Raw genomic sequence first — 144,179 nt, 5'->3', positions numbered from 1 at the left:
AGGTACAATTCCCATATAGAATTAACTAATCCTTGAGCAGGCCTGGCAAATAATGCTCTAAGCCGACATGGAAAGAAACTGCAGTCTTCCTTTCTGCAATATTTCTAAGTTTTGGATAAGTTTGCTTATGGGTTCTAAATCTTCAACATGGCCAACAAAATCTGCCTGGCTCCTTCCTGGGTCCCCAGCCCCATCTGGTAACTCTGCCCTCCGGTGACAAGTGACAAGTTCCTTCCCAATTCACAGCAGTCACAGCAGCCTGCTTTGTCTGGAATCACAACCCTCCCTTATTCTCCTTAAGATCTCGGCTTAAGTCATTTCCTCAGGGGAATTTTCCTAAAACTCCTAGACTTGATCAGATTCCCTTGTAAGCACTCTAAGGTGGCTTTCGGCAGGCTCCCCTCCTGGCACATCTTACAACTTGGATGAACGACTTCATTGTGTAATTAGTTGTTGAAAGTCTGGCTCCCTAACTGGAATGTAAACTCCCTGAGAGAATGGAGGGCCTGTTTTACTCATCATTGGATACCTGGGGCCCAACAGGAAGGAAGGAAGGAAGGAAGGAAGGAAGGAAGGAAGGAAGGAAGGAAGGAAGGAGAGAGAGAAGGGAGAAAGGAGAAGGGAGGGAAGGAAGGAGGGAGGAAGAAAGAAAGAGAGGAAGGGAGGAAGGGAGGGAGGGTGCTGTCACCCATGCCACCTGTAATCCCAGCACTTTGGAAGGCCAAAACGGGAGGATTGCTTGAGCTCCGGAGTTCAAGACTGGCTTGGTCCACATAGGGACAGGCCTCATCTCTATTAAAGATTTTTTTTTAAATTTGGCCGGGTGTGGTGGCTCATGCCTGTAATCTCAGTACTTTGGAAGGCCGAGGCAGGCGGATCACGAGGTCAAGAGATTGAGACCATCCTGGTCAACATGGTGAAACCCTGTCTCTACTAAAAAATACAAAAAATTAGCCAAGCATGGTGGCATGTGCCTGTATTCCCAGCTACTCGGGAGGCTGAGGCAGGGGAATCTCTTGAACCCAGGAGGCAGAGGTTGCAGTGAGCTGGGATTGCACCACTGCACTCTAGCCTGGCAACAGAGGGAGACTCTGTCTCAAAAAAAAAAAAAAAAAAAAAAAATATATATATATATATATATATTAGCCAGGCATGGTGGCACATGCCTGTTGCCCCAGCTACTCAGGAGGTTAAGGTGGGAGGATCGCTTAAGCCTGGGAGGTCGAGGCTGCAGTGGGCTGTGATCATGCACTGCACCCCAGAGTGAGACCCTGTCTGGAAAAAAAAAAGAAAAAGAAGGAAAAGAGGAAGAGGTGTGGCACTCTTGGCTCTGCAGGACACAGAATTTCTGCACTTGGGGCTCTCACTGTGCCCAGTTCTGACCAAGAGCCTGGCAGAGCCATCCGTGTTCCAGCAAGTTCATATGAACACAGGCTACCCAGTCCTTACAACGCCAGAGGCATGGGGCCTGCATGCCCATGGCCGCGGGCTACATTCACCCTCACCACGTTTTGCTTGGCTCTTGGAATTTAAATTCATTGTCAACAGTCATGTTTTAATAGTCCAGAATTTCCATTTCCTGGTAGAATATCATTAGGCCCAAGAGGCACCACTTGGCTACCACCAAAGAGCAGCTATTTCTCAAGTTCCCCCTGCTGACAGAGATGGATTGCCAGCTGCCCTTTATCCTGATGTTTTCCTCACACCCAACCCACTCCACACCCCTCTCCCCAGTCCTGTAGGTGGACCCTGAGTTTTTTACCTCGGCACTGAGGTCTCCAAGAGCCAATGAGGTCATCAAAAGAAAACATAATGAGCATGACTTTGATTCCCCCTCAAATACACCCTGCCTACCCTTGCATTGAAATTTAATAATGTCCCCTCTACTTTCAGAATTCACCAGGAGGGACTCCCCACACATTGTGAAAAACTTAATCATCTCGGAAATCTAAATTCAACTGTTGCTGAATGAGTCATTTATTGTATTTCTTAGTCCCCTTCCACACAGAACCCTAAAGAATGTCTTCTCAGCTTTCATGGAAGAAAATGCTTCCCTCTCCTCGTGATCTGCTGTGCCTTATTTTATTAGCCAGTCAGAACTCAGATGCCTATTCATTGCTTTCTTTCTTTTCTTTTCTTTCTTTCTTTTTTTTTTTTTTTAAGCTTTGGCTACCACAAAGCTCAGAGCTAAATTCTGACCTTGCTTCTGGGTACATTCATTCTTTAGTTTCTGGTTTTCTGGCAACTTAGATCCTTTGTTTATTCTTCCCTCAGTCCCCTCTTTGAGAATTATTTCTCCCTGCCCAGAGCCCCATCCTTACTTTGTGTGTGTGTGTGTGTGTGTGTGTGTGTGTGTGTGTGTGACAACATCTCACTCCATCACACAGGTTGGAGTGCAGTGGCATGATCTCGGCTCTCTGCAAGCTTCGCCTCCTGGATTCAAGTGATTCTCCTGCCTCAGCCTCCCGAGTAGCTGGGACTACAGGCGCCTGCCACCACACTCGGCTAATTTTTATATTTTTAGTAGAGAAGGGGTTTCACTATGTTGGCCAGGCTGGTCCCAACTACTGACCTCACGTGATCCGCCCACCTCGGACTCCCAAAGTGCGAGGATTACAGGCCTGAGCCACCGTGCCCAGCCCCCATCCTTACTTAAGAACAACTAGGACGTGGAGTGTCACTCTATTCCACCCTGGCCATAGCCGATTGTTCCAGGAGTGGACTCCTGGCTCAAGCCAGTTCCTGAGTCTTTACCTGAGGCGTGTTGGCACTGAGAGATGAGTCACCCTTGAGATGCCAGACTACAGAAGTCAGTTTCACAAATTTCAGGAGTAGTCGCCAGCTGTGTTCCACAACATGGACTGGGTCACAGACAGTATAAAGAAAACCGGCAATGGGGATGGAGAAATCACCCTCCCGGTTTCAAGCCCAGCTCTGTTCCTGCCCCTGGTTTCCCTGAGACACTGTTGCTGTTCTTTAATAAATCCCTCCTTTTGTTTAAACTACCTTGAGTTGGGTGTCTAAACTTTTTTTTTTTTTTTTTTTTTGGCGATGGCGTCTCGCTCTGTCACCCAGGCTGGAGTGCAATGGCGGGATCTCGGCTCACTGCAAGCTCCGCCTCCCGGGTTCACGCCATTCTCCTGCCTCAGCCTCCCGAGTAGCTGGGACTACAGGCGCCCGCCACCATGCCCGGCTAATTTTTTTTTTGTATTTTTAGTAGAGACAGGGTTTCACCATGTTAGCCAGGATGGTCTCAATCTCCTGACCTCATGATCCGCCCACCTCGGCCTCCCAAAGCGCTGGGATTACAGGCGTGAGCCACCGCGCCCAGCTGGGTTTCTAAACTTTTTAACTGGTAACAGAAGCTATGTTGTTTGCTGTTTGAAGTCCTCAAAAAACCGGGTGCGATGGCTCACGCCTGTAATCCCAGCACGGTGGGAGGCCAAAGTGGGTGGATTGTTTGATTTCAGGAGTTCAAGACCAGCCTGGGCAACATAGCAAAACACCATCTCTACAAAAAATACAAAAATTGGCAGAGCGAGATGGCATGCACCTGTGTTCTCAGTTACTCAGGAAGCTAAGGTGGAAGGATCAGTTGCACCCAGGGAGGTCGAGGCTGTAGTGAGCCGTGATGGTACCGCTGCCCTCTAGCCAGGGTGGCAGAGCAAGACCTCTGTCTCAAGTAAATACATAAACAAATCCTCAAAAATAAAAAGTGAACACTTCACCACGCACACTCAGGCTTTATTCAGCCTCCCCAAACTGGCCTCTGCACTCTCTTCCCTCATTCTCTTCCAGCACAGCAGCCTCCTTGCTATCCTCCTGACTCTCCGAGCTCCCACACAGCCCAGGGCCTTTGCACTTGCTGCTCCCTTTGTGGAAAGTTCTCATCCTGGGGCCTCACAGGGCTGCTTCTTTCTTGTCCCATCATCTCCTCAGAGAGGCCCTTCCCAGCTGCACATCCTGGAGTTGCCCCCACCCCACTCCTCCGTTTCACTTCGTCCTGTTCATTTCCTTCGCCACCTTTATCACTCTGAAATTATCTTCATGACCTGCTTGTTTACCTATGCCAGGTGTACACGCACACACTCAAATCTAACCTCTATGAAGTCACAGCTGTAAGCCCAGCCATGAGCACAGTGCCTGGGACACCGGGGGTGCTCAGTAGATGCTTGTTGAATGAATAAAATGTTCTTTGCAGTACAGAGTCCAAGTAATACCTCAGGTGTCAACCTCACGTGGTTCTTGAGTTCCTCAGTATTTGTTTTACTGGTCTTTGTCCGTCCTGGCTGTTAGACTCCCCAGAGCCTTTCTGGAACGGGCAGAAGAAAAAATAAGAGAATTTACTTAACAAATACTATGTACTAGGTATGTTTCTAAGCACTTTACGCATATTATTTAACCCTCCCCAACAATCGTGTGAGGGCTAATAACGTAATATGATAGCTGGGTGTGGTGATGCAGCTGTAGTCCCAGCTACTCAGGGGGCCAAGGCAGGAGGATTGCTTGAGCCCCAGAGTTCGAGACCAGTCTGAGAAACACAGTAAGATCCAGTCTCCACCAAAAAAGAAATATAGTATTATTATCACCATTTGTTACAGATAAAGAAACTGAGGCACCAGGAGTGAAGTCACTGTTCCAAGGCCACCAGCCTGTAAAGGCATAGCAAAGACTCCCACCCAGGGAGTCAGACTTTAAGCCTGGGCCTGTGACCTCTCGGCCAGGCCACCTCCCAGGCAAGTGGGAAGAGCATGTCCTCACTTCTTGGGCAGGGCAGTAAGATATGTATCTCTCATGCTTACATTTGGCCCCCTTTTTTTTTTTTTTTTGGAGACAGAGACCAGCTCTGTCGCCCAGGTTGAGATCAGCAATGGTGTCATCTCGGCTCACTGCAACCTCTGCCTCCCAGGTTCAAGCAATTCTTCTGCCTCAGCCTCTCGAGTAGCTGAGATTACAGGTGCATGCCACCACGTTCAACTAATTTTTGTTATTTTTAGTAGCAACGGGGTTTCGCCATGTTGGCCAGGCTGGTCTCGAACTCCTGACCTCAGGTGATCCACCCGTCTCTGCCTCCCAAAGTGCTGGGATTACAGGTGTGAGCCACCGCGCCAGGCCACATTTGGGCTTTTGGGCTGAATACAAGAAAGCGGTGCTCATTCCAGCACAAGCTCAGGGCGAAGCCTGTCTGATGAGGACCATGACAGATTGCAGTGAGACACCTCGGGATGATTGAGGGATTTGTCTAATCACACCAATTGATATCAATTGCTGCATTGGCCCCCTGAGCGCATCCCTGGGATTTCCACCTCATTAGATCACTGGTGCCAAATGAAGCAACAGGGTTCTGCGCCTCCTTCAGAGCTATTTCTGTTATAGGTAAAAATCGTGAAGGGTAACTGGAAAGGCGCATCAGAAAACCTCCAGGGAGAGCAGCAGTGTAGTCGGAGGAACAGAGACTAAAACAGTCACCATTTAGTGCTGGAGGTTTCTGATTTCAGTCAACTCTTGACACCTCTGCCAAACTCCTGCTCCAGTTCTTACTGAAGTCGGCGATGTAGCCCCAGAACAAGCAAAACTGTGGAACCAGGGGGTCCAGGAAGGGCTGTGGAGGAGGGGCTGTGAGTTCTGGGGCTTGGGGATTTGGCAATAGCAAGAATTCAGCTTTGTTGGGGGCAATGCCAAGGGGAGTTTGAGGCTCCCCGTAGTTTCCATCCGTCACCCCCAATCAGTAAACCATATACAAACACAGCTTCAAGGTAACCCCACCCTGTGTGGCTGCCCCCTCCCAAGCCTCACCACCCAACCTCGTGCAGTTCCAAGGCAGCCACTCCTGCTCTTGCCAAAGAACCCTCCGGAGGTCTACAGGATAAAAACAGGAAGGCAAGAAGCCAGGACATGTGGATTTCCTTATTGGCTTCCAAAGACGAAGGGGAGGAAGAGAAAGAGGCAGAAAATAAAGAGAAGACAAAGGAAACAGCCACACATCAGAGTAGGAACAGATCCCAGACTTGATTATAAAGGTCTGAGGTTTCCCGGGGTGGTGTTTGAGCAGAATGCATCTTTGTTTTGTTTTCAGAAGCGTTTTGTTTTGTTTTCAATCGCAAGTCAGCCTTTGGGACGGCAACGTTACAGATGGATGCCTAAATTCATATCTTAGCCAATGAAAAAGTGGAGAAGAGGCACAGACAATCTCTTGAGCCTATTGAATCCAGCAGGACAGAAGTCTTGGTAACGGTGTCAGGCTCGCCTTGTGGGTGGCAGGATGGGTGCTGTTGCCATTCTGACCAGATCACCTCCGCTCACACCTGCAACCAACACGGCTCATCAGCACACACATGCGACCCAAGCAGTTCATCAGGCACAACCCTGATCCTTCAGGAGAGCATTCCTCTGGTCATGAGAGTGCACTCCGCCTGCATGAAGAGCAAGCTGTGGAGTCCCTGGAAGCAGCCATCACCAAAGATGGAGTAGTGGGATGATTTAGGGGCATGTTCCCTACTGTGCCCCAGGGCTCCCCAGTGGGACTGTGGTCTAGTTGTCCACAATGGCAACACACGGTGAATGCTTTGCTTCCCCTCCCTGTCTTACTTCCCTGCTCTCTTACCAGTACTTCCTGGAGTCACCACCCAAACAAAAGATTTGCACTGCAATATTTGCCTCAGAGCCTGCTTCCGGGAAAACCCAGAGCAAGGCGGTGCTTTTGTGCAATTTATTAAGAGGAACCCCTCTGGGTGGATGGGGCTTCAGGGGTGTAGGGCCTGGCAAGCAACCTTTTCCTGCCAGTCTGACGAATTCCCACACCAGGTACCAACAGGTAGGTGACATGTGGGCTGGATTTCAGCCTCACCTGACTCCTCTGCGGGCCTTCTTTGCCCTGCACTGGAGGCCCGAGGAAGCTATAGACACATCCACCACTTCTGAGTTCTTGGCTTCCGGCAGAAACAGTTAATCTGAAAGGAGCAACAAGTCTACATCTGAGGCATACCAGAAATTCCACCAACAGACTCTGAACCCTCCTGAAAATTCAGGGAGGGAGAAGAGCGTGGAAGCCAACAGTGCAGAGTTTGGGGCGCGCCTGTTCTGAGGTCAAATCTGCCTCTACCACTTCCTTGCTGTGTGACTTGGGGTAAAGTATTTCACCTCTCTGGAGCTTCCATTGCCTCAGCTGGAAAAAGGATGCAAATGCTTGAGGCACAAGTTAGGAGGCAAATCAACAGCATAGATGCAGTGCCTGGAGATCAGAAGGTGCCTTTCAGTGTAAGTCCCTCCTCATTCCTCCCCCAAATGGCCTGCAGGGTTTACAGGGCCACACCCAAGTGGGACCCAGGAGCAGAAGCCTCTGAGGCTCCTTGATGCCCAGAACCAGGTCAGCGCCATGCTGTTGTTGGATTCTCGCTGCTACTGAGAGTCCAGATATAAAATGTTAATGTGCAAGGAAGCCAGCTGACCAGGTGAGGGTGACAAAGCTCACGTCCCATCTGTTCTTCCCCTCCCTCCACTCCTGGTTGGGCACGAAAAACAACTCCGTGGTTCCTCTTTGTTGAGTAAACTGATGCGTGAATGAACAAATAAACCTCTGAGAGATTCCAAGGCCAGAGGAGGCCCCGAGCTTTTATCTTGTGACTTGTGTGCCAGGAGCATAAATAGTCACGGTTGCCCCTGGATTCGTTAGTGGCTCCTATTGGGTTTTGAGCCACCCCAGGCTTTCCTCACCTGGAGGTGCTGATTTCAACGTGAGTCACAGGCCTCCACACCTAAGCACAGACCCTGCTGAGCTTATTATTCCACCCTAGAGAAATCGCCAATGTGACCTGAGAATGAAGACTCTTGGAGGCTGGGGCCGCTGCTTGCGCTGCCTCCAGCCTCCTGATCGACCAGTCCAGATAAGGCTGCATTACCCACCAGGAAACACATGCCTATAGCCACATATTCCAGGTATTGCAAACATATTGGGGACCAGGAAAAAAATAAAAGGCATTGGCTCGAAATAAAGAAAAAGATGCAAAATTGAAATGAATAAATGCTTAATTAAATGTCTAAAAAACACTGGGTCTACTTTGTTCATTAAGTTTGTTTTCATTAAAATCTTATTACATCTAAACACAATTTATGGGTTGGTTCCCTCACTTTGTAATAACTCCTGAGTTTGCATGAGAAAGCACAGCCAATAGCATTATACAGTGAAGGAATTACTACTCATAGCTAAGTAAGTTCAAAAGCAAAATTCCACAAATTATTTTTTTATTTTTAATTTTCAAACTAAATTTTATTTTATTTTATTTATTTATTTATTTTGAGACGGAGTCTCGCTGTCACCCAGGCTGGAGTGCAGTGGCGCAATCTCGGCTCACTGCAGGCTCTGCCCCCCCGGGGTTCACACCATTCTCCTGCCTCGGCCTCCCGAGTAGCTGGGACTACAGGCACCTGCCACCTCGCCTGGCTAATTTTTTGTATTTTCAGTAGAGACGGGGTTTCACCGTGTTAGCCAGGATGGTCTCAATCTCCTGACCTTGTGATCCGCCTGCCTCGGCCTCCCAAAGTGCTAGGATTACAGGCGTGAGCCACCGTGCCCGGCCCTAAATTTTATTTTTTTAGAGACAGGGTCTCGCTGTTGCCCAGGCTGGGGCACAGTGATGCAATCGTGACTCACTGTAGCGCTGAACTCCTGGGTTCAAGTGATTCTCCCACCTCAGCCTCCCGAGTAGCTGGGACTACAGACATGTGCCACCACACCTGGATAATTTTTTATTTTGCGTAGAGGTGGGGTATCACTATGTTGTTCAGGCTGATCTCGAATTCCTGGCCTCAAGTGATCCCCTGCCTCAGCCTCCCAAAGTGCTGAGATTACAGGCATAAGCCACTGTGCCAGGTTTAAAAATTCTTTAAAATGTATTTACATTAACAAACATATGATATAGGTGCATTTGATACTTGATATATAATGTGGGAGAGGTTTCTAAAAGGAACCAGAGCCAATGGACATCTGAAAATGCCCCGCTGTAGGGCCATGTGACTGTTATTGGTTCTTGGGGAACTCTTTACTAGGAAGTCCCTACTTTTCTCTCCTGGAGATGCCGATTTCTCCTGGGAAGTCAGTCACTGGCCACTACAGATACATACAAATAATGCCTATTATTTCAGTGGAAGAAAACGGCCCTTTCATCTCTTAGAATTAAGACACTACATGACCAGCAGTCCACACACTTTCCTCCAGCCTCTTGTCCTACAGATTCGCTGCCACAACTATTTTCTCCAGAAAAGTTCAGGAAGCTGGTTGAACTCACAAGCAACCTAACCTCTTTTTAAAATCTCTGAAATCTTACTGCCTTGCCTCTGGGGAACACGTGGGGTGCAGGAGTCCTCCCAGAGCAGCCACCACCAATGTGCCAGTTATGGGGGCTACTCACATCTTCTGATCCTGATTCTCAAAGACTGCGTCATGTGAGCACAGCCACCTCAGAAAGACCCTTCTTCCCTGGAAGCCACTTCCCACCCCCATTCGGGCTTCGGAGGGCCTCTCCAGAGCAAGAGGTAGGCAAAGGCCATTAGCCACAGGTCCCAGGGAAATCCCCTCACTGAGCACTTTCCTTGGATTTTTGTTTTCATGCCACTTCAAGGAGCAAGCTGATTGCAAATACACACTTTAAAATCTCCCGGGCTCACTGCATCATCTCTCCAATTAAGGCTCAGGGCAGCCATACCTTCACTGGGAGGAAGCCCCGTGCAGGCCTGGCTTGGAGGTGCCCCGGGCAGCTTCCAGGCCTAGGGAGATGCCAGCAGTGCCGGCTGGGGACAGACGGGTGCTGGGTTTGTCGGGGAATAATTCACACCCTCAGAAAGCCCTGCAGATACTTGGCACCAAGGAAGGATTCTTTCTAAGCCTGGCCATGGTGCAGATGGGTGAGGGTGCTGAGCAGAGGCTACGAGAGCTCGAAAGGAGGAGGAGGAGGAGAGAGGTGGGGTGGAGCCCAGTGCACAGACTGTGCTCCCAGTACATTCAACGGGCATCTCTAGCAACCCCTGAGCTGCCCTCCCAGGCTGGGCAGCAATGGATGACACATTATCAACATGGCAAGCCATGCAGCCCAGCTCCCAGGGTGCTTTTGACTGGGACATCTCTCCCTTCCTTCTCACAAAGCTTTGCTCCTGGATCCCTTCCACCTCCCATTCCAACCAGCACCTAGGAAACCACTGCCAGTCACATCTCACAGAATCACAGTCACAGAAATACAGAACTCAATTCAAAAAGCATGGATTGAGTCTCTGTGATGTGCTAGGCACCATTCTGGTGCAGGGGATACAACCTAAACAAAATAACGAAAAAACCTAATTCTCATGAGGTTTACATTCTATCAGAGAGAGTCACTGGAAACTAGTATGGTCTAGTCTCCCCTGGTGGAAGAAAAAGTATAAGGGCTCGAGCTCCAGCCCGGAGCCTAGCACTGTGCTGAGAGCTTTAGGTGTCTCACTTAATTCCCTCCCCCTTGATAGTCCTTGAAAGAAAGGATTATTACCCACATTTCACAGACTTATAAATTGAGGCCCGGGAACATTTAATAAGACACCCAAGGTCACAGAGCTAGTAGGTGGTAAATCCCAACCTGCCTTCGCAAAGTCTCCCCATTTCTGTAGGCCACAGTAATAGTCTCCCTTTAAAATAAAATGTAAGTTTAGTTGCCAATGCCAAAACTTAACAATGTGGTCCACTTAGGCAAGGGACTCAGTTTTCTCATCTGTAAAATGGGATTGATAGTACCCATCTTCCTGGGTTGTAGTCAGGATTAGATATCAGGCCTGTACGGGCTGATCACTTGAGCCCAGGAGTTCAACCAGCCTCGGCAACATGGCAAAACCCAATTTCTACCAAAAATACAAAAATTAGCCAGGCACGGCGTGTGCCTGTAGTCCTAGCTACTCAGAAGGCTAAAGTGGGAAAATGATTTGAACCCAGGAACAGAGGTTGCAGTGAGCCGAGATCTTGCCACTGCACTCCATCCTGGGTGACACAGCGAGACTCTGTCTCAAAAAACAAAAAAAGATATTAGGCCTGTAAAGCCCCTTGTCCAGAGCCTGGTGCTAAGTGTGTGTTTACAAATGCAAGCCATCATTTTTATTTTATTTATTTATTTATTTATATTGAGATGGAGTCTTGCTCTGTTGCCCAGGCTGGAGTGCAGTGATGCGATCTCAACTCACTACAACCTCTGTCTCCCAGGTTCGGTGATTCTCCTGCTTCCCAAGCAGCTGGGATTACAGGAGCACACCACCATGCCCAGCTAATTTTTGTATTTTTAGTAGAGACAGGGTTTCATCACGTTGGCCAGATTGGTCTCTATTTCCTGACCTGAAGTGATCCGCCCACCTCACCCTCCCAAAGTGCTGGGATTGCAGGCGTGAGCCACTGAGCCCGGCCTACTGCAAGCCATCATTAGCAGTAGTAGTAGTCATACCTTTAGTATTTGACATGAACAACCTCACATAAAGAAAAAATAGTATATTGCATCTAGCAATTCACACCTAATAAATGAGAATGAAAGTGTACTAACTCAGACCTACAGAAGAAAAACATGGTTGCTCTGAACATTATGAATACAGTAGGCACTCAATATGCTATTGCATTTTGAGAGCACTGAATCCTAACCACTAGGCCACCAGGGATTGTCGCACTATTGCATTTTGACTCTTACTGTCATGCCTTTAGGACACAAGTAAAAGGAATTCTACATTTTCACAGATGTACCTGATCCCCTCATCCTACCGACATTTGTGTCCGCCATTATCCCTGCAGTAGGAGCTGCCCAGTATGGCTATGGAATGAGAGTGCCAGGCATGGATTTCTCAGTAGGGTTCCTGCCAAGGTGGCTACGCTAGGAACTCAGTATGTGTTCCAGACTCCTTGTTTAAGTGTTGGTGGTCTAGAACTGTGGTTGTTTCAAGCTTGGGCAATATTTCAATACTATGGTGCTTTGTTCTTCTTATACACTAAAAGTGCCATCAAGTGATAAGCTGCTCTCCTTTAGAGCCTTTCATAACCCTATTTTCACCTTTTGCCTATGGATCAGCTTTTGCTGCCTAACAGATCACCCCAAAAATTAGTGCTTTAAAACACCTACCATTTGTTTATTTCATAATTCTGTGGGCTGGGCTCGGTGGGGGCAGTTCTTCCTCTGGGCTCTGCTGTGATCACTCATGTGCCTACAGTTGGCTTCCAGCCATCCTAGCTCAAGGCTTGTTGGTCAAGAGGATGGGAAGGCTCATCTTGGCTCTATATGTCTATCATGTAGTGGCCCAGACTGGAACTGTTATATGGGCTCGGAGGAGCTCCAAGAGCTACTAAAGACAATACAAGTCCCACTGTGTCTACATAATGTTTGCAAACATGCCATTGGCCAAAGCAAGTCACATGGAGTCCAGAGTCAGAGTGAGAAGGCACTAAAAGTTACACGGCAGAGGCTGTGGGTACCAAGGGGAGAAATCCAAGGTTCCAAAGTACCTGGTAAAGCCCATATATTGCTCAGAATGTGTTTGGATACAAGTAACTGAAGTCTGTCCAATTCAGCTAAAGAGAGAGAGAGAGAGAGGAAGGAAGGAAGGAAGGAAGGAAGGAAGGAAGGAAGGAAGGAAGGAAGGAAGGAAGGAAGGAAAGAAGGGAGGGAGGGAGGGAGGGAAGGAGGGAAAAAGGCAGGCAGGCAGGCAGGCATTTTACTGGTTTGCATGACTGAAGGTCCAGGGTAGAAGGAGCTTTAGGGGTGGCTGGGTGCTGAGTCTCAAACAATGTCAGATGTATCAATCTCTCTCTCTCTCTCCCTCTCTCTCCCCCTCCTTTCTTCCTTCCATGTCTGCCTTCTGGTATATGCAGTTTCTTTTCCAGAAAGGTTTTCCTCACATAGATATAAAGATAATCGTCCTCTGAAAAATGGCTTCCTTCCAGCTTACCAACTCAGAAAAAGTATCATTTCTAGTAGCTCTGGCCAAAGCCCCAAGTAGGACTTTGACTGACTAGGCTTGAGACATCTGTTTATTCCTGAATCAATCACTGTGGCCAGAAGAACAGGATACTCTGATTGGCCAGACCTGAGCCATGGGTCCACCCCTGTGGTGGGATTCGGGGTAGTATCAGCTTCATTCCTCTTGTCCCAGCTTTCTGCACAGCCTCCCCCAGGAGGGCATGGAAACCCCAGAAGCCATGGGCCAGGCATCCAAAATGCTACCGGATAGGTATTCACAAACCCCTTCTCTTAGACCAGGGATTGGCAGCCTTTTTCTGTAAAGGTCCAGATGGCAAAATATTCTAAGTTTTATGGACCAAGGGGCAGAATCAAGGCTATTAGGTAAGTACCTACATAACAAAAGTGAAAAGACATTTCCATAAATTCTTTTCAATCATTAAAAAGTTTTTTTAAAAATCCTGTTTGGGCTGGGCGCGGTGGCGCATGCCTGTAATCCTAGCACTTTGGGAGGCCAAGGCGGATGGATCACTTGAGGCCAGGAGTTTGAAACCAGCCTGGCCAACATGCTGAAACCCCATCTATACTAAAATTACAAGAAAACTAGCCAGTCATGGTGGCAGGCACATGTAATCCCAGCTACTTGGGAGGCTGAGGCAAGAGAATTGCTTGAACCCAGGAGGCAGAGGTTGTAGTGAGCCGAGATTGTGCCACTGCACTCCAGCCTGGGTGACAGAGTGAGACTCTGTTTCAAAAAAAGAAAAGAAACGATTCTCAGTTTGCAGGCTATACAAAAACAGGCAGTGGGATGGATGTGGCCTGAGTGCCCTGGTTTGCTGACTCCTGCGCTAATCTCTTTCCACTTTCCTAAGTGGAAAAAGCCACAGGGCAAGCAGAGTTTATACTGGGAAGGAAATCTAAGGGTACTGTAGGGTTAGGCCAGGAGCGGTGGCTCATGCCTGTAATCCTAGCAATTTGGGAGGCTAAGGTGGGTGGATTGCCTAAGCTCAGGAGTTCGAGGCCAGCTGGCCTAACAGAGTGAAACCCCATCTCTACTAGAAAAAAAAAAAAAAAAAAAAAAAGGTACTGTAGGGTTAAAACCACAGCCACGGAAGGGGAGAAGGAGAGGAGAAGCAGGAAACCTGTGAAGGCAGAGTCTGAAGGAGAACTGGGGAAATTTGGAAGGGGAAAGATGCATCTTTGGGGGCAGTGGCTAGGATAAGAGAGTAAGAGAATGAAAGAAAGAAAAAGAAGATTTTTACAATGCAGCTGTCCCTCAGTATCTGCAAAGGATTGGTTCCAGGACCTCCAGGATACCAAAATTTGCCAATGCTCAAGTCCCTGATAAAAATTGGCATAGAAGTTGCATATAACCTATGTGCATCCTCCTATATACTTCCAGTCATCACTAGATTACTTATAATACCTAATACAATGTAAGTGCTATGGAAATAGTTGTCATACGGTATTGTTTAGGGAATAATGACACGAAAAAAAAGTCTGTGCATGTTCAGTACAGAATTGTCCTTTTTATTTTTTCTGAATGGTTTTCCACCCACAGCTGGCTGAATCGAGGAACGTGGAACCCATGGATATGGAGGGCCAGCTGTATTGGCTCTGCCTTACAAATGAAGTGCACCAGAGGCTACAATAAATATTCAATTGCTTTTCAATTACTATGGATACTGGATTGAGTTCTCTCTCCCTTTTTCTTAATGTGACACAATGCTGATCTGGGCCCACAAGTGGATGTGTCTTTCTGTAGGTTGCCCCCCAATTCCCCAGCTCTGATAACCCTCCCGTGTCAACCCACCCTGAGCAATCTGGTTCCCTCACCCATCACATCTCTCCACCTGAGACATGAACACCCCACCCTAACGTCCCTCTGCTCAACCAACTCCTGTTCACCCTTTCTTTGGGAGATCTTCCATGGTTCCCTGGGTGACCCCTACTCACTGAGTCCTTAGTTCCCACTGCACCCTGTGCCCACACTGGGAAAAGCCTGAGCTCTCTCGGGTTCCTCGCTTTAAAATGGGATCACTTGCCTGCCCCTGCTGAAAATGAGGCAGGGTAGAATAAAGCCCTTTGCAATCTGTAAAGGGCTATCTAGGCACGTGAGGGCTGTTATTGGCATTTGGTTCCAGGAAGGCCCTGTTTTTGATCGTCTTCTCTGTTCCATCCTCTCCAGGTGAAGCTTCAATGTGCCCCGAAAGCCAGGTATCCGCAGAAACAGAAATACTGTGTTATTGGCAGGAATTAGATAAGCTTGTGAATTCGGGATCTGCTTGGCGCCAATTTCATCAGCTTGGGGATGGGGGTAGGATGGGAGTGAGCACTCTGACTCTTCTAGGACAGCCTCCTCGTATTCCAGGTTATTGTTTCCCCATCCCAGGAAATCCTGCGCGTGACTCCCCCCAACGAAAGCCACTGATGTCGCCCCTCTCCTCCCAGCAGCTTCCAGACCGCAACCTTCTGTAGCTCTGCTCAGAACTTCACCTGGAACAGCTTCTCATAATTCTTAAACAGCCCCTCAGTCGACTGTGATTAAACATACACTCCAGCCTCAGCGAGCTTGCCGTCTGCACCTGCCGCTGGAAGACCCTCCTCGAAGCACCTGCGCCGGGCCCCGCCCCGCCCGGTACGCGCGCACGCGCAGTGGCCCCACCCCGCCCCACCCCGCGGCGCCCGAGGACCCGACGGAGCTACACCCGCTCGTTCAGCCAGGAAGCCCTGCGCGGCTCCGGGGAGAGCTGGGTGGTTATGCCACCTCATTAGACACATTGGTGGACGATGCCGCGGATTAGCGCGTTGGCTCGCAGGGCGGGGCGCAGACTTTCTCACTGATCCGGGAGCGTGGGAGCAGGGGCAACGCGGGGCCATCCGGGGGCTGCCCGCCTGCTTCGCAGTTGGCTTTGCGGGCCCTCGAGCAACGTCTGACTTTGCCCTTTGTTTTTAAACACCATGCAGGATGGTTTGTGTACAAACGAAGCCGTGTCACTTCTCAAGTGTCGGCGCTCAACGTGGCAACGCCCCTCCCGCCCCCAGTACAGAGATCCCGCCCATCCACCGACAATCCCCTCCTCATCTTCCTTCCCCCAGGTGCGAGTGATTCAAGGCAATCCCACCGGAGGGAACACACGCTGCGATGCACCCTCTCCTCTTGCATGGAGCCAGGGGTGACCTTGAGAGACTCAGGCCACCTCACCAGGCTCTACCAGGAACAGCACCTAGAGCTGGAGCTGGTAGAGAGCACGGGCTGCGGAGAGGTAAAGATAGGGTTCGGAAGCCAAGGCTCCCCTTGTTGCACGGGTGACATCAGGCAAGCTACTCAACCTCTAACCCTGGCTTCCCCTTCTGTATACTGGAGACAGTCTCCACCACAGGCACTTGTGGAGCAAGTGGGTTTGAGCTGACCTCCTCTGAAAATCAGAGGCACACTCAGAGAGTAGCTCAGAAAACCAGGATGTGTCAGTTTCATTCGCTGGGAAGCAGAAGCCAAGATAGAATTAGAAGTGCAATGTCTGTGAAGGAAGAATAAAGGGAAAAGGAAACAGGAGTGGGGCAGGGGGCAGACCACAAGGAAGACTGACAAGTGTGAGAAGGAGCCCCACAGTGCAGTGTAAGCTCGAGAAGGTGTGGAGGGGATGGGAGTCACTCACTGGGCAGGAATGGCCCAGCTCCAGCACCTTGCTATGGCCAGCCAGCTGCTGGGAACAGGCCAGGAAGAGCGAGGCCTTGGCGTAAACACTGGGGTGGATCCCGAGATGAAGGTGTGGCCGCTGGAAGCTGTCACTTCACCACTCCTCTTCTGAAGGGAGAGCTGAGCCCTGCACATGGGAGCATTGGTGAAAAGGGTGGTAGACGTTTATCAGTAACCTTACTGGTTTTGTGCTCCATCCTCCATCCCCAAAGTCCCCCTGACCTTGCTTTCAGCTCCAGGAATGGCCACATGAGTCAGACAAAGCCAACCAGCACATCCCATTTCAGTGGCCAGCGATGAATGTTACAGTGTTTACCCAAATGCATCCAATCAGGGTGAATCTGAGGACATTTGCTTGGGAGGCTGGGACACAGATAATCTCTTTTCTGACATATGGTAACAAGAAAGTAGGTAGCTGCAGGGGCTGCTGGCAGCCATCTTGAGACATGAAAGGTATCCAAATTGGGATGAATTCAGCATTGAGGATGGTGGTGCAGAGAAACAGGAGACAGGGCCTTTGATCACATTGTTGGATGGCTGGGTTAAGCCTCTCCTGAAATCCATTCTACTGCTGGACTTTACAGTTCATAAACTAATAAATCCTCTTTACTGTTTGAAGCAGTTGTGTCAGGTGTCCTGTTACGTATAAGAAAGGCCTCTGATTTGATCAGCAATAGGGAACTGGATATCCTCTGAGCTCCAAAAGTCAGCACAGGCCTAATGCTCAGGCCTTATGGAGCCTCGGACTGATGAAAGGGTGGTATGGGCATCCATGGCTGCTTTTGGGACCTCAGGGGAGCACTGTGTGAATGTTCATTTCAGAGTAATGACAACAACTCCACGTGTCTGCATCCTTTTACACCCAGCCACTCCCTTTCCCACAACCAGCTGCTGTCTTCACCCTCTCGCCTGTATCTTTTCTCCATTACATAGACCCTCCTAACTCACACTTCTTCCTCCTTCCTGAGTTGAGTTTGCAAGACTGATTCCAGATTCACCTTGTGATTTTCTTAATGCATCTCTTATCTTCAATAACTTCCAAGGGCCTGATCCTCTCTTCATTTCCCAATTCAAATTTCTGGGAGCAGGACTTGGATTATCCCAGCTCTTGCCTATTTAGACAGCCTCAGAGATTATATTTCCACTGTCTGTGGAGGGGACTGAGTATTGGTACTTTTGAAAAGTTTCTTGGATGGTTCAAGTGTGCAGCCAGAGTCAAGAACCCCTGGATTAGTAAAGCTTTCCAGGCCAGCTGACCCCACAGTCGGCCCTTGGGTCAAGTTCAAGCTCAATCCAGTCAACTAAGAGCAGAGCCACAGGGTCTCACTATGCCCAAAGTCCCTTCCATTGACAGAATCTGTGGCTACAGAAGGAGTGAGAGGAGGCCAGGCACAGTGGCTCATGCCTGTAATCCTAGTACCTTGGGAGGCCAAGGCAGGTGGATCACCTGAGGTCAGGAGTTTGCGACCAGCCTGGCCAACATGGCAAAACCCCATCTCCACTAAAAATAAAAAATTAGCCAGACATGATGGGATGCGCCTGTAATCCCAGCTACTCGGGAGGGTGAGGCAGTAGAATCGCTTGAACCTAGGAGGCGGAGGTTGCAGTGAGCTGAGATTGTGCCACTGCATTCTAGCCTGGCAACAGAGTAAGACTCTGTCTCAAAAAAAAAAGAAGGAGTGAGAGGAGATAGGCCCCTGCTTGACATGCTGAGGACAAACAAGCCTAGCACAGTGCTTGGCATTATGCAGTCGCTCAGCAAATGACAGATGTTATTACATTCCTGTCTCTTCTCTAATTCAAGGGGATGCAGTCAGCCCTCCGTATCCTGGGGTTTCATATCCATGACTTCAACCAACCACAGACTGAAAATATTCAGATAAATAATAAAATACAATAAAAAACGCATATTTTAAAAATAATACAGTATACTAACAATTTCCATAGCATTTACATTGTATTAGATGTTATAAGTAATCTAGAGATGATTTAAAGCATACAAGAGAATGGAGGTAGGTTATACACAACTACTATGCCATTTTATATAAGGGACTTGCACATCGCTGGATTTTGGTATCTGAGGAAGTCCTGGAACCAATCTCCCACAGATACCAAGGGACAACTGTATTGTCTTTAAAATAAACTATGCATCTGGGTGTGGTGGCACGCACCTGTGGTCCCAACTACTCGGGAGACTGAGATGGGAAGATCCCTTGAGTTCTGATCACATTACTGCACTCCAGCCTGGGCAAAAGAGTGAGACCCCATCTCAAAAAAAAAAAAAAAGTAAAAAATAATAATGTAAAACGAAATAAACGATGCTGCTATAACACAACAGAGGAAGAGCCGCTGAGGAAGCACCTAGAGGATCTAGGCATCCATGCTTAGCAAATTTACTACAAAAACAGGAAAATCCTCACTAATCAGATTTACATTTGAGAGCAATTGCTGCCAAGGCAACAGGAATAAACGCAGTTATGAAGTCATATTTCGGGAGGTTATCTGGTGACATGGGAAACAGGACCTTATGTTAAGAGAAAAAAGGATATAAATTTATATAGTACGTGATTCAAATTTTGTTTAAAAACTGCATGTGTTTACTCGTCTACAAAGAAAAATAGAGAAACTGAAAAGGTATCTGTGGTTTCTCAGGAGAGTGTTTTATTTCTCTTCCTTTTTTTTGAGACGGAGTCTCACTCTGTCGTCCAGGCTGGAGTGCACTGGTGTAATCTCGGCTCACTGCAACCTCTGCCTCCCGGGTTCAAGGGTTCAAGCGATTCTCCTGCCTCAGCCTCCCAAGTAGCTGGGACTACAGGCATGCACCACCACGCCCAGCTAACTTTTTTGTATTTTTAGTAGAGATGGGGTTTTGCCATGTTGGCCAGGCTGGTCTCGAACTGCTGAGCGCAGGCGATCCACCTGTCTCAGCCTCCCAAAGTGCCGGGATTACAGGCGTGAGCCACAGCACCCAGCCGAGAGTTTTTCTTAAAGCTAATTATGTCCAATTTAGAGGGCTAATCTTTATCCTAAATACTATCCTTCTACTTTTTGGCATTAACAGGCTTTTATGAAAGGATGGTTTCAGTAGAATACTGCCTGGGTTCGGTTAGAGATGCACATCCAGAATGAAAATTCGGCAGCCTTATGTCAGCACCCTCTGCACTCTACCCTGTTTAGTTTTGTTTCTAATTTTAATTTTGTAGAAATCAATACAGAACTCTGGAACCCACTGCTTTAGAAGATAAGAATCTCTTTCCTGCTCCAATCCTTCTGGCCTGCCTTGGATTCAAGGCTCTTCCGGAAAGACCTGGCCCTGATTCACTGGGATAACGGCCACTATGTCAAGGGGCACTGCCCAGAGGGGGGACTTTTCAGATCTCTACCAACTAACCTTCCACCTGCCAGCCTAGGGGGCAGTGATGGAGAACGCTGGCAATTCAGGGTTGGGGAGGAGGGACAGCAACAGGAAAAGATAGAACATATGTGCCGATTAGGCCAGGAGATGAGGACCCCAGACCCGGGAGAAGGAGGAGGAGGAAAGACACACTTGATCTTCCTGCTTAGAATGTTGGCAGAAGTCATATTCAAAAGATAAGAGAATCAAGCGTTATGAAATAAAAGAAAACCAAAGCAAGGCAACATGGCCCAAGCTAGGTGGGGATTACTAGCTAGTAAAGAGCTGTCAAGTGTTTGACGCCATTTATTCATTTGAGCTCCCCAGTTGCCTAGTTTATCATTCAACAAGTGTTGTCTGAAGGTGTTGTGTGGACAGAACGTTGTGTGGGATCCAAAGCTGAAACAGATACTGAAGTCTGTGCTCTAGTAAAGAAGATAGAAGACCCGTATTTACCCCGCAGGGAGCAATAAATACTCTAAGACCATTACAAATTGTTCTCGGAGTTCAGAGAAGAGAACTTATTTCTAGTCCGGAGCAATGAAGAGTGACCTCCTGAAGGAAGTGGCAGTTGAATAGGGGCATTGAAGGATGGGTGAGATTTAAATATGCAAACTAACAGCAAGGAAAACGGGAGAGCAACACAGGAGCAAGATGGGAAAACACAAAGCATGTAGGGGAAACACAAATGCAATACTTTGTATTATGGGCGAGGCTCTACGAGAGGCACTGGATTGCAATGGGACTATTGTTTCCAGGGGCCTCTGGGCTGGTCGTCAAACTACTGGAACTATCACTATTTCAGATCAAGCCGGGCTCGCAAGTCTTAGCTGTTCTTGCCGATTCTTCTCCTGAATGCTCACTCCAATAAGAGCAGTCAGGAAATGCTTCTTTGGAAATAGCTTCAAAGACACCAACATACCACTATGAACACTTTAAATATGGAGACAGAGCATTTGGAGTGCTGCTCCCAGCATGTTGGAGGGAAAAGCAGCAAGATCCTTCCCGGAGGTAAATCCTTTCTGTTGTTTAATTCCCAGTGCTTGGGCATCCAATCCCACCTTCATCCTTTTCCTCTAACCTATCTTTTCATGACTTTGGAAAGCAGTCTTCCTTATCTAGGAAACAAATGGCCTCCACGGAGAGCTCAAAACAGCAAAGTCATTTATCTGTTTGACATGTGTTTGCCTGTTTGTTTTCTCCAGCCTTGAGACAAGAGTTGTGTCAACTGTGGATGGCTGTGCCCCAGTCACTTGAGAGACATGAATCAATTTCCCAGCTCCATTTATCACTTGCTGCCTTAAATCAAGTCTAATCAATGCTTCCTTCATTTGGTATGGATTGAAACTATATATAACACACTCAGAAAACAGGAGAGAAAAGCAGCAGATCACAAAAATTTCATCAGGGATTTAGATGGAATCATGTTAAAGAAACATTTGCAATCTTTCATTTGCTCTAATGGAGATGCCTGACCAAACAGAGATTCGCGTTTATGAAGCTTAATTTGAATTTACCTGACATGCAATGACATTTCATGACAGGTCATTTGATACATGGGGGCTTTCTGCATCTTTAAGGATTTTATAATTAATACACTCTTAGGATCTGATGTATATTTATAATTTTATTCCTATACTAAGTTTTAAACTAATTTCCATTTATTTTAGAGGTATCTGTTTCGTCATCATTGACTATATGTCAATTTCCAGTTATAACATATAAAGTAATAAAAATCCCTTTGTAACAAAATAGATATCCAGGAGTCTGGTTTTTTTTAATAATTTTATAAAGTCTCCAATACGGCCCTCTCTCTACTCCTCCCAATTCTTGGTATTAATAATAGAATTTGATCCACGTAACCAAAGTGGATTTTTCGTTAGCAGGTGTGAAAACCGCTCCCCAGCTGCCAACAAATTTAGAATGTGGTAGGGAGCACTCTTGTCTCATTTGCAGATTAATCTTGTGCCAGTGAAAGGTGATACCAGCTTAGTTACGGGCACCTAAAACCTGGCCATGCCCACAGCAAGGCCTCCGATTATTCTTCAAGGATAATGGGACAAGAGAGACAGAACATAGAAAAATAGGTCAATGATAATGCAAGCCTAGAAGATGAGGCAGTGCTGTGATTCATGGCATAATTAATATTTCTATCTAATCTGCTGAACTGTGTAGACTTTTACCACTAGCCTGCCTCTATAGCGATTAACAGGGCTGACTCATTTTCACAGTGCCAGCTCCCCCAGCGACCTGTTGTTAGGTAGCTAAATAGAGCCCTGTTCAGCTCTGGGAAGTCAGACAATAATAATAAACCTTTACGTTGGTTTAACACTTTCCCGTTTATAAAAGTGTTCTGAACAGTCTCCTAGCACTGGAAGGCCAGCAATAAAAGCAGTTCTATTTCCATTTCTGTCTACGGCCATACCACCCTGAACGCGCCTGATCTCATCTATTCCCTTTTTTTTTTTTTTCCTTTGAGACAGAGTCTCACTCTGTCACCCAGTTTGGAGTGCAGCGACACAATCTCGGCTCACTGCAATCTCCGCCTCCTGGGTTCAAGTGATTCTCCTGCCTCAGCCTCGAGTAGCTGGGATTACAGGGGTCCACCACTATGCCCAGATAAGTTGTTTGTTATTTTTAGTACAGACAGGGTTTCACCATGTTGGCCAGGCTGGTCTCGAACTTCTGACCTCAAGTGATCCGTCCGCCTCGGCCTCCCAAAGTGCTGGGATTACAGACGTGAGCCACCGCACCCAGCCCCATTTCTAAGACGAAGGGAAAGTTGTCGTTGTGAGCCAGCCACAGTGGAGATGGGTTGAATTGTAGGCTGCCTCTTGTCAACCACAAAGTCTTTGTTTTTTCCACTGAGCTGCGACTAGGCAGTCACTGGGTCTCTTCCCTATTCTTGCCCCAACTTATTTTTTTCTCCCATCATCTAGGGGTTTTGGGAAACCCATATGGTTATAGGAGATCCCTAAAGTTGCCTGGCAGGTTGTCTAGTTTAAAAAAATAAATGAAAGGCAGCACCTTTGGAGGTGTTTTGGGTTACTGAGCTAGTGTAGTATAGTGTTCTCAGCCCATCTTAAACAAAGACAGAGTAATGTGATATAACAAAGCTTCAACCTCCGTGAACAAAGAAAGGGTAGGAGAAACACTGCCGACACGGACTCTGAAATTAAGGAGCTCACTCACGTTGTCTTTAATACTCATGAGGGTTGTTTAATGAGCTCCCTGGCTTTGAGGATGTCCGGGAAGGATCATGTTTGCTCATTCTTTGAGGAAGGGAATAACAGGTTTTTCTACCCAAGACAAGTCTCACTGAAGTAGATCCTGTCAAGATTCCTAAGAACAAAAATTGATGGAAGGAAGAAAACTTCCATGGAGTTAAACTTTTAGACGAGAGGATTTGCTTAACTGGCTTGACTTCAGTGGAAGTAAATGAGGGAAGTTACAGATAACACTTTTTCACACTGGCTTCAGGTAATATACTAGTGAGGAGAAATGCATTTTCAATGGTCATAAAGATTTGGAAGCTCTCCAGGGAAGCTGAGAGAAGTCTTGAACACATTCCAACAAAGCAGTTATAGTGTTCAGGAGTTCACAAGAATTTTAAGTGCCACAGTCACCCCAGGATCATGTTAATACAAACTAGAAAAGTACAAATATTCACAACCTTCACAAACCCTAAGTAAAAAGCATTATACCCTTTCTTGAAATTAATGATGCTACTGAGATTAATATACCAGATTTCATTTCCTCCTCAAAGCAAATTGGTTTATCTTATTTGTTCATTCATTCAACAAATATTTATGGAGTGCTTGAGAATATGGACACTGATGATTCAGTGTTAACAAGACCCTATCTCCCCAGCAGCTTAAACTCAAGTGAGAAAACCCATATTTAAACTATTAATGGAGAATTATACTTCCAATCCCGATGGATTAACAGGGACCAGATTTACTCTCCGGTCAGACATAACCAAAACAGAGAAATGGGAGCAATACACAAAACCATGGCTTTCCAAACTCTGAACTTCAGGCAATGAAAGACAGTGATCCTGAGAGACAGAAAACAAGGTGAGATCTACTGCCTTGAAAGACTTTTCATGCTATGCAGGGAAGGACAATCCAGGCAGAACCCAGGGGGTTCTGGAGTTCAAAGACAGGGCTGAGGACTTGGGGTGACCAAGGCAGCTAACATTTGCAGGACAGAGTTCCAGAGAGGAGAGAGCTGCACAGAGAACCCTGGATATCTGCAGAGAGAGAGGAGAGCCCTCTTCTAGAACCATCTGAAACGATTGGGGGGGCTGGGTGCGGTGGCTCATGCCTGTAATCCCAGCATTTTGGGAGTCTCAGGCGGGTGGATCACCTGAGGTCAGGAGTTCGAGACCAGCCTTTCCAACATGGCGAAAACCCATCTCTACTAAAAATACAAAAAATTAGCCAGGTGTGGTGATGCATGCCTGTAATCCCAGGTATTCAGGAGGCTGAGGCAGGAGAATCACTTGAACCCGGGAGGCAGAGGTTGCAGTGAGCTGAGATCGCATCACTGCACTCCAGCCTGAGTGGCAGAACGAGACTGTCTCAAGGAAAAAAAAAACACACACACACACTCAGAGAGAACAGTCCTCAGTACGCACACAAGGCACACGGTGAACAGTGTGAGTTCAATCAGCCAGGCTGAAAAACATAATTCATAAGGCATGGTGGAGCACTCAGGAACATCAGCACTGGGGAATAATTTGCCCTAGACTGAGTACCGCTCCAGACCTGCCTAACAAATTACAAAGCAAGACCCATAAGGATCAAACTACTTCCATGTCACTGGACTGCATCCCTAAACAAAGATCAAGAGTATACATAAGAATGCATATCTAGCACCTAAGAAGGTAAAATTCACAAAGTGTGGCATCCAATCAAAGACTATGAGGCATGCAAAAAAAAAAAAAAGACTCATTATGAGGACTTGTATCCAGAATTTATAAAGAACTCTCAAACTGCCAGGCGTGGTCACTCATGCCTGTAATCCCAGCACTTTGGGAGACCGAGGTGGACAGATTGTCTGAGCTCAGGAGTTCAAGACCAGTCTGGGCAACATGGCAAAACCCTGTCTCTACCAAAAATACAAAAATTAGCCCGGCACAGTGACGCACATCTGCAGTCCTAGGTACTTGGGGGGCTGAGGCATGAGAATCGCTTCAGCCTGGAAGGCTGATGTTGCAGTGAGCTGAGATCACGCCACTGCACGCCAGCCTGGGTGACAAAGTGAGATTCCAACTCAAAAAAAAAACACACACACAGAACAAAACCAACCAAACAAAAAGAACTCTAAAAAATCACATCCCAGCCTGGGCAACATGGCGAAACCCCATTTCTATAAAAACTACAAAAATTAGCTGGGTGTGGTGGAGCAAGCCTGTGGTCAGGAGGAGGTGCGAGATTGCTTGAACCTGGGAAGGTGAGGCTGCAGTAAGCAGAGATTGCATCACTGCACTCCACTCTGGGAGACAGCGTAAGACCCTGTCCAAACACACACGCACGCGTGCACACACACACACACAGGCAGATGTGAACAGACACTTCCACAACAAAATACCACTATACATAGTTTAAGAGACTGACCATATCAATAACAAGCATGTGCAAGACTGGAACTCTCAAAAACTATCACTTTTGGTGGGAATGTAAAATGGTACGGCCATGTTGGAGAACAGTTCAGCGTTTTCTTAAAACATTAAACACATACCTACCATATGGCTCGGTCATTCCACTCTCAGGTATTTGCCTAAGAGAAATGAAAGCATATGTCCACATGAAGATTTGTATACAAATGTTCATAACAGCTTTATTTATAACAGCCCCAAACTGGAAACAACCCAGGTGTCCATCGATAGGTCAGTGAACAAATCTATTCAATGAAGTAGTACTCAGCAATGAAAAACATAAAAACAAAAACTCTTGACACATGCTACCACATGGATGAATCTCAAAATAACTATACTGACTAAAATAAGCCTGACCAAAAAAGGGATATATATTGTATGATTCAATTTACATAGAATTCTAGGACATGCAAACTAATAACAGGGCACAAGTGCACTTGGGAATGATGGGTCCGTTCCTCACTTCAATTGAGGTGATAGTTTTATGCAGGGTATACATACGCCAACACATTGTACACTTTCAATACGTGCAGTTTATCGGGTGTCAAGTACACCTCCTAAAATAAAAATATTGATGGGCTCTACATTCTGGAGACACTGGCAGTAGAACTATTATTTTCAGCTTGAAATATTAGCTACACTTTGGTAAAAATACTTTTGAACTTTATCTTCACAGTAGCAGCAAGGAAAACAAAAGGTATAAACATTCACTGATTGAAAAACAATGTCAAAAAGTTGTTTCCGTGTCTGTGGGGGGTTGGTTCCAGGACTCCTGAGGATACCAAAATCCTCAGATGCTCAAGTCCCTGATAAAAAATGGTGCAGTATTTGCATATAACCTACCCACATCCTCCTGTACACTCTAAATCATCACTAGATTACTTATATTACCCAATACAATGTAAATGCTGTGGAAATAGTTGTCATACTGTATTATTTAGAGAATAATAACAAGAAAAAAAGTCTGTACATGTTTGGTACAGATGCGATTTTTTCTTAAATACTTTTGATCTGCAGTTGGTTGAATCCACAGATGTAAAACACACAAATACAGTGGGCTGACTATATACTCAGAAAAATTACAAAGTCAAAATGAGGAATTCTCATTCGGTAAATGAAACCAAATCTACCGTATTTCTCAACAATGAATAAAACCACCTAAGAGTCAATTATTTGGTGTCTCACAGCCGTCTCTCTTCTGCATATTGCTGTGGTTTACAGCAGTGGTGCCCTCGGGTTCAGAAACCTGAACCGTAGTCTTCAGTTGTTCCCCAAGCTCCTCTATCAGAGGCCCAGACACTCCAAGAGGCCGGGAAGAGGCAAGTGGCTTTCCCTGACTGGCATCAGACTCCTGGATGGCTGTGTTTCTGCGTACTCCACCATCAACAATAAGAAGGGCACTGCTTTCTTCAAGAAAGGGACCTTGCAAAGAATTGACTGTCTCAGATGGACTATCTTTGAGTTCATCTTGTTCTGAATCTGAGTCTGAGTCTTCGTTTCCAGATGACACGGTGCTGTCTGAGTCCTCCGAATCACTTGCCTCAGAGCTGGAGCAAAGTGTCTGCTGCCCAGAAACTGAATGGGCTGCTTTTAATGCAGTTTCTTCCTCCTGGACAAGCAGTGCTGCTGCTTCTAGTTCTTCCAGTTCTAACCCCAGCTGGGCCTTTGTAAGGGAGACTTCCTTTAAGGCTTCTGCAAGAGCTGCCAACTTTTTGGATCTTGAAAACATTTTAAGAAGAAAGATTAGAATTATTTATTAATTGGCCTGGGGATAACAGGGTATACAGCTTCCAAAAAAATAAAGTTGAATCCATATTTTAAATGGCACACCAGGATATATACCATAACAGATCCAAGATATTTATGTAAAAAATGAAGCTATTAAAAGTATTACAGGGAAACAGATTTCTTTTATGACCCTAAGAAGGAGGTAGGCTTTTCTAACTATGACTCAAAATTCAGAAGCCACAAAAGACTGATAAATTCAACTAAATAAAATCAATTTCTTGGCCAGGCGCAGTGGCTCACGCCTGTAACCCCAGCACTTTGGGAGGCTGAGGCGGGTGGATCACCTGAGGTCAGGAGTTCAAGACCAGCCTGGCCAACATGGTGAAACCCTGTCTCTACTAAAAATACAAAAAATTAGCCGGGCACAGTGGCAGGCACCTGTAATCCCAGCTACCTGGGGGTGCTGAGGCAGGAGAATCACTTGAATTCAGGAGGTGGAGGTTGCTGTGAACCAAGATCACACCACTGCACTCCAGCTAGGCAACATAGTGAGACTCCATCTCAAAAAGAAAAAGGAAAATATCCATTTCTTCTGGGTAATATATCTATAATAAGCGCATGTATATATATATATACACATACACTAATAAAGCCTAATTCTAACAGAGTTCCTAATAATGGATATATAACAATCCAACAGAAAAATGGACAGAAGATACAAGCAGACAATTTTCACAAAAGGAAATATAAGTAACTCTTAAATATATTAGATGTACAACTCCAGTCAAATAAGAAAATACAAATTAAAGTCATATGTGAGATATATTTTTTATTGGCAAATACCCAAACATTTGATATTATTCTGTTAGCAAGACTGCAGGAGAAAAGGCACTTTCATATACTGATGGAGGGAGATTAAATAGCTACAACCCCCATGAAGAAGAACTTGGCAATAACTTTCAAAATGGAAAATGTATATACCCTGGACCCAGCAAGCCCCATGTCTGAAAATTAAACACATGCAGTACACACGCTACATGACATAGGTCTGAGGTTATTTACTATGACATCTTTTTTAATACCTAAAAATGGGAAACAACAAAATGTCCTTGTTATAAGACTGGTTGACTGATGAAATAAGTTATGGCATATCCATACAAAGGAATACCCTACAGCTGTACAATGAATGAAGCTCTCCATGGGCCAATCCGGACTTACTGCTTAACAACACAAAAGGCTCACCATATGTATATGCTACACATATATAAAAAGGGAAAATAACAGGAAAGATATCAAAACAGATGTTTCTATTTGCTTGTATACTTCTTAATAAACTCTCCAAAGTCACAGAAAACAGTAACTTCTGTAAAGGAGATAAGGTGGGAACTGGAAATATGGGGGATGACACAGGATGATGGTGTGATGGAGCCTTTTCACTGCCTATTGTTTTATTTTTAAAACCTATATAAATGTTCACAGTCTTAAAATGTACACGGAGGAAAAGCAATATCAGCAACATGAAGTGCTTTTTCTTTTTATGAGAAAACCATTTCACATTATTTCAGAAGTTTTTTTTTTTTTTTTTTTTTTGAGACAGAGTCTCACTGTGTCACCAGGCTGGAGTGCAGTGGTGTGATCTCGGCTCACTGCAACCTCCGCCTCCCAGGTTCAAGCGATTCTCCTGCCTCAGCCTTCCGGGTAGCTGGGACTACACACGCGTACCACCATGCCCAGCTAATTTTTTTATATTTTTAGTAGAGACAGGGTTTCACCATGTTGGCCAGGATGGTCTTGATCTCCTGACCTCGTGATCTGCCCGCCTCGGCCTCCCAAAGTGCTGGGATTACAGGCATGAGTTACCACGCCCAGCTAATTTTTTTTGTATTTTTAGTAGAGACGAGGTTTCACCATGTTGGCCAAGATGGTCTTGAACTCCTGACCTCGTGATCCACCCACCTCGGCCTTCCAAAGTGCTGGAATTACAGGCGTGAGCCACCATGCCCAGCCGAAGATTCTTTTCCTCTAAATTACCTGCTAGCTTTATAATATTACATTGTATCGAGTAAATAAACTTTTCCATTATTAACTTGGATGCATTTAGTTGTTTTTTGTTTCTAAAAGAACCAACATGACACAAACTGGCATTCTCCAAAGATGACTACTATTCTTAAGGGGAAATCTGATGTGACAACTGAAGAAAGGTGGCAGTGAGTGAAAGTGGTAAACATGCTGACATGGTTTCTATGTTTCCTGACTCCAAAGATTAAATGAACGTACAAAACATTGAGTGGCTTTAAGACAAACTGGATGAGGGTGAGTTTACAAGATAAATTCATTGGTAAAAGTGTAGTCCATCCCATAAAATTAGGAAAATGAGGCTTCATTTCAGTGGAGCTGATGGTACAATGGGAAATACCGAACAAAGATGGTATTTTAATCTGGGTGCCCGCATGTACCTGAAATGGTATTTCTCAAAATACTCGGCACAATAATGAGATTGTGCAGGGATTGCCCCCCACCCCCCACAACCCCTGCTGCCTCTTCACATGTGTAATCAGGCCACAGAAGCACGACTGCAGTACCCAAGGGTGAGCGGGAGGCACAGTGCGGTGAGTGGGACAAGGGTGGTCACCACCGTTGATGGGTAGCTTTCTCTTAACCCTGAGTTTCAGTGCCAGAACTTCCAGAGCGCTTAGAGAAAGGGAGGGGTTTAGGGTAAAGAGGAAAACCAAGGTGAGATCCACTAGAGTCAGTTAATGATTCACCAAAGCATTATAATCCCTGCCTAATCTTTCATCAGTCTGAGGCATTTTTAAAAGCATAGTTATGGAATATGACAGCTGCAACATAATATGCATTTATACCCAAGATAGTTGTAGATAATGTCCACCATATATTTTGAAACCTTGACTACCAGTGGTAAAGGATTCAGTCTGAGCTGCTGCAAAGTTCAGTCAGTCTAAGAACTAGTACACCACTCTGTTTCTCCATGAAAGGGAGTTCTCTCTGGGCAGTGACACACAGCTTAAGAAATAAAGAGTAATAAATTTGGGGAAGTGGATACTGCCTCTAACCCTAACACTAGAAATAAAAAATATAAAATAAAAGCTTTTACTTTACTATGTATCTCATTTTAATTGTCATGACAAATACTTCTCAACAATATACAAAGGATGATGTTCCACTAACATCACTGCACTTGCTCCATTAACCACCTTGTGAATCAGTGCCACTGTTATCCCTACATTACAGATGAGGAAGCTAGAGCTTGCAGGGGTAGGAGAGCCGCTGAGGTTCACCCAGCCAACAAGGGGCGGTCACGACTGGAAACCAAAGCCTCAGAATTCCAGCCCTCTTCCAGTTCCACCAAAGGGCCTTCCATGAATATACAGGCTCTGCAAAGTGTTCTTTTTTTCTTTTTCTTCTTTTTTTTTTTTTTTTGAGACAGAGTGTCACTCTTGTTGCCCAGGCTGGAGTGCAATGGCACAATCTCAGCTCACCACAACCTCCATTTCCTGGGTTCAAGAGATTCTCTTGCCTCCGCCTCCCGAGTAGCTGGGATTACAGACATGCGCCACCATGCCCGACTAATTTTATATTTTTAGTAGAGATAGCGTTTTTCCACGTCGGTCAGGCTGGTCTTGAACTCCCGACCTCAGGTGATCTGCCCGCCTAGGCCTCCCAAAGTGCTGGGATTACAGGCATGAGCCACCGCACCTGGCCAAAGTGTCCTTTCTTAAGGCCACATTCTTTACTTCTTCCTAATTTGAGCTCCACTCAGCATCTTCCAACTGAGCAAGTTATGACTTGCACAAAGCCCAGAATCCTCCAAAGGAACTGTGACTAATATATTTAGCTTAACAATGTTAAATGAAGTATATATATAAGCATCATCTATGGAGGTTTAGAAAACAAGGGTAAAATTCAAATCATTTTTGTGAATATTGCTGAATATATTAAACATGCCAATTCTCAAGTTGATATTATTTGGATCTTGTGTACCGATATTGTGTCCTGTCTTTTATAACAGTAGAAATGTGGAATTCCAAAACTCCTTCCCTAGAATCCTGGCTCTTCTCAGAAAGCATACCCCACACACAGGGGGACTAAAAGTAACGAGTGTAACAGGCAGAAAAGTGGTGAAACTGAGTCCAGGGGCCCAAACAAGAACTCCTGCCTGTAACCGGCTGATGCGAACTATTTTTTTTTTTTTTTTTGAGATAGAGTCTCGCTCTGTCACCCCAGGCTGGAGTGCAGTGGCGCAATCTCTGCTCACTGCAAGCTCTGTCTCCCGGGTTCACGCCATTCTCCTGCCTCAGCCTCCTGAGTAGCTGGGACTGCAGGTGCCCACCACCACGCCCAGCTAATTTTTTTGTATTTTTAGTAGAGACGGGGTTTCACCGTGTTAGCCAGGACGATCTCGATCTCTTGACCTCGTGATCCGCCCGCCTCAGCCTCCCAAAGTGCTGGGATTACAGGCTTGAGCCACCGCGCCCAGTCGCGAACTTTTATCCTTCAGTTCAGCATTATATTATGTTTAAAATTACCAGGTTATACAATAAGTTGATGGATGGATGGATAGATAGATGGATAGATGGATGGATAGATGGATACATGCATGGATGGATAGATGGATGGATGGATGACAGATAGACAGACAGACAGACAGATAGGTAGATTCATTTTTGATCCTTCACCAAGCTTCATTTCTATTTTATTATCCCACCTTTACTACCTCAAGCTAGCTAGCTTCTTAAATTAACATTAAAGTTCTGAAAGAAACTTTAATAGAAGAAGCATTCTGAACTCTCTCCCATTCTTAAAGAATGCTAGGATAAAAACCGATTAAAATTTCAAAATAGCATTGGTGTAGAATGTGCCACAATAGTCTGAGGAATGAAAGTTGGGTTTGTTTTTATTCAATTACTTAGCACAGATAACCTAGCAATCACTGTTCACAAAAAGGGAAATTATTCCTGTAGGGAAAAAAAATTAAGCCATGAAAGAGTAGCTGTTTTGTTTTCTCAACCACTAGTACAATTAGAGTTGGTTCTAATCTGCCACTCCTTGTCAATTCTACAATCTACTTTTGTAACAGACTTACCTTTTCAGAAAGCATCACTTAAGGTAGGTAGTGGTTTTTTTCTGTCATACTCAAAACTGACTAGGCTAGTTCATGTCCAAAAGCTTGGTCAAATGGCATTATTAGATAACCACTCTTACAAACATCAGGTACTATTTATTTATCTATTTAGAGACAGGTTCTCACTCTATTGCCTGGGCTCTGGAGTGCAGTGGTGCAATCAGAGCTCCCTGTAGCTTTGACCTCCTGGGCAAAAGTGATCCTCCCACCTCAGCCTCCTGAGTAGCTGGGACTACAGGCACATGTCACCACACCCAGCTAATTTTTAAATTTTTTGTAAAGACAGGTTCTCCCTGTGTTGCCCAGGCTGGTCTCGAACTCCTGGGCTCAAGTGATTCGCCCACCTTGGCTTCCCAGAGTGCTGTGATTACAGGCGTGAGCGGCAGCCCTGGGCATGATACATTTTGATACTCTCAACAAACACATAGGCTGAGTTACTAGTTATAGTATATGGTTTCTGTTTGTCTGGTTAGGTTTTTCTTGAGACAGAGTCTCACTCTGCCTTCCAGTCTGGAGTGTGGAGTGCAGTGGAGCGATCTCAGCTCACTGCAACCTCCACCTCCCTGGTTCAAGTGATTCTCCTGCATCAGCCTCCCGAGTAGCTGGGATTACAAGCATGCGCCACCACGCCCAGCTATTTTTTGTTATTTTTAGTAGAGACGGGGCTTTGCCATGTTGGCCAGGCTGGTCTCAAACTCCTGACCTCACAGTGATCCACCCACCTTGGTCTCTCAAAGTGCTGGGGATTACAGGAGTAAGCCACCATGCCTGGCTAGTTATAGTATATGTTTTACATCTAAGTGAGGATCACCTACCTGTTAAGAATGTATTTATTATAGAATGAAGAGACGCTGCATTTAAGAGACAACTGGATACCACCACTGTCATACTTTAATAAAACCACACTCAAAATAGATTTTTCTTAGAAAGTCACTGGAAATGTAATCCTACAGTGTAACTTAAAAAAGACCTTTCATTCTTTTTGCATATGTGAAATAATATCCTATTTGGAGAATTTCTCTTTAAAGACTGCAGACAAGTTATGCTACGTGTAACTACCACGAAAGAGTAATTGCAACAGCAGAAAGTACATGCCTTTACTATGGCTAAGCTGATACAAAATTTCCTCAATTATTTTACATTTGGTGACTGTATTTAGGAGGGGGAAGCCTCCGCAGCCTTATGAAGCAACCAAAACAAAATGCAAAAGGAACCTGAAATGTAGGGGCAGGGGAACTGGGTATAAATGGAAAGCATACATCCTGTTTTTTTTTTGCTGTAGAGTTTTGTTTCAAACTATCAATCAACTTTTCACCACTTCCTGCAATAGCAGGTCTACTATAAATCTCAGAGTAACCGACTAGGTTTCATTTCCTCTGCCCAAACCTAGAAGCCTGCCAGGCATGACATACTGAGACTAGAGCCCACAATTGATCACAGAGGACAAGACTCCAGTGAGGCAATTCCAGACAGTTCAAACTGGATGCTTACCGACTAACTTGGCCTTTTAATTTCATAGCATACCACACACACAATCTCAGGTTCTATCTGGGACCAAACAGTAGATCAAATTTCTTCTCTTTCCTTTTCTTTTTTTTTTTTTTTTTTTTTTAAGAGATGGGGTCTCACTGCATTGCCCAGGCTGGAGACCAGTAGTCAAAGGAGCAGTAATACCACAATACAGTGTTGAACTACTGGCCTCAGCAGCCCTCTTGCCTCAGCTTCCCAAGTAGGTGGAACTACGGGTACGTGCCACTGAGCCTGGCTTCAACTTTCTTTCTGAAGGGCATTTACTGCACATCAATGGTAGACTGGATAAAGAAAATGTGGTATATACACCATGGAATACCATGCAGCCATAAAAGGAAAAGGATCATGTCCTTTGTAGCAACATGGATGGAGCTGGAGGCCATTTTCCTTAGCAAACTAATGCAGGAACAGAAAACCAATTATCTCATGTTGTCACTTGTAAGTGGTAGCTAAATGGTAAGAACACATGGACACACAGAGGGGAACAACACACACCAGGGCCTATCAGAGGATAGAGGGTAGGTAGAGGGAGATGATCAGGAAAAACAACTAATGAGTACTAGGTTTAATACCTGGGTGGCGAAAATAATCTGTACGTCAAACTCCCATGACACAAGTTTACCTATATAACAAACCTGCACATGTGTCCCTGAACTTAAAAGTTAAATTTTTAAAAAGGGCATTTATGATAATGACATGTCATAAATCCTCTCTACTGAACATAACCCGATCCATAATTTAGGTTCCTTGGCCCAAAATACATGTATGTAGCCTGATCTAAAGGTATTAATGCACTGGCTTTAAGTAGAAGTTGCTGGTGAAATTCCTATCTTGAATCTGAGAGCCACCAAAGAAAACAAATACCAATGGATGCACAGAGGAACCCGGAGCTGTCTCTTCTTATTCTGTAACAGTGAAAAGCACTTCTAGCGCAGCCATTAACAAAAACAAGAAACGACTCTCTACGAACAAGAAACGACTAACTTAATACAAGGAAGGCTGCAAGATAAAGAGTTATTTAAACCATATCTAGTTTGGGCCAATAAAACAACTTCTCATACAAATTTCAACTGGCTTTTATGCCATTTTGTGGGCGTAGGCTCTGAGAAACATCATCTAGTCCATGGATCAGCAGAATCATTTTCTGAAAACTCCCTGTATTCGTTTCCTAAGGCTGCCGTAACAAAACACCAAAAACTGGTAGCAGCAAACAAAATAAGTAAATTTATTTTTCACAGCTCCTGAGGCTACTTTCTTTTTTTTTTTTTTTTTTCCGAGACGGAGTCTCATTCTATTGCCCAAGTTGGAACGCAATGGCATGATCTCGGCTCATTGCAACCTCCACCTCCTGGGTTCAAGCAATTCTCCTGCCTCAGCCTTCTGAGTAGCTGGGATTACAGGCACACACCACCACACCCGGCTAATTTTTGTATTTTGGTAGAGACGGGGTTTCACTATGTTGGCCAGGCTGGTCTCGAACTCTCGACCTCGTGATCCGCCTGCCTCAGCCTTCCAAAGAGCTGGGATTACAGGCGTGAGCCACCGCACCTGGCCAAGGCTACTATTAATAGTCCAGAATTAAGGAGTCAGCAGGGTTGGTTCCTTCTCAGGGCAGAATCCCTTCCATGCCCTTCTCTTAGCTTCTGGTGTTGCTGGCAATCCTTGGAGTTCCTTGGTTTGTAAATGCATCACCCCAAGCTCTGCCTCTGTTGTTCTGGGTGTTCTCCCTATGTGTTTGTGACTTCACATGGCCATCCTTCACTGTGTGTGTGTCTTAGTGTCTCTTCTTTTCTGATGAGGTTACCAGTCATAGTGGATTAAAGGCCCACCCTACTCTAGCATGACCTCATCTTCACTAATTACATCTGCAATAACTCTGTTTCCCAATTAGGTCACATTGTGAGGTTCTGCAAGGACATGAATTTTGGAGGGACATCACAGGGCATCACTATAACACAGTACACCCTGTAGAGCTGAAATAAATAGTGGAGATGCTCATTAATAGAGGATAATAGATAAGAAAAAAGTAAATCAACTTAAAATCAAGACCAAAATTTAACAGTAAATAATGATGATAAGGTTAAAACTTCACCTTGAGGCTGGAGGGAGTGGCTCACACCTGTAATCCCAGCACTTTGGGAGGCCAAGGTGGGCAGATCACTTGAAGTTAGGAGTTCAAGACCAGCCTGGCCAACATGGTGAAATCCTGTCTTTACTAAAAATATAAAAATTAGTTGAGTGTGGCGGCAGGCGCCTGTCATCCCAGCTACTCAGGAGGCTAAGGAAGGAGAATCACTTGTACCTGGGAGGCGGAGGTTGTAGTGAGCAGAGACTGCAGCACTACACTCCAGCCTCGGCAACAGAGGGAGACTCTGTGTCAAAAACACAACAGCAAAAACCAAACACTTCACCTTGAAACAAAACTACAAACTACAAAATAAACTGATGAAATATTTAACAATGTTAACAATATGTAGGTTAAAACTGCAACCATGTACTAATTTTCAAAAACAGCAAAGAATGAACCAAATATTAATTGTATTTGTAATTGTTCTAACAAAATTATATTACAGCACCATCTAACATTCATCACTTCATGTTGGTCTTTTTGTAGCAGAATCAGAGAAGGTAATTCTTACAGAAAAAAAATCAAGGGTATCATCATGAGCTTGACTGTGATGTACTAAGCTTAGGAAAAATACGATGTGGAGCTAGAAAATAATCAGCATCAAATCATTCCTTAAGGAAATGACAATGACCACTTTCCAAAAGTCCCTGGCAGAAAATAACTCTGTCTTCTTGAAATATTACAAAATATATCAAAGTTTTAAAAATCACAAAATAGACCTTCATATCCTTTTATGAAAAGCCAATTGTAGGTTTCTTATAATTAGATTGATAAAAGCTCTCAAGACGATTCCAACGATTCAACAACTATGCCACTTTTCAAAAAAGTTTATGAACTCTGGTCCTTAGTGCTTTAGTAGAGAATACAAATATTCATGAACGCATTAATATATATCTGACACATTAGACTACAGATCCCAAGAAGGTGGGGGAAATAAAATTTTTATTTTCACTTTTTTTTTTTTTTTATTCTTTTAGGGATGGAATCTTGTTCCATCACCCAGGCTGGAGTGCAGTGGCTCAATCACAACTCACTGCAGCCTCAATGTACTGTGTTCAAGCAATCCTCCCATTTCAGCCTACGGAGTAGACAGGATTAGAAGCACACACCACCACGCCTGGCTAATTTATAAATTTTTTGTAGTGACAGGGTCTTGCTACATTGTCCATTGAGCCCCTCAAACTCCTGGGCTCAAGTGACCCTCCTGCCTCAGCCTCCCAAAGTGCTGAGATTATAGACATAAGCTACTGCGCTGGGCCAAGGAATAAAATTTTTAGATGTATTTGAGTAATATAGTCAAATCACTATGGCAAACAGCGATAATAAAGACTCAACCACCTCTTGGATGCTACGCAAAAGGACAAAGGATACTTGACAGTATCCGTTAATACAAAAGGCTTGCACTTCCTGTGCAGTAACTCTGTGCAGCCTTTCTAAGTATTTCACATGGTAAACTCATGAAGTACTTACAGCAACCCTGTGAAATAGGTACTATGATTATTCCTACTGGTAAAATAAGAAAATAATGTGGCACCTTCTTTGAGCCATGGAGGACCAAAGAAGATGTCTTATTATCACAGAAAGACAACTCTAAAGACCTCAAGCAGAACAGTTCTTACTTTTTATGTTAATTATGTGTGAACTCACATAAGTTTCCCCTGGTTCACAATTATATAGAGAATCATTTACTTTAATCGTCAAACGATAAACAGGTGGGCTACATGTTTAAAAAGTCCTCCATCAGAATGACTCTCCTGCACAGAAGGGGTGAAAGCAGGGGAGCTAAAGGCAAGGAGACAGGCTCTAGCTCCAGCAGTTTTTTTGAGTACAGTCTGCACATAAACACGTACATACATACATGTGCCCACACACATACATACATGTGCCATGTGCCCACAAACATGTACATACATACATGCGCACACACGTGCCTATACATACATCTGCCCACACACATCCATTTTTTGAGAAAAATAAATGACTTAGAAAAAAACACTCGCTATGGCAATGCTAAATACTGAAAAGAATGGCTCTCATAACGTTTATCCAAATGCAGAGAAGCCACCATTTGGCTCAACCCCAACCTCCACTTAAGAAATTCAAGGGTGAGGGTGACAAATAGTTAAGAAAGGTACAATGTCCATAAAGAACTGTGTGAAAGAAATGCAGTTCACCCCAACTTTGCAACTGTTTTACATTTTTGCCAGGCCAGATCAAATTCGCAGAGATGGAAATGTGGGTCTCATAAATTTGCCACATTTCTCTCTACTCCCTAGCAGAAATGCTATTGCTGAAATGTGCTTCACTGTGATCCCAAAAGCTGATTTAAATAACAGCCCCATGAACCTCTTGGAATTGTATACCTCACTTGAATTGTGTACCTCGCAAGGTCTCCCATTCCATACGGGCTGCCGGGGAATTCAAATGTGTGACTCACTCAACATGACAGAATGTACCTGCAGCTCCTTCTTGCCTCCAGTTTCATTTTGATTCTATTTTTTTTTTCTTGAGACAGAGTCTCGCTCTGTCACCCAGGCTGGAGTGCAGTGGCGTAATCTCGGCTCACTGCAACCTCTGCCTCCTAGGTTCGAGCAATTCTCCTGCCTCAGCCTCCCGAATAGTGGGGATTACGGGCACACACCACCACGCCTGGCTAATTTTTGTATTTTTAGTAGAGACAGGGTTTCACCATGTTAGCCAGGCTGGTCTACAAACCCCTGACCTCAGGGGATCCGTCCGCCTCAGCCTCCCAAAGTGCTGGGACTATAGGCATGAGCCACCACGCCTGGCCTGTTTCTACTTTCAATTTTTTTCTTTTACCTTCACCTTTATGCCATCTTGTTTTATACACACACACACACACACACAGAGAGAGAGAGAAAGGGAGAGAAATGCTTTAAATAATTTCTAGTACAAGGTAGAGAATAAATTATGAATGAAACCAATTATCTGGTTAAGTAAAAAACACCTTTGTAGGATAGGAAAGGACAGAAGAAATGGGGACTACAAGTCGCAGGCTGAAGCGGAGCTCTCCAATCCATTTTCTTCTCTATGACTACTCCATGAAGCATGGTATTTGGGCACATCAGACCTGAACAACTCTGACAACATTCCTACATTTCATCTGTGTGAAAAAAGGGCAAACAGTGTTGTTTAATGATGTAGGATTTTGACCTGTTAACTGTCCAAATGAAATGGCTGTTTGGATTCAATTAACTAAGTGGAGGTCAGCCAACTAAATGGAGAAGGTATCACTATAAAGTTGGTGGCAGAATGAAGATACTGTGGGTTGAACTGTGTCCCCGACAAAGATGTGTTGATGTCCTAAGCCCTGGAAGCTGTGAATGTCACCTGTTTCGGAAACAGGGTCTTTGCAGATGTAATGAAGATTGGGTCATACCAGATTAGGGTAGGCCCTCAGTCCACCAACTGGCGTCCTTAAAGAAAACACAATGTAAAGACACAGGGACACAGAGAATGCCATGTGAAGATAGAGGCAGAGATTGGTGTGATGTATTCATATGCCAGGGATGTCTAGGGTTGCCAGCAACTGCTGAAGCCAGCAGAGACGCACGGAACAGATTCTCCTGCAGAGTTCGCAGAAGGAACCAACCCAAAGACCTTGATTTTGGAATTCTAGCCTCTAGGAATGCAAGGAATAAGGTCTGTGGTTTTAAGCCACCCGGTCTGTGGTAATTTGTTACAGCAGCCTTAGGAAATGAATATAGAAGAACATCAGTGATGAAGATCTTTACAGCAGACAGAAATTAGAAAGCATTGCATAGTATGTTCCTGAGTTTACAAATGGAAAAAAAAAAAAAAAAGACACCACTAAAAATAACAACAGCAAGGCACAGAAAAGTTTTCTTTGCATAATAACATGAGGGGAATAGATTAGTTTGTTTCTAATTCCCCTCCAAGCCCAAAATGCTATGCTTTTACACTATGATCACAATGTATCCCTGTTACAAACCTGCAATGACTTCCCAAACACTCAGAATAAAATCCAAACTCCCCACTTAAGAAAAGGCTGTGTAAGACCTGGCCCCCACCACTCTGGCTCTCCCATGATTCCCATCCAGGTCACTGAGCTAACTCCCCTAACTGCCCTCTCTCTGTCCCAAGGACACACCAACAAATTCTCGCACAGCCTTGTACTTGTTCCCTTCTTTCTGGAATGCTCTTCCACAAGTCTTCCCATGCTGGTTCCTACTCATTCACAATTCAGCTAAAATGTTCTCAGAGAGCCTTGCAAAAGCAGTCTAGTTAAAGCAATGCTACCCAAGGTGTTTCGTATCACGGAACACACAGAAAACTGTCTCTATCCAGCATGGCGCACTGGGTAAACTCACCAGGCTGGCCTACATCCTACCTGCCATCCCGAGGGCTGAGGGGCAATATGCACACTCACCTGAAGCCTACTTGGGGTGTCCTGGACAACCAGCTGGGTGGCTCTGCCCTTCCCTCTCCAACATACTGACATTCACTATTATGAGCTTGACATTTGAGGAGAGTTCTGAGGTGTAAGGAAGTGGAAGTCCTGGCTAAATTTTCAAATGGTATCTCCTTTAACTTCACTGTCCCATTCTGAAAGCAGAATAAAAAATAACTGCTTTCAAAATTTCCTGGCATACTCAGATAAAAGACAAGGTCAAGTGACTTCATATGTTTTCTTTGGATGTTTGTTCTAAATGCTAATTTTCTTTGGCTACAAAATGTAAAGTATGTGTTCTATACTGCTTTCACAGTACTAAGACAAACTACTCAAGTGTTGGTGTGTTGACTGCGTTATGCAGAAGCAGAAGCATGCAGGTCTTCACAATATAATGTGAGGCAAAAACTTAGAAAATTCAGAATATTTATGCAGTCACTGTTACAATATGCAATGAAATGTCTTCTTTTTTGTTTTTGAGACGGGGTATCGTACTGTCGCCCGGGCTGGAGTGCAGTGGCACGATCTCGGCTCACTGCAAGCTCCGCCTTCTGGGTTCATGCGATTCTCCTGCCTCAGCCTCCCAAGTAGCTGGGATTACAGAGGCACATCACCATGCCCGGCTAATTTTTTTGTATTTTTAGTAGAGATGGGGTTTCACCATGTTGGCCAGAGTAGTCTCGAACTCCTGACCTCGTGATCTGCCCACCTCAGCCTCCCAAAGTGCTAGTATTATAGGCATGAACCACTGAGCCTGGCCAAAATGTCTTCTAAAATGCATGCCACAATGGCATGAACTAGTTAACCCAGAACCATTCTACGGTTTCTTAATGCCAATCCTATTCCACAAAATGAATGAAAGTAATGCATTGCCTGCTGGCTCAGTTTGAGTTTTCTGGAATTATTAAATGACTGACATATCACAAAAGCTCTGCCTCTTCCGAGTCACTCTGAACCATGGTTAATATGCTCTCTAAAAGAGTGTCTGTAACGCTTGTTTTCCTACAGAGAAAGCAGGGATGAACACAAGAGGGCACCGTTATGGCACAGAGGCACGAGACAGGGCCAGTCACAACACGGAGTGTCCATCTCTCGGGAAGAGCTGCTGTACTGTCCCACAGTCCTAAACAACCCCATGCTGTGCCAATCAGGATAGCTCACTGACTTAATAAGAACAGCTATTTAACTTATGTCTCTTCTGTAGGAGAGCCAGGCCTAGGAGCTGTAGCATTCAGCATTCAAGAGATCCTTCTGAACGCAGGTCCTTGTTGGAACAGAGAGGGCTGTGCTGGGGGTGGCAGGGAGTCCTGATGGCTGGGTCTTAGGTCTGATCAGCAAAGACCAAGAGCAAAGTGCTCAGGAAATGTGCACATCTGTAATCTACTCAATATCCAACCCTCCCCAGCATCCCCACTCACACAGAGTTATATTACTTGCTGCATTTCTTTTTAAGGTATAATGCTCTCAGGCCAATTTATTGGGAGATTTTTTTTAAGGTGCCCTAAAGACACTTTTAGGAATTGATGCTGAGAGTCAGATTGCTCCAAAAATAATGCTGAATGAATAAGCCACACACAAAGGAGTGTGTACTGTATTTATTATCTCAATTATACAAAGTTCAAAAACAGGCAAAGCCAGTGGCTAGTGACAGAAGTCAGGACAGTGGTCACAAGGTAGGGTGTGCACGAAGGGGCCCCTGGAGTGTCTTTAAGGCACATTTCTTGACTGGGGTGGTTGTTACATGGTGTTTTCCTTTATGAGAATTCATTATTTGTATACTTATAATCTACGTATACAATAAAAATTAACTTAAAAATTCCTTGAGTCCTGGAAAGAAGTCTCAAGCCAGAGAGAGAGGAGGACAGTCCTGAGGGTGGACAGGATCTCAGGATGGCTTCCATTTCCCCTTGAAAACTGTCAGGACCACCAATACTGCACCCTCATCTCAAACTTCCTTTTATAAGGCATGGAGCATTCTACCAAACCCAAAAAGAATTTCAAAACTATGCCTAGAGAAAGATCCATTAGCTGTCTCTTTCAATGTGCACACTATACACAGAAAGAGTTTTTCTTTGCACAAGTACACGCACAATTCATTGCTACTGAGGTTGTTCCTGAGGTATGAGTAAAGCACTGTCTATGGGTCATTTCCCATATCATTTTATAGACATTTTTCCCCCAAGACTTCTGGCCTACAGACCAACTTTAGTACTTTCTGGGCTAAGTATAAAACAAGAATTTCCATTATTTTTACTTTACTTCCAAGCCTATCTAATACTTCATCTTATCCAATAAAAAATCTGAACATGAGCTACCAAGAATCTTTATGCCACCAGTATAAATATTTTACTTACAGTGAACAATTTTTTCTAAGTTGTGTACTACAGAGTAGAGCTTACTTTCTCAAAACAGGCTGCATGTGGTGGCTCAGGCCTGTAATCCCAGCACTTTGGGAGGCTGAGGTAGGAGGACCACCTGAGTCCAGGATTTTGAGACCAGTAACATAGTGAGAACCCATCTCTACAAAAAATTTAAAAATTAGTTGAACATGGTGGTGTGCACCTGCAGTCCCAGCTACTCAAGAGGCTGAGGTGGGAGAATCATTTGCGCCTGGGAGGTCGAGGCTGCAGTGAGTCGTGGTTGAGCTGCTGCACTCCAGCCTGGGTGACAGAGACCCTGTCTAAAAAAAAAAAAAAAAAAGAACAAAAACAAAAATCAAAATAGCTTTAAAAAATGGGCATCATAGGCCCCCATTCTATGTCTATAATTACAAGTAAAAGGTACACGATAAAAAAAGAAACCCTTCCCCCGGGGGTGGAGGTATGAAAAGACAACTCTGTCAAGTCCTCAGGTGCTTCATTCGTTGTGACTGTAAGGAAAGGGGGGTGGGGGAGTTTCTCTGGTAGACCTCAGCACTGCTCGGGCTTGTTTTGCTTCAATTTTTGGCACTTTGGATTGCTTTTTCCTTTTTCTTTCTTTTCTTTTTCTTTTTCTTTTTTTTTTTTTTTTTGAGACGGAGTCTCACTGTGTTGCCCAGGCTGGAGCGCAATGGTGCAATCTCGGCTTACCGCAACCTCTGCCTCCCAGGTTCAAGCAACTCCTCTGTCTCAGCCTCCCGAGCAGCTGGGACCACAGGCACGTGCTACCACGCTCGGCTAATTTTTGTGTTTTTAGTAGAGATGGGGGTTTCACCATATTGGCCAGGCTGGTCTCAAACTCCTGACCTTGTTGGATCGCTTTTTCTAATGAACTCCACTCATGTACCTGTTGACACATGCAAATGTAGATATATATGGTAGACTCTTTTTTCTTTGTAGATGAGGTCTTGCTACGTTGCCCATGCTAGTCTTAAACTCCTGGCCTCAAGCAACACGCCTGCCTCAGCCTACCTAAGTGCTAGGCGTGAGCCACCACGTCGGCCAATAGGGTATACTCAAAGTATGTATTTCTTTGTATTTATAATGAAATTTAAGATTAATCCAATCCTCTGCTTTCATTGTTCAAGCCTCCTATTCAAAATAAGAGAAATGTTCTCAGCACCCAGGGGCTTTTGACTCTACACGTAACCTTAAGGAGTTATGCCATCAAATTTTGTCACTTAATTTTACTCTTATCAGCCAGAGACTACAATCATTTATGCCTCTAGCTAATTCTCTCACAAACTTTCAATTTCCTCAAATAAAATTTCTATAGAAAATCCCTAAATTTTACCACAGGTCAACAATGCCTTATCTGAAGCCCTTGGACCTAGCCAGGTTTCAAAATTCTGATTTTTTTTTTTTTTTGCATTTTAGAAAGGTAGAAATTAATGACATATGTCACATATTGCCCAGCACTCTCGGAAGCATCTTTTAAGCAAATACCCTGATATTTCTGAATGAAAATGTATGACTAGTCACTCCAAGATTGTAAATAGCTCAAGTGACCAAACAAATTCATGTCAGTCAGGTTCCATGCCAACTGCCCTGGAAATACTTTTGTTTTCAGAACTTTCTGGATTTCAGAATTGTGGATAAGGCATTGTGGACCAGGACCAGAAGCAATCAGACTGAATTGCGGCTTTTCAGTTCAAACGCCCAAAGTCCAAGTCAGTCTTTCCACAAATACTTACTGACCACCTACTATGTGCTAGGGTTAGTGGATCCAAAGGGGAATACAAAACACAGTATTTGACCTAAACGATCATATAATATCAGCGTGTGGTGGGCAAGGGGCAAGCCACAATACCACCGTGCAGTAAGTCTATGAGAGGGATGGGGATACGATGCCCTGGGCACTCAGAAGACAGTTTCTTTGCACATATAATTCTAAATGAAAACCATTCTGTATGTTAAAATAAGGGGGGAAAGTCCGCCAAAGTCCTAATTCTTCCCAGCTTGACTATTTCAATGCTTTTTAAATTTTTTCAAATATCAAATGCTTTGACAAAAAAAAAGACTAACTTTTTCTTCCTTTTTGCCCTACTGTTTTGGTCCCTCTACCAACTTTACCTTGTGAAATTGCCTATAAGGTAAAGTCAAGCCTCATTATTCACCAACTCCATATCTGTGAATTTAGCTACTCAGTAAAATTTAATTGTAACTCCCCCCCAAGTCAATATTTACAGTGCTTTTGTGGTCCCTTGAGGACATACACAGAAAAGAGAAATTTTCGAGTTTCCCAACGCATGTTTCCAGCTGAGGTCCTACGAGATGATGACATTCTGACTTCTTGTCTCAGCTCTCACACTCTACACAACGTTCCTTTACGTGGCCTACTTAATGCCGTGTTTTTTTCATTTTTGCGCTTTTTGTCGGTGATTTCATTGTTTAAAGCGCCCCTAAGCGTAATGCTGAAAGGCTGTCCAGTGTTCCTAAGCGGAAGGAGGCTGAGATGTGCCTGACCGAGATCACTTTGTTCAGGCATGAGTTTTAGTACTGTTGGCTGTGGGTTCAATATTAACGAATGGACAATATATATTAAATAAGATGACTTCAAATAGAAACACACATAAAACAAGGTTAAGTGTTATGACCAGACATTCACAGGAACCTAACCTGTATTTCCCCTGGGAACAATGGTTCAGAATTCACTAATTCAGTGTTCACAGTGACTTCATAGACCATAACTACCTCAAAGAGCAAGAATCGAGTACTGGCCATGAACAGAGAGAAGGCACAGCCATTTCAGGCTTGGAAGGAGGGAAGGGGAAGAGAGAAGAGAAGCAGAGAGGTTCTAGAAAAGGAGTTATCTAAAATGAAACTTTTGTAAGTACTATGAGGAGAAAAGTAGGAAAGGTTTAGTGACATAGGAGCTGTGGAATCACAGCACAAGCCCTGGTACAGGGCCACATCCTAGGACTGCAAGGACTTACAGACCGCATTCCACAGGACTATATATTCTATCTGGGAATGTGGTAGGCAGGAGAGATGCACGTAAGATCATCTACTTACACCAGATCCTGACTATCAGAACACAAATTTCAAAATGTCCATGGTTTGGGGTCTTCTTTTTATTCCCATGAAAACTTCCAGGGTAGTAATTTTTACAAAGCGCAGGAAGCCTTCAGAGTGAGTTACATGCCGCCACCTCATCCACATCACAAGAACAAACTTCCGAACCTGGTCCGGCGTGATCTGTAGCTTGGCGCATATATATCACACCCTACCCGGTGCCCACATACCACACTATGCAGAACCACTTACTTACAAGTAGAAGAGGTAGAGTGCAGTGGTGCAATCACAGCTGATGGCAGCCTAGAACTCCTAGGCTCAAGTGATACCCCTGCCTTGGCCTCCCAGAGTGCTAGGATTATTTGCATGAGCCATGGAGCCCAGACTACGAGGGTTTGAAGTATTCAACAACTGCCTCAGGAAACATGGGATCTGAAAGCCAGACTTGACAGCAGTTCTGACAAGTGGTCCTCTATAGAAAATCAAACTTGGGAAAGTGTATTATATGCTTGCTTATACTCTCTCAAAAACTAAATCGAAGTGAAAAGCATCTGTCTACCAGAATACCCTTAAATGACAGCCCCTAGACTATCTAAGGAGAATTTTAAAATACTTTTAATAAAGGCAATTGACTTCAATGGCTAATATTTAGTTTCTTTCCTTGATAAAGCCTTGCTTCTGAAAGCATAACCCTGGACCAGGAGCAGCAGCATCATCTTGGAACTTCTTAGAAATGCAGAATCTCAGCCCCCAACCCAGGTCTCTGAATAGGAGTCTTTTTAACAAGACTCCCAGGTAATACATATGCACCATGATGTTTGGAACGCCCCAGAGAGTTGTGACTATGTTGAAGTCATTATTACCAGCTGACACTTTTCATTCACTCTCAATATTGTGGACTCTTGGATCTGATCAAACAGTGGGATGGGAATGGTGGGGGGCTCCCCCTGTTCCTGGGTCAACTGTTGTGGTGAGGCATTGCTGACTTCATACATTGTGTACAGGGCAGCCTGACTCTGTCCCATCCCTCTTGCACCCAGAGCATGAGGACGAATCTCCACCTTGCATTTACTTACCAATCTTGACTTTAAGTAAAAACATGCATGGGGCCCTACTCTAATGGTTCCATGGCTCAAGAGTTCTTTCCTTAGCCCCTCTTCTAGGCCAGACTGATCCTGAGGCCCAGACTCAGAAACATTTTATCTCAAAACCCTGACTCTGCAAAGCTGGGCTTTCTGCCCATTAGCTGCCTTCTTGTACAAGATCTTCAACTTTCATAGGGACCTTGCCTGAAGCCAGGGTCCACATGCCTGCCCCTGAACCCATTTCTGTCCACTCAGATGCCACCACTTGCCTGTCTCCTCAGACCTCTACCCGTTACTTCCTTCTATGGCACTGGCCTCCCAAGAGTAGCTCCACCTCCAGACTGCACTGAAACACTGCATCAGGGCTGCATTTTTCACTCATTCATTTTTTTTTTTTTTTTTTAAGACAGTTTCCTTCTGTTGCCCAGGCTGGAATACAGTGCAACCTCCTCCTCCCAGATTCACATGATATATATATTATTATTCTTTTTGTTTTTTTTTTGAGACACTCTGTCACCCAGGCTGGAGTGCAGTGGTGCAATCTCGGCTCACTGCAACCTCCGCCTCCCAGATTCAAGCAGTTCTTGTGCCCCAGCCTCCTGAGTGGCTGGGATTACAGGTATGTGCCACTACACCCAGCTAATTTTTGTATTTTAGTAGAGACGGGGTTTCGCCATGTTGGCCAGGTTGGTCTCGAACTCCTGACCTCAGGTGATCTGCCTGCCTTGGCCTCCCAAAGTTCTAGGATTACAGGCATGAGCCACCGTGCCTGGCCAAATAAATACTTGAAAGTACTATGTGTTCAAGCCCTGAACAAAACAGACCAATTCCTGTGCTCATGGACCTTATATTCTTGTGTAAGAAAAGATAATAAATACTAAAATAATAATAGATAATAAAAAGTAAGTAAAATATAGTGTGCTAGATGATATAAGTGCCATGAAAATACAAAACAGAACTCAAAAGGTAGCCAGGGAGCACTCGGGTCAGGGGGTTTTCAATTTTTTATGAGTATTTAGGGAAGGCCTCACTGAAAGGTGACCTTGGGGACCCTATACATCACTGAACAGCCTAAACTGTGGGACCTAGCTTATTCCTGTTTTCAGCTCTTCCACGTCTTCTCAGCTTGAACCTCCAGTCTATTAAGCTTAGTGTAAGACACTCACAACGATCCCTTGCTCCCAGTTCTAAAAGCCATCAGGATGTCGATTCTGACATAGCTATTGCTAGTCTCCAGATCACGTATCCATCTCTAAACCATAGTTCTTGTACCATCCATCCACCTCTGTGGGCCAACCCGCACCTCCAAAGCCTCATCTGCTGCCCAAGTTCATACTACACCACTGCGGCCTGAGCCCGACCCTGAGCCTAAGCTGTCCCATGTACACAGAAAATGACCACAGGTCATCTTGTTCTTGAAAAGGAAGACCTAGAGGTTTAATAAAAGAGAACGAAAATTCTGTCCAAGTCACAATTTTATGTAAACAAGATAAAACTATTTGAGGGCTCAGGAATGTGTCATTCTACAACTTACCTCTTCTAAGAAATTCACTGCAGAAGGTATCACAGGAAGGGTTCATGCCTCAGACACCAGGCAAACAAGGAGGAAAGATTTCGGCACATCCAAGCCCCTGGTGCAGGTCTGCCTGTGAAGGGAGGGGGGAACTGAAAGCACAGGCCTCTTTTAAGGACCTTATGAGCCATTTTATTTAAGTCTAATCAATTCCCAGCTGGAGGAAACCTGCAAGATAACTGAGTCCAGGTTGTCCAGCGAGCTTCAAATGATGATGGAAACGTGCTGTCTAATATGGTGGCCATTAACCCCATGTGGCTGTCGGGCATTCAGAATGTCAGCGTGACTGAAGAACTATACCTTAAATTGTATTTAATTTGAACTAATTTAAATGAAAATAGCCACATGTGGCAATGAATACCAAATCAGACCACACAGATCTAATCTAAAGCCCTTATTTGTTTGACAAAGATGAAGCCTAGAGACTTTAGTGGCATAGGTATACCACGGGGCTAGCCACAAACCCAAGCACTAATCCTCCACATGGCATCATACTTGAGGGCTTCTAAATTGCTTGCATATGTACGACCCCATCCGATCCTTTCATCAGAAACATAAGCAGGTTCAATTCTCCATATTCCCCCAATGTTCGGAAGCAAACACTTGCCCCTTGCCAAAGGGTTCATCCCTGATTAGCCAGAGCTCCTCATGTGCAGACCCACTATGCACTATGCTGTGCTGGCTCACGCTCTGAAGCAGGGACACCATCTGGGTAACTAAAGAGTTGATTATCGACATACAAGTTGAACAAGAGGCTGGACGATGACATTTGCCAGCAGAACCACTGGAGAATCTGTCCTATGTCATTGGGGCCAGTCCTTGACAAAACATTTATGCAAATTAAGTCTCCTAGAATAGTTTTACCAGGTAGGGAGCTACAATTAATCTCTTACATATTCTATTACAGTGATCCCGACCCTCAACAATTAGGACTCAACTAATTTGCTGGATATCTTTTTAAAATCCTACGTTCACTCTGTCCTCAAGACTTACTGGCGAAAACTCTTCTATAATTAGAACTGAAGAGTTGCCAACATGTCCCAATCAGACCCAAATTACTATCTACAAAAATTACTGACTACTAAAAATAAGAATGAAAAAGGGTCTCTGAGATACTATTTTACTAAATATAGGAATACACAGTACAACTTAATCCTCCACGGTTAGGTGGTTGCCAGAACCAAACCTGTTGACTGCCTAGCATTTCATGTTCCTACAACAACTGGATGCAAAAGCCTAATTATGGTTTGATTCAAACGATACTATCAAAATGCTTCCTGTGTGGGGCGGGAAATATAAGTGCTTTGCTCCTTTCATTCCTTGTCAGGGAGTCTGGGTGGTTTTTTTTTCTTGGAGCCACCTCATTCCACTGAGACAAATCCAGCCCTAGAAGGAGCAGTTTACAAAAAAGCAGGGAATGCTGTCAGCAGGGAGCACAGAGCTTGGCTGTGATCACAGCTGCAGATCCCACCTGCTTAAAAAGGCAGCAGCAATGATACAACTCTTCATTCCCTTGCTCAAAAACAGAAGAAATCAGCAGAGATAAGCCGACAGGGAAAACATTACACAAATCGCTGACCCTGCTGCAGGCAGAGAAGAGCTGCCTCTGCTCGGCTTTGATTTTCCAAAGCCTGAGCCTGAGGGAGAGGCAGTTTGACTTTCTTCTTTCCTAGTGCTCCCGATGGCAAGGCACATTCAGATGGAGCCTGGAGGAATACCAAGTGCAAAAGAAAGGGAAATAAATAAATAAATAAACAAAACAAGAACACAGGCTAAACCATGGAGAAGAGCTGCCATCAGCATCTAGGAAGAAAGATCATATCCCTAGTCGAAAGCAACTCGGTTTTACAGGTTTTTGCTAAAACACACAAAGCCCAGAGCCGTGGCTATGATCTTTGTCATGCTGTTGTCCTGCTGAGTGAGGCAAATAAGTATGTGCCATAAGCCTTACTTATGCATTTTCTATTCCTATTGTTTAGTACATGTCCAAAGAAGAAAACAACAACAGGGCTGCTATCCATGTCAGTGAGAGGAGTTGGAAACAGAGCACTGCATGGCCAGCAGTTTTTTCCTCGACACAAACACAGATTGTTCTCTGCTTTATAAGCAGCCTATTTGCTGCTTAATGGTCATCCACAGTGTGCCTTTACAACAGGGTTCAACATGAGCCAGCAGGTCAAATGATGTGTGCCCCCAGTATGTTTTCCCCTAAGCATTCTAGAACCCCGCTGCAGCTTCCAAAATTGATTCCACTATAATACGGTCACTGCTGCCATCCAGGTGCCACATTTATTGAGTGCCCAGTATTTGCTGGGCATTTTGCTAGGACCCAGCTATACAGCAGTGCACAAGAAAAACATGGCTCCTGCTTGCATGGGACCTTCAGTTTGGCAGGAAAAAAGTGCAGGTCCTTTGATCCAGTAGCAGAGCCCTTATATGTTAGGCCAAGGCCACAAACTGCTGCCCCTAGAAGCCAAACAGATGGAGTCTAGCAGGCAGGTGGGGGTCTGTGGCAGAATGGAGAGCACTTGTCCCACATAATGGAGACAGCTGGCCCCAGCTCTAGCCAATTGTTACCATGTGGGGATGTGGGCCCAGCAACTGCCAGAACTTCCGTTATTTCAAGAGCAGCTGTAAATCCAGACTTTTACACAAAATCTTCCAATTTTTAAGTGTTGACAACCAATTTAAAGTCTTTAAAAACTCACTGAGAGCCAAAAGTGACCCAAGGGTCACTAGCTTGCAACTTCTACATCCGTAAACTTAGTTCCATCTCCCCAATTCCCTAACATAGTCTATATATCTCAATACATACCTGCTACACTAATGCGACTGGTTTATCACTGCTTCAAGACCCAGAACAATTATTTTTACTTTGGGATTTGCCTCAAGTTGCATCCCTGCCTAGCACATCTTCCCCCCTTCTTTCTGTGCCTGGTCAGATCCCACCCATCTTTAGTTCCCTGTTCAAGACTTCTACTCCACTAAGTCTTGCAGACCAGCCTGGCCTCCCCTTCTTTGAATCACTATGTCTCTTGCAACGGGGCCAGGGTTTGCTCAGTAGTCCTCTAATTCTGCCCTCTGCAAATCTTGTCTTGTCTCTACAACCAGACTAAATGCTCCATAACAGAGACCACATGGGCTACTTCACCAAGAAAATGCCCTGTGTTTATTGGGGCGTCATGTGTTCTGAAGTCAGCAAACAACTGACTGACCACAGCAAGCAGGTTAAGAGCTCAGGCTCTGAAGTCACGCAGCTCTGGGTTAACTTAATCTCTCTGAGCCTCAGTTTCCCTAATTGTAACCTGGGGTGATAACAAAATGAGGACATAACCCAAATTCATATGGGGCTTATGAGATCATCAAGAGAGATAATCTCTATAAAGCACTTAGCACAATGCCTGGTATGCAGTAAGCCCTTGATAAATGCTGGCTATTATTGTTATGGACTGATTGCCTGATTCAGCCAATGCTATTGTTAAACAAGCATTGCATCAACGGAGCTTTGTTCTTAGCAAATATTATTGACCACTTACTCTGTGTTAACATGTTCTAAACAAATTGCATGTGTTAGCTCATCTAATTTTCCTAATTCTCCCCCATTTTATGGATAGCAGAAGCACAGAGAGTTTAAATGGCTTGTCCAAGGCCATACAGACAGAGCAGAGATCTGAAGCTGCCAGCTGGCTCCAGAGCCCATACTCTTAACCATAATACTCTATGGCCTCGCTACATTTCTAATAGTAGGGGACAGCTTTCTGACCTCAGCCTCCCCAAATGAGAAATAGGATTTGGCTTTGTGGACGATGGCTTAAGATGACAGAATGATCAGGGCCTCGTTTGAGCCAGACTACATCTCAGAAGTTCCAGGAAGGAGTTTGCTTTTGCCAGTTTCACTAAGGGCTGTCAGTTTGTTCAATAAACTAAGAATGATAAGGAAAGAAGAAAAATGCCCAGAAAGTACAAGATCATATCTAGTATTACAGAAGGCAAAAACTGTGATATAGATTAATACTAATGACAAAGGTGTTCTGCTGATCACAGAATAACTGAAGAGGGAATCAGGAAAATATATTTAGCCTTGAATAACCACATAGAAGACAGGAAAGAGGCAAATGTGTCTTCCTTAACTTTTGAAAAGAAGGAGGAAAGTGATGAAACCATAGACCATGAACTCAAAATATGCGAACTGCATATACGCAGATAAGAGATGAAGTAGGTGATCCCCAGAAGTTACTATGGATTCACAAACTGATGCCATCCCTTGAACTAGCCCGCACCTGGGAACCCTGTGCAAAGATTGTGTCTGGATTTTAACAAAACATATGACAATCTTCTGTGGTCTCTTTATGGGCAAAATACAGAGTATGGGTGTATGATTATACAGTTGTCTAGACTGACATTTGACCTAAGAGGGCAGACTGATTTCAACCTGAAGGAAGGTATCTAGTGGAAGAGTACAAAGTTCTGACGTCAGCCTTCCTCATTCAACATTCTACTCACTGTCTTAGGTGAAAACAGAGAATGCTCATTCTAATTCCTTAAGGCCAGAAGCCGTATCTAATTCTTCTTTAGTTCCACAGCGCCTAACCTTGTGCTTGCTCCAAAAAATGACTGCTCATTAGATTTCAGGAGTCAAGTTTATAAACAGTGTTACAAAGGTGACAAAGATCAGGAAATGACCTAGGTGACAGATTCCAGTTCCAAAAAGTTCGTAACAGGTGGATGGGATATGCCAAATCTAACAAGGTGAAACTAAACAGGGACAAATGCAAAGACTGTGAACTAGCTAGCAAAGAAGAGGAATTATACTTAAAGAAGAATATGAAGAGTTTCAGCTAGTCATAAACTAAGAATATAGTGAGTTAAGGTTTCCAGTGATAAGTAGATGACTGACAAAGTAATATTCACAAAAACCAAAAGAAATTGCTTCTCTCTGGTCAAACCTGAAGTATTATATTTAAACTGGAGGATACTTTAAAAGGGTCTGGACCAAAATAATAAATAAAGGGAGGGGTTTGAGGGACACTGACAAAGTAGTCTGCCCAAAAAGAGACCAAGATGGACAAAGAGTTGGAAATTTGGACCTATAAGAATAATTTAAGGCAGAAGAGGTTGATCTGGAAGACTGAGAAGGGATACAGTAGTAATCTCCAGATAGCTGAAGGCAGACATTTGAAAAGAGAACTTACTCTATATGGGCCCAGAATTGAAATTAATGTGAAGAAAGCAGATTTCAATCAGATTTAAAGGACAACTTTTAAGCCCTCTAGCCTGCTTCAGAGTAGGAGGGTTCTCATTTATAAGTGAATTTGAGGGTATCAGAGTCAGCCATGCCAAGATAAGCAATCACACAGCAGCAACAGTGCAGGGGTGAATTAATCCACAAAATAAAGGCTTACAAAAGAGAAGAGTTTGCAAGACTTTTCAGTTCTACGACTGGCTGCATTACAGATAGTCATCATCAAGAGGAGTGATGTCAGTGTTAACTTCAAGTCTTACAACGCAGAGATGATTTAGTTGGGTTCGTTAGAGAAAGCTTAAAGCAAAATGTAACAAATATGGTAGAGAAAATGGAATGTGCCAAAGCAAAAAAAAAAAAAAAGCTGCAGTTTATGGCAAATTTGGGAAATAGTGAGTTCATCTACTTGGCAGGAGAGGGAGGGTGCCTGATCAGCAAGAATGAGGGATTAAGCTTAGAAGATGAGGAGAAAGATGCAGATGGTGTGAAATCCAACTCAGCCCACGCATTTAGGCTTTTGTCCTGCAGGCAAACCATCAAGAACTTCTGAGGAGACCAGTTCAAAGACGAGATTGTCGGATGTTCATTCATCTGGATCTTCAAATGCACATATGGATGCATGTGGACCCTCGGGCAGTGATATGACAAGTCAGACACAACCTAAGCTTTAGAGCACGGGAAGATTGGGCAATTTATCCAGAACCATTTTTGATTAAACTAAAAAAATTTTCTTAGGACTTGTATATATTATTGTGGAAAAGGAAACAGAAGATGTACTAGATAATCTTGATGGTGCTTCCATCGAGGAAGAGCTTGATGGTGCACCTCTGGAAGATGCAGATGGGATTCCTATTGATGCTACTCCCGTGGATGATCTTGATGGAATCCCTATAAAAAGTCCTGATGATGATCTTGATGGAGTGCCTTTGGATGCAACTGAAAACTCAAAGAAGAATGAGCCTATATTTAAAGTTGCCCCATCAAAATGGGAAACTGTGGACAAATCTGAATTGGAAGCACCAGGCTGTTACAACTTCTAAATGGGAGTTATTTGACCAGCATGAAGAATTGGAAGAAAAACAAAATCAAAATCAAGAAGAAAATGAAGATGAAGAAGATACTCAAAGTTCCAGATCTGAAGAACATCACCTGTACTCTAATCCAATCAAAGAAGAAATGACTGAGTCCAAGTTCTCTAAGTACTCGGAAATGAGTGAGGAAAAACAAGCCCAACTTCATGAAATTGAGCTCAAAGTCATGAAGTTTCAGGATGAGTTGGAATTTTGGAAAAAGACCTAAAAAACCAGTCCAGAGTTTTCAGGAGCAAGTATAACACTACAGAGATAAACATCTTCAACGAGAGAAAGAGTTAGAAGAAGAATGAGAAAGAGACAAGAGAAAGGGACAAAAAAGATAAAGAAAAATTGGAATCTAGTTCCAAAGACAAGAAGGAAAAAAATGAGTATACTCCAACAAGGAAGGAAAGGAAAAGAAGACACAATACATCCCTCAGCCTATCTCAGAGTAGCAGTGGTAGACGAGTGAAATCCCCATCACCAAAATCGGAGTTATCAGAGCGTTCAGAAAGACCTCATAAAGACAGCTTAAAAAAAAAAAAAAGAAAAAAAAGAACTTCCAGGAAGACAGCCATATCCAAAATGGCATTTCAGAACTGTCAGACTGGCATTACTACAGGAAAGAAACAAGATAGGGAGTGAGACTGTGGTGGTAAGGATGACAGGGAGGACACTGTGGCAAAAGAAGAGGAAATAAAGGCCTGAATTCAAAGAAAGGTGGTGAGACCAAAAAGAGGGATTTATATGAAAGGGACTGTATAGGAAGAATTAAAAGGATCTGCTGACTGAGTCAGTGTGGAGTAGGGAATCAAAGACAGAAACACATGACTTAGAGAACCCAAACATGTCAAACTGCATAACGACAAGACCAAAAACCCAAAAAAACATCTAAAGTCACAACTGGTTCCCAAATTACTGATTCATCACAGCTTTACATCGTATGTTCAGAGCTTATTTCTCACACATACAAACTGTAAGATTTTTGTAGTTAGGTTTGAATTCACTGGAAGCCAGTCATCAAAGGTTTATTGAAGAGATGTTCACAAAAATTAAATCCTCCGAGGACAAGAAGATATTCCAGGCCAATACTAATCAAAAGAAAGCTGGGATAGCCATGTTACTATCAGACAAAATAGATGGTAAGGCAAAAAGCATTATTAGTGATACATTTTAGCCTACCAAGAAGATATAACAATTATAAACTAACTAATAACACCAAATAACATGCCTCAAAATATAAAGTAAAAACTGACAGGTCTACAGGAAGAAACTGACAAGACTGACAACATAGGAGATTTTCACACATCTTCTTTCAATTCAAAACGGATAGATTAAACAGATAAAACATATCAGTAAAGATACAAAAAACAAACAGCCCAACCAACAAGTTTCATCCAATGGACAGACATGCAACACGGCAGCTAACAATTCGAAAATCAACACTACTTTTAAGAATAAAACCAAAAGTGTATGAAAACTGAGACCATTCTAGACATAAAATTAATCTCAACAAATTTCAAAACAATGATATAATTATCTGGCAGAATGCAATTAAGTTAGAAATCAACAACAAAAACTTTTCTATAAAAATCCATATGCTTGGAAAGGAGAAAAATATTTCCAAAATTTCATGAGTAAAATCAGAAAAGATGTGGAATGAAAAAGTAATGAAAATTCAGTAAATTTCCAAATCTGTGAGAAGAATATAAAGCAGATACTTGAAAATTTAGTTTTAAATGAAGAGTCAGTGTTAGCAAGTTACTAACATCTACGTGCAGAATCTAACAAACTTCCAAAATGCAAATGAAATAAAATGATACAGATAAAAGCAAAAGTAATGAAATAGAAGACAAACATAGAGAGGATCAAGAGCGTGAAATGGGCTGGGCACAGTGGCTCATGCCTGTAATCCCAGCACTTTGGGAGGCTGAGGCAGGTGGATCACCTGAAGTAAGGGGTTCGAGACCAGCATGACCAACATAGTGAAACCCCATCTCTACTAAAAATAGAAAAATTAGCTGGGCGTGGTGGCGGGCACCTGTAATCCCAGCTACTTGGGAGGGTGAGACAGGAATATCACTTGAATTCGGCAGGCAGAGGTTGCCGTGAGCAGAGATCATGCCACTGTACTCCAGCCTGGGCACCAGAATGAGACTCCATCTCCAAAAACAAAAAAATAAAATAAAATAATTTTTTAAAAATTAGCTAATCAAATATACCCTCTTACAAAAATAATTTAAAAACAAAAAAAACAAAGAGAGCACGATTATCAGTAATGTAAAAGACAACAATTACAGATGCTGTGGAGAAAACAGGTAAGAGAAATAAAAACAAAAAATCAAAACTGACTCAGAGAAATAAAGAAGCAGAATAGTTCTATAACAATTAGAAAATCTGAGTAAATAGTTAAGAGTTTTCCCATAAAGAAAGAAAGCCACAATGGCTTTTTTTTTTTTTTTGGTGAATGCTACTGCAGGTTCAAGGAATGTATCATTTCAATATTACACGGACTGTTTCAGAGAACAGAAAAGGCAATGCTAAGTCATTTTATCAGGAAAAGACAGTACAACAATGGGAAATTATAGGCCAATCTCTCCTCCTCCCATACATACCCTCTTCCTGATTGTAGGCACCCACAGAGTTTGCAAGCCAAATCCAGCATCATGTTTAAATAATACATCATAATCAAGATAGGTTTATCCCAGAAATGCAAGGCCGAATTTGTTTGAAATTTTACACATGCCATTCATTACATTAACAAATTAAAGGAGAAAATTTTTAAGATCATCCCAAGGATGAGGAAAAAATACAATAAAATTCAAAACTATTTAGAATAAAAAACTCTATGCAAAATAAGAATAACATGAATCTTTCCTAACTTGATAAAGGCTATCTACAAAAGCAAATATCATATTTAATGATAAAATGTTGAAAGCATTTTCTTAAAGATAAAGAACAAGATAAATACATTACCACCATATCTATTCGGGATTGTACTGAAGGGCCTAGGCCAGTGCAATAAAATGAAAAGAAAAAGAAATGAAGAATATAAAGACTGAAAAGGAAGAAACCAAACTGTCATTACTTGCATTACTACTGCCTATAGAGAAAACTGGACAGAGATTATACATAAGAGTTAATAGTAGAGTCTGGCAAGGTAGCTGGATAGAAATCAATTTTAAAAAGTGAATTACATTTCTATATACATTAATGTGCCACATAACAACGTTGTGGTCAATGATGAACTACATAGGGTGGTCCCATAAGAGTACAATACCCTGATTTTACTGTACCTTTTCCATATTTAGATATGTTGAGATATACAAATACTACTGTGTTACAACTGTCTACAGTATTCAGGATGGTCACATGCTGTACAGGTTTGTAGCCTAAGAGCAATAGGCTACACCATAGAGCCTAGGTGTGTAGTAGGCTATGCCATCTACGTTTGTGTAAGTGCAATCTATGACGTTCACACAATAACACTGCCTAATGATACACTTCTCAGAACGTATCCCTATCATTAAGCAATGCATGACTGTACTTTAAACAGGCAGTTTGTAAGTAATTTTTTTAATAAAGTATTTATATCAAGCAATAAATCGAACAAAAAAATGAGTAAGCCTTTAATGGAAAAAAATTATAAAATTTTATTGAAAGACATTAAAGAAAACTTAAATAGAGAGTCATACCATATTACTGGAAAGAGACACAAAATGTTTTAGTCTCTCCAAACTGATTAACAGATTCAAAGCAATTCCAATCAAAATGTTTTTCATGGAACTTGACAAGCTGATTCTAAGATATAAACCTACAGTAATTAAGAAAGTATGGCACTCTCACATGATAGACAAGTAAATCAGTGGGGCTGAACAGACAACCTAGAAATAGATCCACACATACATGTTAACTTGATTTATGAGAGTGAGCACTGCAGGATGTATGAGGAAAGGATAGACTATTTAATAAATGAAGCCAGGATTTGGTTATCCATATAGGAAAAAAGAAACTGGATCCCCTGTTGCATAACATACAAAAAATCTATTCCAGGTAGACTAAGGACTTAAATGCAAAATGCAAAAGAATAAAAATTTTAGAAGATACTATAGGAGAATATCTTTATAACATCCAAATCATAAAAACTTTCTTAAACAAGAACCAAAAGCACACTCATAAAGGAACACATTGAGAAATTCTACAGCATTGAGATTAAAAACTTCTGTTTATGAAAACACTACGAGGAGACTGAAACATAAACTATAAAGTGGAAGAAAATATTTGCAACATATTTAACCAATAAAGGACTAGTATCCAGAATACTGGAAGAATCCTATAAATCAAAAAGAAAGGAAGTCCTATTGAAAAACAAGGGATACAACAGACAGACATTTCATAGTAGAGGAAACACCAACGGCTCATAAACACATGAAGAGACGCTCAGCTTCACTAGTAATTAAGAAAATGCAAATTAAAATTATAACAGAAACTATTTCATACCTCTTCAGATTGTCAAATCTTAAAATTTGAACCATATAAGTGCTGGCATGAAGGTGGAATCAGGAAAATTCTTATACATTGCTGGTTAAAGTATAAATTGAAATAAATTGGTATGACCACTTTGGAAAACAGTTTGACGCTGCCCATTAAAGGCTAACATATCACTGTCCCTAATCCCAGAAATTCCATTCCTAGGTATAGGGCTTAACCAAAAAGTTGTACAAGTACACCATGAAACATGTACAGTGATATCTGCAGCAGCATTTTCCTAATAGCCCAAACTGGAAACCATTTATTAGTGGTCCCACAGAGTAACAGACAAACAAACAGTACTATATTCAGGCAATGGGATAGTACACTGCAGGATAGAAAAGAACCACCTACAACTCTATGCATCATCATGGATAAATCTTTTTAAAATCACAAGAAACAAGTAATAGAAGAACCATACATATAGTATGATTCTATTACATAAAGTCCAAAAGCAAGCAAAGCTAAAAACTAAACTTGAGATATATGCACGAATGGTAAAACTATATGGAAAAGTAAAGTAATGATTGACATAAAATTTAGAGTTGTGGTTACCACAAGTTAAGGTGGGAAATACAATTGGGATTGGTCCCATAGGGAATCTCTAGGAAATTGGTGACATTCCGTTTCTTAAGATTGGAGGCCAGGCGTGGTGGCTCACGCCTATAATCGATCCACTTTGAGCACTTTGAGAGGTTGAAATGGGAGGATCACTTCAGCCCAGGAGTTCAACCAGCCTGGGGTAACAAAGCAAGACCCTATCTCTACAAAAAATAAAAAATTAGCTGGGCGTGCCTGTAGTCCTAACTACTCAGGGGGATGAGATGGCAGGGTCACTTGAGCTCAGGAGTTTGTGGCTCCAGTGACCTATGATCACATCACTGCACTCCAGCCTGGGTGACAGAGACCCTGTCTCTTTAAAAAAAAGAAAAGAAAAGAAAAAAAAGAAATCAGTGGTAGTTACATGAATATTCAGTTCATTATTATTCTTTAATTTGCATAACTGTATACACTTAATTTGCATAATTTGTATACACTTCAAATATTATTGTATTTTATATTTCATAAGAAAACATTTTAGGAAAATAACTAAACTCTACAAACATTCAAAAAACACATACAAAAGGCAAACCTCCATAGACAACTCAGCCCAGGAGTTCATTAAATAATAAAGGCAACAATAACAGAGGCAAATAAAGAAAACTGGCCATTATCCAGAACTAGGATTAAAGTACAGATCACCACAAAAGAGTTTAAGTTCTGTATAGAGAAGAATTCCTCTAACAAAAGCCAAAATCCTGAGATTCCTTTTCCAAAATTAGGTTTTATCATTCATTCAGCTGTGCAGGCTACAAATCCAGGCATCATCCTCCATGTTGCCTTCTTCCTCATTCTCTAAATCCATTTGAGTTCCTAAAAATCCTAATTCCCTAGTCAGGCTACAATCACGCCTCATAAGGACACTATTAATAGTCTTGAAACTGGCCTAAAAAGCTCTTTACACTACACCGGTGATCTCCCATCACATGCCGAAAATCCTTCGCTGGCTTCTCGCTACTCTTAGAATAAGGATAAAAATTCTTAACATTACTTAAAAGGCACTATACTGTCTGGGATCTGACTAAATCATCAACCTTTTCTTGACCCCTCCCCCCACACATATCCCCTTTCTCTAGGTTCCAGCCACCTTGACCTTCTTACAATTTCTTGAAAATATATAAAATTCCCTCCTCCTGCCACAGAGCCTTTGCACATGATGGGTCTACTATATATTCCTGAAGTCCACCACCTTTCTTAGGTTAATTCCTACTTGTACTTCAGTACTCAAACCAAACATTTCCCCAGGGGATCCTCCTTCTCCTCCTAATCCCCTCACCAGGCGAGTTCAGCCATCTCTCATGGCAGTATGAATCTTTTCTTTTGCACCACTTTCCAAGGTTTTAATTTTACTTTTTATGTATGCAAGTATTTGATTAACACTTCTCTCCCCATTAGACCACACATTCTAGAAGGGCAGAAGCCAAGTCAAGTTTTTGTTTACCATTGGCAGGCCCCTGGCAGAGAACCCTGCACACAGTAGGAACTCATAAACTATTTGTTGAATGAATGGACTGATGAACAGATACTCAAGTCTAAAGCAGACACAATTAAAGAACCACCATTTCTACCACATAGGATAACAAGACTCCAAAAGATAGAAAACGAAGTCAGTTACCTGGCTTAACACTCATGCCCAAGCCTCAAGAGGAGAGTCCACTTTAAAATGGCAGGGGACTTTAAAATAGTATGATTAACAGAAACAAGTAACACTGACCTATACAGAAGATGGAAAGATCTATGTGGCTCTGGTTTAAAAACAAAAGCAAAACTGTTTTCACACAAACCTGGAGCAAGGTTGGATCTTTCTGATAAAAAGGTACAAGGCCAGGCGAGGTAGCTCATGCCTGTAATCCTAGCACTTTTGTGAGGCCAAGGCAGGAGGACTGCTCGAGGCCAGGAGTTCGAGACCAGCCTGAGCAACACAGCAAGACCCTGCCTCTACTATTTAAAAAATATTTAATTTTTTAAAAAAGGTATGATATGCCTTACTTACCAGGTAAAATTTCTGGATTTGAAATATGCATCTGAAACCATGGATCACAATAAAGCTTCTGAAACATAAGGGTATGTACTGCTGCCACATTCAGAACACAAGCTTCACAACCAGAATTGTGAAAGCTTGACCTGTATGATTAATCCAGTATTTAATATAGAATGGAGATCCTTTGCCAATAGTTTTATTCAGATCACTAACTTATACAGCATTAAGTGAAGTCCTTTTAACTGTTTTGTCCCTTAAAACAAGCAGATAGGACAAATGCTGACAACTGTAATTTTAAATATCAAGTTGAAAGTGAAGTCAATTTCTTCTAGGAAAGAACTAAACCCTTATTTTTCTGAAGCATTAGGATATTCTAAGGCTAGAAATAAAATCTAAATTGGCTGGCAAGCTTATTTGGAATGGCACAAAGCTACTTAATACCATATGCGAGAAGGTGTTTTATTCTTTGCTAAAAGAAAGTGTCTCTGGGTTCTTAAGGTGTCAAAAGTGACATCCACAAAGAACAACTTTGGGGGTGTAAGTGCTCTGGGTTTATAGGATACATACACACTGAAAGTGGCAAGAGTCAGGAGAAGAGATGATCATCAGAAGAGACATCACTTTTCACCTTTCACTGTCATTTCAAGTATACCACATAATTACAAATCTGGGATGTAAAGTGATATCTCATCCATTACAAGACTAAAGTCAGGCAAACTAAACAAAAGACAAACATGCCATGATATCAGAGGTGTATTCCATCACTTGATGTGCTATACAACTCAGAGAACAAGCGATTCTCCTGCCTCAGCCTTCCGAGTAACTGGGATTACAGGTGCCCACCACCACACCCGGCTAATTTTGTATTTTTAGTAGAGGCAGAATACAGAAGTAAATAAAGTAAAAAGTATGGTGGTCTGCACTCAAGGCAATTTTCTTTTCTTTTTTTTTTTCTTTTTTTTTTTTTTTTTTTTTTGAGACAGTCTCACTCTGTCCCCTGGCTAGAGTGCAGTGACGCAATCTCGGCTCACTGCAACCTCTACCTCCCAGGTTCAAGTCATTCTCGTGCCTCAGCCTCCCAAGTAGCTGGGATTACAGGCACGGGCCACCATGCCTGGCTAATTTTTGTATTCTTAAGTAGAGATGGGGTTTCGCCATGTTGGCCAGGCTGGTCTTGAACTCCCAACCCCAGGTGATCCGCTCACCTTATTCTCCCAAAGTGCTGGGATTATAGGCGTGAGACACCATCCACAGCCTCAGGTGAGATTTTCAAGAAGGGCTCGCATTTCAGAAAAAAGAAAGCCCTTATATCCTACATGAAATGAAATAAACATAATAATTAGATAATTCATCAGTGCTTGTTTGAGTTTTCCCAAGTATGAACTTAGCATTTAAGTCAGGTAGTTAGTTTGACACGACAAATGCAGTTTTTCTCATTGTTTTGGTGCACCATTTTATTATTTATATAAAATTACAGAGCAGAAAGAAGAGACCATATCATTAGGAGTCCTTAACTGGCAGAGACTGACGAGAGTCCCCGAACCCCAACACTAATTTCCTGGCAGAGGCAATCCCGGCCCTGCCATAACTCAGGCTTTGAGAAAAAAGGTGTAAGACTCTCTTTGAAAATAGAAATGGCTGTTCCATGAAGCAGTGGCCTTTTAAGCTTCTAATCAAATATCACATCACTAAAAAAAAAGGTATGGTAAGTAGCCACTAAAAATAATTTTTGCCATTAATCCATGTATGAAATATTTATGAAGCTTAATTTCATTCTCAAAAAATAATTATAGGTAGACGATCTATTACGGTTTTCCTATACCCCAAAAAGATTGTTTTATGTACTCCCTGGAAAAAGTGGACCTCCATAGGAAGCCACGGCAATAGAATAATTTAGAGAATAAATACTCTAAATCACAGTTTCAGGATATTATAAAACTCTCCAGGAAAAGACAGTATAAGACAAACACAAAACAGAAAACATGATCCACTTCATGAAAGTCCTAATTTATCACTTTAAATTTAACAGAAGTATGAAGCTCTTACGTGAAAAGGACAATAGAAACATATAACAGCTAATATTTCCTTTAGTTTAAGCCTTCCATAATGCCACACTAAATGAAAACATCTAAAATTGGATCAGAAATTTGCTTATATCCAACCACTAAAATAGAATTTGTCAATTTCTCTCAACACTCTGCTAATATCTGTTTTCTGAAGCAAAAACAATTTCTTTGAAAGCTGTTTAAATTGAAACAGTACAAGAATAATCAATGAAAAAAATTGTAAAATGTCATATAAATCACTTAAAATCCAGAAATATACCTCAAGAAGGTCCTTTTCTAACACTCCATGCCCAACGATACGTTCCGTAGCTCTGTTTATTATTTTCCCAGCTTCTATTTATTCAAGAAAGTAGTCAGAGCAGGAAATGGGACAAGTGAAATGATCACAATCAATCTCATCACCTTTGCAACATGCTGGGAATGTAATTAATCCTCTATTTATTTAGGGGACTTCACACCCCTTACATTAAGGTGGCAACTCCCTGTTGGCTTCAGCTGAGATAATTACGTTATAACAAAGATTGGGTTTCAATCATAATAGACAGAAGAAAAAGGAAATTGTACTTGAAGTTGTCAGCTTTTTACAAAAGCTTTCTTGTGACTCCATTGAAAGAATGCTCTTGACAAAGCTCTCCTTAAACAGAGCACTTTCTAAGTATGATAACCACACATATGCCACATTAATCAATGTAAGCCTTTTCTCTGAATAAGATGTTAAGACAATTCAAGCACAGTGAAAATCCTACATGAAGTAGAGGATACTGGTTTACAAAACCTGACTAAATCAATCACCACCCTAACTCACTTGATCCTGTGGGTCTCCCTCCAAAGAGAATCCTCCAAACAGCTTTGAGGTACAAAAACACACAAGAACAAGGAGATGAAGGAAAATAGCAATTTGCTTACTCTGTAAAAAGCCATGGTTCCACCAAGCCAAAACCAAGGACTTGGGCAGTCTAGAGCCAAGTATCAGGGACTAAAACAAGAAAGAACAGGGACATCTAACACAGCCACCCAGCTACAGCTATAAAATGGGCTTGATATACATACTACTCCCTAGATAAAGGTAGAGTATTTTCCATGCTTATTCACCTCTGAAAATGGTTCATATGTATCCCCACATTTTCTCCTCTAACCTCCTCCACCTTAAGAAAATTAAGATGAAACTATAAAGGCCTTGCCCAATTTATTTTTATAAACTTTTTTTTTTTTTTTTTTTTGAGATGGGGTCTCCCTCTGTCACTCAGGCTGGAGTGCTGTGGCATGATCTTGGCTCACTATAGCCTTGAACTCCTGGGTTCAAGCATATGCCATCATGACCAGTTAAGTTTTGTTTTGTTGAGACACGGTCTCATTATGTTGCCCAGGCTGGTCTCGAATTCCTGTCCTCAACTGATCCTCCCACCTCAGCCTCCCAAAGCGTTGGGATTATAGGCATGAGCCAGCACGCCCAGACCTAAACTTTCTCTATTTTTATCAATGTATCATAATCATGATGTCCATGGTACACGTGTAAGTAAAAATGATAAATGAATTATGTTTCTATTTCTAAAAATTCTCAAATACGTCAAACCCATTTTTTCCAAGTCTGGATTCATGATGATTAGAATGTTTGTATGTATTAAGCTCCTCAGGTTTCTGAGTATCTCAACAATATTTCACCTATCTTTCACAGCATTTAAGCTCTTGAATAACCAAAATGTCCAAGAAATTGAGCACTACTCAATTTCCAGTTCTTTAGTAAAAGCAAAACAAAATGTGGTCTCATGGAAGAGAAAAAGGACATTAGGTAAAAACTAAAAAAATCTAAATAAACTTTAGTTAATAATAACATATCAATATTCGTTCATTAATTGTGACAAATATATCATTCCAATATAACAGGTTAACAGAGAAAACTGGGTAGGGTACATGGGAACTCTGTACTATCTCTGCAATTTTTCTGTAAATCTAAAACTATTCTAAAATAAAAAGTTTACCTAAAAAAAAAAAGATACAAATTACAAGTTTAAAAAAAAAAAGAACAAAAATATCCCACAAACCTTTAACATTCAAATATATGATTCTTTTCTTAGTTTTTTCAATACACTTGGTTACAGGAAGCATTCATATCTTTATAAAAGGTTATTTTAGTCTTAGATCTGTAGGAACATTTGTAATCCTGTGATTTATTGGCACATTTCTTGTAAGAGAAGTCTCATGAAGAGCAACAGTCCCCAGTGGGCACTGCTGAACTACTGGTGATAAGGTACAGAGCCATTAAGTAAATCCTTTCTATATGAAACCACGCTGAATGGATCCAAGTGAATGGATACTGCCTTGTACTAATCTTTTCTTATGGAGATAAAAATCCACTTCCATCCAGGATGAATTTGTGGATTTAATTAAAAATAAACAGTAAAACTAAAGAGCAACTTGACACGCCAGAATAAGCACCTTACCAAGAATGATTTTAATCCAAGAAGGTTTAACTTGCTTGAAATTACACACAATTGTTTCTTGAAATTTCTACATGCTAATCATTAGCAGCTAATGTAACACTTAGCATTTCACCATTTGTCAGAGAAGTAACTTCCCATACCAATGTAAAACCACCTAGAGTGTCTGATTATCGCTCTGCGTGCCTGAATTTAATAGATCCCCAAAATCACCTTCAACTCTGTAGATTATAAACATCAGTGACTTGGAGGGTGGTAGGTATCATGGCTTTCCTCCAGCTATGGCTCAAAATGGTACTGTGAAATTACAGCAGTGTCTTCTTGAGGTGGCTGCATGTCCTCCACCTTCACTTTCTTAGAAACACCACTCACTACTTCTGATCCCAGTGTGACCAAGCCAACTGGACCAGGAAAATACACTTACTCTTGCTGAGCCAATCACATTCTTCCTCCCCTGGAATTACAAACAAGGGAATCTATCCCCACTGAAAGTAAAGACACGTAAACTCAGAGCTGTGGAGTGGCCATCCTCCATGTGCAATGAGAGAGAAGAGTGGCAGTGACTTGCAGAAGGCAGCACCATGCAAGACCACATGCAAGAGCAAGCCGAAAGCCTCACTTTCTCATCATCTGACCTCCTGGTATCCAGCTGTACTCCTGAACGTACAGTTCCAGGGGATAACCTATAGTCACCAATAAAGCTCCCCAATTTTACTGTAAAAGTCTGAGTGAGTTTCTCTTATGGGACCAATTGACAAGAAGTAGTCATAAGCCGTGCTCCTGTATTCCCAGCTACTCCTGAGGCAGAAGCAAGAGGCTCACTTGAGCTGTGGAGCTGGAGGTCACATAGCGAAATTTCACCTCTTAAAAAACAAAAAGAATTAGTTAAGAATACTAGCAGGCTCCAGCATAAAGACTAGAGAGATAGGATTTCTTATCTGACCCTATTACTATAACATTGTGACCCTCGAAATGTTAACAGTAGACCCGCTTGTTCAACAATAAAGGGAGACAGCAAGGATAAACTATGATCCAAATGCAAAAAGCCTCACATCCACTCTTGTCCTACCTATACACTGTAGCTGGAACAAGAAAATTTGTTCACCATGTTGCATACATGTTCTCCTTGTCTACTCATCTGCATGATGTTATTTTCCCAGCTTGAAATGCATCCACTCCGATTATTATTATACTTATAGGTAACACAGTGCCATGTAACCAGAGAACATTTTTTATGTTTTGTGACTTAATTCATTTCCCTTCTTGTCTAAACTCTTCTTTATACATCTGTCCCAGCTGTGCTCCAAATGTTCCTGGTCCCTCTTTACTGATATTCCTTAGAGGCATTAAATCAGCATTTCCAAAATTCAACTCCTCACCTTCTCTCCCAAACTACACCCTCTTCATTATTATTTAATCTTGGCATAGGCACCTTCAACAGCCCAGTTAGATGCCCAAGTCAAAACTGGCATCTCATATTGGCTCCTCCCCTTCTCTCTCTCCCAGCAGTGTCCAATCAATTACTAAGTCTGTCTCATCTGCCTCTCAAATCTGATGACTAGTCTCCTTCCCCATTCTCACTCACCTGTCTCAGGCTATTTTTCCTGAATTACCCTGCTTCTTAACTGGCCTTTAAGTCTCGAGCTCTGAGCTCTGCCCCACCACAATTCATTCCCCACAATGTCACCTGATGGATCTTCCCAGAATGTCAGTCTCATCCCCTCACTCACACAGGCAGTTCATCACTTAAAACTCTTCAGAGGCTCCATATTCTCCCAGGACAAAGGACAAGCATCTTTAGGTGTCCAAGCCTCTACATGAACCTCTAGCCTCACTTCTTTCCTATCCCTTCTGTACTATAACCTATGCATCCTGGGTTTTCAAGCCTTTCAAATGGGCCATATTCTTTTGTCTACTGTCTGAAATACTCTTCATCCCCACTTCCCCACCTGCATCTGGCCAATTCTTACAAACCTTTTAGCTCTCAGCTTAAACTCTTCCTCTGGAAGCGTTTTCCTTCAGCCCTGTGTCCTCTTAGATGCTTCCACAGCACCCATACTTGCCCACTGTAGTCGCTATTCGGTATAATATATTACATCTGCATTTCCCACTGGAAGACCAACTTTATGACGACGTGTCTCTCTTGTTCACCACAGTATTCCCAGCACCTATCTCACCACCTGGCACATAATAGAGCTCAATAACTACTGGTTGAAAAAAAATACATGACTCCACTTTTATATGCAATTCTGATGTGGCATGTCTGCATATGAGTCTCTCTCACTCCCTCATTTTGGCAGAGGAACCGGGAACAACAGAGAGCCAGAAGGAAGAGATGTATGTTATCTACCCTGTTCTTAGCATAATCCTATCCCCTTCAAAAGCACATGCACATAGAAAGCAACTCAAGAATCTAGAGCAATCAAAAGGTCTTAAGTTTTCTAAAATTTTAGAACTTCAGTCCTGAAATGACTTAGGTTTACTTACAACTGAGAAAACTGAGGTTCATGATTTATCAAATGACAGATAACTATTTTGTGATATAGCTGTTTCCCTCTACAAACTTCCCACATTAGTGTCCAAAACGTCAGAAAATTTCAGTAAAAAAAGTTAATTGCACTGAGTATTGGAGTTAATTAACCATTAATCAGTTTAATGCAAAGAGGGTTTAGCATATCAAAAACTTTTTTTCTTTTTCCCCAGAACTACCTACTTAAAAAAACTATACTAGAGAGAAAAAGTGTGATTTCACATCTTAATTACAGGTTCACATTTGTACTGATGAGAGTCAGGATTTTAGATTTTAGTTTCATTTAAAAACAATAAAATTATAACATGCAGCAAAAACAAAAGAATACCGTTCTTGATCCCTTGTCATTTCAAAATGTGCTATGTATTAAAACCATACAGTTTTAACGTGAAATTTTCTCAGTGAGCATATATGTACTCTTTTTATAATGAGGAATAAATTATTTACTTAAAAAAAACTCTGTAATGGATATTATGTTATAAAGGGAAATGGTTTATAGGGTATTATCATGAGTATAAAACGGGCTACAGAATGGTATGTGCAGTATTGCTTCCACTGGTTTAAAAATGCATTGGGAAACAAATAGAGGAAATATCAAAATACTAATACTGGTTGAATTAGATTAAGTGACAAAGTGACTTGCTAAGGTCATACGGTCAATGAGAAGTAGAGCTGGAATGTATTGCAGTTCATTATTTTCTATCCCACCTTATATAAAAAGGTGCCAACTATTTGAATGCAAGGACTTTTTTGCTTAACTGTAGTGTTGGATATCATAAAAATTATGCATGTATCTTTTTTTTGGTCCATGCTATCGTTAGTGTTAGTGTATTTTATGTGTGGCCCAAGACAATTCTTCCAGTATGGCCCATGGAAGCCAAAGGGTTGGATACCATGGAAATGTTAAATTTCAGAGGGTCAGAACTATCACTGCTACTGATGGTAGCCCACCAGCAAAGAATCGGGCAACTTGTATATGTAGCTGAAATACCAATAAAAATAAGTTAGAATTGATTTATATTTTCAAAGTGCTACATTTAAAAAAAAAATGAAAAATGTTCCTTTAATCCGGTCTAATAGGTATCATTCAATTTGAGTAAAACTGGTTGTGCTCACAAACTGTGATGGGCCCAGACAGGTGCTTATTCACATAGACCTTAGCATTTTAGAGGGGAAAGAGATACACATCTAGATTCCAACAATATAAGGCAGGCATGAGAGGTGCCCAGTGATCTCTCAACCAAGTGCTATGGGAACATCCATGAGAAAGACGTTTCATTCATTCCCTTTCCTATAGGAAAATCTCTCTGAAGAAAGGGGTTTTATCTTTTTTCTTCCACATGCTATGGGTGGAGACAACTGGTTGCGTAAGTGGCATATCTTGAAAAACATGAAATCTGGAACCAGAAGACCTGACCTATCTCTTATAAGACATACAACCTCAAACAAATCACTTTCTAAGGCTGCCAACCAGAGAACATTTGCTGTAGTGAGCACCACACTCAAAACTTCCAGTGAAGCTTACAGTGAAGGGTGGTAGGGAGCAAGCATTCTTTTCAGAAAAACAATTCGTAAAATCTGTAACTCAGAATGAAAGGCCAGGAGCTTCAGTTTTTCAGCTTTGCAAATATGCATTACAAGACACAGATATCATAGGGAAAAATAACATAGGGAAACTTAGTACAAAAGCAGAAGTAACAATAGATGTTGCTATCACTTCATTAATTCAATGTAAGAATGACTTTGCTACCTACGTTTCAATAGGTTTTTGCCAAAGCATATATCTGACTGTAAAAATGGAATGCTGTTTTTGTGCTAGTCAGAATTTAGCAATTACCTGGTATTTCAAACAAAACCTTACATAGTTTTTATTATTATAAACAAAAACATCAAACTAAACTAAGAAAAATACACGGCTCTTTTCAAACATAAAAATAAGGTGCTAGATTTCACTGATAAACTATATGTAGAAGAAATAAACCAGAAGGTAAAAGTGAGGAAAAAATTACTTACGAAAATCATGGATCTACACTGCAGCAGAATTATTTAGACCTAAGAAGTTCACAGTAAAGAAAATACTAGAAAGCTCAATCATGTTGTGCTTGTAAAATTAAGAATGAAACTAGAAATTTTTATAAAAATTAGATAAACAAATGTTTTATTTCAAAAGAGAGAAAAAAATAGCCGGGCTACAGTTAAAATTTAACATACAAACTGAAAGCAACACGCCTGTTTAGGGAAAAGAAAGTTATGTTCAAATTGGTGAAGTTGAAAAAACAACTTTTGCAAAGTAATTTGAAGAGTTCCTGCTGGTTTCTCTCTCCTACCTCACTCCCCAATACATTATCCCATTTTTAAAAAGTACTATTAGCACAACAATTACAAAGAACCTAAGAATTTCGCTTCATTTCCCACAATGTAAAACCAAGAGAAAAAGTTCTTTTTTTTTTTTTTTTGAGACAGAGTCTCGCTCTGTCGCCCAGGCTGCAGTGCAGTGGCGCAATCTCGGCTCACTGCAAGCTCCACCTCCCGGGTTCATGCCATTCTCCTGCCTCAGCCTCTCTGAGTAGCTGGGACTACAGGTGCCCGGCTAATTTTTTGTATTTTTAGTACAGACAGGGTTTCATCACGGTCTCGATCTCCTGACCTCGTGATCCGCCCACCTCGGCCTCCCAAAGTGCTGGGATTACAAGCGTGAGCCACATTTCAGGGAAGGTCTGATAATCCCTACATCTACTTGACAGCCTATATCTTTCTACTTTAATGAAAAACAAACTTCTCTTTAGCTAATAAAGAATATCACAAAGAGAGAAACAGGCACTCATAGAAATGGGATCCTGGTGCAAACCTCAATATTCATTACATGTTTACAAAAATCATCATTCCTAAAAAAAAAAAAGAAAAAAAAGAAAAACCAAAACCCACAGAGACAGACTATCCCCGTTTAATTTTATTATGAAAATGAAAGTAACAACAGGAAATGGCAGCAGGGTATTTGATAAGCTCAATTAGCAGGAGGATCAAATGAAGTGATGACATGCCATTATGACCTCAGGGGTTAAACATTCAATTTTCCATCTGGTGAAATCTAGATTTCCAACACAAATGCTGACACCACCTGCTGTATGTTATTAGGCATTATCTTGAGCAATCCCTAAGCATTTTCTGTACAACAGGTATAGCCTCAAGTTTTTTCATATTTCATTCTGCAGTATAATTGCTCCCCCATGAAGAGAAATAAAAAATAAATCCCATATAATGGCTCATTCAAAACAGACATTAAAATCCACACTAAAGCATTTATTTATCAATCATGGCAGTAGCAAAAATATCAAGATTTTTCTTCTTTTAAGTCACAACTGACATTGTAGCTATCATTTTCTATAGCACCTAGGAGTCATTCCAATTAAGAGTTCCCTTTATAGGTTTTTTTTGTTTTTTTAATACAGACAGGGTCTCACTATGTTGCCCAGGCTGGTCTTGAACTCCTGAACTCAAGCGATCCTCCTGCCTCGGCCTCCCAGTGCTGGGATTACAGGCATGAGCCAACATGCCTGGCCCATTTACAGGTTCTTAATTAATAGCCTCTTGTTATTGAAATGGAATTTTGTCATGTCTAATAAGAATCAGATTACAGAACTTCACAAAATAAAAATTCACTGCATTTTAAAATGTAATCGTTAATCTACTATGTTTCTTTGATTGACACAATGAGAAACACTTTTAAAAATTTTTATATACCAAGTGCTGGAGCTCATTTGTGAGCGTTCGGACCCTTCCATACATGCGTTATCAAGAATCATGCTATTAGGCTCTGCAGGTGGTGGTAAGCCAGTGGCTAGCCAATGAATGCAGAGCTCTCATGTGGATTCATTTGATGCAGTTTGCATACTAAAATGTTTGCACACACAAACATGAATGCACATACATCTACACACACTCACACTCTACTGTAAGTGAACTACAGATACAAGTTCAGATACCCAGTCTTGAGATTTCATACTGGACAGTCAATAGCAAGGCAATCAGTATCACAACTGTTTTAATACCTGTTTTCCAGGACATACCAATACCAATTTTTTCTAATAAAATTAACTTTTCACGATCTGCGTACCTCCTTCCCTAAGCAAATTCATCAAGCTCCCCATGTTAATCCAGTTACTTTTTAGTGTTTGGTAGGTCAATGGGTTTCCTTCTCATTAAAACTTATTCCTGGCCAGGCACAGTGGCTCACACCTGTAATCCCAGCACTTCGGGAGGCCAAGGTGGGTGGATCACCTGAGGTCAGGAGTTCAAGACCAGCCTGGCCAATGTGGTGAAACTCTGTCTCTACTAAAAATAAAAAATTAGCTAGGTGTGCTGGCACACGCCTATAATCCCAGCTACTCGGGAGATTCTCAAGATCACTTGAACTTGGGAGATGGAGGTTGCAGTGAGCCGAGATCACACCAATGCACTCCAACCTGGGCAACAAGGGCAAACCTCCGTCTCAAAAAAAAAAAAAAACTTACTCCTCAGGTTATTTCGTTTTCTTCCTCCTGGGTAAATAGGTATTTCAGCAATGTGAACATCTAAAAATTCGTAAGTAACTCGATGAAAACTTACTTGACTTTCTGAATCCACACACAGTAGTCTGAGATGTAGAGATCATTCAATATGTATGCTGGGTCATTTTCCTGAAAAATTTTGTGAATATCCAGGAGACACTTTAAAACTGCACTTTTACCTGAAGAAAAGTGAAAAAACATAAAATTATCCTTAAGAAAAAGAAATTCAGATCCTGAGAGGTAATATATCTAAAGCAGCTCAGAATCCTGATCATTTCTTAAGAATATTTTTAAATGCAAAAAAATTTATGAGTCCTATTAGGTCCAAACCCCTTTATTGATTTCCTTAAGAATTACATATAATCTTTGGCCAGGCACAGTGGCTCACACCTGTAATTCCAGCACTTTGGGAGGCCGAGGTGGGCAGATCACGAGGTCAGGAGATCGAGACCATCCTGGCTAACATGGTGAAACCCCATCTCTACTAAAAATACAAAAAATTAGCCAGGTGTGGTGGCAGGCGCCTATAGTCCCAGGTACTGGGGAGGCTGAGGCAGGAGAACAGCATGAACTGGGGAGGCGGAGCTTGCAGTGAGACAAGATCGTGCCACTGCACTCCAGCCTGGGCGACAGAGCAAGACTCCATCTCAAAAAAAAAAAAAAAAAAAAAAAGAATTACATACAATCTTTATATTCTGTTGTTACAGCTGACTAGTTGTGGTTATCATTAAAATGCTATGAAATACAACTAGGTCAATTAAATGAAAGGCAGGAAAGTTTTCTAAACCAAATGAATAGTTAAATGCATCATAATTTTAATCAGATGTTCTTCCAATTCAAGCTTTCAACATAACATGGAAAACTGTATTCTAAATTTCAAACTTCTTTATTTCTTATGTCAACATTTTCTGTCAAGAAGTTATCTACTAATAAATTATTTTACCTTAAATAATTGAAGAAAACTCAGTTTGAACACTAACACATCATAGCACTACTTCAGAAATAAGCTGACAAAACTCACATGAACAAAAGCCATCAAGTGTTAAAGCCTTGTTCAACCTAACTACTTCCTCCTGGTTTTTAAATGAACCTAGTTTTAATCCAACCAAAGTCTACAAAAGGAGCCTTTTACAACTCAACAATTCCCTAGGTGTTCCAAACTTCATGATATTTCCTGAAATTTATTAATTATAAGGTGAACTATTAATACTACGTCTAGAGTAGTACCATTTTCTTTGATCTGTGAAATTCAGTATTTTCAGTTTAACAGTTTCATTCTTATCTTTACAGTTCTGAAACACGGAAATACTGTATAGTGAGTTCATGAAGATACTGGATGTGCTTTCATCGACACTTCCCATTTAACTTTTAGATCATTAAAGAATCATGAGCTAGATGATGACATCTCAAGATCCTAAAATTGCTGACACTAAATTTTTTAACATAATTAACACTAGAAAGTAAGTTTCAAAAGAGCAGGGGCTTCTCTTTTATTTAGTGATTAATCCCCAATACCTAGAACAGAACACTGCAGCAGCAGGTTTTCCATTTAAGTATTCTAAGAATGAATGAATACATGATAGACACAGTAATCACCTAGCTTAAACCCTGAAAATTTCTTCCATTCTATGGTCTCACCCGTCAAATCCTGATGATTTTTCCTTGAAAATGCTCCTTGCATCTGCCCTTTCTCTGCCACTGCCTGAGCTCCTATGTCCACTCATATTCTCATCTCATGCCTCAATTTTAAGAATCTTCTTTCCCATCTTTCAGATTCCAGACTCTACCCCTTCTAACACACATTTTTTAATGCACTGCTTTCATGGAGTCTCTTCCCTGCATATGTTCTCAATGTTCTTTCTACAGACTTGTTTCCATGCCTTTTTCCCTTCTCCATGTGACCTAGCCCGCTATCAAGGTCTAGCTCCAGTCTTCATTCCTTCGGGAAGTTCCGGGCTGACTTTCCTAGTCTTCACGGTCCTTTACTAAATGCTGCAAAGAAGTGAAAAGGAAACTCAAAATGGGGAAAATCCTCCCCATAACCTCTCCTGTTCATTTCCCAGAAGGAAAACTGGAAGCTTCAGGATGGGTAAGATACAGGGCCACTGAGTTGAGGGACCAAGATCTAAATTCCAATCTTAATGGCTCCAGAGGCTACCCACTGTGCCATGCTACCTGTATGTTCTTGCCTCATCCAGTCTATATCACAACGTTTTTATTACTCAAGGACTTATTAGTGACTTTAACCCCTAAGTAGGTAATAAGTCTGAAAACGGAGTCCATGCCTTTTTAAAAAATATTAACTTGGTGGCTTCCTCATATGCAGATACAATAAAGAATGAATGAAGAATGTCAATGAAAGCTCCACTGCTAGACTGATTGTGAAGAGAAACTAATACTTAGAAGGCCTGAAGCTACAAGATGTCAAGTTCATTTGGTTAAGGCAAGGTCAGTGCTAGGGCTTATCAAAGTGGCCCAGGTTAGCTACGTCAAATGATTAGTGTGTATCACCCCAGCACAAGCCTATTTTAATTACAAACTAGGAAATGTTGAGAGCAGGGTTTGATGAAGGGAGGAGGAAATATAATCAAAATTTGCAGGCATGATGAAACCATGTTTGCCACACTAGCCATGTTGCCCAAAGAATCAAGGAACAACTGACCTGTAAGAATGTTTTGAAGTTTTAATTGCCACAGAGAAGACAAATGTCACAGTAAGCATATGCCAACTAATTTATTTCTTGCTTTCCTTCTCTCTCTCTCTTTTTAGGGGAAGGAGGGTGCAGAGGGAAGGAGTTAGTTTTAGAAGTACTAAAAGTTTTAAATGTCAACCATAAGTCTTGGAAAACGAACTATTCTCTTGTAACCTGAATAAGCTTCTCTGCTGTGTGACACCTCCAGAATACTATCTCTCAAGATCCCACACTTTACTAATATAAACAGGTTAACAGAAAATGCAGGATTGGGACTAGGCGTGGTGGCTCACGCCTGTAATCCCAGCACTTTGGGAGGTCGAGGCAGGTGGATCACGAGGTCAGAAGTTCGAGACCAGCCTGGGCAGCATGGTGAAACCCCATCTCTACTAAAAATATAAAAATGAGCCGGGCGTGGTAGCACGCGCCTATAGTCCCAGCTACTCGGGAGGCTGAGGGGGGAGAATCACTGGACCTGGGGAGGTGGAGTTAAGGTCACATATTTAATGAGGATCCACAGCAGCCATTACCTAATAAAATTATATACAGCTTCATTTACCAGACATGCCTAAAGTGAGGTTGCCCTCTTGCTAAAGGCCACAGGCAAATTTAAATCTTTCAGCTATCACAAAAAAAATAAGAATAATAATGAAAAGAAACGTCAAATAACAGGCAGGGCATGGTGGCTCATGCCTCTAATCCCAGCAGTTTGGAAAGCCGAGGCAGGCAGATCACCTGAGGTCAGGAGTTCGAGACCAGCCTGGCCAACATGGCGAAATCCCATCTCCACAAAAATAAAAAAATTAGTCAGGTATGGTGGCATACGTCTGTAATCCCAGCTACTCGGGAGGCTGAGGCAGGAGAATCGCTTGAACCCAGGAGATGGAGGTTGCAGTGAGCAGAGATCACACCACAGCACTCCAGCCTGAGCAACAGAGCGAGACTCTGTCTCAAAAACAAAAGAAATGTCAAATAACAAAAAATAAGAAATGCCAAAATATTTTTTTAATTTAAAGAGAAATTATATTGTATTTGCATGTTCTGATCCCTATTTTCTAAAAAAAAATCTTAAAAAATTTAAAAAAAAGACAAATACTAATTTAAAAAATGCTGGGCTGGGCACAGTGGCTCATGGTTGTAATCCCAGCACTCTGGGAGGCTGAGGTGGGCAGATCACCTGAAGTCAGGAGTTCAAGACCAGCCTGGCCAATATGGTGAAACCCCATCTCTACTAAAACTACAAAAATTAGTCAGGCATGATAGCAGGTGCCTGTAGCCCCAGCTACTTAGGAGGCTGAGGCGAGAGAATCGCTTAAACCCAGGAGGCGGAGGCTGCAGTGAGCTAAGATCACGCCATTGCACTTAAGCCTGGGCGACTTGACAGCGAGACTCCATCTCAAAAAATAAATGAAATAAAAAATAAAAAATCCTAGACATATATACCCAAATGATATTAACAGTATCTGTCTCTACATTCACTGAGCAAATATGTGAGAGCCCATCACGCACCTGGCATTGTTCTACATGTGGGAGTACAGTTGTTTATTCTTCTCTATACTTTCCTCTATTTTCAAAATTGTCCACAAGAAACATTCATTATTTGTTTAACAAAAATTAAGACATGTTCAACTACACAGCCAACCCCCGAAAAATTGATAAATGAAGGTTACAAATTTGAATTCACATTTTAAATTATATTTTTAAACAACTGAGAAGCAATATTTATTTAAAAATTATATTGCAAGGCAGTTTTGAAAGGCAAAGTCATATGCTCTCTTCACAAGCTGTGTTTTAACTGTAAGCCTTAAACTACTTTCATAGTATGTGATGTGACAAATATGGTAAAGATAACCAGGCTACTGGCAGTTGACAATCTAGAATAAAAAGTACATGAAAACCATTCTCCCCCAACAATATGCATTGTTACTCTGAGGTCACACTTGATCTCTTTTGTTCCGACTATGTCACTGTAGATGACTACAGCATCACAGCCAGGAGACTCACCAAGCATGTGGCTGGGCTTTTTTTTTTCAGTCTCTTTTGTACTGACTGCTCTTTCTATCAGACCCTCAGCCACTTATCTAGCAGCTATGAGCAAAGGAAAAATCTGGCCCTCTTCCAGACTGTCACATGGCCGGTGGCCATAAGCCTATGGGGACTCAAAGTACACGGTTCCTGTGGGGCTCTATCCAGTCGTGGGCTCATCATACACGATATGGGCATAAAAAAATGCTAAGGCCTAAGTACAAGAGAATCATTTCTGCTCAAAGGCACTGCAGGAAAGTGACCATTTTTAGGCAGTTCACTGCCTGGTTCAAAGCAGAGAAAAAAAAAACAGTGCCTTGCACAGTAACCACGGTAACTATTTTCACCGCAAAATGGCACTAACAGCTCTCTCCAAGACATTAAATCCCAAGAGTTAGGGATTCTCTAGGATGGACTTGGTTGAGTAAGCCAACCCTACCCGTGGAAGAATGACTCTAAGACCAAGAACTCTTGGTCACTCATGAAAGCAGTTTAACACTAGTATCCTGGTATTATAAATGACAAGTGCCATGAATGTTTTACTTCGGGGAAAGACTAATGACAACACAGAGAAACGTAATGACAAGATAAAGAAAATATGGATGACAGTAATAAGTAGGTGGGTAGTAAATAGGATTTAACATATTCCCCTTGGCTTCCTGAAATCCTCCTACTAGGAGAGCAGGGTTGGGAATAATCTTTCACTGACAGACCAGCTCCTGGCTGGAGGCACATAAGAAATGGTTTCCATCTCTAGGAGATGATCAGGGTAGTGGATGTTTTTGCTGGCTAAAAGCCAGCATCGGGAAAAAAAATGTAAGTTGCTAATTCTATACAATAAGAGCTAAATTTCTTTTCAACTGCTGGTACATTACAGCTATGTGGCTGTGGTTTTCTGGGTGTCTATTCTGCACTTTAAAGTTTTGAGTTACTCAAGACAAGAAGCCAATTGCTTCTTGGCCTTCTGGCTAAGATCAAATGTCATATCTGTCCTTATCAAGACAAGAGGCCAAAATAAGTAAAGGGACCAGGCCTGGTGGCTCACACCTATAATCCCAGCACTTTAGGAGGCACCAAGACAGGAGGATCACTTCAACCTGGCAGTCTGAGACCAGCCTGGGCAACAGAGTGGGACCCCATCTCTACAAAAAATAATAATAATAATTTTAAAACAATAAGTAAAGAAAAAAAGAGTGGTTATTCAAAACACCCGCGGGAAAGCACTGCTTGGTCTTTATTTGTAAAATCATCTCAAAATAACAGCCAACATTACTATCATTTAAAATACATAACTTAGTATAATAGATACCTGGCTAGAAAATGGCTAGAATTCTGGGATTCTGATGAGACTATTTTATCAAAACAAATATGAAGTATTTTAACACTAATTTTCATATGTCATTTGACCATAAAAAGGAAGAAGGCAGAAAAATTGTGTCAAATTAATCTAAATTAAGAGAACCAAAGTGGGGTAATTTGCTTTAATACCTGGCCCTATCAGGAAGTAGAACAAAGTCAAATCCCTAACAATTAACACAAACACGCACATTAAATTTAGCATTAAGAAGGCTTCTAGGTCTATGTAATTTTTTTATCCTCAAATTTCTCAGATGCCATTTAAGCTTCGATTTTTGACTTGTATTAAGAAACACATACTTGAAGCAATGAATTACTATTTTGAGCACAAACTTATAGTCCTATCCATTTAAAAAGTATTCTGTTATTAAAATTACATATATTATCTGTATACTCGCAAACAAAATTAACATGAAGCAAACATGTACTTTTTAGATGTCCCCTTTGCCTGGAATGTACAACCCTCAATTCAACCACTAATTTACCATCTATCCAAGTCTCAAATCAGGCATTACTTTTTCTGGAAACAGGGTTCTAACTCTTCCCCCAGCTGGTCTAGGGTTCCCTCATATACCTGACATACCCCTCTATTACAGAAGTGCTACCATTTGAATGCACCCCACAAAAAGCATCTGTTGGAAAGTTAATCCCCAATGCAACAGTGTTGGAAGATGCAGCCTAATGAGAGGTATTTAGGTCATGAGGGCTCTACCCTCATGAATGTTAATGCCAATTATAAAAGGACTTCAGGCTGCCAGTTCAACCTCTTGCCTGCTTTCTCACCATGTGATACCCTCTGCCATGTTCTGATACAGCAAGAAGGCCCTCACCAGCCCCTTGATCTTGGATTTCCCAGCCTCCAGAACCATGAGCCAATAATTTCTATTCTTTATAAATTACCCAGTCTGTGGTATTCTGTTATAGCAGCACCAAACAGACGTTAAGTAATTAGGAGCTACCCACTTGCCCTGCACCAGATAATTCATATAATTACATGATTTAACCCTATGAGTTAGGTACTTTCTTCCTTGTTTCATAAACGAGAAAACTGAGGCTCAAGGATATGAAGCAGTTGGCCAAGATCACAGCTAGGAGGCAAGAATCAGAACTGGAAAATAAGTTGTCTGACCCTCAGCCACTATGCAATAAATCCATTGTCAGTATTTATCATCATGTATGATGAAGTCCTTGACAGGAAAGGACATGATTTTCATCTTTCTTCCTCGGCCTAGAACAATGTCCAGCAAATTGTATGATACTGTTCAATAAACGCTGGTTGTTAATGCACAGTCTGGAGTACAAAGAATCTAACTTTAAACATACCCAGTCAAATTGCTCAGTTAGCATGTACTAGTTATAACATCTCAGTGGTCTACAGATTTACCTTTATTTGCATCATGACAAATGTGGCATATACAATTTGTTTACTCCTTCCCTAATTATATATCTCCCGGACAAGAAAAGAATGTAGCTGTACAAGCTTTATTACATCACTGTACCACTGTAAGTTCAAATAATAAATTTAACCCAAGGCTGCTTTTTGCCTTTTCTGCTGTAACAGTCCCTGCAAGATGTGCCAGTTTGGAAGGACAGCCTTGACATTAACTCTGTCCTCTTTCTTAACTAACTTGTCAAAACAGTGATTGCTTCAGTTTAGAAATACATGACCAGATGTCATCAAAACTACATAATGGTAACATGACTAATTTCAATTTCTTCAGACAACTAAGAATGAGGCATCCAAGTTCAAGGTAGAACATTAAAAAAAAAAATCTCCGTCTACACGGTAAGGAGAAAAGTAGATTAAGAAGCTGAAGATGCATGGAAAAAAGCTCTTTGAAACAGCTGCAACCTAAACCTTAACTTTTAAAAAACCCATAGGCACAGAAAACTTCAAAATTTTGTGGGTAAAATTTTTATTCAATTTTTCCATCTTAAGAATTACAGTATGTATTTCAATGCCCTTTGTTGTTTTAATTAAAACAATTACACTTCATTTTTTTCCAGCAGATACCACTTATAGAGTTCTAATTCTTTGAAATTAGTTTTATTTCAAAATGAAAAAAACTAAAATTGCATGAGGTTGGAAAGAAGAAACAGGAGTATATAGGAAGAAAGACAACTGGATATCTCAAATGGTTCATAAAAGGAAAAAACAAAGCTAAACCTAATCCTACCACTGATGAATTTATTTTGGTGCTCTCAAGTACTGATAACTATGTCAAGGCAAAAAAGGAGAAAAACCAAACCGTTTTGAAACCCTCACTGTGTTTCAGTGAATATGTTTGCTTCCTGCTAAATGGTCTGCATACTGGTAGAACTGAGCTATGCTTCTTTATATTTTAATCAATGGATAATAAATATAATTTAGTAAAGCTGATTAGATATTTATCTCTACATATGTTTAATTTATATGAAAAGCATGCATGAAAATTTTGACTATGCCATTAAGATCTTAGAATTGTGTTCCCCAATTCTAAAAATACAAGGAAAGATCATTAAAAAGCTATACATAAATGATCTTATGCAGTTATTAGCTAATTTCTCACGAAGTAAAAATGATAACAATCCTAACAGTTCCACTGTGGACCAGCTGTGCAGCCCAGAGTTTGCTTGCTTCTGGTATCACTTCTTAGCCGTTTGGTACTTAATCTGAATCTGTTTCCACAGGGATAAATTGGAAGAAAAATTCTTAAGAATTGCTATGGAAATTAAAAATGAGACAACAAACATGTAAGTACTTTATATATGAAAAGGCAAGGAGGACAACAGGTCGTATGGATCAGCCCTGGCACTCCCGTTACTGGTCCCTGCCCCACTACCTGTGAAGCACCTGCCCACATATTCCTTCCTCCTCAGTGCCGTGGCTAGCGCTCTACTTCAGACCATACTGCCTGTCCCCAGACTACCTTGGGCTAGGCAAGAATAAATCTCCTCTCTTCTCCATGCCCATTAACCTCACCCTTCTCAATGACTCTATCCTAAGTGCTGCTGCCAGATGAATCTAATTTCATAAGCCTCTCACCGGCTCCAATGCCAAACTCTTCAGTGGTTCCTCCCTGAATAAGACCCAAACTCATCAGCAAGCCATTGCAGGCTCCTTTCAGCCCGGTCCCAGCACACCGTTTCTACCTTTATCCTACCATTCCCCTTCACACCTCTGGCCTCCAGACAGACGGCAATTTGCCCTTTCTTGGACATGGAACTCTTTTATATTCCTTTTTCTGATTTTTTTGCCTTCTACTTTCTCAGGGAATACCCTTCCTCCACATCTTCTTTTCTAAATCCTACACATTCTTTAGTAACTACCATTATATATCACTCATTAGGTCTATGCTGTTTGCTCCTTCCCTATTAATCCCTCCTCCAACCACTAACAAGCACTCTATCTGGGTCAGAGTGAGGTGTGGTACTGGAGGTACTGAAATCCTATCACTCATCTCCTCCACCCTGACCAGGCTCTGGCTGACAAGAGTAACAATACAAAGTAGTCAAAAGAGAGGTAGGGGATCCACTTTTTAAAAAGGCTTTCTGGTGTTAACTATATTAGACAATGTGGGACATCTCTTACCTCCTTTGCCTGCCCCAATCTTAGAACCTGTATTGGGTTGAGACTCAGTCTCAAGTTAGGACTGAAGGAGCAAAGACCTGGTGCAAGCCTTCACTGCAGCTAGAAACTGGCAAGTCCAAGAGGGTATGAGAAAGACACGCTGGCATTTAGCTTGCTTTAGAGCAGAGACTGAAAACTGGGGGCCTCCCAGGCTGACCTGGGCTCTCAGACATGCTATGGCTCTTACAGTGTGATTTTACATTATTTTACTTCTTTGTTCATACTTAAGCTTTAAAAAATTTTAAAGACCATTTTACTTTCTACTTCTTTTTAAAACTGGCAATACTACATATTCACACAGCAACAGTAAGTTACAGTCGAGCCATGTATCTCTCCAGTTCACACAGGCCTCATTAGTCTCTATTTCCTTAAACCCTAGCATCCTTATTCATTTACCTGCTTGGCGAAGTAGGCATCTCAGTTTGCTTCTCCTAATGTACAGAAGCCTACTCTAATGTGAGCCAACTAGATCAGCTAAGTCTCACCTTGTAGGAAGGCGAGAGAAAACAGCTGAAATGATCTACTTCAATGCTGGCCACTATTTGGAATGGCAAGCAGCCAAAGACCTCAGCTCCCTACAAAAGGGCTCCCCTCCAACCTCCATGTACATACCTAAGGCAGAGGTGGTAAATTTTCTCTGTAAAGAGATAGAAAGTAAATATTTTGGCTTTGCAGGCCAATCTCTGATGCACTTACTCAATTCTGTCATCTTACCACAAAAGCAGCCATACACAATATGTAAGTGAATGAGCCTGTGTTTCAATAAAACTTTATTTATGGACACTAAAATGAGAATTTCAAATAATTTTCCCAAGTAACAAAATATTATTTTTTTTCAACGATTTAAAAATGTAAAAAGCTCTGTTGTGGTACCAGTACCATGCTGTTTTGGTTACTGTAGCCTTGAACAGAACAGAGCCCTCAGAAATGATGCCGCATAGCTACAACTATCTGATCTTTGACAAACCTGACAAAAACAAGAAATGGGGAAAGGATTCCCTATTTAATAAATGGTGCTGGGAAAACTGGCTAGCCATATGTAGAAAGCTGAAACTGGATCCCTTCCTTACACCTTATACAAAAATTAATTCAAGATGGATTAAAGACTTATATGTTAGACCTAAAACCATTAAAATCCTACAAGAAAACCTAGGCAATACCATTCAGGCCATAGGCGTGGGCAAGGACTTCATGTCTAAAACACCAAAAGCAATGGCAACAAAAGCCAAAATCGACAAATGGGATCTCATTAAACTAAAGAGCTTCTGCACAGCAAAAGAAACTATCATCAGAGTGAACAGGCAACCTACACAATGGGAGAAAATTTTTGCAACCTACTCATCTGACAAAGGGCTAATATCCAGAATCTACAATGAACTCAAACAAATTTACAAGAAAAAAACAAACAACCCCATCAAAAAGTGGGCAGAGGACATGAACAGACACTTCTCAAAAGAAGACATTTATGCAGCCAAAAAACACATGAAGAAATGCTCCTCATCACTGGCCATCAGAGAAATGCAAATCAAAACCACAGTGAGATACCATCTCACACCAGTTAGAATGGCCATCATTAAAAAATCAGGAAACAACAGGTGCTGGAGAGGATGTGGAGAAATAGGAACACTTTTACACTGTTGGTGGGACTGTAAACTAGTTCAACCATTGTGGAAGTCAGTGTGGCGATTCCTCAGGGATCTAGAACTAGAAATACCATTTGACCCAGCCATCCCATTACTGGGTATATACCCAAAGGACTATAAATCAGGCTGCTATAAAGACACATGCACACGTATGTTTATTGCGGCACTATTCACAATAGCAAAGAGTTGGAACCAACCCAAATGTCCAACAACAATAGACTGGATTAAGAAAATGTGGCACATATACACCATGGAATACTATGCAGCCATAAAAAATGATGAGTTCGTGTCCTTTGTAGGGACATGGATGAAACTGGAAAACATCATTCTCAGTAAACTATCGCAAGGACAAAAAACCAAACACCGCATGTTCTCACTCATAGGTGGGAATTGAACAATGAGAACTCATGGACACAGGAAGGGGAACATCATGCTCCGGGGACTGTTGTGGGGTGGGGGGAGGGGGGAGGGACAGCATTAGGAGATACACCTAATGCTAAATGACGAGTTAATGGGTGCAGGAAATCAACATGGCACATGGATACATATGTAACAAACCTACACATTGTGCACATGTACCCTAGAACCCTAAAGTATAATAAAAAAGAAAAAAAAAAATGTAAAAAGCACTGTTAGCTCAAGGGCAATACAAGATGAATTTGGCCTGTGGATGGCCATTAAGGTAATTTCTTTTTTCTTTTTTTGTTAGAGACAAGGTCTTATCCTATCACCCAGGCTGCAGCGCAGTGGCGTGATCATAGCTCACTGTAACCTCGAACTCCTGGGCTCAAGCAATCCTCCGGCCTCGGGATCCCAAGTAGTTAGGACTACAGGCACACATAACTACGCCCTGCTAATTTAAAAAACTTTTTTTTTTCTTCTAGAAACAGGGTCTCACTATGTTGCCCAGGCTGGTCTCAAACTCCTGGCTTCAAGAGATCTTCCCACTTTTACCTTCCAAAGTGCTGAGTTTATAGGCGTGAGCCACCATACCTGTCCATTAAGGTATTTTTTTTAAGGGAGTCTCCCCGTTGTATCTTATATACTTATATTTTGTTTTTGTTTTGAACTTTTAAGTTCAGAGGTATGTGTGTCATGGTGGTTCACTGCACAGATCCCACCACCCAGGTATTAAGCCCAGTATCCACTAGCTGTTCTTCCTGATCCTCTCCCTCCTCCCGCACCACCCCCTCGCCGCCCTCCGAAAGGCCCCAATGGGTGTTGTTGCACGTGTCCATGTGTTCTCATCATAAATACTTACATTTTGTACCTTATCTTTTGACCTATCATTCCTATTACACAATAAACTCTCTAAGAGCTAAGACCAAGTCATAAATATCCTTGTGACTCTTTGCCGATTCTGTTATACTCCTTTGCATGGAGAATAGATTTGATTCACGTCTGCTGAATAAATAAATATCTGCCACTTGTTATTTTCCAACATTAACTTCTTACTTAAAGAAACTTTAAGTTGGGATATGGTGGCTCACACCTGTAAACCAGCACTTTGGGAGGCTGAGGCAGGAGGATAGCTTGAGCCCGAGAGTTTGAAGTTGCAGTGAGCCATGATTATGCCATACTGTACTCCAGGCTGAGTGACAGAGTGAGACCTTGTCTCTAAAAAATAAATGAAATGAAACTCTAAATCACCTAAATGATGCTTAATGATCTGGATATGTTCTGAGAAATGCGTCATTAGGTGATTCTGTCATGTGAACATCACAGAATGTATTTACACAAACCTAGATGGTAGAGTCCACTACACACCCAGGCTATGGTATAGCCAGTATAGCATATGACTGTCCTGAATGCTGTAAGCAATTGTAACACAATGCTAAGTATTTTTGTATCTAAACATATCTAAGCATAGAAAAGATACAGTATACTCTAGCTCTTTTCTGACTAAAAACAAAAAAAATTTAATAACAAAATAAAGAAAAGACATAGTAAAATCACAGTATTACAATGTTACGGGACCACTGTTGTACATGTGGTCCATCACTGACTGAAAGTCGTTATGTGGTACATAATTGTAATTCTTACATGTATTCCTGGTAAAACATAAAGTATTATCCAATTCATTTCATCAAGGCCTCAGTGTTAGTATACAATAGGACCTTGATTCACTAGGGTCAAATAGAAGGTTTTCTCTTTGTTCCCCCAAAGTTGTCTTAAATACATACAATTTTCTGCTGCTATTTTCTTATAGAAAGTTACTTCCATAAAAATTCAGATCCATAAAAATAATCTCAAAACTGACTTTAAATTTATTTAAAGAGGCACTAATTATAGAAGGTTTTTTTTAAGCCATACATTCAAACCATGTAACTAAGTTCTAGGGATTTCTACACTGCTCAGCTCAGATACTGCTGAAATTAACAAAAATAAATAGTACAGAAAATATAGTGTAGATTTAAATTGTATGTAATATTTAAGAGCTCAGCTGACTTGAAGCCATCACCCATCAGTAAGCATTTCTATATAACTCCAGTTTTCAAAGAATACTAACATTTTAAAATATTTTAAGTGATATTTTTGAAGCCTAATAACCGCAAGCTATTCATCATTTGCGGCAATTAAAAGGCAATTTATTATTTGTAAGCCATATGGGAGATGCTTCCCTCTATGGTGTATTTTAAGAGAACCCAGAATGTTTTATACAAATGTAACACAGAAATTACCATGAGAGCAATCTAAACATTTTTAGTGATTAACAATATTTAGAAGTATTAGGGGGAAAGAGATTCTATGGAGATGACTAGAACTTGATATTCTTTCCTTTAATGCTCACGTTTACACACAATATCCTTCTATACAGCGTTATAAGTATAAACCCGCAAATGCTCTGAGGTTAAATAATACATATGAATGGGAAGAATGTACTAATTTAGGAGACTGGGAACACAGACTGGTACTCCAAGGAAGAGACAAGAGTAAAAGGAATTCACTTTGCCTCACGGAAGGAGAATCCAGAGTTCTCCCTTTCAAACATTCAGCAGCAGTTCATGATTTCCAGGAGTTAACTCCTGCTGTCCTCTGAAGTTCTCTCCTTTCTTCAGTAAGTTGGTATGTAAAACGATCAGCAAAAATAGGTACAAATGCTACTTCGGTATCTGACTTAAATTCCATGCTAAAGTTTCTGAGAGCACTATGATTGTTCTATTCTTAGAAACATTAATTGGTATGGAGAATTAAGCCAGAAAAAAAAAGTTCAAGAACAATTTAGAATACGAGGAAGAAAACACAAGGAATTACAATCTCCCGGGTGAGGAGCAGGGAATTAAGCAATAATATTTAAAAAGTAGAGACATAAATTCCAGTGACCACTTAACTCAGATAGGAAAGAAACTATCAACTAGTTTTAGAGGCTGTAGAGCAAATCTCAGCATCAGATAGCATATCGATTTTCCATCATCTAATTCCAACAAACACAATTTCATAGCAGAAACTATACTATCCCATGAACCTCCTCACACGGTTTACTCACAATGCTTACAACATTCCCTCCATCCTTCAAGTCCCAATTCAAATCTCACAGCCTCTATGAAAATTTCCCTGACCACTAGTGAAATGTGTCATCTCTCTCTTTTTTGAACTACTTAATCCACATTTCTTGTAAGGCACTTAACACGGCTGACAATATATTTTGTTACTGATGGACATCTTAGCTCCCTGGCTAGTGAACAGGCTCCCCAAATACAGCCCACACATCTAAAGTATTTTTCTATAGCTCTTTATATTTACAGGGTGCTTTGTATGGACTGGCTCCTGAGTAGGCATACATTCAAAATATGTGTTGAAAAATCAATGAATAAATGAACTCATCAAGGAATTAACAAGTACTTGAGGGTGCTAGGAAACTAGTAGCAGCTGAAAATTAGAGGTAGAACAAGGCAGAAGCTCCCACAGTAGGAAGTTACGTCTTCAATGACTTAAATGTAGGTCAGTTTCCCTGGCTTATATTTTCACTCTCCATATTTCTCTTTTGAGCTACTTATTACAAATGCAATTTTTCAAAAACCCCGGTAGTTGTGTAATTCTGTGCCCTGTGCCCCCATTAGAACTATTGTATCTTCGGGATCCAGCTCAGCAGCCTCACGCGGCAGGTTCTCAACAAATACTTGTTGAATAAATCTCAAAATAGTTTCATACAATGTATTTAAAGAGTAAAAATTAAAAGGCCTAACAATTCTTTAAAATGTCCAGAACTGGGATCTTACAGAAGTTAAATATAGATAAATGTCAACACTAGAAAATGGCAGTGATTTCATCTTCTAGTTTTCGAGTTTGCAGTATCTCCTCTACAATTCAATTTTTTTAAAAGTCACTTGCTAAACTGACTCTGGAATAAATAAAATGTAAACATTAAAAAGAAATTCACCTTTAAGGTCTCCTCCAAACTTGGAGCTCATACAATAAACCTGCCAAACCTCAATGTTTTAAACATCCATTTTTCTTTTAAAAAACTGATCAGTCACAAGCCCTGTGCTTGGTGCCATAGCTCTTCTTTCCTTTCTCATTGATTGTTATCTATGGAAGAGGTTAGTAAATCAGTAATTTCTGAAAATTTGTTTATTGAGCCCAATTAATAACTGATAAGGGCTATTAATCACCTGAAGTAATACCTGGCTTTAATTGGTGACAACAACCAGACTCCTGAAGGTTGTTTCTCGGGTTACTACCTGCTAGGTAGCTACTATTCATCAGACTCCACATGTTATTAAAAAGTAGGTTTCTACTAACCTTAAAAACAAAACACCAAATAGAAAGAACAATTGTATACGTTTTTATTAGCCAAAAAATATTTAGACAACTGTCCAAATATTAATAGAAATCATGTTTTCCACAAAATGGTAGATAAATTCAAATTTGAAACACGGTAGTATGGTGGTTAAGAGTCCAGACTTAAGGAAAAAAAAGACTTTGTCTAAAGGAAAATCACAACATGTACAAAAATAGGGAAGACAGTATCATGAATCCCACATACTCATCACCCAGGCAGCAATCAACTTGTAGCCAACCTTGTTTCAGCTACACCCCACCCACTTTCCCACAACCCACTCTGGACTATTTTGAAGCAAATTCCAGGCTTCATATAATTTCATTTATAACTATTTCAATACATATAAGTGCACAGACTCTAAGTTATACAGATCTGGAGTCAAATCTAGGCTCTCCCACCTACTAGCTGTAAGACCCTGGGCCACTGACTTCACTTCTTTGAGCCTGTCTTCCATTTGCAAAGTGGGGATAGTAATGCCTGCTTCACAGGACTGCAATATGAGCAAAATGAGATATGGTATCTAAAGAACTGAACCTAGCACTGGCACACAGAAGGTAGCCAACACACGCAGCTGTGGTTATTATTAACAAACTAGCCAAACCAGAGCCACCTCTATTTAAATTATGGGGTGTCCAAACAAACGAGCCTCTTCAGTGGCAATAATGGCATCCCTCTGCCATCCACCTGTAAGTATTATTAACACAACAGGACAGAACTCTCTTTTCTAATGAGGCTCACAAAGAAAATAACTGGTATCAAGTATCCCTTTATTTTAAAGAGATGCTAACCTCTCTATGCTGAACTTGTAGAGAGAGAAACTAAAAATGATTTGTAATTCATTCACCAAATATTCACCTTCAGGAGCTTAAGAGTAAAGAGGTCCAGAAAAAATCTCCATGGATAAAGGTGGTGGAGTGCTATGCAGTTTCTTACGACCCTCCATGGGTGCAGGAAGGAGGTGCTTTTCTGTTACCTTAAACCAAGAGAAAGGGGGTTTTAAGAGGCCCTAAGAGAGTACAACCTGCTTACCCTGGAAATTTTAACTGTAGATACCAACTGGAGAGTACAAAGATTGGTGTCTGGCTTCCATTAAGAAGCAGGACAGAGCAACATGGGGTGGCCGAGCGGAGGTAAGCGGTATGTCCTGCCAAAGTGAAAGGGGTCCTCCTCCCTGCGGCTGGTCACCCACTCTCAGGCAGGTCCCAGCTGCGGAAGGGAAGAATTTCTTTTGTAATGAAGTTCAAAGTGGACATTTTAAGCGCTGAAATTAGACTCCTCTTGTGACTAAAAGTGGTAAAAGAACTTTTTAAAAATCTAAAGTGATAGAAAAAGTTATAGGATATATATTATAAGAGACAAATACATGATATGATATATATAGGATATATATTCCATCCAAGAAGAAGGAAAAAAAAGAACCCACAGAATGAGCTCAAAGGGGGAACTGGAAGCAAAAATTAAGTTGATGTTTCTCTTCCATCCCATCCCATTGTACCCTTCTAACGGAAGTAAAGTAAGGAACACCTTCTATACATTAATAAGATGTAGACAATACACTCACTAAATTACATAAATAATGTATGATCAAGTATTAAACTATAACTTGTCACTTCTAAAATGAATAACTCTTCTGAGTGGGCCAGGCGCGGTGGCTCACGCCTGTAATCCCAGCACTTTGGAAAGCCAAGGCAGGCAGATCACCTGAGGCCAGGAGTTGCAGACCACCCTGGTCAACACGGCAAAACCTCACCTCTCCTAAACATACAAATATTAGCCAGGCGTGGTGGTACATGCCTGTAATCCCAGCTACTTGGGAGGCTGGGGCATGAAAATTTCTTGAACCCAGGAAGCGGAGGTTGCAGTGGGTCAAGATTGCACCACTGTACTCCAGTCTTGGGCAACAAAGCAAAATTCTGTCTCACGGAAAAAAAAAAAAAAAAAAGAATAACCCTTCTGAAGATACATTGGAAAATCTGCTTTTTCTCTTTTACTTTTATTTTTAATTGACTAACAGCAGCTAAGTGATGCTTCTATGAAAAACTTTACCCATTCTTCCAAAAAGAATGGAACAAAGAGGCAATAAAAGTTGAAGAGACAGAGACGGGAAAAAAAGGAGTCGTGTGCCCCAAGATGACTGATCCAAGGAGAGCAAGGTCCTTTGTTAAGCACTAAAACAGTACTTATGGGGCAAAGCAGGATTTCCTGCCCTTAAAGAGTCTGGATTAAACAGAACAGCAACCTCCAGAGATAAACATACAGTCTTCTGGAGGAGGGGAAGGAATGAGAAGAAATACGAAACTGAAAAGGGCCAAAGGCCTAGTAAAGAATCCTTGTAAAGGCTACTGTGAAGTCACATGCGGCAAATTCCTGGCTCTTTGAAAACTCAGATCTTAGTCAATCAGTTATAATGAAATATTCTGTAGTTTCTGAAGCATTCCTACATTGGTTTTGAAAGCTCATTCCATTTAAGATCAATCTTTCTTTGGAGCCAGGGTTATTCATTACTTTCAACTATGGAACACTATACTGACCTTTATAATAAAAAGTGTGAACACTGTGACTGCATTTTGAATTATAAGTAGGCACGAATTCATTCTTGGAAAACACTAAATGCCAAACCAGAGCTACCTTTATTTAAATTATGGGGTGTTCAAACAAATGAGCCTCTTCAGCGGCAATAATGGCATCCCCGTGCCATCCACCTGTACAAAGACAGGTGACGATTCTTATCCAGAACATGTCATCTCCACAGCTTCTGGTACAAATTCTAGACAACCCAGCCCTCAGTTTTAGCACTAACTAGCCACAACCCAAATTAGTCACAGAACACACTGTACACGGTACATAGAGGGTTCAGGTTCATTTTTAGTAGAGGCCTCCAGTGTGTTACTTCAAGTTTTATGTTACTATCATAACACAGCTGATAAAACTATTTCTTGTCAGAGTGATAATGAATAAAAATTAAGTCTCAATTTCAATTCTGACCTACTAAAACGGTTTGGGTAATTGATTCCTGTGTAAGTCAAGGCAATAGAATTTATTTTTGGTTATGCAATCATAGAACTGATTACTTTTCCAATAAAAGTCAAAAGAACTAGATTACTTCCCAGAATAAAAAGTAACAAGCAGTAGTCTGTATATGTGAGTGAGTGTGTGAGTGTGTGTGCAAACAGGCATGTGGAGGTTTTGCCAATTCTCCATCTGGAAGCCGTGATATAACAGGATAGTCGCAAACTGCATTCTCACTGGTTAAGTCCATGAATAATGCCCAGATAATCTAGCATGACTTAAAAAAGAAATGAATTGTGACGTGTAACTGAGGCTCACACAGTCATTTATAGTAGATTGATTTTCCAAGGTACGTTTAGCAATTCAAAAAATATCTTGGATGGAAGGCAAGAAGAAATAACACATGAAAAAACAAAGCAGTTTGTTTCCCACTGTTAAGTTAAAGAAGATAGATTTCTCAATGATAGCTCTTTTATCCTATAATCAACAATCCTTCAAAATAAAATACAGCTAGTCTAAACCAACTGGATGAACAAAAAGGCATCTTTCATCTAACCATGATTCATTTTTACAATTATTGTCTACTTCAAAATAATCTACTTCAAACATGATTTTCCTCCCCCATCCCCACCACCAGGGCAAAAAGACTACAGGTTACGCAGAAGGCAAAGTACACCTCGAGGTGGGACAAAACATTTGAGATGTGATTCTCTTCTTCAGGCCAGTCAAGTCACCTGGAGGTAGAAGGAAGAACTTCCTTTCTTTCCCCTCCTTATTCTGAAGTCTGAAAACCAAGCTCCCAGAAACACTTTTATCTAAGGGAAAAGGAATGATGAGTCTCCCCAGGGGGAGAATATAAGAAATGACCATAAAGTACAAAAAGTGACTTTTAAATAACTGTGCCAGAACTAATACATACAAATGGATGTTGCCCCCCTTCAAAGACATTATCTTGGAAATTATATACTTACTCTAATGATGATATTATGGGCACTTTCGAATTTGTTTCAGAGCCCAGAATTTTCCACATTCTTGAAGCTAACAAGTGTTTGTCTTTTCAGGTTGAATTTAGCAAGTCAAAAGTGCTCAGAGTAGCTGAGCTTTTTGTTGGAAAACCTTTCTTGACATGCCAAACCTAGGTTACACGTCCCTTCCTAAACGATCCCTGGACTTCTCCCAGCAGAGTACTTTTCACTCTCTCTTTGGAATTGCTTACTTACCCATCATCTGTCTGACAAAACTGTAAACTTCAACAGAGCAGGGAACTTTTCTACCTTCTTTATTATTAGACCCACAGTCCCACCATAGAGCCTAGAAGATTATAGACAGCCAAGAAATACTGAATGATGCAAGCTATTATAATGTAAAATGGTTTGTGATACTATGTGTGCCTTCTCTGTTTACCTTCCTTACTCCTCTCGGAGAAGAATTTTTATTATGCCTCTATGCAATTACTTATCTACATATATCTTATACACAGGAATTTTATACTTTAAAAGTGGTTGGATTCATTTTTCATTACTTATTTATACACAGAAAAAAAGCAAAAATCATTATTATATCTTCACAGACTAAAAACTTACAACTTTTTCCCTCCCAAATTTGCAAGCACAATAATATCTTACCCAGTTGCAATATCTTTATAGTGTCCCTGTAGGCCTTCATCACCAGCTTGAAATGGCGATAGAGTGGGTAACACAACACCCTTCTTCCAAAAGACACCATGATATCATGAACGTTAGTCCAAGTCTGTGAAGTGTCATTTTAATAAGCAGTCATTTCCATAAAATGTTACACAGACATTTCATTATGTACACAATGAAATAGGAAGCTTTTCTCATTTAAAAGCTGTAAGTTCGGATCATTGTGAAGCCAAGTAGAAGAGAAACATAAAACCATGAAATAAGATTATTTTTGTATACTTTATAATAAAACAGAATCTTAGTTTTTGTAATTTCTCACACTATCAATACATCACAAATGTCACAAGAAAGCTTTTAAATAAAGTCCTAAAGATTACAAATAAGAATCTAAAACACATGGCATTAACAAAATACAGATGCACATAAAGGATATTTGAATATAATTTACATTTCATGTTTTTGTCAGTTAAGGCTATTCAAGATGGCACAGATCAAAAATGTAGAACTCACCGGGAGCGGTGGCTCATGCCTATAAAGCACTTTGGGACTCCAGGCGGGTGGATCATCTGAGGTCAGGAGTTCAAGACCTGCCTGGCCAACATGGCGAAACCCCGTCTCTACTAAAAATACCAAAATTAGCCAGGTGTGGTGTCAGGCACCTGTAATCCCAGCTACTCAGGAGGGTGAAGCAGAGAATAGCTCGAACCTGGGAGACAGAGGCTGCAGTGAGTCAAGATTGTGCTGCTGGACTCCAGCCTGGACAATAGAGTGAGACTCCATCTCAAAAAAAATAAATAAATAAATAAATAAAAGAAAGGCCGGGCACAATGGCTCACGCCTATAATCTCAGCACTCTGGGAGGCCAAGACAGATGGATCACAAGGCCAGGAATTCGAGACCATCCTGGCTAACACGGTGAAACCCCATCTCTACTAAAAATACAAAATTAGCTGGGCATGGTGGCGGGTGCCTGTAGTCCCAGCTACTGGGGAGGCTGAGGCAGGAGATGGCGTGAACCCAGGAGGTGGAGCTTGCAGTGAGCCAAGATCATGCCACTGCACTCCAGCCTGGGTGACAGAGCAAGATTCCGTCTCAAAAAAATAAAATTAAAAATAAAAATATACATAGAACTCTTTAGTAGAGTATGTTCAGTTTCCTCTCCTCTTTTTTTCTTTTTTCTTTTGCACTGGACATGGGTAATACAAGACATTTACTTAAGTAATTTGCTTTTGCTTATCAAACTGATTTCTAGGAAAAAAGATCTTTTATCTTGAATGGTATCAAACTGATAACATTAGCAATTCAAAACTTACTAAAAACACTAGACAACAGAAAATTTCCACAAAATTGTTTTTTGATAAACAAAGTATAAAAAACGTAAACCATACGTAAAACTTAAAAATTAAAACCAAGGGAGAAAGATAATTTACATGTACATTAATCCTTAAAACTATGATAAATTTGATTAAGAACACTTAGTATTTGACATAATTTAAAGAGAATTAGAACTTAAAAATCATAAATAGGTGAATTTTCATGTAGATTTTTAATAACTATACTACAAAATTATCCAGTCACCAACTACTTTCAACATATTAATAAATGCTAACACAGAAACCGATTCCTCTATTATATGCTGATCATGGCAACATGAGGAACTCCAATGAAGCCTAGAGAGCAGCACTTTTCATCGTCAATATGCATACAAACTCCCTAGAGATCTTGCTACAAATTCTGGTTCTGATTCAGTGAGTGTGAGGTGGGATGAAATTCTGTCTTTCTAATGAGCTCCCAGCTGAAGCTGCTGGTCAGGTTGTTGGTCCTCGAACCATTTTTGGAGTAGTAAGATTCTATATGAAGTAAGTGCTTCAGTTCCTGCTTACATCTTACCTATTATTTCAACAAAGTGACGTCAATGAAACAAACTTGATTTTACAACTTAAAAAATACTAGTTAACTGATGATATAATCTTGATACTTTTTTAAAGTTTCTGCTTTTAATTACTGTTTTGATGCACAAGTTTGTTAAAAACTTACAAATTTAAAGATATCTTTGGTATTTTTGGTGAGACCTGCACAACTATTTTTCAGAAAACAGAAACAATTACTACTATACTAAAAGAGTTATCAAATGCAACCAGACTACATTTCAAATGTAGGACCTAAGAGATTTAAGCTATATGATCTAAGTTTCCTCACCTGTCAAACCTGCAATACTTACCTCACAGACATATTGAGAATAGGTGAAGTTTTTTTACATATACAAATATATATTAAAAAAAACATAGAAAAAACATTATTTTTTGTATGCGTGTGTGTGTGTGTGTGTGTGTGTGTGTGTGTGTGTGTATTCTTAGCATAGACCCTGACAGTCACTTATCACCTAGGTTTGCTTCCATCTTTGAGTTTCAAGCTCCAATACATGCCAACTTACAAACACACCTCTCACTCTGCCCCACATTTTTTCCCAACAAACCATGTCTCCATCCTCTCTCCAAAGTGTGTTTCCCTCTCCCAGCTTCAAAAATACTCTACCTGATTTCATTATCAGAATTTTATTAAAAAGATGGAAAACAAACTTGTACAACAGAGCTTCTACTTTTAAAAATTCAAGGAATTGCTTGAATTACCCCAAATGATGTAAAAACAACAAAAATAACTTCCTGAACAAACTCTAAACAATTGCAACTGGAAATCATACCTCAAACCAGCATAGTGTTGGACTCAGTTTCCTGATATTCCATGCAGATTCAACCTTTATTTGTTTTGGAGAAAAGAGTACCATCACATTAGAGGTAAAGTCATTTAAATAGACCAAAGAAATTCTTATTCAACCAGTGTCTGAGCATCACTGACATTTGAGAACTAAGAAGTGTCCACAACTATAGAAAAATAATTATTTTGCTGATGCAGAGACTCTCAGTGGGAAGTTTCTGTTTACTTTCCTCGGGATTTTCGAAAATAAAACTTTTCTACTGATAACAGTACCAGAGCACAAGAACAAATAACCAGGGGTTTTGAAACTAAAAGTTAAAGTAATCCCTGCTCAATTTCTGTCCTTTTTCCACTAAGTTACATGCCTCCCAAACAATCCATAAATAATCTATCAAAGGAATCAAAGATAATGTTGAAGTATTACCTGTGGCACTTAAGAAGCTGCTAGAAAATTTGATCTTTCAGAGAATGCTGGTGAGAATAAGTACATTCTAGGGAAGGTCTCAAGTTGTAAGACTTCATGATTTCAAATACACAAATACAAGAATAAAAAATGGTAAATTTTTTCAAATATACCTAAACACTCATCTTTTCAAGATTTAATATGAAGCACTTTTTGGTAAAAGAAAACATTTTCTCCAATTATAGTATCTTTAAAAGATGAGTGAAAACAAAAAGTATTTTCAGATATATTATGCTCTTAACACAATTAATAGTCATCTTGGAGTCAGACACAAACGTCAAGAGTCACCCTAGAAATTTTCAGAATCATGACAACAAAAAAATTGGTACATAGAAAATTCTAACTCTAATACCATCCTAGTGCTATAATGTCAAGTGAAAAAAGCAGGTTAAATAGTATATACGTTAGGACCTAAGGTAAATACACAATATAGACACACATGCACACTGCAAGAAGATTGGAAATAGATACATCGCCATGTAACAGCGGTTATTTCTGATGACTAAAATTACATGAAATCTTAATTATCTTCTTCGTGTATATTTTCCTTTATATGTGAATTATTTGTGTAATTCAAAAAAGGAAAGCTATGCTCAGATCAAAAATAACCTTTTGAGCAAGGACAATTATAAACAGCTGCAGGGCCACACTAACTAGAAAGGCTGTTTTTTTTTGGTTTCCAGCCTTTTTAAATATACAATCAATGGTACAGGTGAAAAGGAAGTTTAGCTCTTCATTTACAAAATCAAACATGGTTTAAGAAGAGATACAACAAAGCCTATATTATTTTTTAACAGATTAAGAAATAATTTACAAAAGGATTTACTGATATAATATGTTCCCTTTAAATAGCAAAAAAAAGATATAATTCAGGTTTTAAAAAATCTGATTTACATATAATTTTTCAGAGTACACATACTCTATGAATTGAGGGACACTTGCAGGTAAATACTAAGATTTCTTTCTTTTGTAAAATGCCATATTTTGCATCTGCTGACTTCTGGCTGAGAGAAAGAATATAAATGGGTATGGCATTTTACCCCCTTGCCAATGTGAAGTGTCATGTGACAGAGCATTTCTCTGGCCTAAAAGAGATGAGAGCTCAGAGCAGCCTTCCTCTCTACTCTCAGCTTCACTCCCTTAAACTTCCCTACTCTGCTATTTTTGCAGAAACTAATGCCAAGAGAAAAGTGAAAAAGACCAACTAAGGGCCGGGCGCGTTGGCTCACGCTTGTAATCCCAGGACTTTGGGAGGCCGAGGCGGGCAGATCACGAGGTCAGGAAATCGAGACCACGGTGAAACCCCGTCTCTACTAAAAATACAAAAAAATTAGCCAGGCATGGTGGCGGGCGCCTGTAGTCCCAGCTACTCGGAGAGGCTGAGGCAGGAGAATGGCGTGAACCCGGGAGGCGGAGCTTGCAGTGAGCCGAGATTGCGCCACTGCACTCCAGCCTGGGTGACAGAGCAAGACTCCGTCTCGAAAAAAAAAAAAAAAAAAGACCAACTAAGTAATGTATGATTGCATGTGGGTACGCCCCACCACCACCACACACATGCAACTCTGCTGGGGGCATCCCCTGAATAACTAATCACCACCAGTTCTACTCTAGATGAGAAAGACTGACGCTTTAATGCAGTTTACTCAGCACAGTCATCTATGGCAACACGCACACATACACGCACTTACATTCTTCTCTCCTTCAGTGACACGGGTTTCATAGCAATATGCCAGAAGGATATCAATCAAACTGTAGTACACTTGACGACAGGCTCTCCTGTCCAGCAGATAAGATTTATTGACAAATTTTCGTAGCTGATATTTCTCTTCTTCAGAAAAAGACACTAGAAGAAAACGCATTTAAAAATTAGATGCTTCATTCAGTTTTGTAAAACCCCCAATGTGGAAGATTTGTCAAAATTAGAACTTTGATTATAGAAACTGAAATAAAAGTTATTTCTACTTAACTATGGATATATAAATAAGTAGACTTCACAGTTTTAGTAAGAGCTATGAGTCTGCTCAAATCCTAATAGGGCTGAATAAAGAAGATTTTTCTAAATAATACCTATTCCTTAATTCTCGACTCTCCCTTTTTTGCTACACTGTTGTGTACTTAAGGCGTCTGAATGCCAGTTACTGACTTTAAAACTAAGATAATACATTTTGACACAGAAAGTGCTAAATAAAGCATACTGAAAATATTCATCATCCATTTTGAAAGTTCTATACCAAGAAAAAGGAATATTCCCAGATACTAATCAATTAAAATTGTTAAATTTAAATTAAATTAAATTAGATTAAATTTCAATTCAAATTAATCCGTTAAAATCTCATATTGTTTACCATATGAATCAAGTTTTACATATGACCACATCACATACATTAGACTTGTGGGAAGAGACCGTTTATTTACAACACAGTTCCTTTTCTTCTGCTTGGCACCCTCTCTCCACCTGAATATTCTTCAACAGCTTCTCACACACTGAAAATCTAGTATATATTATTCGATAGTTTTCTCTAGACATCTAATCACGCACAGACGCACAAGCATACCTACTAGGGAGTTTATACTTCCTATGCCCTCCCTCAACCCAAATACCTAGGTCATTTTTCTCCATCTAGCCCTTCTCACTCAACAATACCTCTGGCAAATCCCTAAAAGTCAACTGGTGTGTAACTAATTTTTCTAAAGGAGTATAATATTCCAAAACGTACCATGCTCTATCCAACCACTCCCCCTACTGATGAGCACTCACTTTGCTTCTACTTTTCTGCCACTGCTAATAATGCTGCAATAAATATCCTTATCCTATGTCCTTGGATATTAGAGGCCTTATTTCCATAAAGCAGACTCTCAAGACTGGACTGACTGGGTTAAAAAAGTATCTGTTTTAGAAAGATATTTTACTTAAAGGCTACAATAACTCTCCTTTCTCACAGTCATGAATAGAAGTTCCTCTTCCTACACATACCTCCCACCTCCTCCTGGCAAAAAATGTAATAGCTTTTTTACAATCATCTCCAGGTTAATAAATTGAGTATAGTAGGCAGAATTCTAAGATGACCTCCAGTGAGTCATATCACTATGTGGGGATGGAGCTTGTGACCTGCCTCTGTCCAACAAAATACGGCCAAGGCAATGGGACGGTCATTTCCATGATTACATTCCATTATTAGCAGACCAAAGCCAGGGACTCGCCTGCTAGTTTTGAAGAAATAAGATGTCACATGGTGAAGTGAGAGAGCCTGTGAGAAGGCTATGTGGCAGGGACCTGTAGAGGCCTCTAAGATCTAAGAGTGGCCCCCAGCAAACAGCCAGCAACAAAGTAGGGGCCTCAGTTCTATATCTGCAAGGAACTAAATTCTGCCAACAATCATGTGAGACTGGAAGAAGACCTTGAGCTCCAGGAAAGAACACAGCCTCCAACATCTGTTTTTTAAAAAAATAAGATGGATATCTTTGGCTACAGCCTTGCAAGACCTTACACAGTGGACCCAGCTAAGCCTGGCCCAACTTCTGACTCATGGAAACTGAGACCATGAACGTACACTGTGTGAAGTTTGTGATAATTTGTTATGCAGCAAGAGAAAACTAAAACAGTGACTTATCATTGTTATTTCACTTAGTATTTCTCCAATTGCTCAACTTTAAGCACTAGTTCCTCGGTTTGTAGGCAATCTGGATTTGCACTCTTATGAGTACCCATGCGAATGTGTTGTGTCCAGTTTTTTTCTATTGGATGGCTTGTCTTGTCAAATTAAGAATCCTGTATATTACAGACATAAACCCTAATCATCTTTTCAAAGCTACCATATTGCTACTGACTTTGTTTATGGTACCATGTGCCACTGAAACATTTATTTTTCATGTAGTCAAAGATGTACATTTTTTTTTTAAGACAAGATTCTGGATTTATAGCTTTAGTTAAGGTTTCCCCAATCCTTGAATTGTACATGAAGTCTCTTTAAGATTAAATTTATTATCCATTAAGTGGAGGTACAGCATCATAAATAAAGGTCCTCATCCTGGTCTTCATATTGAGTAGGCTGAGGAAAAAGAGGAAGAGGAAGGGTTGGTTTTGCTATCTCAGGGTGGCAGAGGCAAAAGAAAATCCCCATATAAGCAGACCTATGCATTTCAAACATGTTTTGTTCAAGGGTCAAATGTGTTTAATTTAAAATTTACTGGATTTAATTAATAAGACAGATAAACTGAGTGTTGACTGCCTCATTGGAGGACACATCTGAAGATTCCTTAATTTAAATAAAAGCTCTCAGTTCATTTTAAGCAATTTGATTTAAGGAAATGGCATGAAGGAATATACTCACTGCAGGAAGAAAGCATACCTGACAAAATATTTTAAGACTCCTTGTATTTAGCAAGAAGGTTAGAGACAGTATTCTCTTAGGTATGGTCTTTGAGATGTTCATTAATTTAGCTAATGGGAAAATGCCAGGTGTTCATGATATCTGACTAGAGAAAAGTCTTTATATCCTAGTTGACTAATAAAGACCCCTGCTCCCACATAATTCTCAATCACAAAGTAAGCATGCCCAGAAACTATTTAGCAACATGTCAACTCTCTACATATTTATGCCTTCATTTTTAGGTAATCATACCTATCGACGTTTAACCATTTATAAAAGTTGACCTAGGCAATGTAGGTTCTAACGTTACATTATCTACCTGTGTTTCTACATTAGACATTTTCAATAACTGTGCACAGAAGAAAAAGTTACTTGAATTAGTCTTCTGAATTCTTGGATACTAGGAGCTGCCAGACTTTCCCTAAAACACTTCCACCTTTTACTGAGCATTTATAAGTTCCACTGTGGCCTACTTCATTAATAATACACAAATGCATTTAAATTCTGAAATTCAAGCAAAGATATCAGAGAAGATAAATAACAATAACAACAAACCAGGAAATCATGAGAGAAACCAAAAGTCTGAGCTCCCTAAGGCCTTTTTTATTAGAGCTGTAAATCATATCACCCAAAGGGGAACTTAGGGGAAGTTTGCACACAATCAAGTCTAACCTAGCAGCAGTACTGGAAATAACTACAGATGAAGTGCCAACAATGCTTGGATGATTGCCACCATGAGTAACATTTGTCAAGCATTTGTATGACTTAGCTACACTACAAAGCAGCTTTGCTATGTAGTTCATGATGTTTTGGTTAATTATACTTTTAAAAGTAATCTCCAGTGAAACAAAAGTCAGCTGAACTCTCAGTACATTTGAGGAGGAAACTGGTGCCCTAGCATTGAAGCAAATGGCCGAGGACCACCTCCCAACATCAAAAACCCCACCAATATGTCTGAAGGCTGCAAAGGGACTATCAAAATGAAAGATGTCTGCAAGGTAGTCACTTTTCTCTTCCAAATATTTTCTAATTTTGTTACTTTTAAATCCTCCCTTCCTCTCTAAATCCCCCTCCCAAACATCCCTCTTATCTGGGTCAACAATTAAGTCACAAAGAATCTCAATGCTCTCAGAGTAACGCACATCTGTCTATTACATTGTACATTCACTGGAACCAGATCAAGGGAACCAGAAAAAATTGTGCTGCATTCAAACCTTCAGCCTAAATGGGTAGCCCTGCAGTGCTACAACTTTCAAAGTTGACACTGACAGTTATCTCTACAAACACTGAAGGGCTCACTGGTGCCAAACAGGATGTCCCTGCTAGGAAGTTCATTGACTATAAATGTTATGTGGTGTCATAACAAGCAATAACGTGCCAAGACTCTGGAGCTTCAGATTAACCACTGAAAGACAACATGGGAAATGCGGTGAGTTCATCCTCATGAAACCACAGCTCAGGGGAAGCACAGCGTTTAACACTTCCATTTACAAGCCTTTGGGGAGGAAAATCTGGATCACTACAAAGCTGGAGAAAAGTCTCCCTGTTGTAACTCAGGGCTATGATGAAAATGACAAGAATTACAACCAAGGGAGAAAAAGAGGGAGCAAAGTTCACCATCTAAGGCTTATCCGGAATTCAAAGCAATCTAGGTTAATATTTTATGATACAGAATCAAAGGTACACCCCTCACCTGCACTGTTGTATCTGCCTGGCAACACCTGATGAGGAAGTGTTAAACAGACAATAGCCCACGCTATGACACAAAGAGGAAGAAGGCCAGAGAGGCAAAGAACAAAGAGGAAGAGGAGAAAAGGTACAGCAGCATGCACCACAGGTAAGCAGAAAACTGTGATGTTTATTTCTTGGTTTATTTCTTTTCCCCCATATTTTATCCCGGCTCAACACACTTCCTCCAATTCTGAGTGCCCCAAATATTTGAACCAGGATTTTTTAAATGAGAGAGAAATCTTGTTAACAAGGGACTTTCCCTTAAAGCTTTCTAAATGTATAAAAATTGTAATTTCACAGAGAAACCATCCAACTCCTGGCTCTCCTGTGACTGATTTTACTCTACAATAATAATTTCTAACATTTACAGGATTTTAAATACATCGTTTCATTCAATCTCAGGACAACTCTGAGGTAGGTACAGCATTTCCACAGCAACCCAAAGGTGCAAGATCATATCGCAAGCATGTGGTGGAACAAGAAGTCCAACCCCAAGCCTACATTTAGTTTATATCTTATACTTGGTATTATTAGAAGAGACACTCTGTTCGACACAAAGCTCAGGTTCTTCTACCTTAGATCACATGTCCTTGCTATTTTTAAAGGTGGTTTTTAGAATGAATCACCATAATGGCTTTGCAGACTATGACTGTTCCTGATGCACCAGCCTGGCTATCAGCCATGGGTCAGATGAAGGGTCAGGAGGGCAGGTGGTTAAAAGGACTGAGTGGCTTGATCTCCTGCTAAAATTACACAGAGAAGACTAACAGCATTGCTGACACAGAAAACTGGACTGAGAACAAGCTACAGTTCATCAAAGTAGAGCAAGTTACAATTTAAATCAAAGGGAACGCCTTCTCCTGATTTTTAGGGCAACTAGCTCACCCTGGTGGACAGAAAACTCAACTACGCAACCATCAATTTTCTCCCACACCACCTCATTAAAATACTGTGCTAAAATTAGGGAAACCGACTCAAACCAGTTGACACACTTGATGATTTAAGTTTGTCCAAACTTCATGACCAGATCTACCTAGCATTTACAATTAACTATCTATATTGTGTTAGCAATCTTATACCTGAAAATTTGTCTATATATACGTAACGTGAGAAGTTTCTGAAAGCTGCTTAAACTCAAATATAAAAGTCAAGATTTGTTGAAAACGACAATAAATCTATAACAAGAGTCACTATAATGGGCTTTTGTTATGCAATAAAGCTAGTCCTCTATTTTCTACAATATTATGGGAGCAATTTTTTGATATGGTAGAACTCACCTAAACTTTAATAAAACTTAACCATAAAAACATTTATTACAATATTTATAGATATTTACTGAGTATCTTTATATAACAGGCACTATACTAGACACTGAAAAAATAGCGGATAACAGGCTATTTCATTGATATCCAGAAAATAAAAAACTGTGATGCATTAGAGACCCTGTAGCTACTTCAGAATGAGTGGTCAAAGAAGGCCACTATATATATTATTTGCAACTGCAGAAAACAGGAAGTCACCCAAATGTCCACCAGTAGTAAACAGCCCGAATATCCATCAATCATGAAAAAAATATCCAACAGGATACTATGTAATCATGAAAAGCTTCAGGTAGATCTCTACATACTAATACGAAGATGTGCAACACACACTACAAATTGAAAACAAGGTATGAACCGGGTATACATGAGTCTATGTGGAGACATTTCTTAAAGCAACTGCTTAGATGTGGGAATACATATTTTTAAAATATCCCAAGATTGCTAATAGTGATTACTTCTGGGAAGAAGAACTTGGGGTGGGAAGAGTCTATAGTCCATTTAATACTCTTCAGAATGTACATATATGTGTATTCTTTCCATTTAAACACTGAAATTTTATTTTTAATATGTAAATAAAAGCCAAATCAGTGTGACAGAAAACATGAGTGTTCCCTTCTTGATCTGTCTGCAAATGTTATATTTCTAACGTATAGTCTTAATATATCAATGCTGCACTGCACTTAGAGAAGCTGGTAATATCATGTCCATCTAGGTCTTTTCCCACCTGGATCTTTTCCCCCCGTTACTAACACTCAAATGTCCTTACCAAAGAAGAATGTTCATACCTCTTAAGCAGGTTATTGAGAAACTACAAATGTCCTGTGTGATAATATCCCTAAATTTAGGTTTTAAAAAATAATTAATTTAAAAGAACTCCAATGATTCTAAAGGAAAACATACTTCAAAAGAATTTTCCAACACAAATAAGCCTAATTATTTAGTGGCATTTTCCAGTCAGGGGCAAAGAAGTCATTTCCAAAATTAGGAATTCAAACTCATATTTTAACATTATAAGGCAATTACAACTATTTGCTTAATAATATGGAAGGCAGTAAACGTGGTACACCATGAGATTTTAAAATGAAACAAATTAGCCGAATTTGAGTTTCTTACCTAATGTAGCATGATTTTCTTGCTCCTGACTCTTTTCCAAAAAGGCCATCATTTTTGAATATTTATCAGTCCACCAAGGATTGTACTTCAAAATCTGTTCAATCGCCTCGTCTTCAAAAAAGTCAGCTCTAGGAAAAAACATTGAAAGAACTTACTCTACAGGATTTCACTGGCTTTTACTTTTTAACATTTTATCTTAACTCATATTTGTACTAGAAATACAGATTTTTAATTCAAAGTACATTTCAAGGAAAGATTGATCACTATATTTACTTTCTTTGTAGTTACTAACCACAAACATAAGTTACTTACCATAAAACAAAAGTAAGTATCTGACTAAAGGGATATATAACATTTCTGATCTCTTTTTTTTTTTAAACTTTTTTAAAAAGAGATAGGTCTCACTCTGTCATTCAGGCTAGAGTACAGTAGTAACATGATCACAGCTCACTGCACCCTCAAACTCCTGGGGTCAAGCAATCCTCCTGTCTCACCTTCTCAAGTAGCTATGATTACAGGCACACGCTACTGTGCCTGGCTAATTTCCATTTTTTTATAGAAACGGGGTCTTGCTTCCTTGCCCAGACAGGTCTTAGACTCTCGGCCTCAAGTGATCCTCCCACTGCAGCCTCCCAAAGTGTGATGGGATTACAGGCTTGACCCACTGTGTCCAACCTCTGATCTCTTTAAAAAGAAGGTACATAGAAGACTGGTCCTACCCTGAAGTCCCATTCCATATTCAATGATGTGAAATGAAGCAAATCTGAAGACACACTGGACTGAAATCTAGCATTTGTGCTAGGTATGCAAGTACCACAGACTTTAGTAAAATTTCAATAAGGGAAAAAATTTTTGAACTCAACCAGCAAAGAAAAACAAGCAGATGAGTAGGAAATTCAGGATACTGCATCTCCACAAAGAGGCTAAAAGGGGCTATACACACAAACACACACACACACACACACACACACACCCCATTTTTGGCATGTGCACTCATATTTTCTACCAAGATACAAACTATTTTAAGATACTAATTTTAACAGTTCCTTAAACTACTGAAGAAGATAAAAGCAACATTTGTAGAGAACAGAAAGCTAATTTTCCTGCACTCTACATTCCTGTTTTAACTAGAAAAATAACAGCCACATTCAAAATGCACCTCTCACTCTTGGAGGACACTTATTCAGAAATGATTCTATCTTGCATTCAAAATTGGAAATTGGTATTCTTGGGAAAAGCATTAACAAAGTATAACTCATGGTGAAAATTGTATTTATATTTTAGTTAACTAGAAACTCAAGGAGTTGGTTGCTTTGATACACTGAATTTTCTGATAGTTTTACAATCTTATAGTTGTAAACTATAACCTTATATCAGTTTCTAACTGATAGTTTTACACAGTCTTCCCTTTCACCTGAGATACTGAAATCATTTAAAAATTAGAAAGATCGGCCGGGCGCGGTGGCTCACGCCTGTAATCCCAGCACTTTGGGAGGCCGAGGCGGGCGGATCACGAGGTCAGGAGATCGAGACCATCCTGGCTAACACGGTGAAACCCCGTCTCTACTAAAAATACAAAAAATTGGCCGGGCGAGGTGGCAGGCGCCTGTAGTCCCAGCTACAAGGGAGGCTGAGGCAGGAGAATGGCGTGAACCCCGGGGGGCAGAGCCTGCAGTGAGCCGAGATCGCGCCACTGCACTCCAGCCTGGGTGAAAGAGCGAGACTCTGTCTCAAAAAAAAAAAAAAAAATTAGAAAGATCACAGACAACTTACGGAGTTCTTCGTATGTTCCAGGCACTGCACTAAAAGCTTTGCATCCATTATTTCTTTGAATCCTCACACCATCACTATGGGCATGGGGTACTATCAATACCCTCATTTTACAAAGGTAGAAACTGAGGCTCAGAAAAGTTTTGTATCTTGGCCAAGTTCAGAGAACAAGTAAAAAGCGTAGCTAAGATGTAGACGTACTGAACTCTTATTCCAGACTCCAAGCTCTTAACCAACATAAATATTCCATTTTTATATATGAGGAAATAAAGTACATATTAGACAAAACTGAACAGCTAATATCTTGAAATAGGAATTCTCAGTAACAATTTCTGACAGGTGCACAGACATATGAGACTAGGACAAAATAGCTGCTTCATAAACTAATCCTGCTAAGCCTATTTTCTTATTAGCTATCTCTATCTCCTTAAAGTGAAGGAACTCTTTTGAATTGAAGTTCTACTATAAACTCATCCACAAATCAGAACGTGAGCTTTTTTCTAGGAAATAGATTTCAAAGGTATAAACAATAACAATAAATGGCTAAAATGCTAAATAAGTCATTCATTCAACAGAAAGTACTGACATCGTGCCATGTTCCATGATCCATGTTAGGCACTGGAGTTCCACTGCGGACAAGACACAGACAGTCCTGGCCCTCACACAACTTACAATCCCATGGGAGAGTCAAGCAATTACAATACAGCAAAATGCTATGACATATCAGCAGTACAAGATTCTAGGGCAAAATAAATTAGAACGACAGGCAAGGACCCTGGAGGATATATCTAAACCAACGGTTGAATGATAATGAACAGTTAACTAGATGAAGAGGGGTGGGACAGAGTATTCTGTAATGAAAAACTGGTTGGCGAAGGCTAGAAGACAAGAAGGCACATTTAAGGGAAAAAAAGTTGAAAGAAGCTGAACATAATACAGCGGCAACCACCTTGTAAGCCATGTTTAAAAAATCTCAAAGATGATCCTTACCAACTAAACACTTAAAAGCTTTTTACTTAGGGGAATGACATTAGCATGGTTTAGAAACATCACTCTTATTGCAGCCTGGAAAATAATTTAAAGGGAGAAACCTGGAGAAGCAGACATAATGGTGGCCTAGAACAAGAGAGTGGCAGTGGACACAGAGCAAAGTGGATGAATCTGACCTATATGTAGATGACAGAACCCTCAGGATGCAGGGAATGAAGAGCTCAAGGAGTGAAAAATGACACTGAGAATTCTGGCCTCCACAACTCAGTGGACAACAGTGTCCTTCGTTGAGACACGGACATAGGAGGGAAGCTAACAGACATGAGTGAGAAATAATGACTCCTGCTTGGGATAGGTTGAGTTTGACATGCCTTTTTTTAGGATTTACAAGCAGACCCATCCAATAGGTAGGTGGACATACAAGTCTGATGCTCAAGACACAGATATGAGAGTCATAAGCATCTAAACCAAGAAGAGGATAAAACTGCCCAGGAAGAACTGGCGCAGTGAGAGAAAAGGGCCTTGGACACCGCAGCATGGAGGGCACCAAAGGGAAAAGGGCCTTGGACACCGCAGCATGGAGGGCACCAAAGGGAAAAGGGCCTTGGACACCGCAGCATGGAGGGCACCAAAGGCAAGAGTAGAGGAGCCTATCTGAAAAGATGCTGTTTTCCTCCCCAAGGGACCACGATGAAGGGAAAAAGAAAACTGGCTTGGTAACACGGCATTTCTACCACCTCCATACCCCTCCCCAACAAAAACACCTCCAAAATGTTTGACTATTTTGAGTAAAATTTCACTAATACAGTCCTAGTAATGTGAACTGTGGTCTCTGCTTGACATTGTCCATGAATTAAGAGTTTCATGAATAAGCGCTGACGGCGACTTATGTTTTACTTTTCATAATGAATTACTTTCAAGTTTTGATGTCTGTTTTTTCATTTGAGATCTCAATTTTTTTTCAAGACTTTTTTTTTTTTTTTCAAGACAGTGTCTCGCTCTGTCGCCCAGGCTGGAGTGCAGTGGCGCAATCTCAGCTCACTGCAAGCTCCGCCTCCCGGGTTCACGCCATTCTCCTGCCTCAGCCTCCCGAGTAGCTGGGACTACAGGTGCCTGCCACCACGCCCAGCTAATTTTTTTGTATTTTTAGTAGAGGTGGGGTTTCACCGTGTTAGCCAGGATGGTCTCGATCTCCTGACCTCGTGATCCGCCCGCCCTGGCCTCCCAAAGTGCTGGGATTACAGGTGTGAGCCACCGCGCCCGGCCTTTTTCAAGACTCTTAAGGTCACTAATTGAACAAGCATTCACTGAATGCCCTCTACGTGCATCATCAGGAAGATGAAGATGAAGATCTGTAAAACTCACTTCCTGCCCTTAAGGACTCCACAATTTAACGAGAACCATGTACACAAACACAGAACATAAAACAATGTGGTAAAAACAAGACAAACTGTAACAGGGAAGCACTGAGATGGGCTTCCTAAGCCAGTCTAACAGGGCGAGCGAATGGAACAAACAATGAGCCTAGTCTGAAGAGATAAGCAACCACTATTCAGGCAATGTGGGGTCAGGGGAAATAAATGGCAAAGGGATACCATGATAAAAGGAAATATATGAGAAGCAGTGTGGGCTGGGCGTGGTGGCTCACGTCTGTAATCCCAACACTTTGGGAGGCCAAGGCATGTGGATCACTTGAGGTCAGGAGTTCGAGACCAGCCTGGCCAACATGGTGAAACCCCGGTCTCTATTAAAAATACAAGTTAGCTGGGCATGGTGGTGAACACCTGTAATCTAAGCTACACAGGAGGCTGAGGCAGGAGTATCACTTGAACCCAGGAGGCAGAGGCTGTGGTGAGCCAAGATCGCACCACTGCACTCCAGCGTGGGCAACAGAGCAAGACTCTGTCTCAAAAAAAAAAAAAAACAGAGAGAAAAGCCATGTGGTACAGGTGGGGAAATGCAAACGTTCATTATTGCTGCGGTATAAAACGTGAGCAGGGAGTGGCAAAAGTGAAGCTACAGAGGAAGGCAGGGTCCAGATCACAGGGAAATTGCAATGACACACAAAGGAGTTAGATACTTTAAGCAGAAGAGCACCAAGGACAGAGTTAAGCAGATTTTCATTTTCAGCACATAAGATATCACACTAATGGTTCATGGTTGATGGATCTGAAGAAGTCCAGACTAGAAGCAGGGATGCCAATTAGGCAGTTAGTGAGTGCTGCACTAAACCAGACACAGATGAGGGCCAGAAATTGATGAAGTGAAAAAAAAAAAAAAAATACTACAGAGATAAATGGTACAACTTCAGGATTGATTGAATGTGTGGGATAAGAAAGAAGGCAAAGATGAATCCCCGCTTTCTAACCTGGGTGACTGGAGTGAAAAATGGGGCATCAACCAAGTTAGAAAATTCACTAAGACTTTAGAGGTAAAAGGATGAGTTCAATTTTCGACATGTTGAACAGAGGAGTCAAGTCAGTGGGATGCCCAGTCACTCTCTTCAATATGCTTCTTCTTCATAGCACTTAATTACAATAAAAATAGTGCCTACTTCCTCCACTACAATGGAAGCCCCATGGACAACATAGAGATTGAGATCTTGCGTATGCACCATGGTGTCCTTGGTATCTGTGACACTGCTTAGCATGTAGTTCATTCAGACAAATATTTGTTGAACAAATAAATACATAAATGAAAGAAGGGATACATAAAATTGTATTCTAATGCTTTTTCTCAAGTTCTGTGTTTTGAATTGAGAGCCACCTCAGAAGCAGGTGATCTTGCTCCCAGCCTTCCAATTACTATTTGTTGTCTTAATATCTACTCAATAAACCCAAGAACTTAATTAATATACCATCTTTTTTCACAAATTCAGAGTAATGAAAAATTATCGCAATTTAAAATGGTACAACAAATGGTATAAGATCATTTTTGTCCCTTTTCTTATCTCACAGATGTTTAGAATACCGACTAAATTCTTATGTTTTCTCCCAAAGAAATAGGCAAGATTTTATGAACTGGTTACTGTAAAATGTATGCCAACAATTAAAAAACTATTTGGGAAGAAGAAAACCAAACACCTTCAGCAAGAGAAATACGAATACTTGGCTATAACAATAAGCAATGAGGAATGACTATTAAGAAATGCTTCAAGATGCTGTCAACATATTTTAGTGTAAAAATAATACCCCAAAGGAATTACAAGTAAGAAATGGATAATAAAAAACAATAAACATTTATGGATCATCTATTATATGCCCAGCACTATAGTGGGCTGCAAAACATGCCAAAAAAAAAAAAAAAAAAAAAAAGATTATACCACAATAACATCCAGATTTTACAATAAAAGACTTTTAAATAACAATCTAAAATCATATATGTGCCTTTGAAATGTATAAATTTTTCTTTACAATCAACTGACTTCACTGTGTTCTGCTTAGGCTGAAATTAAAATTCCTAAAGCCCCCCAAATCCTGACAACATGAGGAAACACTATGACTTGTAAAGACAAGTCAAACAACTTACAAATAGGTAATATTATGCTAATATTATATACATTATTAATTATGCTAATATTATATACATTATGCATTACATGTGTATATTACAATGTATGATCTGCATTGTGATAGTAATTTAAAGTGAGCCTTTTTTTCTCCACTCTTTTAACCACTAACAAAAACAAAAAAAAAAAGCACTGAGCTAAAAAAAATTTTAATTAAAAATTTAAAAGAATTTTAGGTGCATTTCATTTAATATTAACACATTTGGGTGAGTCAGGTAACATTATGCTAATATTATACACATTATGTATTACATGTGTATATTACAATGTATGATCTGCATGGTAGATAGTAATTAAAAGTGAGGCTTTTTTTCTCCACTGTTTTAACCACTAACAACAAGAAAAAAAAGCACTGAGCTAAAAAAAAAGAATTTTTAAATAAAAATTTAAAAGAATTTTAGTTGCATTTCATTTAATATTAATACATTTGGGTGAGTCAGTCAGCTAATATAAATAGTGAGTAGTAAGTAACACAAAAATTACAGAGCCAAAGTCTTACTGCTATCAGAAAAGTCACAAAGAATCTTTACCTCATGACTCCCACTCTCCTCACTTAGCCCATAACTAAATTTAAACCATTCCTGTAAGAACTGTTCTTTGAGAAGTGGAAAGAATATTTCACGCATAGTATTAAAGAAAATGAGCTTCTGGATAAAGACACACAGAAGATGGAGAAAAATACGGGCTGCTTATAATATCACACTGCTAACTATAAATTCCAATTTCCTAATTCTCTCAGGCCATAGTTATTCTTCTAGTTTTAGAAGAGAGGAGATAGGCAGTTCTTCTAATTAAGCTCCCTCCCACTTGAAATTTCAGTCTTGTAAAGCTCATTCTGTTTTTATGCTAGCCTGAGAAATTTGCTGACAATGAAATTTCCACTTTAAATATTCAGCATAATTTTAAATGGGTTTCTTCAAATTACTCTTCAGTGGACCTTTAAAACCACAATTGGAGAGATAAAAGTAATTAGAAATAGCAATGTAAATGGAGTTGAATCTCTCAGATGTCCTCCAAAATGTAACATACCCTGCTCTTACCCAGTTTCCCTTAGGATGTTGAACAGTTCAACTATTTATCATTACACATCACTCATTCCATTTGCACATCACAAGATATATCCCTGCCATTCCAATTAGTATCCTACTGTGTCACAGGAGATAGAATGTTAATCACAAGAGCTACAGCAGTTAAACTGAAATAGCGTACACGAAACGGATATACAAAATGACAAATGGAGAGACTCTTTTCAAGTCTTGGCCAAGCAACTTAGTAGTAGTGTGACCTTGAGCAAGTCCCTTAAACTCCTCTCCTCATCTGTTGTGAAAACTGAATAATCACATGACTGCACTTTATAAGCTGCAGGTACTATACCAATATAAGGAGATATTATGTAACAGTTTAGAAAATCTTGACCCAGAATTAATAATTAAGGTCTACATCAACATAAAACCCTCATTCTCCACGCATCCTAGTAGAGCCACATGTCCAAGAGAGGTCAAGCGAAAATCCTTGGAAGAAATGCTGCTATCCTGGCCAGTGGGAGGTATCACAATCTCTCAAGTCATCATGTATCTATCTGTTAATTAGGTAAGTTCTTCATGCAAATTTAAGCCTGATGGAGATACATTATAGCCAAAAACACAATTAATGCCAGTGGGAAATACAGCAAAACTTCAAATTGGATTCTATTTAATCTCTACCAAAGAATAATTATTTGTTCATTGGAAACATATCACTGATTACAAGGGCTAGCAGATGAAAGTATTAGGAAGATCCTGGGATCAGCCAAGAAATGTGGTACAGGTACATTTAAATTCTTAAAGAAATTGAAACATATTTTCATTTATGCACACCATTAATCACAACCAAAAGTTTACTTAAAAGAAGTGTAATAATCTCATGAATTCAGTATTATCTTTTTAAGCCTGGCAAGAAAAAAAATAAAAATTATGTTAGAAGAGTTCTCTGTTGCTAAGATGAACAACTTGAGATATAAGAGGCAACATCTTACAAAGATTACAGAGGTACAACCATTGTAGGTTAATTCAAATGTCCATTAAGGTCTTCAGTCATCAATAATTTCTGGAATCCAAAACGCACATCCCTAGCAGAGTTTAAAAGACACTCAAAAGTTTTAAAATAAATGTCAAGTAAATTATTTAATCCTCAAAAATCTCATTACTCACAGATAATGATCAGGATCAAACTTGGCCAGCTCAGCGGCCAGGCGCTTCTGTCTTCGTTCAGCTGCAGGGGTGAAATCTGGATCCTTAATATCAATAACATCACTCAATTCATCCTGAGGACACCCAGAAAAGAAAGAATAATTGCTCTCTCCTATTTTTAGCATTTAAAACTCAAATTTTGTACAAAATGTCAAAGCACAGGAAGAACCTAACTGATCAGTAAACGATGATGCCACCTGTGACATTTAGATTCAAATCCAACAAATGTTTAAGCATCTACTACTTGGTAGGGCCTGTGAGATCTTTCTCATAAATTATCTCATTTAATCCTTACAACAAACAAGCTGACTGACAGACATTAAGGCTATAAAAGTTTAAATAAAAAACACGATGGGGCCGGGCGCGGTGGCTCACGCTTGTAATCCCAGCACTTTGGGAGGCCGAGGAGGGCGGATCACGAGGTCAGCAGATCAAGACCACGATGAAACCCCGTCTCTACTAAAAATACAAAAAATTAGCCGGGCGTGGTGGCGGGCCCCTGTAGTCCTAGCTACTCGGAGAGGCTGAGGCAGGAGAATGGTGTGAACCTGGGAGGCGGAGCTTGCAGTGAGCCGAGATTGCACCACTGCACACTCCCGCCTGGACGACAGAGCGAGACTCCGTCTCAAAAAAAAAAAAACAGAATGGAATAAATCCCTACAAGCAAGCAGGAACATTTAACTCAACATCCATTTCCCCATTTACACCTAGAGATTTGAAAGTTATTAAACATAGAGTGGCTGGATTTTCAGGTATCTACACAAGTCTCTTCTTTCTTTCTACAGTCTAGCTCAGGTGGTCTAAAGAAGCATTACCATACAGATTGAATATCCCTTATATGAAATGCTTGGGAACAGAGTGTTTTGGATCTTGAATATTTCTAAATTTTGGAATACTTGCATTATACCAGTTAAGCAGCCCTATTCCAATAATCCCAAATGCGAAATGCTCCAAAGAGTATTTCCTTTGAGTTCCATGTTTGTGCTCAAAAAGTTTTGGATTTTGGACCACTTCAGATTTCAGATCCTGTAAAAGACTACATAAAAGCTGGGCGTGGTGGCGCACTCCTGTAATCCCAGCACTTTGGGAGGCCAAGGCGGGCAGACTGCTTGAGCCCAGGAGTTCGAACCATCCTGGGCAACATGGAGAAACCCCATCTCTATAAAAAATACAAAAATTAGCAAGGCGTGGTGGCTCACGCTTGTAATCCCAGCTACTCGGGAGGCTGAGGTGGGAGGATGGCTTGAGCTCAGGATATGGAGGCTGCAGTGAGCCAAAATCATGCCACTGCACTCCAGCCTCGACAACAGAGCCAGACTCTATCAGAGATATAGATAGATAGATAGATAGATAGATAGATAGATAGATAGATAGATAGACAGACAGACAGACAGACAGACAGACAGAAAGAATTTTTATGGGCAATTTTGATGCACAGTATATGACTTTCCATTGAAAAATGTAAAAGTCGAATCCTAAGAATCAGTTTTCCTGTCATTGCCTTTGCCTAGATGCATACATACTGATATGGAATATGTTTCCCAAGCCAAATCCTACAGAATAAATGGACATTAGGAAAACTGCCTAGGATGCCATATGGTCTTTATTCTTTTCATCAGAATTGCGAAGCAAAGAAACCTTATACAATGTGAAATACTCCTAAAACTGTGTCTTTTTTTCTTTCTTCTGTCTCACTACTCCTGCTAGCAACCACAAGTGAGAAGTACAGAAACCGGAAGAAGCTTAAAGAATATTAGCTGAAAAGAAAAAAAAGGGAAATAACTTAGAGAGTTGAGAAAGCAAACTTTTAAGACATTTATAAACAGACTTATAGGTTGATGCCTAAAAGGCAGGTTTAAAAGTTGATGGCTGTAATGCAAAAACCACTGCAACAAACGTGAGCAATGCTGAATCAGTTTGGAGGATAGAGCCTCTCCAAACAATCAAAATTTCCATATAATAATTTTAAAATTCTCTCATTCCTATCACAATCCATTTAGCTTAAGTAGTATCAATAATATTTCATCTAAGCACATATTAATATAATAAAAAGGGTCCAGAGACCTTTTTAGAAGTCACTGGAACAGGCCAGGCCCAGTGGCTCATGCCTGTAATCGCAGCACTTTGGGAGGCCAAGGCGGGCTGATCACCTGAGGTCAGGAGTTCGAGACCAGTCTGGCAAACATCGCGAAACCCCATGAAACCCCGTCTCTACCAAAAAATACAAAAATTAGCCAGGTGTGGTGGCATGCACCTGTAATCCCAGCTACTCAGGAGGCTGAGGCAGGAGAATTCTTTGAACCCAGAAGGTAAAGGTTGCAGTGAGATGAGATCGTGCCACTGCACTCCAGCTTGGGCGATAGAGCAAGACTCCGTCTCAAAAAAAAAGAAGTCACTGGAACATCCAGAACATCTTAATGTTGTCAAGTACAAACATTCTGGGCAAAAACCAGATTACTGGCTGTCTCCAAACTTATAAAAATTTACATTCCAAAAGTTCCTTTGCAATTTACTTTTTGGAGAATTAGAATATATTATACTATATCCTATTGAAATACTATTACGTAGTATTTTCCTTTGAGTGTCATGCTGGTGCTCAAAAAGTTCTGGATCTACATCTCAGCTCCAGTGTAATCATGCAGACTCTCTGAACCTCAGCTCTCTTACTGTCAAGTCCAGTAACATCTCTATCACAGCACTAGGTATTAGTTTCCTCTTTGCTTCCTGTGCTATAACAAATTTGTACAAACTTGGGCTTAACACAATGCACATTTATTATCTTACAGTTCTGGAAGTCAGAAGACCAAAATCAGTCTCCCTGAGCTAAAATCAAGGGCTGCACTCCTTTCTAGAGGTTCTAGGAGAGATTGTTTGTCCATTCCATCTTAGAAGCTATCCTCATTCCTTGGTTTGCAGCCCCACATCATAATACCATTCCTCTATCAGCTTCTTTTTTTTTTTTTTTTTTTTTTGAGACACAGTATCCAGGATACTCTCCCCATCTCAACATCCTCATCATAACCAAATCTGCAAAATACCTTTTGGAACATAATGTAACATATTCTGGGGAGAAGCACAAGGACATTTTTTTGGGGAAGGGGACAGTTTTCTGTACTACAGGCTGTTGTGAGGATTAGATCAGATAACACAAGTAAGGAACAAGCAGAGGCCTCAATACATTCAATAATGTCGGTCTCCTTTCTCTCTGTCTCCCTCTTCCACTGCTGCTCCCTGTTACTCACTGGCAAACTTCCTAGTGAGTACAAAGCCTCCCCTCCACTTCCATTTCCTCACTTGTTAATAGCAATTTTAAAACACAGACTTACATGTTCTGCTTCATTATTTCACCTTGACCAGAAATAAAGTCATAAATGGGGTATAACGTGTGAGTCTCTGTAGATAACTCTACATTTCAGAGGGTAAATGGACTGACATAACCCCAGAAATTTAAAAACTCTAACTGCGCTGAGCGTAGCCCCAGACTGTGAGCACAGCTCTGCACAATCTAGCCCATCTTGTTGTTCTTCAACCCCATGTTCACTGTCCTCTTCTGGCTCAAATACGCTCAAGCCACTCACTATTCTTTCCATTTCTAGATAATGTCAATCAATTCCAATCCTGAGCCTTTGCACTGATAGTACCCTTCTCATCATTGAGAACTCAGTGCAAATGTCACCTTCTCAAAGGAGTCTTCTTAGTACCCTTCTCATCATTGAGAACTCAGTGCAAATGTCACCTTCTCAAAGGAGTCTTCTCTGGGCATCCTAGCCAAAGTAGTACCCCCAGTCTTTCACCTCACCCCATCCTTTCCCTTTACCTGTAACTATCTGTCATTATTCTGTTTACTTGTTATCTGTTTACATAATTACTGTCCATCTCCTCACTAGAATGTTCTCTGAGGGTAGAGATCTCATCTATCATCTTCTTCACTGTATCCCCATCACTGTGCCTGGTGTCCAATATTAAATCATATATTCTGCAAATAGTGCTAGAGGGCCTGCTATGGAGTAGAAACTATTCTGGGTGCCAAAGTGGAAATCCAGTAATAAACACACAGACCAGGTCTCTACTCTCATGGGAAGGAGAACTGACCAATAAGAAAGCAGCTCTTGGCCGGGCATTGTGGCTCACGCCTATAATCCCAGCACTTTGGGAGGCCAAGGCGGGCGGATCACGAGGTCAGGAGATCGAGACCATCCTGGCTAACACGGTGAAACCCCGTCTCTACTAAAAATACAAAAAATTAGCCGGGTGTGGTGGCGGGCACCTGTAGTCCCAGCTACTCGGGAGGCTGAGGCAGGAGAATGGGGTGAACCCAGGAGGCGGAGCTTGCAGTGAGCCGAGATCACGCCACTGCACTCCAGCCTGGGCAACAAAGCGAGACTCCATCTCAAAAAAAAAAAAAAAAAAAAAAAAAAAAGCAGCTCTTTTTCCTCTCTCCTCTTCCCCCTGGCCTCCAGATTCAGGGCCTCCACTATAGTCATGCAACACGTACACAGCAGAACACGAGTGTTCAGAGCAGTGCAACCCCCACCCAGGCTTGTTCTATGCACAGTCACATGCAGCAGCCCTGTTCAAACCGGACTCTAAAAAGAAACAGAAACAAACTAAACGCAAAGGTAGCTTGGGGTTTAGAAGTAGAAGCCATTAATCAACCAAAGGGAAGAAAGAGGATGAGAAGTGTTCAACTACAGCAGGAAAAAAAGGTTCCTTTTTCTTTTAAACAACTGCTATGGCCACTAGTTATTAGAGCTATTTAAAGATAGACATTGCCAAGAAAAGGTCAGGTAGGATTTAAATTAAGTTTATGGAAGTTAGGCACAGGTTAGGCAGAGACAATCCAGAAAGAAAATAAAGAACAATGAACACATCTGGCTAGTGGGTCTCCTGGAAACAATGGCCTCAGGTCCCCGTGTAGCCAAAAGAAGGACAAGGGCCAGCAAGCCTGGCGTCCTGCGGCGCTGGCAGCAGCAGTCCCAGGAGCTTGCTGGGTTGGTGCCCAGAGATTCTAGGATTGTTGCTGCTGGCAGCCACCACTGCCAGAAGCTTGTTGTGAAGTCCTGACTTTGAGCAGCTAGGGCAGTTTTCCAAAGGCACCCTGGTGGCTGGCAGCAATTTCAGAAAGGAAAAAAAGACTGGGGGTAGGAAGAATATATCTCTGTGTATGGGGAGTGGAGGGAGGAATGTTCAAAGAGAATTTGTTTCAGAAAAATATTTTATTTTCTTATTATCAGTATAAAATATAGACGTTTACAAGCAAATCCTGTCTAAAAAGTTGGAGGCAAAAAAATATGAAAGACTTCTGTAAAGGGCTAAATTATTCAATGAAGAAAAGATCCCTGAGTGTTGAAATTATGAATAATTTTTTTACTTTCTTCTTTGTATTATATTTTTATAATAAATCTGTATTGCTTTTAGTATTAGAAACAAAGCCATTTTTCATCTACGGGGGAGGAAAATGCTGTAACAATACTCATATGAGTAGTCAATGAAGCTGTATGGACATCTCTTCATCTATAGGCAGAACGAGAAAAAATAAACTTGTGAGAAAATACTATTTGAGAAAATGGTGAAGTTTTCAAAATCATTTTAAATTAGAAAAGATGTTCTAAAATCTCTTAATTGTGATCATCATTTCACTTTCTCCCAGCTGCTTTACTCATAGAAATAGGGTCATGTTATTAACCTTACATGATCACTCAGTTTTGAACCACTTGTTACGGCTGCCATAAATAGCAGCTGTGAATGAAGAAGAACTCTGTAAGTAATTAACCAATTATGCAAGATTTCTGCGGCAATATTTCATAAAACCTATCTACCTTAATATCTTCAAGAGGATACATTTGAATTTTTGGAATCTTGGGTTTACACTTGATTTCTAAAATTCTGGTTGCTGCACACAAAGTGCTCAGCACAGTGCTATCCAAATACCCTGGAGCAAGGTGAGCTTCAGGATTCACTCTTTCAGAGTTTAGAAAGGTAACATGGAGCGCACACCATATTTTATGTAATACCCTCCAAGATGTCTGGGGCAGCGCCCATATCCAAACACTACTTCTACAGGAAATTTTTGAATATGTATACTAAGTGGGATTTAAAAACCTGTATCGGTTCAGGTTAAGTTTTGCCACCAAATTAAATATTTTAACTTTTAGTTTTCAGAACTTTGTGTGATCCCAGTATTGCACATAAGGGGTTATAAACCTGTACTACAAGTAGTATACTATTTATGTTATAAAACCCTTAGAGTTTTCCCAAATGCTCAGCTGTTTTTCCCCTACGTTAGGGAATATGCATTCAAATTGTTTAGAAAAGCAATGCTCATGCAATTAAAATTTGAAGAAGAGTTTAATGATTTTAGACAATTAAGCCATTTTAAATGCTTAGAAAAATAAACATTAAATTCAGTGGTTCATTTCTTTTTTTATTTTTTTGAGATGTAGTCTCACCCTGTCACCCAGACTGGATGGAGTGTAGTGGTGCAATCTCGGCTCCCTGCAACCTCTGCCTCCTGGGTTCAAGCGATTCTCCTGCCAGCCTCCCAAATGGCTGGGATTACAGGCATGCACCACCAGGATCAGCTAATTTTTGTATTTTTAAGCAGAGACAGGGTTTTCCCATGTTGGCTAGACTGGTCTCAAACTCCTGACCTGCCTGCCTCAGCCTCCCAAAGTGCTGTCATTACAGGTGTGAGCCACCACACCCATCCACAGTGGTTTATTTCTGATGGGAAACAGAGGGATGTAAACAAAAAGGGATTAGACAGGAGTCAACTATATTGGTTAATGTTTAATGTTTTTAACCTAAGTAATAGATATCTAGGTATTTGATACATTAGTTAAGACATCCAAAAAGACAGAAAGTATAGCAGCTTAAAAAAAAAACCCTAAATTATTAAGTGAACATTTTCAAGATACAAGAATTTCTGGCCTAAAAGGGACTCATTCTAGGCTCACATTATGGCATTCCTACAGCATCTCAGCAACCTGTCAGAAAGCTTTCAAAAGGATTTTCCGTAAACAGCAGCAACGATTAAGTAACAAATCCCTGGCCTCAAGAAGCACTTCTAATCTAAATGTAAAATCCGTACTTAGCCTGTGTGACATTTATTATCATTCGTGTATAGCGTTAGATTGGCAAGCCCAAAACAGCCTGACCACAAACTACCTCTTGGCCAACAACTGAGGGCCATTCACTGTAGTTCCTGCTACAGACAAAACTGACTCTATTCTAATTACCTCTGAGATGACCAGCGATTGTGATCAAGCAGAGAATATGGGCAGACCACAACTGAGCAGAAAAACACCTAAGTTTTTAGAAGGAAGGCTATTTCACCAGCATTATTTGCTCCTAAGTAAATCTCAGTTTTGTTCCCTTTAAGGAATTTTGAGAGCATTTTATATTTTTCAAAGGCAGGAGTCTTTACAGCATTCTATACTTTCCAAAGAGTTTTCACATGCATTATCTTTTTAAATTTTCAAGCCAGCCTTATAAAGTAGGTGGGCAAATTTATCCCCACATTCCAAAGAGGAGACAAAACTTACTTGTGGTCAAATAACTGGCCTGGTATTCCAAATCTAAACAGAGGTAGGAGCGGGACCAGAACCTAGGTCTTTTCCCTCTCCTTGGTAAATTCAAATATGTCTTAAGATAATAAACCACATTCTAAACAGGTTTTGTTTTGTTTTGTTTCGTTTTGTTTTGTTTGTTTTTTGAGACAGAGTCTCACTCTTGCCCAGGCTGGAGTGCAGTGACGCGATCTCAGCTCACTGCAACCTCCGGTTCCCGGGTTCAAGAGTTTCTCCTGCCTCAGCCTCCCGAGTAGCTGGGATTACAGGCGGGTGCCACCATGCCTGGCTAATTTTTTGTATTTTTAGTAGAGACAGGATTTCACCGTGTTAGCCAGGATGGCTGCGATCTCCTGACCTCGTGATCTGCCCGCCTCAGCCTCCCAAACTGCTGGGATTACACGCACCACCGCATCGGGCTAATTTGGCCAACATGCCAAACTCTGTCTGTACTAAAAATAGAAAAATTAGCCAGGCGTGGTGATGGGCGCCTGTAATCCCACTTACTTGGGAGGCTGAGGCAGGAGAATCAGTTGGACCCAGGAGGCACAGGTTGCAGTGAGCCAAGATCGTGCCACTGCACTCCAGCAAAGTAAGACTCTGTCTTAAAAATAAATAAATAAATAAATAAATAAACAATGGGCTGGTCATAGTGGCTCATGCCTGTAATTCCAGAACTTTGGGAGGCTAAGGCAGGCAAATCACTTGAGTTTGAGACCATCCTGACCAACATGGCAAAACCCCATCTCCACTAAAAATATAAAAAACTAGCCAGGCGTGGTGGTGGGCACCTGTAATCCCAGCCACTCAGGAGGCTGAGGCAGAAGGATTGCTTGAACCCTAGAGGCAGAGGCTGCCATCAGGCGAGATCACGCCACTGCACTGCACTCCAGCCTTGCTGACAGAGTAAGACTCCGTCTCAAAAAAAAAAAAAAAGAATAGACAACGGTGCCTACTACACACCAACAATTAGACAATTTGATCAAAACACACAATCTCATTCTCACCAGGAACATTCTATTTCATTTATATACAGAAGAGACATCATGCCGTAAGTACACGATCTCATTTTTCAGAAGTATAAAACATAAAGCTTTGCAGGAAGTATGACAGAGGAGTTCTGTTTTGTGCTTGGGAAACTTCATGTCTAGAATACTGAATAAAGGGGAGAAAAAAGAAAGCCACGGGGTGTCTGTAAGAGCAGTACAGTTAGGCAGAACAGCCAATGAAATGGAAGGGAATGAACATCTATGTACTTTAGCTGTGCTAAGTGCTTTAAATACAATCACCTCCTGTAATATTATTTTTAAAAACTACCAAGTGTAAGCATAACTGAAATTAAAATATCCAAATGGAAAAACCCTATAGATCAAGATCTTTCAGAAAGACAACATACCTGTAACCGCTGCAACACTCCTGATCGTAAGTTTCCAAATCCATAGTGGCACTGCGGATTCAAAGCACTTTCTGATACCTCTTCATAGGGTGTCTGCTCAATTTCCCAATCAAACTCTTCATCGTCAACTACTTCCTCAGGAACCTCAGAAGCACCTGAATGTGTTAAATTTTAATTTTTTTAAGTATTGGATTTAAGTACAACTAGGGGAAGAAAAAGTATAGGAAAAAATGCCCACATAGATGTACCAAAAGACATGTACCAAATGTACCAAAACAATATTCATACCTCCACTATTCGTGATAGCAAAAAAAAAAAAAAAAGAACCAAAAATGTGGTATATTCATACAATGGAATATTACACAGCAATGAAAGCAAACAAATCTCAGCTAGAATATGAATAAATCTCACAAAAATAATGTTAAGTGAAAGCAGCCAGACAAAAAGAACACATACTGTATGACCTATATATGCAATGCAAAAACAGCCAAAACAGAGGATAGTGATTACCCTGGAGAGAGGGCAAAGTAATGGAGAATACAGGATGGTATTCTTCAGGTGTTGGAAATGCTCCATTTCTTGACAGAGGTGGTGTTCACTTTACATCGGTGGTTCCCAAACTTTTTGGCAGCAGAGATTGGATTTGTGGAAGACAACTTTTCCACAGATCAAAGAGGTAAAGAGATAGTTTTGGGGGATGAAACTGTTCCACCTCAGATCATCAGGCTTTACATTCTCATAGGGAGCACACAACCTAGACCCTTCGCAGGCACAGTTCACAGTAAGTTCATGCTCCTATGAGAATCTAATCTGATCTGACAGGAGCCAGAGCTCAGGCAGTAATACTCCTGGCCCTCCGCTCACCTCCTGTTGTGCAGCCAGGTTCCTAACGGGCCATGGATCAGTACTGGTCTGCAACCTGAGGGTTGGGGAGCCCTGTTTTACGTAACTCACTGAACTGTATACTTCTGATCTTGGCTCAAGATTCTAATATTTTGCCAACCACAGAACGCTGTTTCAATTGGTCCAAAAATGTGAGTGATCTGGTTCAATAGGATTTTTAATGTCTTAATTATATCACCAAAGAAGCTATTTTCATATGGTTTCACATGACCACCTTATACCTGAAGTATTTTCTTCCATTTCCTATTCACTATATCCCATTTCCCCTACAAATACACAGCATTCCAAATATTTCTCTTTATCTTAATTTCCTCCCAACTGCAATAAACATACCTATTTCTTCCACAAGTGGTTTTGCTGTCCTGGATTTTCTTGGTGCCAGAAGAGCAGTTAACATGTTCAGCCCCTCAAAATGCTGGCCAGGAGTTTCTTTGGGCAGGCGAATGGTAAAAATTCCTTAAAGATAAATTTGTTTTATGCTTAGATTAAAATATTTAAAAAGCTGGGCACAATAGTTCACACCAGTAATCCCAATACTCTGGCAGTCTGAGGCAGGAGGATCATTTTAGCCCAGGAGTTCAAGACCAGCCTGGGCAACATAGCAAGACCCCATCTCTACAGAAAATAATAATAAAATCTTTTTAATTAAAAGAAAAAAATAAAATAGTCAAAGACTTCACAAATATATCCGAGAAATACATGTCTTGGTAAAACATAATTCTATTTTACAGAGCTCTAAAACTATGCCCTCATAGATTTGGTGAATGCAAGTCAAGATAGAAAAAAGTTCTTAACAAGGGTTTTTCAGAAGCTGTCGTTTCTATAAAAAATTATTAATCTGGCTGGGTACAGTGGCTCACGCCTGTAATCCCAGCACTTCGGGAGGCCGAGGCGGGTGGGTCACTAGGTCAAGAGATCAACACCATCCTGGCCCACACGGTGAAACCCCATCTCTACTAAAAAATACAAAAATTAGCTGGCAGTGGTGGCACGTGTGCCTGTAGTCCCAGCTACGCGGGACGCTGACGCAGGAGAATCGCTTGAACCTGGGAGGAAGAGGTTGCTGTGAGCCAAAATGGGGCCACTGCACTCCAGCCTGGGCAACAGAGCGAGATTCTGTCTCAAAAAAAAAAAAAAAAAATTATTAATCTGTTAAAGCTACAGAATACTTTAGTCTTATACAGTATGACCTTCACCTACTGATAATATTAAAAATCCAAGTTAAAACTTCTAAAAATCAATGGCCTAAGAAGGTAATAGCTTAGAATTAACCAGGAGTTACTAATTAGACTTCTGGAAAAGGAGGAAAAAATCATAATACCTAATCCAATGGAGAATGGCAACAGTTTTAAAAACACACAGAATCTTAGACACAACAATTAAGGCTTAATAAGTTTTTCTGGCATGTCAGGAGATCTATCCCTAAAGTCTATGGCAGACTCAAATTCTATGCACTTCTTTTCTTTCCTTGACTGAGTTTATCAATCTTATTTAGGCTTCCCTGGGAACTTACTACATTATTTAGCACTTTTACATTTTAGAACATTTTGCCTCTTTCAGTGTACTGAACTGAATTCCAACATATCAAATACAACTCAGCCCAAATATCTCCGCATACACAATCTTAACTCCTGTGTACTTTTAAAATTTAATAATTTTGTTTCAATATGCAACTTACCTATAACTAAAAGCAGGTTTACTACCTAGAAAGGCAGTTTCACTATACTTCATTACACATTAATTACACTGCATTATGGGTTAGATCTCTGTCAATTAACCCACCCCCCCCCATACCCTACCCTTAGCCTAGTTCACTGAGGTCAATAATCATTGAATAAAGTACACAAGAGTACACAAGGTGTTCTAAATCCGATGACAAAGGAAGCCAGTGGCTTCTATAAAGGAAAAATAAATGGGTTCATGGCTAGCTGAAATGAAGGGCTTATCAATCATGAGGAGAAAATTCAATTAGCCTTTAAATGCCACCCATGCATAGTTTCTCTCTCACCTACCTGTTATTGAAATTCAAGTTTGAAAATTATACCAGAAAGATTCTACTCATAAGCTCATAAGTCATCCACATTTTTTATGATCAATCATTTCACATTCTAATTTTTACTTTTAAATGTCTACTAAATGTAGGGTAAGTACTCTAGGAAACAGAACCAAAGTAGTTAACTTTACTTTGAAGAACATCGTGAAATACTTTAAAAGACTTGGGGGAGGGGGGCGGGGAACATCAATAACGGGCACTAGACACTAAGAAACAAGAAAGAATGATAGGAACAGATTGTATTTGAAAGACATCGAAAGGTCCCCAACGTATCTTGAAAGATTATTATGTAAATAATGTGAAAAATCGCAAGAAATAAACTAACAAAAATTCCAAAGACAATACCTTTATCTGCATCATAGGATCCTTGCTCACTTCCATTTTCTACAATTCTTCCAGGAAGGCTTAATCTGCAGATTTAACACAGGTCTCATGAAGTCCTTAAATTATAACGTAACATAAGTGGCCATCCATACTTATAAACATTTAACCATCAAAATATATCAATCATTTTTTTAAGAAGTTCCTCAGTATTTCTTTCGAATTTTAATAAACTAAATAAGTTAGATTCTTTCCCCAACTAAGAAAGTAGAAATTAGAGATGACTCATCTTTCTATTTGAATACCCATAGTCACCAATAAAAGATACCGAAAAAGAAAAGCCATAATAAATAGTTGTTATCACTATTGTTATAATACAAGTTGAGTATCCCTCATCTGAAAATCTGAAATGCTCCAAAATCTGAAACTTTTTGAGCACCAACACGACACCACAAAGTGGAAAACTCCACACTTGACCTCATGTGATGAGTCACAGTCAAAAAGCAGTCAAAATTTGGTTGCATACACAAAAGTATTAAAAATATTATATAAAACTACTTTCTGGCTATGTGTATAAGGTGTATATAAAACAAATAAATTTTGTGTTTAAACTGGAGTTCCATCCCCAAGATATTTCATTATGTATGCACAAATATTCCAAAACTCTAGAAAATCTGAAATTTCAGATAAAGGACACTCAATCTGTACAGATAAGGGATACTCAATGGGAAACAATAAAGAAACACAAAACCAGCTGATTTTATCAGGCAAATTACTACTTTAAAAAAAAACGCAGAAAGCAGAAGTGTCAAATCTCATCATTATTATGTGGGGATTTACCCCTCTTTTGCACTAAAAGAAATGAAGTGATTGGCTGGATGCGGCAGCTTACGCCTGTAATCCTAGCACTTTGGGAGGCCGAGGCGGGTCGGTAACCTTAGGTCAGGAGTTAAAGACCAGCATGGCCAACATGGAGAAACCCTATCTCTACTAAAAATACAAAATTAGCCAGGCATAGTGGTGCATGCCTGTAACCCCAGCTACTCAGGAGGCTGAGGCAGAAGAATCACTTGAACCCAGGAGGGGGAGGTTGCGGTGAGCCAAGATCATTTGCCACTGCACTCCAGCCTGGGCGACAGAGTGAGATTCTGTGTCAAAAAAAAAAAAAAAAGAAAGAAAAAGAAAAAAGAAATGAAGTGATTTCCCTGCTTCCAGTCTTACCCTAGTTCAATCAGTCTTCCACTGAGGCCCCAAAATAATTTTTCTAAAACAGGAATCTAATTGTCACTTTTCTATTTTAAAAAGCGTCTATGGCTGCCTGATGTTGCCTAGATAATTTAAACTTATCAGAAGGGCATATCAGGCCCACTCTATATCATTCCAAATTTGAATTTGAGCTTCCTTTCCTCCCATGGCCCTCTCTCTTGTTTCCTACTAAATATGATTAAAAACAAAAACACCTGACAGTCCCAAAAGGCCCAGGACCTTTAATCCCAAGGTTTCATCAAGCTTCAATACATTTTCAGAATGAAAATCCCTCTAAGCCAGAATAACGGGTCAGTATATGGATGAGTTTGTTATAATGGTTACAAATGCTAACTTTAGTGTCAGAATCTGAATTAACTCCTAGATCTGCCATTTACCAGATGTGTAACAACCTTCTTTGTACAAGTTAATTATTCTTCAAGAATCATAAATCCCTCTTCTGTAAAGGGGGGAAATAACAGCAACGATCCAAGCGTTACTATGAGCATGAAATGATAATGCAAAGAGCTTAGTGGCTGGCACAACAGGTGAGCATTCAGAAAATGTGAGCTATTATTACCAGCTCCCTTCCCCTAAACTCTATAAGCCTAGAGTTAAATTCTTTTTTTTTTTTTTGAGACAGAGTCTCGCTGTCGCCCAAGCTGGAGTGCAGTGGCGCGATCTCGGCTCACTGCAAGCTCCGCCTCCCGGGTTCATGCCATTCTCCTGCCTCAGCCTCCCGAGTAGCTGGGACTACAGGCGCCCGCCACCGCATCCAGCTAATTTTTTGTACTTTTAGTAGAGACGGGGTTTCACCGTGGTCTCCATCTCCTGACCTCGTGATCCACCCGCCTCGGCCTCCCAAAGTGCTGGGATTACAGGCGTGAGCCACCGCGCCCGGCCTAGAGTTAAATTCTTACTGCATAGGAAATCATATTCGCTTGCATGGTGCCTCCCCAGCTACACTCTCCATTCGTCAAGGAGAGGGACCAGGTTTTATTCATCCTTGGTAAAGCAAACTGTATGCTCTTTTTTTTTTTTAGACAGAGTCTCGCTCTGTTACTCAGGCTGGAGTGCGATAGCGCAATCTTGGCTCACTGCAACCTTCGCCTCCTAGGTTCAAGCGATTCTCTCACCTCAAGCTGCCCAAGTAGCTAGGACTACAAGCGCGTGCCACCAAGCCCAGATAATTTTTTTGTATTTTTAGTAAAGATGGGTTTTAACCATGTTGGTCAGGCCGGTCTCAAACTCCTGACCTCAAGTGATCTGCCCACCTCGGCCTCCTAAAATGCTGGGATTACAGGAGTGAGCCGCCACACCTGTGGGCAAACTGTGTTATCAAAGAATGCCCATCTTACAGCACTCTTCCCAACCATGAAGGTCTATGTCCCCTCCCCTTAAAATTCAGCAGGCTCTGGGACTGTTTTGATGAATACAATAAAGCAGAAGTGACACCGGAATTAGACCTTTAACATATGAATTTGGGGGCAAGAGTTGGGGGGGTGCCCACAAATAATCCATCCTCGGCAACGGGTAAATAATAAAACCTCACTGTAACACTGTCCTAATAACAAATGAGATAATCCGTATAAAGCACTAACCTGGAGTAAAAATTCAATAAATATTTGCTACCACCATAATCATCTTCCTATTCTTCACATCTTGGCTTAAATATCGCCTCCCCAGAAAGGTTTTTCCTGACCACTTTATAAAACATGGGCCCCTTTTCATTCTGTATCAGTACACTTCTTTCTCCTCATAGCACACGCCACAATTAGGTACACTGTTAGTTTATTGTTTTCCTCTCCCCATTGTAAAGTACATGAGGGCAAGACTTTGTCTTGTTCAGCACAATAATCCCAACACTGAAACTCTATAAATAAACTAAAGAAATAAGTGAATTAAAAAACTGGAAAGTGCAATATATTCAAATAGGTACGTTATATGGTCTAAGGGAAATCTGAGCGAAACTGGTTCAGGAACAGTGAAAAAACCACCTTGACTGGTAGAGAAGGTTTGTATCACAAAAGTACTTGGGTGGGAAAAGTAGGCTGCAGCTACACTTGAGAAAGATTAGGAGGATGGATAAAGGGAACGACAAGAGATTGGCAATGCTTTAGGATGAATATGTAGCAGCGGGTTCTGTGGAATGGGGTTAATAGCAGTGCTTATCCCTAAGGAAGACTTTCAAAGTTAAATGAGATACAGCATCATAAAGCACTTAACGGAACTGCTTGTCCACCACACTGCGAGTTATCAGTGTTAGGTGCTACCAACGTTACGATTCTGCAAGGAGAATAATTTAAACTGATCAAGTGCTGACGGCTCCTCACGGAGACTTGGGGGAAACAACCACACTTCAGGGGCAAAACCAAACAGAAGAGCAGCAGACAGCAGGGAAGCAGGAGAACTAGGCTAATTTGGTGACAGAAGGTCCAAAAAAGATAAGAATTTCAGAAAGTAGGGAGCGGACAGGCAAGAGATGGATCAACAGAAGGCGGCCTGGACAAAGTTAAAAGGACCGACGGGTTGGTTGGGAAGTCACCGGGATGTCAGCGCGCGCCGTTCCGAGGGAGGGAGAGACTGGGAGAGCAAACGCGGAGTGAAAGGAAAGAACAGAACAAGTCAGAACGAGACGACAACTAGGGCGACAGGGCAGAAACGGGAAAATGACACGGTCCAAACGTCACTTTTTCAAGTAATTCCGCAATCCTTTGATGTGGGATTTAAGAAAGCTCAAGAAGGAAAGCTCAAGAAGGTGCAGCATCTAAAACGCACCCCTGGAAGAGGGCACTTCCCTGGCACCAAGAGAAGCTGCGGAAACGTCGGGAAAAGGCATTCGCGCAATCGAGCACTGCTCCCTCGACCTTGCATTTTCCCTCTAAAGCAGCTATCTAACGAAAGCGTCTTTCCTGCGGCCAGGCACCCCGAACTCACCTGAGAAAGTATGGCTTGGCGTAGAACTTGAAGTCGGACCCCTCGAAGTAGACGTCGAACTCGGAGACCCGGGCGTAGGGCACGCGGATGGCGATAGTCAGGAAGTCCGGATCCTGGCTGAGGTCGAACGCCGGGGTCAGCATCGCCGCACCGGACGCCAGGGCCGGCGCCGCTGGCTCTCACTGCCGCCGCGTTCCCGCCACGCAAACTCTCCAACTCCCCACGCGCAGGAACTCGCGCTGTGAGGAACGGAGCTTCCGGCGCGAGGCGGAAGTGCTCGCGCGTGAGGCAGGAAGTCTCGCCCCCGCCGATCTCCATGGAGACGGGACGCCTTTCGAGAAGAGGAGGAACTTTCAAAACGGCCGGGCGGAGAAGGGGCGTGGCGAGTGGTGCCTGCCTGGGCGCCGGCGTTGAACCGACGGGATGACTAGCAACCAAGCCTTTTTCGAGGTTCTTAGAGATGATTTTAACAGCACTGGCTTGACAGGTAAACAGACGTGCGTTTGAATCCCTTCCTGGCCACAACTTCCCAGCTGTAAGACCTTGGGAAAGATACAAAACCTCTCTATATCTTCTGTAAAACGCGGATAATATGAAAACCTAGCGCCATAGAAATGCTGTGAGGATAGCATGAAATTGTGCATGTAGAACTCTAATAACGAACTTGGCAACTTGTCAGCGCTTGATGTGCTGAAGTAGTCACCGCAGTAGCCACAGCAGCACCGTTACAGTGGTTTCCCTTAGTTCTCACCTGCCTTGTGAACAATTCCTCTTACACTTTCCCTTTCCTCCCTCTCTCTTTCCACTTCTCTTTTTCTGCAGCTCTCTCTCTCATTCTTAACCGCTTATTTGAAGAGTTTTCTCTTTAACAGAGCATCTGTCCCACTAATCTCATCTAATCTACGCTGCAAACTCTAAAGAAAACGTCTCAGAGAGGTTAAGCAGTATGTTTTATAACCATACATTTTACAGTGATTAGAACTCAGAACGTTTGACTCTTAAACCGTGTCGGTGACTGCATTCACAAATTAAGGTCCCTCTGTATTCCCCTTCTTTCCTTTTTCTCACTCTTGTCCTTACACTTGGCTGAGGACATCTTTTCTGTCGTTTTTTTCTACTTGTCTTCCCTGTATTTTCTCCCTTTGGAGTGTGCCCCTTACACTCTCTCAGTGCCTCTCCCACTAGTCTCCCTCTTCCCCCACATATTCCCTTGGCCTTTCCACACGTTATTTCCTGTTATTCCACCACTAATTAGAATAATCCAGTTGTATTTATTCCGTGGTTCTAAGTATCAGTGGAAAAGGGATGAAAGTAATCTCCTAGGACAGTGGAGATAACCGGAAAACTTCAAAAGTCTTTTCGATCTCCAGCTGTTTTATGATTCTAAGGAAACATTCTTGAAACTTCATTAGGACTCAAAAAAAAATTAATGGTAACGGGGCAAACATTAACTGAATACTATGTGCCAGCACTGCAGCAAACCCTTTATAATGATCTCATTCTGCCTCCTGACCGCTCTATGAAGTAGGCATTATATATTCCCTTGGCTTGCACAGGATCTCACAGCTAGTAAGTGGTGCAATGAGAATTGAAACCCAGGTGAGTCTGATTCCTAGGCCCAGGCTCTACACAATTACAGAGTTGACTCCCTCTGTTATTACCAGCTACTTCCTTTGTTTCACATGCTAAGGCCAAGCCTGCCTGCTTTGGACCATACTGAGCCTTACAAGTAATAGGCACTCAGTATTGACAATGAATTGATGCCAACTTTGATTTAGTAAAGCTCTCAAAAGGTCCCTTGAGATAGGCCTGTGACTAAACTATTCCAAGTTAGCTTCTTTACAAAGAATCTTGGCCGGGTGCGGTGGCTCACGCCTGTAATCCCGACACTTTGGGAGGCCGAGGGGGGTGGATCACCTGAGGTCAGGAGTTCAAGACTAGCCTGGCCAAGATGGTGAAACTCTGTCTCTACTAAAAATACAAAAATTAGCTGGGCATGGTGGTGTGCACCTATAATCCCAGCTACTCAGGAGGCTGAGGCAGGAGAATCCCTTGAACCCAGGAGGTGGAAGTTGCAGTAAGCTGAGATTGTGCCATTGCACTCCAGCTTGGGTGACAAGAGTGAAACTCCGTCTCGAAAAAAAAAAAAAAAAAAAGAAAGAATCTTTACATCTGCCATGGGTCCTCATTCCTGTAGGTCACAAGCATTAATATTTTTAAATTATTAATGCCAGAGAATCAACTGAAACAAGCTATGCTATCCATGAGGAAATTCTAATTCAAAGCACTTTGCAAACTAGAGCTGTGCATTTCCTGGGTACTTTATTATGTGTCTGGCAACACACACACACACAGGACTGCAACACAGAAAAACAGACAACACGGTTCAGTGCTGCTGTCATTATAAGAAATATATATTGCATCTGCTAAATCACAAAATACTGGTAGTTTCAAGCATATAACAAGGTTTTGTTGTTTTGGGTTTCTGTTGGTTTTTGTTTTCTTGCAGGCAATAGTTCTCTTATTTTTGCATTTCTAATTAGTGGTAAATATAAGTTATAGATTCATTCTCACTTAAGAACATAAAGTTCCTTTTGGCTGCCATGCAGCTTTGGTTCTTTCTCCTGCTTCCTCAAAGGCAGTCCTTCTAGCTATCACTTCAGACCCTTTTCTATTTCTACATCCATTTCTATGGACCCTGTTGCTTTGTGTTTAGACCCACTTTATGTGGGCACATTCTCACGCTATGCAGAATTACTTCTGCAACATGCTTTTTTTCCTACTTTGGTTCATTTTTGAGACATAGCTATATTGATTCATAGATCACATTGAGTTTCTATTTCTGAATACAGACATTGCTTGAGAATAAAGACATTATTTTAATGTTTTAAATTAGCTCTGGTTTAGAGGGGAAATTAGGAATGCAATTTTTCATCATTTTTGAGCATTCAAATGTTGCAGTATTTTTTATCTTTTCATTTTCTGAAAGCTTACTTTTGAATGGCCTTCCACTGTTTTAAAAATAGTTTTTCCTTCTGGCCTACAGAGGACATGAAATAAAATAATAAGATAAAGTTTTTTCCATGACCAACTTACGTAGGACAAGTATGTAACCCATCATCTTTCATTATATTAAATTGGTCCCTCCTCTGGTCTAACAACCCTGATTGTGATCCATAAGCTTCCAAATTAAATATTAAATTAAAAATGGTTTTTATAAACAGTTCCAATGTCAGCTTTATTACCAAGTTCTATTGTTAAGTCTTTTAATGGTGAAATACTCCTTGTTTCCAGAAGGTGGCATGCATATAGATGATTAAAACAATGTTATCTCAAAGAATGGAGTTTTAACCTATGTTGATAAATAGCTTCCTGAATAAGTTGTTTATAGCGCTAGTTCATTCTCTGAGCTATTTTGGGGAGGTGGTGGAATCTTACACGTTACTTGCAGACTACATCTTAAGCACCGTTATTATTTTGGCATACATCTTTTCAGACTCCTATTCATAAAAGTATGGGAAGTATTTTCAACAAAATAATGTCATAATCTATATTTGCTTTCTTCACTTAATATAGGATTACATGCTGGGCACGGTCACTCATGCCTGTAATCCCAGCACTTTGGGAGGCCTAGGCAGGTGGATCACTTGAGGTCAAGAGTTTGATACCGCTGTGGCCAACATGGGAAAACCTTGTTTCTACTAAAAATACAAAAAAATTAGCCAGGTGTGGTGGCACCACCTGTAATCCCAGCTACTCAGAAAGCTGTGAGGCAAGAGAATCCTTTGAACCTGGGAGGTGGAGGTTGCAGTGAGCCGAGATTGCACCATTGCACCCCAGCCTGGGCGACAGAGCAAGACTCATATACACATATATGGCATTACAATATTTCCATTTGACTACATTTTTGTCAAGAATAAGTTTATCCACAATTGTACTCTTTTGTTTTTTTCAGAAACAGGGTCTTGTGCTGTTTCCCAGGTTGGAGTGCAGTGGCAGGATCATAGCTCACTGCAGCCTCAACCTCCTAGGCTCAAGCAACCCTCCCACCTCAGCCTCCCAAGTAGCTAGGACTACAGGTATGTTTCACCACACGCTGCTAACTTTTTTTTTTTTAGTAGAGACGGGGTCTTGCTATGTTGCCAAGACTGGTCTCAAACTCCTGGCCTCAAGCAATCTTCCCACTTCAGCCTCCCAAAGCACTGGAATTATAAAAGTGAGCCAACACTCCTGGCCTAGTGTTATAACTCTTAAAAACAGAATTGAACGCAGTAATGATTCATTTTAAGAAAGGAAAAAAATAAAACTAATACTAGGATCACGAAACTAGAATAAAAATACAAAAGTTAGAATACAAACTAGATAACACATTTTGAAGTTTGAAAAAAAAATCCATTTGTATAACAGTGGTAATACAATGGGACTCATGAGGTTTTTATTTAAATTTATTTTATTTTAGGTTCGGGGATTCATGTGCAATTCTGTTACATGGATATATTGCATAATGGTGGGGTTGTCCTTCTATTTAGCCATCACCCAAATAGTGAACACAGTACCCATTAGGTAATTTTTCAGCCCTTACCCCTCTCACTCTTCCCCCTTTGGAGTCCCCATTGTCTACTATTTCCATCTTCATGTTCATGTGTACCCATTGTTTAGGCTCCTACTTATAAATGAGAACTTATAGTATTTGATTTTCTATTTCTGAGTTATTTCACTTAAGATAATGGCCTCCAGCTCCAACCATATTGCTGCAAAGGACTTGATTTCATTCCTGTTTATGGCTGCATAGTATTTCACGGTGTAATTGTACCACATTTTTTATTTTTTTATTTTATTTATTTATTTGAGGCAGAGTCTCGCTCTGTCACCCAGGCTGGAGTGCAGTGGCGCAATCTCGGCTCACTGCAACCTTTGCCTACCGGGTTCAAGCAATTCTCCTGCCTCAGCCTCCCGAGTGGCTGGGACTACAGGCGTGTGCCACCACACCCAGATAAGTTTTTGTATTTTTAGTAGAGACGGGTTTCATCATGTTGGTCAGGCTGGTCTTGAACTCCTGACCTCAAGTGATCCACCCGCCTCGGCCTCCCAAAGTGCTGGGATTATAGGCATGAGCCACTGCACCCAGCCACCACATTTTCTTTATCCGGTCAACCACTGGTGGACACTTAGGTTGATTTCATGACTGCTGTCGTGAATAGTGCTGCAATACACATATGAGTACTGGTTTCCTTTTTTTTTTTTTATGAGATGGAATCATGCTCTGTTGCCCAGGCTGGAGTGTAATGGTGTGATCTTGGCTCACTGAAACCTCTGCCTCCCGAGTTCAAGTGATTCTCCTGCCTCAGCCTCCCGAGTAGCTGGGACTACAGGTGCACACCTGGCTAATTTTTTTTGTATTTTACTAGAGATAGGATTTCACCATGTTGCCCAGGCTGGTCTCGAACTCCTGAGCTCAGGCAGTCCGCCCACCTTAGCCTCCCAAAGTACTAGGATTACAGGCATGAGCCACCGCACTCAGCCAAGTGTCTTTTTGTAATATAATGATTTCTCTTCCTTTGGGTAGATACCCAGTAGTGGGATTGCAAGTTCAAATTATATTTCTATTTTTATTTATTTGAGAAATCTCCATACTGTTTTCTGTAGAGGTTGTACTAATTTCCATCCCCACCAACAGTGCACACGCATTCCCTTCTCTCCACATCCATGCCAACATCTGTTGTTGTTTGACTTTCTAATAATGGCCATTCTGACTGGTGTTAAGATAATGTGTCGTTGTTTTAATTTACATTTCTCTAATTAGTGATGTTGAGCATTTTTTCATGTTTATTGGCTACTTGTATGTCTTCTTTGGAGAAATGTCTGTTCGAGTCCTTTGCCCACTTTTTACTGGGTTTTTTCCCCCTTGTTGAGTTGTTTGAGTTCCTTGTAAATTCTGGATATTAGTCTTTTGTTGGAGGCATAATTTGCAAATATTTCCTGCCATTGATACCCTGAGTTTTGCAATTCCAAGCTATAAACTGCTTCTAAGAGGACGCAAATAAATTCATGGGTAACTGACAGATAAATACAGGACTGTAAAAGAGGTTTAAGGGATGGTCCCAACAGGATGTAGACTAAGAAGACCATGAGTCTGACACTGGTGATCTCCAGTGGTTTTCAAACCCCTCTGGATTTAAGTGCAGCTATTTTTGTTCTTTTCTCCAATCCGTTAGCCCATTCACATTACAGTTATTAAGAGTTAAACTTGCTAAGGAGCACAGTGTTAGCACTAATGTAGCATAGTAATGAGTGTTTCAGGGAGGATTCAGCCCAATTCCAATTTTGCACAAGTTGAATAAAGCTCCGAAGAAAATCCAGAATGGCTACAGCTGACATAAGAGTGTTTTTTGACAAGATTTCTGAGCAATGTACCTAAGGGCTTAGTGATATATATTTCAAGATGCCAGTCTTATCCCATTAAATGAAATGCAGGATTACAAAAGAGTGCTAACTGAACAGCATTTCAAGCCTCCTTCATTGTTTAACATCATATTTTGAAAAGACATCTGCAAAAGGTACTATTCTGATGCCCTGCCCAGATTCCCTTTATGGAGCCAGGAAGCTCATCTGTCACTAGCAGTGAATGTAATGGCTTGCCACTGATCCTGCCAAAGAATTGCCTTAGCGCAGGGTTTCTTCACCCCAATATTTTGTGCAGGATCATTCTTTGTTGCAGAAGCCTGTCCTATGCACTGTAGGATGTTTAGCAGCATCCTTATCCTCTAATCTCTCAATACAAGCACGAGTTTTCCTGGTGTGACAATCACAAAACATCTCCAGACTTTGCCAGATGCCCACAAGGGGACAAAATTGCCCAGGGCTGAGAACAGCTGCTCTAGATTGATAGAAGAAACCTCCAGGATTTAATTACTACCACCACCACCACTACCCCCTTGCCCAGGCCTGCAATCATGAAGAGTGATATGGGGTTCAGAAGACCACCTCAAAAGGGAAGGTGACTCTGTGGCATGGCTTATGCTCCAGAGTTTTGTTTTGTTTTTTTTAATGGGATCAGGCCAAGGCTAGATTTTCCCAAAACCCACATCTTTCTTTGGCTGTCTTCCCTTTTCCCATTCCCTTTCACCTCCTCCTTAATAAATTTCTCCAGAGAACCCTTCCTCATAGATCACATGCATCAAAATCTCTCAGGATCTCGCTGGGTACAGTGGCTCACACCTGTAATCTCAGCACTGTGGGAGGCAGGAGTGGGCGGATCACCAGAGGTCAGGAGTTCAAGACCAGCCTGGCCAACAGGGAGAAACCACGTCTCCACTAAAAATACAAAAATAGGCCGGGCATGGTGGCTCATGCCTGTAATCCCAGCACCTTGGGAGGCTGAGGTGGATGGATCACCTGAGGTCAGGAGTTCGAGACCAGCCTGGCCAACATGATAAAACCCTATCTCTACTAAAAATACAAAAATTAGCTGGGCATGGTGGTAGGCACCTGTAATCCCAGCTACTCGGAAGGCTGAGGCAGGAGAATCGCTTGAACCTGGGAGGCGGAGGTTGCAGTGAGCCGACATTGCACCAGTGCACTCCAGTCTAGGCAACAAGAGTGAAACTCCATCTCAAAAATAAATAAATAAATAAAAATACAAAAATTAGCCGGGCGTCGTGGCACATGCCTGTAGTCCCAGCTACTTGGGAGGCTGAGGCGGAGAATTGCTTGAACCTGGGAGGTACAGGTTGCAGTGAACGGAGATCACACGACTGCGCTCTAGCCTGAGCAACAGTCAAGACTCTGTCTCAAAAAAAAAAAATCTCTCAGGATCTGCTTCTAAGGAACCTGACCCATGACCACACTTAAGGAACCCCTTAAACATTCTTCACACTCCTGCTAAATTACTGGAGAAAAGTTTCTACAATACTCGTGGAGAACAGCTGATTCAAGTCTTCATCTTACTTTTTAAAAAGTTCTTACAGTCTAGTTATCCTTAGCCTAACTAATGTTTTCCTTGATTCAGAGTGAACATATTTTTATTTTTATTATAATTTTTTTGAGGTGGAGTCTCGCTCTATCACCCAGGCTGGAGTGCAGTGGCGCAATCTTGGCTCACTACAATCTCCGCCTCCTGGGTTCAAGGGATTCTCCCGCCTCAGCCTCCCAAGTAGCTGGGATTATAGGCACACGCCACCATGCCCGGCTACTTTTTGTATTGTTTAGTACAGACGGGTGTGAAAATATTTTTAGTCCCTCATGCAGAAATGATTTAAATGTACCTTTTTTGGCTAGAAAGATTGTGGTGGGATTGTAAACTGGTATAACTACCTTAAAAAATTGTTTGGCAGTATCTACTAAGGCTAAACATATGTATACCTTGAAATTCCTCTTTTATACATAACAGAACTGAAGTAATATTCCGTCGAGAGACATGTACCAGAGGGTTCATGGATACATTATTCATAATAGTCAAAACTGGGTACAATTCAAGTGCTCATTCAGAGTAGAATGGGCAGAGCTGGGCACGGTGGCTCACGCCTGTAATCCCAGCACTTTGGGAGGCCGAGGCGGGCAGATCACGAGGTCAGGAGATCAAGACCATCCTGGCTAACACGGTGAAACCCCGTCTCTACTAAAAATACAAAAAATTATCCAGGCATGGTGGCGGGGCCTATAGTCCCAGCTACTTGGGATGCTGAGGCAGGAGAATGGCGTGAACTCAGGAGGCGGAGCTTGCAGTGAGCCAAGATCGCGCCACTGCACTCCAGGCTGGGCGACAAAGCGAGACTCTGTCTCAAAAAAACAAAAGAGTAGAATGGGCAAGGGCCAGGTGTAAGGGCCAGGTGTGGTGGCTCACACCTGTAATCCCAGTGCTTTGGGAGGCCAAGGTGGGCAGATCACCTGAGGTCGGGAGTTCGAGATCAGCCTGACCAACATGGAGAAACCCCATCTCTACTAAAAATAACAAAATTAGCCAGGCGTGGTGGCACATGCCTGTAATCCCAGCTGCTCAGAAGGCTGAGGCAGGAGAATCACTTGAACTTGGGAGGCGGAGGTTGCAGTGAGCCATGATCACACCATTGGAATCCAGCCTGGGCAACAAGAGTGAAACTCCGCCTCAAAAAAAAAAAAGAGTAGAATGAGCAAATTGTGGTATATTCACTCAATATTGCCACACAGCAGTAAGAATAAATTACTGCTATTCATGGCAACATACATGAATCACATCAGGCACATTAAGTCAAAAAGGCAAGACCCAAGAGAGTATATATTAGATATTTCCACTTATACGAAATTCAAAAACAGGCAAAACCAGTATATGCTCATAGATGTGAGAATAGTGATTACATCTGTGTGAATGGTTATTGAGGGGACATGAGACAGCCCCCTGGAGTACTGAAAATTTCATTTTTATCTTAGTTGGAATGGGAATTATATGAGTGTATTCATACATAAAAATTCATAGAGCCATGGATTTAAGATTTGTGCACATTACTCTGTGTAATATCTCAATAAAAAAGAGAATCTGTGGATGCCTGGACAACAGTCAGAAGACTCTGGATGCTGAGAAGGGATGCTGCTGCTGTTGGCTCACAGCTGTGTTCCTCACAGGGCACTGCCCTTACCTAGCAAGAACTATCTTATCCAGTTACCCTCCTCCAGAGGGCTGATGTGGATACAAAGGCCTTAACTCCTTGCCCCAATATGAGACAACTCCGAAAAGGCTGTTAAATACTGAAGAAGAAAAAAGTCTGGCCGGGCGCGGTGGCTCACGCTTGTAATCCCAGCACTTCGGGAGGCCGAGGCGGGCGGATCACGAGGTCAGGAGATCGAGGCCATCCTGGCTAACACAGTGAAACCCCATCTCTACTAAAAAATACAAAAAAAAAAAAAAAAAAAGAAAGAAAAAAGTCATCCCAACTCTAGAGCTCCTGGTAGAAATGGTATGGTCGGGCACGGTGGCTCATGCCTGTAATCCCAGCACTTTGGGAGGCCGAGGCGGTTGGATCACGAGGTCAGGAGATCGAGACCATCCTGGCTAACATGGTGAAACCCCGTCTCTACTAAAAATACAAAAAATTAGCCGGGCTTGGTGGTGGGTGCCGGTAGTCCCAGCTCCTAGGGAGGCTGAGGCAGGAGAGTGGCATGAACCCGGAGGCAGAGCTTGCAGTGAGCCGAGATCGCACCACTGCACTCCAGCCTGGATGACAGAGCGAGACTCCATCTCTTTGTATAGGTGTATCTCCAAAAGCATCCCCCAAAACCATCTGCACTCAACTTTCCTTCTTAGAGTCTTAGACTGGAATGCTGACCTTCCCTTCAATACTGAAATTCCCCAAATTAACTCTGCAGCCTCCTTGTTGATTTTCCTGCAGTGTCCTTTCCCGGCATTTCTTCACTGAGGGGTCTTAAAGCCATGAGTTTGCCTGTACAGTCATGTGCCCCATAATGACCTTCCGGTCAACAACAGACCACATATAAGATAGTGGCCCCATAAGATTATAATACTGTATTTTGACTGTACCTTTTCTATGTTTAGGTATATTTAGATATACAAATACCTATCATTCTGTTACAATTTCCTACATTATTTAGTACAGCAACATGCTGTGCAGGTTTGTTGCCTAGGAGCAAAAGCCTACACCATACAGCTCAGGTGTATAGGAGGCTAGGCCATTCAAGTTTGTAAGTATGCTCTGATGTTCACACAATCACTTAAAGACAGAATCACTTAATGACACATTTTCCAGGACGTGTCCCTGTCATTACATGGTGCATGACTTTACTTTAAAAATCCATCCAGGCATGGTGGCTCATGCCTGTAATCCCAGCACTTTGGGAGGACAAAACAGGAGGATCACTTGAGGCCAGGAGTTCAAGACCAACTTGGACAACAGATTGAGACTCTGTCTCTACAAAAAAAAATTTTTTTTAAAGTAGCTGGGGCTGGGCACAGTGGCTCCACACCTGTAATCCCAGCACTTTGGGAGGCTGAGGCGGGCGGATCATTTCAGATCAGGAGTTCTAGACCAGCCTGGTCAACATGATGAAACCCCATCTCTACTAAAAATACAAAAAAATTAGCCGGGTGTGCTGGCACATGCCTGTAATCCCAGCTACTGGGGAGGCTGAGGCAAGAGAATCACTTGAACCCGGGAGACGGAGGTTGCAGTGAGCTGAGATCATGCCACTGCACTCCAGCCTGGGTGAAAGAGTGAGACTCCATCTCAAAAAATGAAAAAAAATTTAGCTGAGTGTGGTGACATGCAGCTGTAGTCATAGCTACTTGGGAGGCTGAGACAGGAGGATCACGTAAGCCCAGGAGGTTGAGGCTTCAGTGAGCTATGATTGCACTGCTGCATTCCCGCCTAGGCAGCACAGCAAGACCCTGTCTCTAGGGGGAAAAAAATCCATTGCCAGGGCATTCTATCTTCCTGAATGTCTTTTGATTATTGCAGCCTCCCAAAAGAAAGCCAATCTTGTTGAAGGAAAAAAAAAACAAAACAAAACGAGCTCTAAGTAGGAGGAAAATTGGCCCTCCTGCAATTTGAAACTATTTCTGTAGATTATATGTATTGTAAACTCATTACAGGCACTTCTCTGTAAAGTTAAAATAGTATAACTGGCTTGTTTTATATTGTTTTCCCAGAAGAGTTCACATTAGTTGCTTTTTTTCCAAAATAAGGACCAATCCTTTCAACAAGATGCCTTAGTGTTTAAAATGCAGTTAGCAATTTTGTTATTGTCAATTGTACATAATCAAAACATGCCTTCAGATCCTTCTTCCAATCTTCTTCTTTTCATTTGTGCTCCATTCTCCGCGCTGCTTTTTGCATATCCTCTGTAAGTGTTCATTCATCCTTCCATTTCCTTGAACTTCTTTTCCCTACGTTGACATTTTCTTTGTTTCATATCAGTTTTTTGATTTTTTTTTTTTTTTTTTTTTTTTTGCCTTATAGGTTTTGTTTATTTACACTTGCTTTTTGTGGTCACTTCAGTATTTAACAGCCTTTTGGTTGTGATTTTTTTTCTCTTCTTATTTTTTTTCCTTTGGTTGTGATTTTCAAATTGTACTTTATAGCCAATTAAGCATATACTCTCTTTAGATAAGACATGAAGAAACCATTTCTGGCCGGCCGCAGTGGCTCACGCCTGTAATCCCAGCACTTTGGGAGGCTGAAGCGGGAGGATCACGAGGTCAGGAGATTGAGACCATCCCGGCTAACACGGTGAAACCCCGTCTCTACTAAAAATACAAAAAAAAATAGCCAGACATGGTGGCGGGCGCCGGTAGTCCGAGCTACTTGGGAAGCTGAGATAGGAGAATGGCGTGAACCCGGGAGGCAGAGCTTGCAGTGAGCCGAGATCACGCCACTGCATTCCAACGAGACTCCGTCTCAAAAAAAAAGGAAAAAAAAAAAGAAACCATTTCTACTGGGAGCTCTGGAGCTGCAATGGCTTTTTTCCTCTTCAGTTTATAACAGCCTTTTCGGAGTTGTCCCATATTGAGGCAAGGAGTAAGGCCTTTATATCCACACATACTCTCTTATCTAAATATATCTTTAGATAAGACCTGAAGAAACAAGAAAATGTAAACATGTCTTCTTGGCTTCAGAAGTCTCCAGCCTCTGGGGTAGTGTCTGAACAGATGCTGTAGAGCCAGTTGCCTTCATCATCACAGTTTGTGGGATAATTTGTTTTTTTTATTTCAGAAAACAATGGTTAGGTTCTTCCTTTTTCCTCTGGGCAACGCTGCCCCCAAATCATGATAAATTGATGGTCTAAATTAAATCAACAACAATAATAGCTGGTATTTATTGGTTGCTTGTTGTATAGTAGCCTTTTTTTCTAAGTGATTTGCTAACAATATGACTATTTCATCCTCCTATCATTTCTATGAGAAAAAGTGTTATCATGTCACCACCACCACTACCACCATTGTGTAAATGAGGAAACTTGGATATGGAGAGGTTGAGTG

The 144,179-nt window shown here is 41.2% G+C and overlaps 1 protein-coding gene and 1 pseudogene across 1 annotated transcript; one reads left to right on the top strand and one right to left on the bottom strand.

Annotated features, from left to right (window-relative positions):
- Positions 1-25,859: 25,859 nt before the first annotated feature.
- Positions 25,860-131,531, bottom strand: SHQ1 (SHQ1, H/ACA ribonucleoprotein assembly factor). The gene is made up of 11 exons (XM_055260451.2): positions 131,216-131,531; positions 127,058-127,122; positions 124,993-125,115; positions 123,757-123,911; positions 114,754-114,866; positions 106,237-106,364; positions 99,389-99,543; positions 97,224-97,277; positions 94,505-94,628; positions 73,820-73,940; positions 25,860-27,421 (listed from the first exon to the last, which is right to left on the bottom strand). Exons 1-11 carry the CDS (start codon positions 131,356-131,358, stop codon positions 26,869-26,871), a joined length of 1,734 nt encoding a protein of 577 aa, XP_055116426.2. The 5' UTR covers positions 131,359-131,531; the 3' UTR covers positions 25,860-26,868.
- LOC129471679 (U2 snRNP-associated SURP motif-containing protein-like) lies at positions 50,534-55,714 on the top strand (annotated as a pseudogene).
- Positions 131,532-144,179: the final 12,648 nt, after the last annotated feature.

The sequence above is a fragment of the Symphalangus syndactylus genome, chromosome 21 (genome assembly GCF_028878055.3).
Source record: "Symphalangus syndactylus isolate Jambi chromosome 21, NHGRI_mSymSyn1-v2.1_pri, whole genome shotgun sequence".
Classification (NCBI taxonomy): domain Eukaryota; kingdom Metazoa; phylum Chordata; class Mammalia; order Primates; family Hylobatidae; genus Symphalangus; species Symphalangus syndactylus.
This window is presented reverse-complemented; position numbering and strand designations above follow the sequence as displayed.

What these genes read in the sequence shown, in the direction of transcription:
- SHQ1 (XM_055260451.2), bottom strand. Translation starts at nt 131,358, where the DNA reads ATGCTGACCCCGGCGTTCGACCTCAGCCAGGATCCGGACTTCCTGACT. An exon ending in ATCCTATGATGCAGATAAAG is followed by an intron (nt 125,116 to 127,057) that starts GTATTGTCTTTG and finishes TTTATCTTTAAG; the next exon opens with GAATTTTTACCATTCGCCTG. An exon ending in TATAAAGATATTGCAACTGG is followed by an intron (nt 73,941 to 94,504) that starts GTAAGATATTAT and finishes ACTTTTCTTCAG; the next exon opens with GTAAAAGTGCAGTTTTAAAG.